This window comes from Gymnogyps californianus, chromosome 4 (genome assembly GCF_018139145.2).
Source record: "Gymnogyps californianus isolate 813 chromosome 4, ASM1813914v2, whole genome shotgun sequence".
Classification (NCBI taxonomy): domain Eukaryota; kingdom Metazoa; phylum Chordata; class Aves; order Accipitriformes; family Cathartidae; genus Gymnogyps; species Gymnogyps californianus.
In genome coordinates, this window is record NC_059474.1 from 49,327,407 (window position 1) to 49,471,585 (window position 144,179).

General features: G+C 40.6%; 2 protein-coding genes across 6 annotated transcripts; both read right to left on the minus strand.

Moving 5' to 3' along the window:
• Window positions 1-3,408: 3,408 nt before the first annotated feature.
• Window positions 3,409-55,012, minus strand: MND1 (meiotic nuclear divisions 1). Of its 2 annotated transcripts, none has more exons than XM_050896509.1 (8): window positions 54,956-55,012; window positions 51,262-51,327; window positions 50,391-50,448; window positions 48,432-48,580; window positions 31,057-31,131; window positions 29,109-29,223; window positions 12,438-12,482; window positions 3,409-3,661 (listed from the first exon to the last, which is right to left on the minus strand). In XM_050896509.1, exons 1-8 carry the CDS (start codon window positions 54,956-54,958, stop codon window positions 3,555-3,557), a joined length of 618 nt encoding a protein of 205 aa, XP_050752466.1. In that variant the 5' UTR covers window positions 54,959-55,012; the 3' UTR covers window positions 3,409-3,554. The 2 variants fall into 2 exon arrangements, with proteins under 2 accessions (XP_050752466.1, XP_050752467.1); XM_050896510.1 differs by lacking the exon at window positions 3,409-3,661 and adding an exon at window positions 11,697-11,754.
• A 5,172-nt stretch (window positions 55,013-60,184) lies between these two features.
• Window positions 60,185-101,129, minus strand: TRIM2 (tripartite motif containing 2). Of its 4 annotated transcripts, none has more exons than XM_050895885.1 (11): window positions 100,954-101,129; window positions 98,584-98,821; window positions 92,095-92,246; window positions 91,290-91,413; window positions 87,305-88,028; window positions 78,216-78,319; window positions 76,740-76,907; window positions 70,236-70,404; window positions 68,500-68,570; window positions 65,697-65,837; window positions 60,185-64,667 (listed from the first exon to the last, which is right to left on the minus strand). In XM_050895885.1, exons 1-11 carry the CDS (start codon window positions 101,085-101,087, stop codon window positions 64,515-64,517), a joined length of 2,178 nt encoding a protein of 725 aa, XP_050751842.1. In that variant the 5' UTR covers window positions 101,088-101,129; the 3' UTR covers window positions 60,185-64,514. The 4 variants fall into 4 exon arrangements, with proteins under 4 accessions (XP_050751842.1, XP_050751839.1, XP_050751841.1 ...); XM_050895882.1 differs by having other exon boundaries at window positions 91,233-91,413; XM_050895884.1 differs by having other exon boundaries at window positions 70,224-70,404; window positions 91,233-91,413.
• Between the last annotated feature and the right edge of the window lie 43,050 nt (window positions 101,130-144,179).

A 144,179-nucleotide genomic window follows, 5' to 3' on the forward strand; every position in this document is an offset into this window, starting at 1 on the left:
AAAAGAAAAGCTGAGGAAGAATAGGTTGTTTCAGGGCAGATACAGTCAGCAAACTTTCTTTAAACCGGTAAGGTTTCTAAGTAGATCAGGTACAAACAAATATTTTCTCCTGTGTCTAGGTTTGCTTCACAGTGGCTAATCAACATCAGTCCTAAAGAGGAGGCTTACCCAGCACCTCAGCCTGGTACTGTAGTGATAAACTCCTCATGAGATTATTTTGAAAAGCTGGACCTGATACTGCTCCTGTCAGAGCTGTAGACTCTGCTAAAAACAATCACCTTTGATTTTCACACTTTGCACTAGTAGCTGCTTTAATTATAAATCTGAATTGTAGTGAGGGCCTGACCTGCTGACTTAGCTGTAACAGTTGAAAATATTTACCTTACATGGGCAAAAAACCTACAGGGCAGAAGAAAAAAAAAAAAGAAAAAAAAAGAAAAAAAAAAGAGGAAGACATATACATAATATAGCTGTGACATAACCACAAGAGTGACAGCAGAAGTGAGCATTTAAACCCCACCATTTTTATGTTATTCAGAAATACCCCAGATTCTGTCTCAGGAAAACTCTGAAAAAACAAATTGGGACACAAGATAGGATTGATTGTTTTCATTTTTGTTATAGGCTAATAGCCAAAAACATCTCAGGAGAAGGAAAATAATTTTAACTGTTAGTGACTTTTAACTCAGCAGAAAACAAAAGTCTCAGCTTCTCTTAAAAATTAAAGTGAACACACATCTCAAACCACATAATCATACATGGTTTTATACTGTGGGATTTAGTAGTCTGCTGCATATCTTTTCAAGAAGAAAAGCTTCCACAAGTGAGCAGATGCAGCAGTCTGAAAGTGTCTTGGAATATTCAAGACATACAAATTGTCTCTTTTTGTCTCAGAAAGGATCTGGATTTGCTTTTCCTGTTGAAACTCACCTACGCTAAAAATGTGGAATCACAAGAAAGGTAGCACAAAATAAATCAATTCCAGTAGAGGAATAAGCATCAGCTTCTGATCATAAACTCTTCTTCCCTGCCTCTCTTTAGCTGAGAAACTTCTGTTCTGGCTGTTCCAAAATTGTGTCCTTACAGGAGGAGACGCATTCTCCTGCCAGACTTGCTAACCAACACCAGAAGTAGAAGACAGGAGTAGAAAACAGAGTATGATTGCATATCTGTGTTCTATTCTGTACCTGTGAAACAAAACCAAAACTCGACAGAAAATTATATTGCTGGAAATTTCTTGCACTTGAACTAAAGTTTTGTGTCCAAAGCATGAGGGGGCTGTGTTCGACATTTTAAAGGTACTGCTCGTGCTGGCTGACTGTAGCATCTCTAAGCAAGTCTGCCTCAAGTACAGTCATTTAGTTGCTATTTATTACATTGAATGGTTTTGTTGCAGTCCACAATGCTTTCACCCTACAGACAGGAAGCCACAATATTGCAGCTAAACTTACATAGCTGGTCATCTTCATTTCCTTCTTGAATACGTTAAGCAGCCCAAGCAGTAGAAATCAGTAAGAAACCCTCATCCCCACAGGTACCAGAGGAAGTCTTGGTGCACTAACTGCTACAGGCCATAAATTACCCGAGACTCCTTGACGAGTAGAAGTTCAGCCATGTGACAGTGATTCTAAGAGGTAAGAACCATCAACAAGTTCACATGCTCAACATTCCTTCATACGAACAAGGCTTTTGAGTCGTCATCATCATCTCTGGCGTGTGGCAGATACGTGCTCTCAAATGCAGACGTGCCAAGGAGCTTCTGACACCTGTCAGGTGGTACAGAACAGCTTCACAGAAGAAACAGATCTGCGGGGGGGGGGGGGGGGGGGGGGGGGGGGGGGGAATGACTTAAGAGAAATACTCTACAAAGAACAGAAAAAGCTCTTTCTTTCATGTTTCACAGCACAAAATCCAAGAGTAAGAACAGCCACGCAAGCTACATGTGCTATACTTTGGTTTGGCACAATCACTTAGCTTTGGTGCATAGCACTCCATTCATGGGGCAAAAGCCAGGCCTGGTAAGGAACACTGCATTCAGCTCAAGACTACCCACTTGCATTAAGCTTTTACCAGTTAGCAGCTGGTAAGCTGTTACTCAGTTCGTAACACATTATATGTTAAATATTGGATATATTAGGAATAAAATCTTTCCAAACACATAAAAGGAAATGTCTCCATTGCAATTGTAAGCACAGTGACATTTTACTATGTGCCAGGCATCACATACATTTTCCTTAGGCAACAGATAGCTTGCTACGCTACCTCTACGAGAGGAAAATCTTCCCAATAACTTTGCTGTCTTCATAGACACGAGATGACAACAGCCAGCGGCATACCTGAAATCCTTGGATTTTGACATGCACTGAACTGCTAGGAAACTTTTTAATTGGAAAGGTCACAGGAGACAGACTTCTGCGCGTATCTCCAGCTAAATGTCACCTTTTCAGCGATGCTCTCATCAGGTTACATAAAAGGCAGACAGCCACTTTCCAGTGATACACGCCTCTACCTTGCAGCAGGCCCGCCTGCCTCCTAAAGGTAAAGCTTATATCCTCCAGAATTGTACAGCAGAAATGCCGTCTTGCAATCCATAGCTGTGGGAGGTACAAGACCAGTCTGTACTCTCCACCTCTCTTTCTGCAGCTACTCACTGATCAGAGCTAGAAACCCGAGGCTGATACAAAGTGAGGTGCTTATGAAATCTCACCAAACAAAAATGAGACATTCTCACATTTGTTATTATTTTGGTTGGCTGCTTTTTTAGCCTGAAATTGAAAAACGTGCATAAACCCAAAGATGCTTGATTTTGAACAGCAAATTGAATGTGGTCTCTCACATCCCAGATTAGCATCCTAAATCTTGGTGCACTGTGGATGGATGGGTGCTCTTTGCTCCCTCTCCTATGCACTAACAATCTTGACCAGAGAAGCTTTCTCAGTGTCAAATCCAGTACATTCGCTGGAACAGATTTAGCTCTGATGAACTAGTATTTTCCAACAACAAACAAAATTTTGTCACTAAACTTACAAGCAGTTCTAGCAACACAATAAAGAACAACTTGAAATCAGACCTTAGCCTTTCTACTCACATCCTTACTGTCTCACTGTTTTCCATTAATGGATTACGCCTCTTTTCTATTTCACTGATGAGATGAGGGAAAAATTCATTCCATTCCATATTGTCCCCTGCTATTTCCACTCCAACATCTTTAACATGTTTAAACACAAATCCCTGGAGCTTCTAGCTCTTAGTACTACTCCCAGTTAAGCAAAAGAAGAGAAAAAACCAGTCTCAGGACTTTGTGATAATTATTCCCTATAACCCCTGTCCATTCTTAGTCTGTCTCACAGAAGTAACCAAGAGATTTACTGTCCAGACAGGACAACGAAAAAAATGAAATGCAACAAGTATTTTTAAAATTTTATTAACTTTAACAAAAACTGCAAATTAAAGGGTGGTCAGTTGTTTGGAGAGGATTCAGATGCACATTTAAATGCCAACTGAGAATATTTAACAAACTATGTACAACTGTGTCAGCCATCAACTGCTGAACACTAATCAATGTAATCCAAATCTTCTGGGATTCCAAAACTTTTGTCAATTCTGCTCTCTTCAAATCCAAATTTACGTTTGGCCCAGGACTTTATTGAAAAGATGTTATCTGTAAACAGAAAAGAACCCATTCAGTTTTGAATATTTAGGAAACCATGAATTAGAGTCTTGGCTACAACAAAATCCTTCCATTAGCATTATCTCTGTGTATACGAAAAAGGTACATAGTGGGGAACATCATTATTAAGTAGATTTGTGTCGTGGTTTAACCCCAGCCGGCAGCTAAACACCACGCAGCCGCTCGCTCACTGCCCCCCCCACCCCTGGGATGGGGGAGAGAATCAGGAAAAAAAACTCGTGAGTTGAGATAAAGACAGTTTAATAGGACAGAAAGGAATGAAAAACAATGATAATGATAATAATAATAATATGACAATAGCAATACTAAAAGAATTAAACTATACAAAGCAAGTGGTGCACAATTCAATTGCTCACCACTCGTTGACCGATGCCCAGTTAGTTCCCGAGCCGCGATCCGCCCCTCCCGGCCAACTCCCCCCTGTTTATATACTGGGCATGACGTTCCATGGTATGGAATACCCCTTTGGCTAGTTCAAGTCAGCTGCCCCGGCTTTGCTGCCTCCCAGCTTCTTGCACACCTGCTTACTGGCAGAGCACGGGAAACTGGAAAGTCCTTGGCTGAAGATAAGTGCTACTTAGCAACAACTAAAACATCGGAGTGTTATCAACATCATTCTCACTCTAAATCCAAAACACAGCACTGTAGCAGCTACTAAGAAGAAAATTAACTCTGTCCCAGCCGAAACCAGGACAATATCCACCCCTTATTCTATACCATTTACGTTATGCCCAGATCCCACACTTTCCAATACATTTCCAATTAATCACCATCACCTTTCCTGTCTTTTAATATATACGTATAGATATCATTCCCGTAGTCTATGGGCCGTCTCTATCAAATGTCTGTTGAGTTCATTCAGTCCATGACTTTGAGCTCCATCTATTGTAACAGTCTGTCTGGGCAGGAGGGATGATGCAAAGTCCGCTCAGTCGGCAGAACAGGATTGGGCTTCGGTGTGATGTGGCAGGCAGGTGACATTGGGCGCAGCAGGAGGATGGTGTGTGGTGTCGGATTGTTGCATGCTGAAGTCAGTCCTGGTTCCATCACTATTGCACTTCACTCAGTTTTATCAAAGTTCATTCTTCATTAATCTAAGTAATTCTTACTGTAATACCATTAATATAGCACATAACAGTTATAATAATGATGACAGACAGTGGCAGGATTATATAGCATACAATTTAATCTATTAGCTGTTCTCACCTAAAATCAAATCCCCTTGAGGCACACATCGGACTTCCCCATCCTTCCGCATCACCCACCAAGTGCACCCAGGCCCTTGAGCAAAAGCAATCCCCTGAACGGGTTTGCCTTTGCCTGAGGCAGGAGTAACCCAAACTGTTTTTCCTAGCATATTTTTTATGTGCACTACAGGGACCTTATCCCCTTCTACAGTACGTAAAAGTTCTGATTGGGCAGGGCCAGCTCGATTGGCAGATCCTCTAGTGTTGACTAACCAGGTGGCCTTTGCTAGATGTGTATCCCAATGTTTGAAAGTCCCACCACCCATTGCTTTCAATGTAGTCTTTAACAATCCATTGTATCGCTCGATTTTCCCAGAGGCTGGTGCATGATAGGGGATGTGATACACCCACTCAATGCCGTGCTCTTTGGCCCAGGTGTCTATAAGATTGTTCCGGAAGTGAGTCCCGTTGTCTGACTCAATTCTTTCTGGGGTACCGTGTCGCCATAAGATGTGCTTTTCAAGGCCCAGGATAGTGTTCCGGGCAGTGGCATGGGGTACGGGATATGTTTCCAGCCAGCCAGTGGTTGCTTCCACCATCGTAAGCACATAACGCTTGCCTTGACGGGTTTGTGGGAGTGTGATATAGTCAATCTGCCAGGCCTCTCCATATTTGTATTTCAGCCATCGTCCTCCATACCAAAGAGGCTTTAACCGCTTGGCTTGCTTAATTGCAGCGCATGTTTCACATTCATGGATGACCTGTGCGATAGTGTCCATGGTCAGGTCCACCCCTCGATCGCGAGCCCATCTATATGTTGCATCTCTTCCCTGATGGCCTGAGGTGTTGTGGGCCCACTGAGCCATGAATAATTCACCCTTATGCTGCCAATCCAGATCTACCTGAGCTACTTCAATTCTAGCAGCCTTGTCTACCTGTTGATTGTTTTGATGTTCTTCAGTGGCCCGGCTCTTAGGTACATGGGCATCTACGTGACGTACTTTCACAACCAGGTTCTCTAGCCGGGCAGCAATATCTTGCCACAATGCAGCAGCCCAAATGGGTTTACCTCTGCGTTGCCAATTACTCCGCTTCCATTGCTGCAACCACCCCCACAGAGCATTTGCCACCATCCATGAATCAGTATAGAGATAAAGTATTGGCCATTTTTCTCGTTCAGCAATATCTAAAGCCAGCTGGATGGCTTTCACCTCTGCAAACTGACTCGATTCACCTTCTCCTTCTGCAGTTTCTGCAACTTGTCGTATAGGACTCCATACAGCCGCCTTCCACCTCCGATGCTTTCCTACAATACGACAGGACCCATCAGTGAACAGGGCATATTGCCTCTCATTTTCTGGCAGTTTATTATACATTGGGGCCTCTTCAGCACGCGTTACCTCCTCCTCTGGTGATATTCCAAAATCTTTGCCTTCTGGCCAGTCTGTGATCACTTCCAGAATTCCTGGGTGACTAAGGTTTCCTATTCGACTTCGTTGTGTGATCAGTGCAACCCACTTACTCCACGTAGCATCAGTTGCATGATGTGTAGAAGGGACCTTCCCTTTGAACATCCAGCCTAGCACTGGCAGTCGGGGTGCCAACAGGAGCTGTGTTTCAGTACCAACCACTTCTGAAGCAGCTCGAACTCCTTCATATGCTGCTAATATCTCCTTTTCAGTTGGAGTATAACGGGCCTCAGATCCTCGATATCCCCGACTCCAAAACCCTAGAGGTCGACCTCGGGTCTCCCCAGGTGCTTTCTGCCAGAGACTCCAGGTAGGGCCATTCTCCCCGGCTGCGGTGTAGAGCACATTTTTAACATCTGGTCCTGCCCGGACCGGCCCAAGGGCTACTGCATGAACTATCTCCCGTTTAATCTGTTCAAAGGCTTGTTGTTGTTCAGGGCCCCATCTAAAATCGTTCTTCTTCCGGGTCACTTGGTAGAGAGGGCTTACAATCATACTATAATTTGGAATATGCATTCTCCAAAACCCTACAACACCTAAGAAAGCTTGTGTTTCCTGTTTACTAGTTGGTGGAGACATAGCTGCTATTTTGTTAATCACATCCAGTGGGATGTGACGACGTCCATCTTGCCATTTTATTCCTAGAAATTGAATCTCCTGTGCAGGTCCCTTCACCTTACTCCGTTTTATGGCAAAACCGGCTTTCAGAAGAATTTGGATTATTTTCTCCCCTTTCTCAAAAACTTCTTCTGCTGTGTTGCCCCATACGATGATGTCATCAATGTACTGCAGGTGTTCTGGAGCTCCACCTTTTTCCAGTGCATTCTGGATTAGTCCATGGCAAATGGTGGGGCTATGTTTCCACCCCTGGGGCAGTCGATTCCAGGTGTACTGGACGCCCCTCCAAGTGAAAGCAAACTGTGGCCGGCACTCTGCTGCCAAAGGGATTGAGAAAAATGCATTGGCAATATCAATTGTGGCGTACCACTTGGCTGCTTTTGACTCCAGTTCATATTGAAGTTCTAGCATGTCTGGCACAGCAGCACTCAGCGGTGGCGTGACTTCATTCAGGCCACGATAGTCCACTGTTAGTCTCCATTCTCCATTAGACTTTCGCACTGGCCAAATGGGGCTGTTAAAGGGTGAGCGAGTCCTGCTGATTACTCCTTGGCTCTCCAGTTGACGAATCAGCGTATGGATGGGAATCAGGGAGTCTCGGTTGGTGCGATATTGCCGCCGGTGCACCGTTGTGGTAGCGATCGGCACCTGTTGTTCTTCAACCCTCAGCAACCCCACAACCGAAGGGTCCTCAGAGAGACCGGGTAAGGTGGACAACTGTTCAATTCCCTCTGTCTCCAAGGCAGCTATACCAAAAGCCCACCGATACCCCTTTGGGTCTTTAAAATACCCTCTCCTGAGATAGTCTATGCCAAGGATGCATGGGGCCTCTGGGCCAGTCACAATGGGGTGTTTCTGCCACTCATTCCCAGTTAGGCTTATTTCAGCCTCCAATACAGTTAGCTGTTGAGATCCCCCTGTCACACCAGAGATACAGATGGGTTCTGCCCCTTTATAACTTGATGGCATTAGAGTACACTGTGCACCGGTATCCACTAGAGCCTTATACTCCTGTGGGTGTGATGTGCCAGGCCATCGAATCCACACAGTCCAATAAACCCGGTTGTCCCTTTCCTCCACCTGGCTGGAGGCAGGGCCCCTCTAATCCTGGTCAGAGTATTTGTTACTCACTTCTTGTAAAAATGACTTAGAGGTCCCTTCAAGAGGGTCAGAAGCCCTTCTACTTTGTCTGGAAACCGGAGCGGCATCTTTCCTGGAAGAATCCCCTTTTCTGGTTGTTTTTCCTTTCAATTCACGTACCCGTGCATCTAGGACCGAGGTGGGTTTTCTATCCCACTTCCTCATGTCCTCTCCATGGTCACGCAGGTAAAACCACAGGGTACCCCGTGGTGTATACCTTCTATATTCTCTCTCTTGATCAGAGGAACGCTCACTCCTAATAGCTGAGATATTGGTCTGTACAGGTGGGGAGTAGGAGGTTTTGATCAGTTCGATCAGTTCTTCGGACTTTTCGGACAGTTTTTCCACAGCCGAGACACAGGCTCGTAGGGATGAAGAGAGATTTTCTTCATATTGCCGGAGTTGGCGAGCCATTTCATCCACTGTCGGTGCCTCTTCGTCTTTCCAAGTTAGTACTGCCAATGGGTTGGCATACGATGATGGTGCGCTCCGTACAAACTTCCGCCACATGGGTCGTGTGCATTGAACTTCATCTGGATCTTTGGGTAATTGTAAACTGTCCGGGTCATAATAAATCATCTCTAGCACGGCTAATTCCCTCAGGTACTGAATACCTCTTTCCATGGAGGTCCACTTGCCTGGTTGACATATAACGTCTTCCTTGAAGGGATACCTTTCCTTCACACTTGACAGGAGTCGCCTCCAGAGGCTGAGGGCTTGTGTCCCTTTTCCAATCGCCTTATCAATGCCACCTTCCCTAGCAAGTGATCCCAGCTGCTTGGCTTCCTTACCCTCTAATTCCAGGCTACTAGCCCCATTGTCCCAGCATCGGAGCAGCCAGGTGATAATGTGCTCACCTGGACGACGGCTGAAGTCTTTTCGCATATCCCGCAGCTCACTCAGGGATAGAGATCGGGTGATTACTTCTGGTTCTGCCTCTTCCTCCTGTTCTCGTGATGGCCCTGGTTCATCTTCATCCTTCGCTACACGAGCTGATTTTTTTGTATATTTCTTCTTCTGTATAGGGGCGACTGATACTGGCACAGATTGGTTCTCTGGTTCAGCCGCAGCGCCTGTCGCAGGGGTCGGAGTAGCTGCAGCGCCTGTCGCAGGGGTCGGAGTAGCCGCAGCACCTGTCGCAGGGGTCGGAGTAGCCGCAGCACCTGTCGCAGGGGTCGGAGTAGCCGCAGCACCTGTCGCAGGGGTCGGAGTAGCCGCAGTGTCTGTTGTGGGGGCTGGAGTAGCCGCCTTGCCTGTTGCCAGGGTTGCAGTAGCTGCTGTGTCTGTTGCAGGGGTTGGAGTAGCCGCAGTATCTGTCGGTCTGTTTTCCCTCCCTTCCCCCTGAGGGTGCTGCATAGTATTGAGCAGTGTTTGGTAGATGCTAGCCAGGGCCCAGCACAGTGCGATAAGTTGTGCCTCTTTGGAATCGCCACAGCATTTTCCTTTCAGATAATCTATCATTTTATCAGGGTCCTGTAGTTGTTCAGGAGTGAAGTTCCAAACCATTGGAGGTGAGAAGTTCTCTAGATACCTGCCCATTTTCTCCCACATGCCATGCCACCCATGGTTATTAAGCCTCGGGGCAGATTTCCGAAAGGTATTCTTAAACAGTTGTTTAACCTTAAACAAGGCCTGGAACACATTCAGGAGACATAACAATAGGAACATGCTGGTTTGAACATCCCAAGGATATTCAAAATTCTCAAGAGCCACTGTAATTTGCCTGGAGGAGAAGGGGAAGGTAAAGAAATGTGTCTCCCCTGTGGCTTGGCTCTCCGATGAGAAAAGGTACAAGGTGTAATTATTAATAGTTTCTGATAGACGGCTCCCGAAGTACGGAGGTGACGGCAATGCTGAGTACAAATACCAGATTAGTTCCACAACCAGCAATTCTATTGTATCATAAGCCAGTGTTACAAAGTACAACAACATGATACCTCTGGCCCAGTTCCCACGGGTGATAAACAGCACAACAGGGAGCATATACTGCAAGTAAGGTATTACATAACGCACCTTTAAGAACAAGTGCACCAACTTTGAGAGCAAATACATCAACATTGTGACCAGCAACTATTGAACTAATACAATGTATGTTTATAACAAATTTGTTCTAACACATTCCAGTCAGATTTGTCGTTATCTCAACCCGTCGAGCCCCACGTTGGGCGCCAAAAAGGACTGTCGTGGTTTAACCCCAGCCGGCAGCTAAACACCACGCAGCCGCTCGCTCACTGCCCCCCCCACCCCTGGGATGGGGGAGAGAATCAGGAAAAAAAACTCGTGAGTTGAGATAAAGACAGTTTAATAGGACAGAAAGGAATGAAAAACAATGATAATGATAATAATAATAATATGACAATAGCAATACTAAAAGAATTAAACTATACAAAGCAAGTGGTGCACAATTCAATTGCTCACCACTCGTTGACCGATGCCCAGTTAGTTCCCGAGCCGCGATCCGCCCCTCCCGGCCAACTCCCCCTGTTTATATACTGGGCATGACGTTCCATGGTATGGAATACCCCTTTGGCTAGTTCAAGTCAGCTGCCCCGGCTTTGCTGCCTCCCAGCTTCTTGCACACCTGCTTACTGGCAGAGCACGGGAAACTGGAAAGTCCTTGGCTGAAGATAAGTGCTACTTAGCAACAACTAAAACATCGGAGTGTTATCAACATCATTCTCACTCTAAATCCAAAACACAGCACTGTAGCAGCTACTAAGAAGAAAATTAACTCTGTCCCAGCCGAAACCAGGACAATTTGGAACAGAAAACAGGAGGCTTTTGTTAATGACATACTTTTACTCAGTACTAAGTAAAATATGTCTTCTTTTTTGGAGGTTACCTTTATCTTTTCTTGCTCCTCTTCTATGAGAAGACTGAAAGCTACAATTACAGTGTAAGCCTGCTATAGAGTGATGAGGTAAGTGTGAATATGCATAATAAGTATTTTATAGGTCCTTTTTCAACTAGACACCTACTGTGTAACTGTCTACAACTGTGAAAATCAGTTAACTATAAGGTCCTTTCTAGTCCTGTGTATGTTTGTTCAGATAATGTACATTTTGTTTGAAAGTTAAAAAAAAAAAAGACATTCAAGTAGCTTTATTTTAGACAGCACTTCTCTTTTAGCATCACATTACTATTATTTTAGCATATACATTCTCTTCAATTTAACATCATTTTTCACTGCAGTATTGATTGAAACTCACTATGTCATTCCTAACACTCAAATTGCAGCATTCCTTAAGACAGGAAGTGTTCTCTGTGTCTGCACACCTTGGAAATATTTTCTTTTCTTTAACCATCAGACATTTGGTTTTAAAACTGTCTCTTCAAAAGAAAAATATGCTACAGCATATAACCTAATTGTCTAATTAAATAGCAAAGTACTTTCTACAGGCTGAGGCATAGTTCCTTTACCTCTCTCAAGACACTGAGAACAACAGCCTGTCATCAACAGTAGAAAGCCCTGACAACAGTACTCCCAGAAGGTATTTTCAAATACATAACTTTATTTCCCCATATGCAGTAAACAACCCAGTGCAAATGAAGATATAAAGTAATAATAGTCAAAAGACTATGACAAGGATATCCTGCTGCTCTTGGCATAACCAATGATAGTGAGTAGTCCATCAGTAGTAGATGAATTCTAAACAAAAAATTACAAATTATATTCTAAATAATTAAAAAAAAAAGTAAGGACATACATATTGCTTACTCTGCAAAATGAAAATATATAGCAATATGGCAAAGCTAAGCAACAACTGAAAATTGAGTTAAACTTCCATACAAATGTTATCACAGTAACCTTTGTCAAAACTGTGCAGCATTTTTCTGCATGTCAAAGTTGATTAATTAGTTTGAGAAATACCTACTTCATATTAACATCCATCATATGGTAGCAGCAATGAGGTTCCACAAAGCATTCTACTCTTTAGAAACAGACGAAAACTCAGAAAAGAAGAATTAAACTTTCTGAATACCTGGACACCACCATTTCCAGTCTCTTTCTATTAATGTTTTCCTGATCTTAAGAGATTTTAACTCAACCAAGAAAATGAGTTGCAGGTTTTAACACGGTGTGCAGGACAACACCAGAAGGACAAATCTGTTATGTGATGTGAAGTATGTTCAGTAACTAAACTGCGAAAATGTATTCTTTTTTTTCAATCATGATAATTTATAAGTAAAATATATTTCTGCATGCTTTTATAAGTGAGGGCTATCCTACATCAAGTCCTAATCAAATTTAAAATTCTTAACAATGAGTAGGTCTTTTACTGAAATTGCTCTAGTCTGAAGCTGTGTTAAGCAATATAAATGCATACACACCAGTCCATCTATTGGCTGCCTCCTTGGCTACTTTGTTTGTTTGGCCTGAAATAGAGAAGAAAACAACAACAACAAAAAAATCATACATCACAGTAAAATCATACCATAGTTTCAAGGCACAGAGATTAGATTTTTATTGATGTCATTTTTAGGGAACCAAGGAAGTTATTCTACTGCTTCCAAACCCTTCTTGTTGTATGCTTTTAAGGTTCCAGCAAGCACAAAGCTAAGTTAAACAGGAGCAAAGGAACATAAAAGATACCATATGAACAACTGTGAGTTTTTGAAGTGTATTTTAAAATAAAATAATCCTAGTTTGGTTTGCCTGGGGGCTTAATTGTCTGCACCAAGATTGGAACTAGATACATAGCCTGAAGATACTAGAGGCAACAGAGATGGAAAATATTTCATAATCCTCTATACCTAAGTAATCCATCTCATAGGTGTGCATGACTCTATATAGATAAGGAAAGTGACAAAGGTAGCAGTCTATCACATTAATCCAAAAGTTTATTATATAGTTCTGGAAGGTCTCCCGGGCTTTGAGAACTCCCTCAATGAAATGAACACAAAATAATGTTGCTGGTTATTAAACTTGGCTTCCCTCCTTTACCACCGCTCCAGATCTAAATACATAATAGTAAATTACCGTTACTACAAATAGCTTTTATATAGTTTCCATGAGGCAAAACAGCATCAAGAAAAATTCCTCTTAGATCACCTTGCTCCCATTAAAATAAGTACTGAATCAAATCAAGCAGGTTGGTTTGTAATGTGGGAATTTATCAGAGTCATTATGGTTCTCACGCCTACACATAACTTAGTTATTCCCAGTTAGTCTTGTTAGTACTTGCATGATAATACTCGTTTGAATGGTCAGCATGAAATTTGTCTCCAGGAGTACTGAGAAGTGAATATATGATCAGGTATCCATTGTTATAAAGATTATCCTTCAGGCAAAATTAAATTATGTTGAAAAATCATCTGCTAGCACACAGGAAGGTAAGCACTCATTATTCTACCCTTAATACATCAGTAACTGATGTGAAAAATGTTTAAATTGGAGTAAAATACCATTTCGAAACCAGTGTAGTTTCTAAAAATGGCCTACAATTAGAAAGTTTGGGCACAGCATGAAGAAAAGCAAAAAAGAAAGATGGGCAAAAAAAGGGAGTGGGTGAGAAGATGGCATTTTTGCTTGCTTGCATGCATCAGAAATTCAAGTTATTCCTAGCTTGAGAGAGATATTCCTTATTTCCTTTGCTGACTGCTTGTTGCCACCCCCACTTGTTCAGTGCCATGACTGGCAGCACTGACAACATACTGGCAGCCAATGGCATTTTGAACAGTACTTTAGCTAATGCTACTTAAAGCAAGTCTGCAGAGTAAGTGCTTTCACTGGTCAAGATATTAAATGTGTTAGCCATGATACTTCCCTCAGCATTTTTCTGAAATGCTAGAGTAAAACTGGAAAGCTGTATTTGACTCCAAGTAACGAAGTTTGAAATGAAGGGGGGAAAGTAGGGTAGTATTAAACTCCATGGATCCAGAGCTACAAGGTGACAGCATCCTGATGGCGGGTGAGCCAGCCTAGTCCACAGCACCTGCTAGGTCTCAGCAGAAAGCTCTGTTTTGCTGGAAGCAGCTAACTAGCTGAGCCCTGCACTTCTGCATCACACAGCAGCTCTAAGTTCCTGCAGCTTTCAGCACACAGCCTTGTGCTTAAAGCCCAGTGACCACATGGTACAGTGCATTAAAAAAAACCAATAGTGGCAGCATGGTGCATTGTCACCCTTCAAACATTGCTTATACATGTTAAAATATACATATGTGATAACGTATTTTTAAAATGTGACTTCTTGCCTCTGTCAAAGAAAAGGCTGAGGTGACCGACAGATACAGGTTGGGCAACAGGGTGGTTAGAATGGCAGTGGCTGCCTATAACTGAGTTGTGGCTAGAAATGAAATCATGGTAGCAAGAGCAGGAAGCTATAATGGGGAAATCCCACAGTGGGCAGCACCTTCCATGACTTAAATAGCAGAGAAATAACAAAAAAAACCCAAACAAAAGAAACGCCTGAGAGTAAAAGTTAGAAATATTTTAACCATGTCATTCTTTCCATGCACCACCTGGGACTGATCGCAGACTGGCAGCAAAGTGTCATGGTAGAAGCGTGGAAGGATCACAAGTAGAGGCAGTACTTCAGGATGGGGAAGGTGACATTCAAACAATCTGGCTGAATATCAAAGAGGCTGCCTCAGTCCTTCAGAGACTGGGAACACACATCCTCCACATTACTCTGCTGCCAGGGGGCTCAGAGTTGGGGAAACAAGAGCCACTTGTAAAGCCTCAGGCACATGACATCTCCAGGAAAGGCATTCACAAGAGGCTGGGGCAACTCTTTGCTGCTTGCGATTTCCCATTTACACTAGCTGGCCTACACGCCCATGTACATAATAGCACCATAGGGATGCAAGTATGGATTTATTCTGCCATGTTGAAAGTTGCTTAGACCATCAGGCATACTGTATCAACAGCAATGCCAGCTAGCTTGGCAAGTTGCAAGACATCCACGTGTTCCTCATGTCCAGCCTGAGCAAGTTCATGCAAACAAGACAGCTTGCACTGTCTCTTGTCATCAAGTGAGACTGTCACTGCCACTGCTGCAGGATGGCACTGCAGTCTGCTTAACCACTAATTCCTTCACTTAAATTTTCCCCTCACATTTCTTTTTTTAATTTTGGGGTGGGAGAAACACACCTCATCCATCTCCAGAAACTACTATGTCATCACCTCAGCTGTTGCCCCATGGCTATGGCCTGAGCACTTAGCTATCTGAAGGCAAGATTTAAGTCTCTTGCGATCAGGCTCAACTCTTGCCTATGATTCCACTGCAGGATCTTGTCTGCCTGCTGTATCCAAGCCTGAAAGAGGAAGGAGAGACAGGTATTGGTAGTTATGGACCTGCATCACCTGAAGACACCAGCTACATCTGCATCATCGCCAGCATCTTCCAGAGGCCCTCGACTCCATCACAAGAACTGACAGAAATGAAGGAATCTGCACCTTGACTACTTTCTGGAAACCTTCTATAGTTGCTTGTTGGGACTTTCATTGGTTGCATCATCTGTATGTGTACGTGCATGGACGGTGAGGGAAAGGAGGAGTAGTAAAACAGACATCCCCCAGGCACACCTACTTTATGTACTGATGTAACTCAAAGTCATGCTACTTCTGATTGCCTGTTCTCTAGCTCCACAGGATCACACAGCCATTGGCCTCCTGGTTTTCAGACTGCACTGAAAAAGAAAGTTTAAGATCTAAAGACGACAGTAGCATGGGAACTTAAAAATGTATAAACCAAAGAAGAATCAGGACACAAACTGTATGAACTGTAAAAAGGAGAAACTCAGAGAGCGTGCTGAGGGCAACTGGCTAATTGCCAAAACCACCACAACCATTGGCTCCCAAGCTCGGCTGGAGTCTTGCTGATCCTCCTGCTGACCAGAGCTCCTCTATCAGAACTTGATTTTTAGCAGCTACTAAATAGTGCTCCAGTACAGAAGCTGTGCAAGACAATGAAAGGACCAAATGTGCAGAAGAGGTGAGCAATACAGGAGGCAACATATGTTCCAGATGCTTCCAGATGTTCTCATTACCACTATTAGGCCCTAGTTACGCTCTATGTTATATCTATACATCTGCATATAGGCTGACAATATATACAATTGCTGTCTGGAAGCAACAGAATAATCCATTTGTTCTGGACATTACATATTTATTTTACCAATTTGTGTGACTGCATCAATAGACTTGCCTGCTCCCATGCCTGCAGGATACAAGTCATTCACTTGGCTGAGGCACACACCTATATCCTCCGCTGACCAATTTCAGGCACACTTGGCATTTTCTAAGCAGGAAAATGGAAGCTTGCATTTTCTCTCCTGAACTGAACAAAAGCAACCACTGTGTGTACAGCAATGCAAGGCTCGGGAGGAGCATGGCTTGCAACACTAGTCTGTTCTGTTAGCAAAACACACCTGGAAATATGCCCTAAACAGTGAAAGGCTAAGCGTCAAAGAGTTAGTTTTGACCAGTCCTTATGGAAGTCTCTTCTTCCCTCAACCCCCGGTACCTCTGGAGAACTGCAGGGAACTCAAAAAGCCCAGATTCTGGGAACTGAACCATTGTCCTAAGCATCTGGGATTGTCGTTATCACAGGAACAATCCCCTGTATCCCCTTAGAGGAAAGCAAAGGTAGCCAAAGGAAGGTCCAGCAGCAGTCAATGTCTATAAAGAAAGTGAGGGAGGGTTGGAAACATGCTTTTTAATGCAGGTGAGTGACATTCTACCAGCGACCCACACGGATTCAGGAGCAGACCAGGAGACAGAGCTGACAAAAGGGTGTGTGGGCAGCTGTAGGAGGTGCAGTAAAAATCCTTCTAAAGCAAACGGACAGCACCTGGTCAGGAGCGAAGGCCAGCAGCACAAAACATTAACACAGCAATGTTTCTGAACAAATCTGAACTGGCAATATATATTGGCTCAAATCTTAGCACAGTAAGGCCACATTGTTTCTGATCTGACTCAGTAAGCCCTACAGTCATTCTCAGCATACTGCAGAACTACAGCCTCCTCTTTCCTCTCTTTTTTCCTCCTTCCCCCAGATTTGCTCACTTTTCTCCTGGAAGGGGGGAGGAATTAAAGGTCCTATTTGCATTCCAAAATGGAATGGCCAAAAATGGTTGAAGCCTCAAATATTTCCACAGGAGGGGAAGATGACTACATGACTCATCAACACAATATATATACTCCAGGAGACTAAGTCTTTCTATCAGACTTCAGACAGTTCCATGGGTGAAAAACAATTGTGATAGCAACAACCACCACCATCTCCTCACAAACATCTTCCAAACCTACTTTCAGGTACTTTCTAAAAGTTTTTTTAAGTCCTGCACGTATTATTAAAGGAATACTAAAGGAAGCAGTCACTGAATAGTATTAAAAATCGGACTGTAAAGGTAATATATTCCAGCTCCAATAGCTTTACTAAAAAAAAAAAAAAAAAAAAAAAAACAAAAACTCAACAGCCAGAACTAGCTCACAACCACCTATAAACTTGGAAATGAAGAAAGAGTGGTAGCTTGCTTTCCTCTCCTAGCTTCTACTCTGGCATTTTCAGGGTAACTTTAAGGATTATTGTAAGTAATGTTTTTATGTGTAAATAAAATTTTCAGGTCCAGGAACCTCTATTTCAACAGAATAACAAAAGCTAGTTATATTTATAAAACCGGCACAGTTTGATGCCAGTTTTGACCTACCACAACTAACGCCACAAGAAAATTGTATGGATTTCCTCACTTAAAAGGTGCATGGCTGCAGAGGGAACTAGCACCTTTTCAAGGAGCCAGTCACCCATCAACCTGTGGGATTGTTAGCAGATATATGCAAAATACAACTGCAGTCTTCAGCATGTGGGCAAGGGAGTAATTTTACATTGTGAATCGCAATTCTTCGGCATGAAATGCAGAGAACAGCTGCAACTGTTCTCAGGGGCTAGTGGGGATTATTAGCCCAAAGATTCCCAATCTCTCTCATGAAACTGGTCACAGTAAATTAATTTCATTAGGTGGATTTGAATTGCAGTAATAATTCTGCACCCACTTAGACTGAATTTAAATACGAAAAATGGCAACTACTGTAAGAACAGTATGTGAACTTGAATTTCCAATGACTCTGATTATCCATTGCCTTCTGCAGAGTTATCCATTCTCCTGCTCACAGGCTGCCCTCACTTTCCAGAAACATTGTTTACCTTGCTATCATCACACTGTGACAGATTTGTGTTTCCCTGCCTCTCCTGGAGAAGCATCATTACAATATCCTGTGATGCACAGTTTCCAAAATCTTTCCCATTAATGAAAACGTCTCATGCAAATAAAGAGCCCCTCTCTAAAGGCCAGGGTAGAAGGTGAACATAGAAATTAAACACGTGTCATCCACAGAGAGTACAAAAGGTAATTGCCTAGTAACTCCTACTGACATGTCCATCCACAAACTGACACCAGAGACTGATCAAGAGACTGTAGCTTGCCATTGGAGACTACTCATGGCAATGATGTGATCAAGTGGCTTTTTTAAAGTCCATATTTGAGTATCCTTGAGACTAAGTAGTCTACAACACTGTCAAAAGGGTAACTCATAACATCGCAAGAACAGCTTTAGAAGATGTTTTGTAACCAAGTATTAGGCAGAGATACCTCCACACTATATGCAATCTTTACCTTCCCCCATGCTTCCCAAAGAGGTGTTTCCTCTTATAAGCAGAATAAAGAGCTCTTGTGTAGAAGAGTGATAGCACATCAGAATTCTGTCAACTCCTTTGAATCCAAAATAACACATCATTCTTCCCCCATACTCCAGTATCCCACATAACACTTATCTCCATGATATTAATCAACAGGTCACAATGCTTCAGAATTCATGACTAAATTCAAGTCAATGCATAAATATGATTTCTCATTTAAATGACATCACAAATTCAATAGAACTACTTATACTGACATATTACTAAATAATAAGGGAGTATCGCTTTTTACATTTAGGCTCTCAAAGTTTCAGAACTACAAGAAAAAGCATTGATGATTATGAATCCTACCTACTGATCTACAACTGTTTTGAAAAGCATAGAACATAAGCCATTTGTGATAGAAAAATACTCAAGAAATTTTGATATATGAATCAATTAAATTAGCATTTCTCCTGCAACAGCTCTGTGTGTGTGTGTGTGTATACATATGCTTGAAAATAAACCTGAGCAAATACATAACAGTGCCAGTCTTGTCTATATGGTGAGACATGGCAGTGCATAGTAAAGCTACTAATAAGCTGATCCACATCTCTGGGAATATGCTTTTAAAGCATCTGCGATCTTTCTTAGTGTGTTTGGAAAAGAGTGTCAAGTCTCATCAGCAAAAGCTCCCTCTGTCCCATACAAAAAGGTCACACTGTCAAATTTCATCAGGAAGTACACAGCGTCTATTTGAAAAACGTCCAACAGAATTTGTCAGAATTGCTACCAAAAGATTCCTCTATGCAAAATACATGCTCTTGCACTTAAGTTTACTATAGTCATGTACCCACAGAGAAAGACCATTTACCTTTCAAGTATTCTACTTGAAAGCCCACGCTGAAATCTTAGTTGCATAACTAAAATACATCTATTCTTATCCAAAGAACAGAGGGAAGCAATGTTTTTACAAAAGGGAAACAAGCATACCAACTTTCTGATTCAGGGCTGCCTAACAACACTTTGTTTTTCTTTCAGTGGATAACTCCTCCCTCCCCACTTCATTTACTAATAAACTCCATACCCACAGCACAGCTAAAGGAACTTGCAAACTTCTGTGCTGCTGAACTGCATTTCGCAAGGAGGCCCATCCCAGAGCACTATGGTTTTTGTCCAGTTCAGGATGTTACTCCGCTGCATGCCTCACATGTCACAGACGTTGCAGAGAAGAGTCTGGAAGGCATTGCAGGAGCTCCTCCGGTCTCTGTACCCATGACTCAATGCATGTCCAACTTTACCTATGCCATTTCTGAAGTATTTGTAGCCTGTTTTTAAGGTTTCCAGTGTTGGAGCTTTTACAACCTTCCCAGGCAATCTAGTTCTGTGTTTGATTATTGCTACCATTAGAACAGTTTTTCATCTAACCTTTTTTTTTCCCCTGCAATTTAAGGCTATTACTTATTGCCAAGTTCTCCATGAACCTGAGCAGCAGGCTATTCCTTTCCTTTTTTGAACGAGATACAGATATGTGAAACCCATGAGGAACAATCTTCTTTTGAGCCCTATTTTTGTAAAATTTTTTCTCCTAGAATGCGGTTGCTCAATGTCCGGTCTTTTTGCTTTACTCTGAATTCTCCCTAGTTAGTTATATACCTCTCAAATAGGATATCCAACACTGTCAGGGTTACAGCTGAAGCCTTACTAATGGCAACTTGAGTAGAAAGATTATTTCATACATCTCATTGCTGGTTATACTTCTGTTTCTGTATCTTAGTATGACTATTTTGCTTTTGACAACAAGAATCTCTTATATTCAACCTGTAAACTACTATAACCCTGACATCTTTTTCAAACCCTCCCCCCTTAACCAACTGCTCCAGATCATTTGCGTAACACAATATCCTTGAATGCGTATATGTCCTTGCACTTGCCACTACTGAATTTTATTTAGTGTTTTTTAGACTAGCTTTGCAATTTGTCATACTCATTTTGAAATCTCACCTTGTCCTTTGTCCATGCAGTCTCTCCTAGTTTTGTCATCTGCAAATGTAACAAAAGTATATCTTCTATTCTATTACCCAGCTCATTAGTATAAATACTGAGCAGATGCACAGACACGATGGACCCTATTATAGAGCGTCAGCGATTCTACCTCCCTTTCTGATACTGAATTACTAATGAATACACCTTGAGTACAATTATAAAGTAGTTAGAGATTCACACTACTGCAGTTTCATCAGGATTGTATTTCCCTGCTTTCCTTACCACAGTATCATGCAAAACTGAGTCAAAACACCAAAGACAAACTTCTCCCAATCTACAAAGGTCTCTTACAGTGGCAAAGACAAAATTTCTGTGTTCTTCTAGGTGTTTCTGAATCAGTTCTCTGTTCCAGATTTTTTTCTGGTACTCTGCTCTCTTCAGTGAAACTAGCTCATAAGATGTTAAAGTGAGGAGGGGAGAAAAACCATTGGAAATACTCTCAAATACACCACCAGTGCCAAGATTAGTCTTGCACTCATACAATCTGCCCTGCAAAATGTCTGCAGTTAAATAGCACAGAACAAGGTATCTATATTAGGAACATACACTGATAATATATGGTCCTACTCTAGATAAACCCATAATGAAAACATAACTTACCATCCCATAACATATGGGAGATTTCCTAACATATGAGATCAGCAACACATTTTTATTTAAACAAGGCCAGGGAAGACTACACTTCACAGTCCTGCAACTTAGCACTGAAGACAATGAATTAAACATCCACAATACCTTTCCTGACCCCCTTTTGCCTATGGAAGTCATGAAAAGATATAAACCAGTATTTTTAAAAAAATTCCTTTGACTATCACCATAACTTTATCAAAACAGTCTAAATGAATGGTACCATACACAACTAACCTAGCAGGTCTAACACTGGGAGAGAGAAGCAAAACAATCACTCCACAAAAGCCTTTTTGTTTCGTATATAAATGATCTATAGATTACTTCCATTTGATGCTCTCTTCAGGGCTTTAAAACATGGCCAAATGGATTGCTACCGATTTATTTCTAAATCAAGGAGTATCATAAATGTAGTCATCAGTAGCCATTTTCCACACCACAAATTTTATCAAGTGTCTACCATTCCTAAGCAGCTCAACAGCTTTTGCCGTAAAGATTTACTGGCTCAGACAATAAAATTATTCCCACATATTTCACCCGTCTGCCTCTCACCCTACATATTTTTTCTGCCATTCCAATATAAACAAATAAGAAACAAAATAAACAGAAAGAACAAAAATAAGCCTTGTGAGCGTTCTCATTTAATTTCAAGAAAAGGTAACTTGCCAGAGTAGCCAGTTTATTTAAGCAGGGTGTTACATACGTTAGCTAAAGATTTGATCTTCCAACTGCCTCTTTTCTGAGTGTCCAAGTAAAACCCCACTGACAAAAGACAAGCTATTTTAAAATTTGTTCCTTTTTTTTTTTTTTTTGCTTAACCAGCTAAAACGTAGCCTCATTTTAAAGCAAGTTGGCCTAAGCTGACACTCTCCAAGAAGAATAGTCTTGCTAGAATGTGTTTGAGGTATAAAAACACAAGTATGCATGTGTCTAAACATTTAGGGCAGTTTTTCATTGCAGAGTAACCTCTTAGCTGGAGTCCAAACTTTAGGCCAAACACAGAGACAGAGAAATTCTCTGAAACGCAGAGAATTAGGGCCTTTTGCTGAAAGCCAAATGACCCTTCTGAACTTCAGCTTCCCAGCTTCAGTCAAAAGCCCCACATTTCACTTTGAGCTTCACACCTTAGGAGTATATGTGCAGATGCATCTTAAACTGCACCAGTCTGTCCTGGTGGTTCTTCACTCATTATTTCTTCATGGCTGTTATATTCGCCTTTCTTTCGAACTGCCAGAAGCTGCTCACCTATTTACCCACCTCTGTTCCTCTCTCATTCAGTTCTTTCCAAATCCATTTTCTACACAGTTCAACTCATTGCAGAGTTCAGGAAGATGCCCTTTGAAAATTTGTCACCTGATGTGCTCCTAGTTGGTCAGAGGATCCCTGGTTGCTCTTCAGGGCAACTACCGCAAGACAGACAGTTCTAGGAGATGCATGACAAATTACCACATGTATGAAAGCCTTCTGAAGAAGGTGGCGAAAGGCTTCATCAGACACACTGTTTGGTGGAAAGAGAGATTTCAAAGACCTCAGGAGAGTCCACCACAAGACAAGGATATACACACCATCAGTTCCTAACTCGAGCTGACAACTTGCTGTTATCACTGGTGAACTGCAGCACAGGAATGAAGGGCCAAGGTGAGAACTCTTTAACCTACTTTTGTCAGGAAAGGTCCTTAAACCACCACATTATGGCCTCCAGTAATCACATCCAGATTCTGGTCTGCAAGTGTTTGCTCCGTCGAAGGACCAGCATTTTCAATAACTGAACTGCAAACAAGCCTCCCTTGATTGTCAAGATAAAAAGAAAATTGGAAGGGATGAAGATAAAGGAGCAGAAATACTGCTTGAACTTGCAATTCCTTCTCACTTGCTATGATTACCGAAGGAGCTTGGAGCATCAGTGATCAAGTATACATTTGTAATTCCACTCATTAGTACCCTGTTCCTTTTTCAACTTTACTTAACAGTTAAAATTTATGTTTACTGTTACTATGTATAACTATGATTACATACACGTATATTTATAATTTTTAGAAAGAATTAGGAATACAGTTACATTTTGTTTTGGTAAAGCACTTTGCTTTGTCTTTTAATATAGCTTTTGAACAGGTAATTTAGTTTACCAACCTTCCAACTGAATGACATGCCATTCAAAAGAACAGTATAGGGAACGGGGGAAGCATTAAAAAAAAAAAAAAAAAAATCTTTGCTTGATGCAGTTAGTCGAGTAAATGTGTTCTTTCATTACTAGTGCACATCTATATACATTCTGGTACTCCACAATGAAGTAGGAAAAAAGGAAAAAAAAGGGGGGGGCTGGGCTTTGTGGTTATGTTTTTATTAGTAGCAGATAGCCCACAAGTTATGTACATGAACATACATTGTCTATTTCCTGTCATATCCTCATCCAGATCTTCAGGAGATGAATACATTAAATATACAATTCTCCGAAAAATGAGACTAAGTAAAAAAAGGAGTGCTTGCTTTCAAATCTATTATTTTTCTATGTACTTTTAGCAAGTGTCGGGTTCACTCCAAAGAAAGCTTAGTTTAATCCTTTAAGGCTAACATAAGTGTGGGTGGACACACTAGCCTAACTTCAACTGAATGACTAATTTCTAATTGCAGATCTTTGTTAATGGTATTGATGCATAAACCATAAAAAGCACAGCTTGTCTCTCAGATGCCAGGTGCGTATTTCATGGTCAGTAGCTAGAAAACATCCTCTTAATTGCAAACTGAACATATTGGATCTAGCGGTGATTAAAACCACCGCTCTCTCTATAGGCTTTATCTGTACCCTATTGATCTTGGCGGCACCTAGACTGGGCTTAAGATTACTTGTAGACATTCACTTTTTCAAGCGAATCTTTACATTTATAAAAATAGCTACTTAATAGTTCATTAACTGAAAGCACTGACAAGGCTCTTTAGTTTAAATAACCTTTCTGATACATTTTCTGAACAATAGTCTTTGCCACAAAATATAAAAGAAAACCCATTAAACCATTTTGTAAATTATCAGCATTTTGACAAATTTTGAGTAAAACTGATGCAACTCATTTTAAAGCCTCTCCATTAGCCATGATAGTCTAATCTTCATTTCTTCACTATGGTTTCCCCTCTGGGAACAGGGACTATTCCCAGTATTAGTAAGAAACCCCCAAAAGAATCTAGCACTTGGTACTAAGTTTTTGTAACATTAAATACATCTGTATGCATAACACATTTTCAAATTGATTTGAACATAACAGAACGTAATAGCTAGGTGATCAACAAAAAAAATCCCAAACAGAAAAAAACCCCAAGACCCAAACTATGCATCCCACAAAATCCAACAGCTAAATCATCATTACCTTTCCAACATTCAGCCTCAAGATATTAAGATGAATGAAGAAACTGGTAAACCAGAACTATTTTCTCATACTGTCTGTATACCCCGATATAATTCTTCATAATAGTTTGTCAAGCTGAAATTTTCAGTGTTTAGACACATCAGAATTAGAAATTTTTGAAGCATCTATAATGAAAAAAGACTTTCAAGTACATACTACATATAGCATGACATTTTCATGGTATTCAGTAAAGTCTGGATATTTTCCCAAAATTTATTTTCACACAGCCATGTAAATATTAGTTTTACAAAATAATCTAACCCTGAACTGGACTGGTAGTGATGCCTCTGAGATCACACTTCTGGAGATTCAAAAGGATAACTATCTGGATATTTGTGGTTTGAAATCCTGTCCATTTGAATCATGCCTCTTGCTACAGGATAAAAATAAACAAAGAGAGTAGAAGTAAAAAGGTTGACGCCAAAATTGCTACATTACATGTTTTGTATCTGGCAGTTTGCTAATTTTTGAGAATACAGTTTGTTTAGACACATTCAGATCACTGTTTTAAAGGTAAAAGCCTAAGACAAAGGCTTATAAATAAGCCCCATAAACATTAGCAATCATACCACATGGAAGTCACTTACTTCAGTCAGTATGTAACTATTTCTGAGATTACTGTCCTATGCAAAAGCACAAAGTAACCAAAGCATGGCTACTGTGAAAAAAGTAGCTAAGGCCCAACAATGTTTTAATATAGTATAAATCAACATTCCTCTAATTACAGTGCAAGAACAAGAAGTTTGAAATTCTAGAAATGTTTACTTTACAGTGAACACTGAAAATGTTTAGCTGTTTCCAGTTACAAGCTGGCCAACAACTCAGAGCAAAATCCGTACCATTTATACACTCAGGCTGCCAGACAAATCCTTCTATAAAATTAATTGTCAGAAAAACTTTATTAGCTCCCTAACATCTCTCTCTGGCAGGCAGAAAGAATTAAACTTCTGCAGCAGATTAATCTTGATGTTACGTGGAGCTTTTTTTGTTGGCCTTATGAAAGTCTGGATAAATTATGACCTATTGAAAGCTTGCATTCTCCATGCCTTTGTCCTCTGTCATAATCTTTAGGGAATCTAGCAGCATCACATGTATCCAACTTTGCATACATATATGTTATGTCATACAAGCCCTTCTCCTGGAGGACCAGAGAATCTCTTCTCTACAATGGCTGCTTCCCATGAGAACATCCTCCAGTCTACAAAAATCTGTCCCAAAGCTGAGAAACAAGGGCTCTGTCCTCTGCCAGCTGAAGCAGGATTACAAGTTTAACAGAGAAGTATAAAATCCCAGTATTTATTATTTGTTACTTCCGATGACTGTTGTCAGTTTTACTGCCTTTAATGTTGAGGAAGAATTTATTACTCAATCCTAACTCATACAAGACAGCTTAAACAACATTTCCAAGTGGCAAAGACAAGCTTCAACCACTGAACTGCAGTGATCGTTAGAAGAAATCCATATATTTTGCAATTCTAGATATGTCTTTACAATACCCTACCTGTAAAATGGAATTATCCAAATATATCCACAAGACCAGACTATTATGTAGCTTCCTCTAGTGGCCAGTCCCTAAATCTTGTTTCTTCTGCTATTTACTGTAGTTAATGGTTACATACAAATACCGAAATTCTGCGTTCAAATGCTGTAAACGTTAGAAGTGTTTACACTAGAGTTTATACTTCAGCTCTCTAATACAAAAGCCAAGGAAATTAAGCCAAAACATATAGCAAAACATTTGTTACTGATATTAAAAGGACAAGCAGTGAAGTCAGCAAAAAACAGAGTTTAGTTGAGTCTTCAGATATTTGCTATGAATCATCCAAACTTTGTTTTGGCCCTGGAATTAGTGTGTGTGTGTTTTAACGAGGCTTATCGCTGTACAATAGGTTTGTTTCTGCAATACTCCTTTGAGGGGAAGAGCAATTAAAAAGGCATAGCAAAGCATTCACCAAATCTGAAGGCCACCGAAATCAGATGACAATTTGATACACCCCTAAAATACCACAACAAAAATCAAGGCAGCTCTATGATATTGGATGGGAAATTAATAGAGTGAAATTTTATACTAAGCATCAGAAAGATTTCCTTACAGGTTGAAGTCATTAAGGAAGAAGAGGGAAAACCCAAATGTAGAAAGTGACAACTGCCCATTACAAAACATATTATATTGAACAATCCAACTCTTAAAGAGTGCAATTATATAACATAACAGCCATCTCTGATTTCTGACTTAAAATTGAAATAAGGTAATTTAGAGTTAGTAATCTGCTCAGGCGATCTAACTGAAAATGATCACAAGGATTATGTTATCTAAATTGTACAGCTAATAGAAAATCATATCACTCACGTGCAGTTTGAAAATGCTTTAAAATCTATGAACCAGTAACTTTGATTATAAGGTTATTCTGTGAAACAGCGGCAGTAACTTTCATGTCTAGCTGAACACCTTCCATTGCTTGAGATTCTTTATTGCCTTCTCATACTAAAACCCATAACTTCCTGCATCTTGTTTTGCCTTTGCACTTCCCCACACTCTGGAACGAGAGAAATGCCCCGCAACCTTTTTTTTTTTTCCCCTTAAAGCCTGTAAAATTCCATTCAGCTTTGACAAAGACATTAAGTCCCCAAAATTGACATCACCATTTATTCATTTATACATTGCCAGCAACAATGCGCACTGCCAGTGCAACAATGACTGACAAAACATATAACGAAGCAGAAACTTTTTAACTGAAGGTCAGGGACAAATTATTTTCGAAACACTAGTGCATATTCCCCTGGGAATCCTACAGGTAGCCCAACAAGGCTAACCTCACCAGCTCCCTTAAATGCTCATCTCTCCATTGCAGAAGCTCACATGGCGCGCGCGCGCGCGCACACACACACACACACACGGGGGGGGGGGGGGGGGGGGGGGGGGCGGGGGGCGGCGGCATGCCTGAAGTAACTAACGATTACATTTTTTTCCCTTTCCCTCTTTTCAGGATATTAGTCTCTGTGTTGCCAGCTAATGCAGTTTGCCCTAGCATTCATGCTGTGATTTGCCCCCTTGTGCCTAGTATTTAGGAACACGCTCACTGCGACTGCTTCAAAAGAGAGGCTCCTCAAATCATTCTGCAACACTTAAAATAAGGGTATCTCAGCAGTTAAAATACCTGGCACTACGAATCCCTCTGCTGTCGGTATCTGCCTAACCTCATTCATTTTTACAGCTGGAATCAGCTGGAATGTGTCTGTTACTTGTCCTCAGGAGAGCACACAGCGAGGGATTTACAGCACAGTAACTAACTTCAGGTCTCAAGATTGCTTATTCCCTGGCATACCACTGCATCCTTGGGGAAAGATAACACAGCTGACAAAAATTGTCACAGCCCCTCAAAATAAATAATATCTGTCCAATTTTGGGGTGTGCTGTCAATTCTGTTTATGTTCCTGGCTTTCTCTCAGCACATTTCTAAAGCTGTGGACTTTGTTAGAAGAATAAGAAAAGAGAAAGATTCAGTCAGATATCTGGTCTGTGCCTGTTCCTCATCACTCTGTAATGGCATTTTGGCATTACAGCAACTGAATACGCAGTGGTGTTTGGGTAGCAACGTAAGAGCCTAATAAATAAAACATGAAAGTTGAAGTAGAGAAAATTCAATAAAATTTCATGCATGCTTTTCATTTTTCATGCTAAGGGTCAGAATATTAAGTACATTTCAGTGCCAAATTCTGTATTAAGTATTAAAGTCACTCATCATTCCTCATATTCCATCAGAATTAGAAACTCCAACCAAAACCCAGCATGTCAGAGACTGTACAAACAGTAAGTACAAACAGTGTAAGTCAACATACCATACTTACGTATAAGTGACAATTAAGTGTCTCTAATGAAATGCTTATGTTCTAAATACACAAGACAAAGTAAGTAGAAAGATACCTCTTCTGCCAGCATGGAACTGAAGGTAAATGGGAGCTAGAGACTACTCTTCCTACACACATTCTAGGGTTCAGCACACTCAGAAGTTACAGAATTAATATGGTTCGAGAAAGAATGGTCCTGATATTAATTCTAGTGCATCAGAGTATTTCAATTTCAGGATTGTTTGTTAACTGCTCAGTTGCCGGCAGAGTAAATATCAATAAAAACCCCCTTATATAATACAACAGAACATGAAAAGAAATGGTCAGTGTACCTGTATTGTACTGCTTACAGCTTTAAGAAGAAAAGCAGCTATTCTTTGGCTTATCTCTGCATACCAGACTTTAAGCTAAAGAAGTGCAGACCTTTTAGTGCAAAAGTTCACTTCAAAAAGTATACAACTTACGCATTTCTTCAACAACGTCTGGATCACATTCTCTGTATTTGTCTATTTCTGCCTTTAGCTGTTCTTTTTTCTGCCGAAGGGCAGCAAGTTCCTCTATTAGACCTGCACGTTCCGCCTGAGGATTCAAAGTATGTTGGGAGATATAAAAAAATACAAAAATAAAAATCAGTAATTATTGCACAGAACATTTTTCAAAAAATGAAAAGATGTAAACTTAAAAGCCATTTTCACTACTGCTTTCTGTCAATGAACCAGTTGAGTATTTTATGCACGCACAAAACTCTCAGTGACACTAAATGATATCGAGTACAAGCTGGAAGGAAAAAAAATTAAGGCCAAAATGGATAAACAAAAGAATAATTTTCTACAACCTTTGAGCTCGACATTGTTTGACAAACTCCAAACAGATCTCTTAATTGTTGGGCTTAAAGGTTAAACAGTATTTAGGAATGCTAATCTTGTAATTAAAGACAGCATTACAGAAAAACCTACCATTCACGCTTCCACAAATCGGGATGCTGTGTACAAACACCCTCTGAATTTATTTTTCTCCTTCTTTTTTCCACACCATTTAAGAGCAGTGGTCTCAAAAATAAATTCAGATATTTATGACATGGTAGTCTTTGCTGGGAGAGCATACAATATCGACCTCAAATATTCTATTGATCAATAAGGATCTGCAGACACTGACTCAACATGAGCTCTCCCATAGCAAACTCAGCAAGTACTTCTAATTCAGTCTGTAGTTACAGCCAAACACTGTAACTGGCTGATATTCAAAGAACTCAGGCTAGGGCACTAGGTAGCCTAAAAAAGCCAGATAGCATGAGTTTGTAAACCATTAGGTTTTTAGCCAATGGCAATCTCCTCGGCAGCCCAGCAGTCTGAGGTGTTTTGTTTTGTTTTTTCCCAAACTTCCATATTCCTAGTGCTTTTGCCAACAGTCTGGATTCAGCACGTTCTGAAAATGCAGACTGGAAATCAAAAGCTTCCAGATGCTGGGGTATGGAGGCCAGCTGCTCAGAGACCTATATCATGATCTAGATTTCTCGGGACTTCTTCCTGATGTAAAATCCAGAACAAAAATGTTGGAAGCATCAGCCAGAACAGGATTTCCAGGACCAATAGCTTCTTGTGACTAGGGCGGGCCACGTGATGGAGAAGCCCAAGTCTCAAACAGTCCATTTGGAAACCTGACAAGCACAACTGCGTGAGAAACCTGCCTGTGATTCCCTGATTACAGTCAAACCCAGAGCGTTTCTATAAAATATTTTGGATTCTAAGATTTGGCACTTTCCTACAAAATTCAGTTCCACCTGAAAGCTTCTGGCCGTTCCTGTTTATGCATTTATTTATTGGACGTTTAAACCACTTTAGACTGAGCATCTGAAAACAAATCAGCAACTTAGAATACCATATGAAGTGTTTCTAACTAATATGCTACTTCATATGTATAGTAAATATGAAGCCTAAATATTATTTTGCAGTGTTAACAGCTTCAGCATGCAAAGAACTCAGCTTCACCAAGCTTACATGGCTGCTCAGAATAGTAATTTAGAAATCTACATTATAAATAAGATTAAAAAAAATAAGACCCCCAACACCTAAGTTTGCAGTTACTAGATTTGGCAGTTCAGGAACCATTGGCAACTTTGGTACACATCTCTGGGTAGTTCAAGTTTTAAGATATCTTTAAATCTGAAAAAGCCTGGAAGATTACCAGACTTCAGGCAGTCACACATTTTCTCAGCCAGTTGTCAATATTTTACTCATTAGTGTGTGATCAACTAAGGAATAATCTAATATCTGATTTTTTTCCTGTCCCTTTCTCATCTCCAGTATTTACAATTCTTAATGGATTTCCAACGACTGCATTAGTATTTACAAACCATGCATACTTGTAGCCCTATTTTCTGGTAGGAATGCCTTCCCCCCCAAAGCAACTTACAGTATCTTCACGTCCAATTTTTGATTTCTCAATGCTTTTTTGTAAAGCCTCTTTTTTCTGACTGCTTTCAGCAAACTGATAAAGGAAACAAAGAACAAAATCAACCTATTTCAGTAACATACATTAAACATACCTATAAAATGTGTATACATAGAAATACATTTAAATAAACAGGTGGATATACACTTTTAAGTATATAAATTTATATATAACTTGTGTAATAAAAATAAACACAAATTAAATACAAAAGCACTCAAATATAAGTCTGAGGCTCTGAACCACAGAAAAGAATTACAGGAAGCAACTTAAAGACTAAGAAATTTTCACTCCCGTGGCACATAATCTTGTTATGTACTGCATGTTCAGCATGGGACCAAAATCCTATTTCATACCATAATCTGGCATCTTTATGCAAAGGACTCCATGACATGGAGGCTTTGGATTAGATGATTTCCTTTGGTCCTTTTCCAGCTCTCCTTACTCAATGGAAGCAGTGACAAAACCTGTAGCAGATCCACCTGCTCAGCCGCTGATACCAGTCTTCCCAAAGTCTGGTATGCCATTGGCATGGCGCCAATCCCTTTTGCATAATGGTGAATAGAAGCCTCTATAGGTCAAAGGCATGTAAAGCCACGGCCCCCTTTTTCTGTGCTGCACTAGCGCTGCTAGACTTCAGAGTTCCCTTCCTTCAGGCCTGAGGCAGAGGAATCTCACAGAAGTCGCATCGCACAGGGCTGGTGTGAATACTCCCTCCATTTTCCTGTTACTCCAGGAGGAATCATTCGTAAAGAGGGATCCCTCTCCATTAACCTGCCACCCATCTTGAACCAGGCCCTTCCAGTTCAGTTGGAAGTTTTTCAGAGACACTTTGGAAACTCTTAAGCTGAGCAGGATGTATGACTCGCCCCTCAGGGACACAATACTCAGCATTAGTCCAAAGCACCTTGAATTATTAAATGAGATGAATGAGAATGCAAAAAAAAATTCTAATAAAATATAGTTTGGAAACTAGTTACTGCATTTGAAACCAACACAAAAGAAAAAAAAAAAAAGAAAGAAGAAACAATAATATGCTTTGTAAGTATTCACTCTTTGGTTTAGTTTTAAGATGTTCTGAGCACCAGTCAGGTAGAAAACTAGTATATCAGACTAATCGTGAAGACGATGAAGGTGGCTGTCAGGGCTCAGGTTTCATTCTGCCTTCCCCCAAAAACCTTCACATGAAGCCTCCACTTCTACATTCCCTTTCTCACTGAGGATCCCACTGAGTGGAAAAGCATCCCTAGATATTTCTTGCAATCCCTAGCCTTGATAATTTAACCACATCATTTATATTCTTGTGCAGCTGAAAAATCAAGACCACATTCATACAATGCAAACAGAACTGTCTTGGAGCTATAATCACTTCTCGATTTCTATTTAAACGCATGTTCAGTCTGTATTTTCAGAAATACATATTAAATGTAAATGCATGATAAATATCAGGCAGAACTTACTGCCAAGTCTTAGAGATCAGCCATAACAGTAAAAAGAAACTCTGTACTGGTGGTCCGTATAGATTAGGACCCAGCCCAACTGCAGCCCACTGGGTTTAGGGGTTCTTTTTATAGCTCAATTTTTAAAAATTAATTACTCTTTCTGGATAAGTACGTGTTCTTGCATGTGTAAGCATACATACAGACAAGAAGGTCTCCTTTCAAAAAGGATGTTTTAGTTTTTCTTCAATTTATATAGAAATTACACTAACAGTAAGGCATATATAATTTGGGGAAAAATACATCCAGCTGTTTACTCATTGCTCTCAGTGCAAGTAACCACAGAGGCAGTGTGGGTTTCAGTATGTGGCTTGAAGTACACCAACATCTTAATTTTGGTGGATAGTTAAACAGTACTCTTTCTGGGCTTTCCACAAAATTCTTAAAAAATTGTGTTAGTCCCCACATTATGCCGTACTAAACAGAAGTATACAGTTCAGAAGAGGACAAATACTTAGGTGCAGTTTGCAGTTCATGAAGCCCAGGGCACACACCGTTCAGTATCTCTGAACAAAGAATTTTTCTGGAACAAAACTCGCAGAGGAAGCAGAGAAGCCAAGGAGCTTATCTAGGCCCATATACTGCAAGTGCAAAGATAAGCCAATGCTTTCTGCAAGAGAGGCCGTAAAGGTGTTGCTTTCTCTGTTTTTTCATATTTATGAAGTTCTTTAGGAATGTTTCTGCATTCTCTAAAATGGAAGCACAGAAGGAGCTCTCAGGGAATTGCAATAAAATCATAAAAGTGCGTTTCCAGCTTGGAAGCATGTTTCCCAGTATGGCATCTTATTATATTCTTGGTCTTCTATATTCCACAGCATTTAAATCATGAAAGAGATAGTAATGACAAACACTGAGAACTACAGAAATTTCTTAGATTCTGACCTACATAACAGGCAAGGTTGCCATGCTACGAGGTTAGAAGATTAGATGATCTTCCTCTGTCTAAAAGCAATGATGATTTTTATACAATTTTATTCAAGATTTTGCTTTCTTCTCTCACAGATTTTAATTTTTTTTTTTATTCTGTCTTCACAAATCAAGAATTTACAAAAGAAACTACAGCTCTTTGTGTATTATTTAGAAGTCACAGTGGGTATTCCCATGACAACAAATAAAAGATGAGGATAAGGAAAGGAAAGGAATAGCAGAAGGAGGCGAGATATTGAAAAAACCCTAACATAGGACAAGGCTGCAAAGGGTGAGAAACAGATGGCCAGGGTCTGTGCAAGGAATCTGTGACGATGGGAGAAGCAGGCTTGGATACAGAGGTGGGAACACAGCTGAAAATAACTGTACATGAAAGAAGGAAAGACAGTCAGCAAGGATAAAGGAGTTGGAGGAAGGATGAATACAGATGATACAATACTTAAATGAGAGGTAAGGGCAAATGGCAGATGACAGGTTATAGGGCGTTCAAAGGAGAAAAAAAAAAAAGCAGAATTTGCAGGTGTTGTGTACGTATGACAGCAGAGGATCACATCTGGCCAAATACAGTGACTGACTTTCCCACTCACCAGCTTTAGAAAAGCCTGATTGCAAAGGAGCACAGTAGCAGATGGAAGATTTCAATCCTTGGAGCAATCTTGGGACATTTTTCAAAGGAATTGGCAAGTAATTTCTCAAGGAACATTAACCACCCTGAGAGAAATTTGACTCCTGCCAATAGCAGTGAGATTGACCTGGAGAAAAAGCTACTTATTGTCTCCCCTCTACGTTTCTTAAGATGTCTGCTCTGACACATGAACAACCTTCTGCCACAAGTTTAACTGACCAAGTGTGGAAAACAAGTACAGAAAGAGATATTCTACTGTACTAGAAAGTTTCGTGTCTCCAGTCTGTCTGACTGCTCTGAATCAGCACATGATTAAGCCAGATGCAAGAAGGCTGGAAAAATGTCATCTAGGGGAAAGCTGTTCAAAGAAGGAGGGGAGACTCAATAATTAAAAGCTAAAAAGTAAAAAAAAATTCTCCACAAGAGCATTTTTCAGTGTTTGCAAAACATGGTGGGAGCCTGAAAGAAGACAGATTAATGAAATAAGTAACTAGCATCTATGAAACAGGAGAGTTGGGAAACAGTTCCTTTAATTTTACAGACCACCGCGGTCAATTAACTGACCACTGGCCTAGCTTCGACACTAATTCAATCCTAAGTCCCCCAAAGGGACGTTCTTTCTTACTTTGCAAAGGTCTCACAATGTTTAGCTATACATTTGTGCAGCAGTTTGCATGTGCTAAGTGCTGCTTGCTGATGATAACCATCAGTTCCCTCACAGGCCTTGGGGTCTGGTTTGTATCAAAGGATACAGATTAGATATACACAGGTAATTTATAATATACTATGCACGCATTATTACTAGGATTTCACTTTGGTAAGTCGGTGATGTACATTTGGAAGAGGAACATTTAACCCTGACTCACAACAGCAGCAGGTTTCAGTTCTCTTCCTTCTCAAAACCTGCCTGATACTGTCCTAGCTCTACACAACTGGATTTTTATTCTCCAGCAGAAGTTTTTGTTGGTCGTATTCCTTCTGGTTCCTCATTTTTAACCACTCTAACCACCAGTATCCCACCAAACATGTAGCTTGTCTCCCTAGCATGTTAAAATATCTACAAACCTGGTGTAAGCCATGCAAACACAGACCCTAGAGTATGTACACTGGACAAGAATCAAACCAAGGTCTCATATGCTAACCACCAAGAGCATTCACAGCTGTTAGCCCACTGTCATTATGGTCTTAAAGAGAAATATCATACGCTCAGTTTTCTTTCAGCCAAAACACTCAACCAAAAATGGTATTAAAAACTACTGCTATTGTGAGCACCACTCACTGTGGCACTACAAAAGAATTCAAGACATCCATTTTTTGTTTATAACTTTGCAAAGTTATTTACTTTGGGTTTGAAGCTCACTATGCTTTGTTTCAGGCCAGAGGCAAGGGCTTGTTTGCTTTTAGCTTAAACAAAAGCAGTTCAAGAGTTTTAGGGTGACATTTGCAGTAGGTGGGTGTATTTCTTTCCTATGTTAAACCTAACCCACCACTGAAAAACTTAAATGAAATTGACAGAAGGCATGGAGAGAAAGTACTTCAAAGCATTCCTCTAGATTTTAAAGAAAGATAAAAAAAATGTGAAGCCAGAAAGCAGACTAATAGAGAGTAAAAATGCAACGATTAACAGCCAAAGAACAATCTGAAAATATTGAAAACAGACCTGTTATGTTAAAAGAAAGGCATAGAACATCTTTACTAAAAGAAACCACTCAGCAATCACTGTTGACTAAAACAATAAAACTTAGGGAAAAAAAAAGGCAGCGCATCAATGTGCAGAATTGCTTTCTAAAGTACTACACAAAGTAAGCACACAACTACCTCTTTTACAGTCACAAATACATACTTGCCAGGGCCTCCAAATACACAGAAGTAAACTTTTAAGTCAGCTAATTACGCTCGCAGCAGAGTAGAGAGTACTACCATGACCTGCAGTATTGTCACTTCTGCTCTGCTCTCAGGATGCCTGCGTACCACTCATGAAATGCCATTTTTGCATATAACCCGTCCAGTGAACTGAACTACAGCAGGAGCAGGTCCCAGGTTCACTGGGACTTTAGTCAGGGATGTGACGTACTCTTAGTGAAGCACAGACAGCAAACATACACTTGTTATGTAAATACAATTAAAAGATTTTTTTTTTCTTTTAATGTTTGTGAAAGGAAGAGAAAAGAAGCATGCAATGTCTTACCCCAAGTCACTGTAAGTCACTTCAGCAATATGATGTAGGGAATCGTGTTTGCTGGGACTTAGAAGGGGCATAAGAGCAGCAACTGGGAGACTGCAATGGTTCAAGAAATACAGGTAAGAACAAGAGTAGAGATTAAAGCAATACAGAATAAGAATTTTTAACTCAGAAATTGAAGAATAGACAACAAGATTTTTTTCAGCAAGAGAACACCATAAAATGGATGGGAAACAGACTGTAGAAAAAGAGAAGAGACAGAGTTAGGGCCCACCATATTTCTGTACTCAGAAGAATTTTTTTTCTTAAATACTGCATTATAGGTATACTGGAAAAATGTTCAATACAAGAACTCTCTTCTCTTTATGCATGCTACAAATTTTACCATAAAAAGATTACCTCATTTTTAATGCAATCTTGGAAAGAGTCAGTTCAAAAACTTGGGAGAAGGTAGGGAATAAATATAATTTTCTGTGGAAAAAGGAGACTCAAAACAAGTTATATTTGCTGTTCAAAATGAAGGGCTGGTGCACTGATTCTTTTAAGTGAATAATACTTGTAAAATATCATGCTATTAATTCTGCCAGTGTGCAAGTTCTGTCTTTTTAAAGAAGTACTGAAGAGGTAACGAGAGGGTATTTTTTAGTTTTGGATTGTAACTTATGTCAGTGATAAAAAAAAGCATCAAACACTCAAGCTAAGTAAGTAAAGTTTTTTTCAGGGAACTAACTGAAGAAATATCTGACTCTCCACACAATTGTCCGACAAAGCACTATAAAGATTCTCAAAAAATAAGAATTCTGAAGTTAGATCTCTACACTCATAAGCAGTATTTATATGTTTTGCTAGAGTATTCATGTGGGTAACACTGATCTACTTGCCCCTTCCACAAACACAATCCATTTTGTGTTTCAAGATTAAATTTAGGCCTATAATCCTGACTTATTTAGCATGCTAACACATGAGAGTGAGACTGAAATATCACATGGTAAATTAGGCATGGCTCTATTCTCAGGTCACGTTGAGTATGAGATGAGTCCTTCTTCCTGCAATTGCTTTTGGATAAAGAAAACAGAACGTGGGGTATCCAGAAGAAACAGATGAGGAATTCTCCCTCCATTAGAACCGTCACCCATCCATGTACAAACCTTATATTGCTAGCTGCAATTATTTTAAAAATTATTACTATATAGTAAACCCCTCTACATTAAAAGTAGCTTTTAATTAAATTATTTTCCCTCTTTTTAGATTTGCCATAATAGTTAACTTAAAGTTTACTTAGAGAAGATGTCTTGCCATGAGCTTTTATTTTTGCTTCATTCATTTGCAACACCATTTGGTAAGTACTAGTTATGCAACAGAAAATTACCACTTCAGGCCAATCTCCTTAATAGACAAAAGGTGAAAGAAACAGTTGTGCAGGCTGAATGAAAGAACTGAATTTCTCTGGCTGCTTTCAGAGTTGGCATAATTGGCATGACCTGAGGGACAGATGGCTGTCTACTCAGATACAAATACCAAGTATGCCCAATCAAACTAAAAAAAAAAAAAAAAAAAGCTGAAACACCTCATTCTTCAACCCTGTTTCACAAATGCAATCAGTCTAATAGGGAAAGCTGAAAGAGCCAAAAGGCATTCGCATGACTGACAGAACTATAGAAAATTCTAATACCTGGACATGAAGGATGCTTGTTACTGTATATTAGTGTATTTACTAAACCTATGAAGTCCAAGGTGATAGTTAACAGGTCTGTTCAAGGCAGAAAGAACATTGAAAAATATTTTCCCTTGGAAAGAAAGGGAGAGAAAGAAGAAAAGTTCTAATTTTTCTGTAAAGGGCTTTTAAAGACTGCTATCCTAACCAGCTGGGCCGTACACTGACAATGCCTTCAGGGATTAAGCACAGACGGTCCCAAGTTAAAACACAATATTCCTCTGATATTCCCTGAGCTCAAGTCCTGCCTAAAGACTACAAAAAACAGATCAAAACTTTATTCCACAGACTTTTAAAAAAGCCCAAATTCTACACTGAGATATTATCAGTAAAATAAAAAGCCTCAGTAAAATACATCTATCAAATTTCAGAGTTTTGACAGCACTCTTACATATTCACTCTTTATGCCAATTTCATTGTTTTTAAGTAATGCTCAGATAGATAACCAAGTCATCTCAAATTCCTGATACAAAGAATAGTCTTTGATGAAACTACCAAGTGTTCAACAATAATGAGCTGTTTGACTGTGACGAGAAAGACCTTTCCTCTAAAGTCTCCCTGCTTCAAACTAACGTCACACATTCTGGTTTTATACTCTGGTTTTTTGGGTTTTTTTTCATTTCATTCCTTTCAGAAGAGGAAAATGCTGAAGTGAGACTTATATAATTGCATGCAAGTATTTTATTTCTGCATGCATGCTAACTTGCCAAAATAAAATATGCTATATTAATTGAATGATAAGATTTTAAGGTAAAAGTCAAAGTTTAAATTAATTTAAAGATTACAACTCACTGTCTCCATCAAATCCAGCTTTGAAAGTAGTATTGCCTTCGCGCTATCCCCAGGCTGGAAGCTCGTGGCCTTACAGCAGAGGCAAACTTACAGGTTTACCAGACAGTGCAGAACATCTAAGCCTTTAAACTTTCGCAGGATGCTGGGTTTCTGCTGATACGCTGAACTGTCACTCACACATGCCGTGCCTGCTGTGGGGCATGAGGAGATGTGCAGGGCATAGTGCTGCATCTGTGCCAGATTTGCCTGGGCTTCTGGAGTGAGCGCCCCATGTTTATTCCCAATTTCTTTGCATTTCAGATTAACAATTTCATTGCAACGTCAGGAATGGAGCCAGCAGCCAGTATGCAAGCCTCTTCGAAAAGGAGAATGTAAACCATGTGATGATATTACCTAAAAAATTCACAGTTTCACAGAAAACAGTTAGAAAAAGCTAGTATCTTTTCCTGTGTTATATCAGAACGAATATATAAGATACACTACTGGGGCACAGTAACAATATATCCTTTTTAATATAGTAGGATTCTTCCTTCAAACCTACTTTATAATCCTTACAGTTACTACAGAGCCAGCATTTTTTTAAAAAATTGCTCTTAGATCATGCCAATTTTAACTTACGCTCATCAAGACGGCAGGAAAGGAAAACCTACACTGCGCAGTTGCCATCAATCTAGTTACATATTAACAGCTAGTAAAAAGGAAAAGCATGAAATTCAACTAACGAACACCAAATTATGAGGTTGCTTAATTCTAACAGAAGCCTCCAGAGCACCGTATTTTTAGAAGTCTGCCATGACAGCAGTAACTAAGCATACCCTCCAGGGCTTTGTAGCATGCCATTAAACATACTTCCAGAAGGCTCTAATAAGTTACAGCATTAGAAGAGTATTCTCTGCTGGACATTTTAGGACTTACTAAATTCAGAATCATTTCAAGACATCAACATTTTTGAAGTGCAAGATGCAAAGAGGTAACAAAAACCCTGGACTGCTTCAAATAAAACTTTATTAGCATCTTCCAGGAGACTGATCCAAGGAATAAGCTTTACAGTATTAACAAACAAACGAGCATAGATAAAATCAACATATTCTCAATGTTTAAATGATGCAAATTCTCAGCCTCTTGCTTTTAGGATACTTCTTACTGCTACAGCTCCCACTGGATGGTATGAAGTTAGCTAGTCATACCATACCAGCTTCACAGTTGGCCATTTCTTTATGTGGATAGTCCTTTATTTCAAAGAAAATGTACAGTTCAGTGAAAGCCTGCAAGCTGAAAATAGGGAGGGGTCACTAATTGCCTCTGTTGGGAGAGTCATTATTACATAAAAAAGAAAAAAAAAAGTGAGCCAGAAGGGAATGGAATCACCCCAGCAGACTGGGGCTGCAGATTATCAAAATGGCCAGGCCAATCCAAGGAAGAATACTTAAATAAATAAAGTAGAAAGCTAAATGAGATGCCCTCAAATATGAGGGGAAAAAGGGAGGCCCAGCATGAATATGGGAAGACTAACTGCCTAGTCAACACATTGGGATCCTGCCTATGTATTATAATGGGCATTAAAAGAGAGAACTCTTCAGCATTTACACTTTTATTTTTCCTGGAAAGGGACAATTTATTATGTTTTCTGCAACCTAATAAAATTAAATTGTAAGCATACATATTAGAGAAAAATGTCTAAATAAATAATTCCTAACACAAGTCACATGCATTAGTTGCTTAAGTACTGATATACTTCTCTGGTTTTAGAGGACAATTCTTTAACTACTCTATCTATTCCCTAACATTCATAAAATTCATACTAAAAAGATAGCTCTAAGCTTTTCTAAAATGTATTTCAGCAAAGCTTAAGATCATGATAAACCTTAAGACACTTTATGCGTGCAAGTCCCTTATGTTCAATAAATGAAAAACGTATTTTTAAAAATCTACTGAATACTGAATTACTACAGCTATTCAGTTGATCATAATGTGAAAATCTTGCACCCAAAAAATAAGCTGTTCTATCAAAAGCATTAGGCCACAGATTCCAAAAAAGCTGCACATGTACCTCTAGGGATAGCCAGCCCATCACTGCCACAAGGAGAAAAACCAGTAAGACGCTGCATTCAAAACCATCGACAGAGGCTGAAAATTGAAATAGAGATCTGAGGTGTGTAAGAAGCTCTTTTAAAGGCTGATACACCATCTACTGAGGACACTTCTACAAAGCAATGCAAAAAGCTTGCTTCACAGCACTAGGTCCCACAGGCACTCCCTGGCTGATTCCAAGCGCCAGCCAAGGTACACATCTTGTCCGGCATCTTCAGCAACATCACCCGACTCCAAGCACGATCAGGCCTGTTACCCCTCACTGAACATCTGTCATCTCCACGGATTTGTACCTCAGTTCAGGATTGACTACTTAAGCCAGCCACCTCTGAGCACGTACACCTACTTGCAGTCCAGAATCAATCTCCAAACTGTGTGGAAATACACTGACAATTGAGTGAGTCAATTGCATCAAGGAGGAAGCTGCTCAGACTGAAACACTGTGGACAGCAGGAGTTTCTTGTGCTTCAGTCAGTGGTCTCAAGCAGTCTCTATTCAGCAACTTTCCATGCAGTAATCCAGTCACAATATTTGAGGAGGAAAAATGTATGTGTCTAAAAGGATAGAAATAAACCAAGCTGCATCTTCAAAGAACTTTCTGATGGTTAAAACTCAAAATTTTCTGTGTGCATTCTAAACAAATAAGGTTCTCTCCTTTTAGTTGTTGTCAAACATCTCCAGGAGGCTTCAAGCCAGATTACTTACCAATATGATTATTTTTTTCCATTAACTATTTTCAAACAATGTGCATTCCTAACAAAAGCATTTCCTTATATAGCATTCCCTGAGACTTTTTTTTTTTTAAATAAAATAAATCCTTTCTCTTTTCATATTTTAATGCTTATAAGTACAAACAATTTGGTACATGTGAAGTCACTCTGTTTCGACAAGTTCATTCCTGGGTTTGGTTTTTTTTTTTTTTAAACTAGCTGCCAAAGGAGAGTTAGGATGTACTGAGATCTAAATTCTTCCCCTGGCTCAATACATGAGTCATGGGAAGTGAAAATCCGTCCTCTTACCAACCCTAGGGCAGGGTTTTAAGGAATGAAACATCAACTAATCCCTTCCATCTTAACTAACACTGGCCCAATGCAATGCTTAGTGGGAGAAAAAAAAAAACTGCCAGAAACTCTCCCCAAGTCTCTGTTGCTCACGTGTATCTTGAAGCGAACACAGGGAACAGCATAAAAAGTCCATCCTGTATCCTGCTCTAAAAAGATTCTGTTTCATCTTTGTTGCAGTACAAGGTGACACCATTCTGCTCTCAGTCTCAGAAGTAACAGCAGCTATAATACTGTTTGCTGTTAAATTTGCCCTTGCAAAGCCTAAGAATACAAAAGAATAACCCACAAGAAAGTAATGTCATGAGAAATAAGGTAAGTGCGACAATTAACAATAAAATGGTGAAATGAACAGTTTTGAACTGAACAGTGAAATGAACTGTCAAAAAACCAGTCTGGGGAAAGGAAATAAACTGTTTGTTTCCCCAAGCCACTGAATTGCAGTGCTCACAGTACTGTCAATAGTTACACTAACAACTGCAAGATCTTTGAAGAACTTGGTATTTCAGGTCCCTATCTGTTAAAAATATTATATTATGCTGTGGCAATCCTCTATGACCTTATGGTTTGAGTGCATATCCCTGTCATACTGAATGCCAGACACTCTTCGATGTCACCTAGGATCACTGAAATTACTTCTGCCTCCCTTAAGCCCTGTAGTGTCAGTACTAAACCTGCCCTGTGCAACTCCAGCCGAGATCGCCCCAGTCACGCTGGCCATGGCAGACAGTGTGCTGGAGAGATGGGACACTCCTTAGAGCTTCTGAGGGTTGCGGTTTGCAGACTCGTCAGCCCTCGGGTGAAAAAGGCCTCGCTGTTACTAGTTACTTTAATTAATACTTAATTAAAGCCACTATAAAGCAAAATGCAAACAAGCATTAATTCACCTTATCTAAAATAGACAGCACAGTTGCAAGTGTTTTACCAAAGATGTAGATGAAAAAATGAAAGAAAATCTAAGCTGAATCTGTTTATACTAAGGTTACATCAGAAAGGTTTCTCTTTTCCTCGCTCACTGATACGCCATTTCCTACCTGATAAAACTGTTGTCAAGGTTTTGGTTGCATATGTGCCTTCTCTTCTTCAGCAGATAACATATCCTTCACATTCATATCCCTTCTGTAGCAACCCGTACATCTGAACAATACAAAAACCAAACATGCAAGGGGGCTAACCGTATGAAACATTAGCAGCTCTTGCCTGAGATTGAACATGACTGTGATTAACATGCTGGAGTTGCTCATCTCCAGTCTCCTGATTTTATGCATGCTATGAAATCAACAAAAGGCAGCAGAATCATCAATAAATTATGATCTTTCTGCTGACACTGCATAGGTCAAATTCTTCGTTAGTTTAATAAAAACCCTAAGCTTCCAGTATTGTTATGCCAAGAATAAACATCGCATTTTGTCAAAATACAATTGATCACAGGTAATTCAAAACTTCAGAACCTGACTGCCAGGAAAATATTGATAAGAGTAAAACTGCATCCTTTCACCTTTTCTTATGGAAGGAAAAAAAAACCACCACCCTCTCAGCAAAGCTTCCACAGTTCTCTCGACAAAGGTGAAGTGCCATTAAAAATTTCTCCACTTATAAACCTTGCTAAAACAATACTTCTCAATCCACACTCTTGCTCTAGTTTCACCATCTCATAGCTATACTGATGCAAACATAAACCCATCTAACCAAAATGCAACTTCCATCATCTTTTACTTTTTCAGTGGTCCAATTCACAGCTGCATAAGCATAACCAAGAGGTGAAGAATAAGCATCTGGCAGAAGGCATAAACCTTTAAGAGCAGCCATGCCACTGCAAAACAAATCAATACAAAATCCATAGGGACCTACTTAGCAATTCTTACTCTGTGGGCTATCAGAGAAAAAAATTGCAGCAGATGCTACACAAACTAAAGATAATTGCTGTCCTTGCTTTTCAGAAAAACAGGAAGAAGTCCAAACAGTAACCCTTGGTTAGAGAGCAGCACCAAGATCCTACTCCTAATCAGATCAGCACAAGATTTGCCATATATGTCAGTTCAGGGGTTAGTGCCCCCTCTCCAAACACCTGGCCCCACAAAAGCAAGTTGAAAGATGGGGGCAGGGCGGGAAGCTATGTCAAAAGAAACTTTATTTCAAGCATTGTTTTTAATTGCCGTATCTCTGCACACGGGGATCACACTGATGACATAATAAATCCTTCCTGAAAAAAATCTAGGGTATACACAACCACTGTCAGGTGTAACTTTAAATATCAAGACAAAACTGGCTTGCTCTTCGTTACAAATACTGAGTCAGACTTCTTTGCTATTGAGTCTCTAAGTTGGGGTGTGGCTCAATAATCACTAAAAAATCTGAAACAAAAAATTTGTTTCAAGAACAGTTCCTAAACCAGCCTCCCCATGATCACAAGCTCTGTAAGATGCAGAGAGCTACGAGCAACTTGGCTAGAATAATATGAAGTACTAATGTATGCAGGCAAAAGGTCCTGTAGCAGGCCCAACTTGTCAAACGTAAGCCTCAGCGCTATGAATTAATAGGAGAATTTGCATCATGGAGAAGCTTGTTCTGTTCCTCCACGTTATTTTCAAATGTCTCATTTCAGCATTTGGGATCACCCCTTTCCCTTCACTACTTCCGCATGCCCTCAGCAAACACAGATATTGCCTCCTGGTAAAAAGCCGTAATTGCAGTATGAACTGAACTGCTAGATTTTTAAACTTGTGCTTTAAGTAAGGTGGCTTGATTCCGGCTTTTAACTGCTGAAGAAAGAGACCAACTCATGTAGTTAACAAGCGACCTGGACAAGCCACAGAAAGAAAACATGTCTCTCAGCATGCCACAAGCTGTATACGGGAATGATCAAAGACAGGCAACGTGCAACAGAAATGGCACAATAGCTTAGTTTTTTCCTCTGCTTTGCATGTTGTGACAAGAAGTTTTGTGATACTTGGTGACTGGATTTAGAAACCCTTAAGAAAATCTGTATGTGTTCACATCAAGAAGAATACAAACACTAAAATAGCTAATTTGAACTCACAGACAGAATCTGTTATCATCTTGTAAAAATGTTCAGAGAACTATTCATTCAAAATGCCACCTTTCCACTGTGTCAACAGAGAAGTTATTTTCAGCTAGTGAAAATGTTTTTCTCTGAAATGCTGAAACATTTCCATTCTCATCAGAAAAGCAAGGTAATGAATATAAGTATTTTTAAGGACTCATAACATGGTCTAAAGAGAGCTCATATCAATAAGCCCATGTGTTAGGAGCAGGACTTGGTTTGCCAATAAGGGTCTGGTAACAAAACTATTTCTTTAAACTGTAAGAGTTTTATATTGCAAAACTGTTTATATCAGCATATTTTATTTCCTACACAGAAATAACCATAAAATAACATTACAATACAATAACTACATGCCTATTATAATTCCATAATAATAGATGGGTTTTATGTTTAATAATGTAACAGTACATTTAAAGCAGCACAGCATATGTTTGTAGATAACCCCTGGATACTCATGGTGGAGCACATTAGGCAGATTCTGCAAGACATTCCAAGGAAGATATTCATCAGGATATGCCAGAGACCTGCTTGATCAATTATCTTTAAAATTCATGATGGGACTGGGCCCAAGAGCAAAAACAACAAATATCAACTCCTTCATTCAACTACTTGGCTATAATATGGAGCGTGAGCAAAAACAAAAAGTATCCAAGAGCAAATCATTTGCATTCAACAAGACAGTGGCGCCAGGGTGTTTGGTGAACAAAGCAGGAGTTTTGGCATGTATTTGTTCATTTGCTCAGTTGGCATTTATGTTCTGGCAGAGTAAGTAGCCTGGTCTAAAACTTGCGTGAATAGACTAATAAGTTTGAGTAACTTTACTGGGAAACTCAGTTCCGAGTCAGGGCAGAGTTAAAGTGATCTCCTGTTGCAGACAAATGAAACTTCACTGGAGTAGGAACCAGTGCATTGTTACTACCAGTCAATAAAAATGAATTTAAGCCCAGTCATGCCAGACTAAGTCCATGCCCGAAAATAGTACAAGTGTATCCAGCTAAACAGAGGAAGTTTTTAATGTCTGGACTCATTTGAGTTCTGAAAACAAAGGCAGTAAAGGAGCAGACAAAATCGGCAGTGGGACAACTTAATACTAACCAAGTCTCAGTACAGACAAGGTACGGTTTCTATTTGTGATCCTAATAGGTCATCTGAGAAGCTGAGAAAGTTACTGAAAACTTAGAGCAAGTCAGTGGCAGAACCTGAAATTAAAGAGATGATAATTTTGATGACCCATACAGTACCACAAGAGCTATCTCGAGCAGCACTTTCCAACTCATCCAAAGCACCTGCCTGTAAGGTTGTCAATACACAGTTCCCGTTAATGATGGGAAGGACTGCAGTACTTCCTCCTTACTGCCACAGACCCTGGAATCTATCACTGGCTCATAAAAATGACATGAATTAGTGAATAAGGAGAAAGGAAGTGAAAGTTCTAGCAAGTCTTACTCTTGATCTTGAAAACTGCAGCAAACGCATCAGACATGCGACAGAGTACCAGTACTCTCCTCCCTCTGCCAGATCCACACAAGCAGACACACCAAATGCCTTCGGATAGCTGTCCAGAGCACCCAGGCCACTAATGAAAATGTTCAGGGCAAAGGGAAATGATCTTATGTTGGTTAAAACAGAACAGTGGACTGGACTCTTTCAGTTTAGTAATGACTGAGATTTACAAGCAATGACAGCATAGCAAAGGATAACTGACAAGGTTACCTCTCAGCTGGTCACACTACACTCTATACATAAACAAGCAATTTCAACTGCATTGATCAGGCTATTTAATCTGCTTTGGTGAACAGTCTTCAGATTCACAAACTGCTTTTTCAGTTCAAGCTAGGGAAAAAAGCATGTTTTTATACAATTAATTTGGAGCTTTAAAGAAGTAGCTGAAGTTGACAATGCTGTACATAAGATGGCAATGATGATATCAGAGCTATGCCTGAAGAAAATAATGTCTGTAAAAATGTTCAGATGTGTCGTGGTTTAACCCCAGCCAGCAGCCAAGCACCACGCAGCCGCTCCCTCACTCCCCCCCCACTCCCAGTGGGATGGGGAAGAGAATTGGGAAAGAAGGTAGAACTCATGGGTTGAGATAAGAACGGTTTAATAACTAAAGTAAAATATCATACTAACAATAGCAATAATGAAATATAATAATAATAACAGTAATGAAAAGGAATATAACAAAAAAAAAAAAAAAGAAGGGGGGGAGGAAAAAAAAACAGTGATGCACAATGCAATTGCTCACCACCCACGGACCAATGCCAGAGCCGCGATCCACCCCTCCTCGCCAACTCCCCCCTGTTTATATACTGGGCATGACGTTCCATGGTATGGAATATCCCTTTGGCTAGTTCGGGTCAGCTGTCCTGGCCATGCTCCCTCCCAGCTTCTTGCACACCTCCTTGCTGGAAGGGCATGGGAAACTGAAAAATCCTTGACTTCGGATAAGCGCCACTTAGCAACAACTAAAACATCAGCGTGTTATCAACATTATTCTCACACTAAATCCAAAACACAGCACTGTACCAGCTACTAAGAAGAGAGTTAACCCTGTCCCAGCCGAAACCAGGACAATATGCTATCAATAATTTTGCATTAATTCAAATTATTTTTGATGAATGGACATAATGCTAAATAAGCACGGGAAAAGTTGGCAGTGTTGTCGTGCAATCAGACCATAAAGCTAGTTTACTGATCTCGCTGTCATGTACTCCAGTTGCAAACAAACTGATGAACAGATGCTTTCCCACTCCAATTAAAAGAGGCAAGAAAGACAGTTCCTAAAAAGTAGGAAAGAACCAGAGCAACAGAACAGCAATGTTGCAACAAAAGATACCTTGCTCTTCTGCAGAAGATCATGACCAGTTTGCTCTTCTCGCCTAATAAAAGTGCAATATGGGATTACACAAGTGCTCACAAATTGAGCTACTGATAAAAGCAGAGGAAAGCACAATGGCTGCAAGTAGAAACCATTGCCACATTTACTTGGGTTATGCATTTCAGTCCTCTCATGGCTTTAGATCATTACCACATGATGGCCTACATTCTATAAAAGACACATAAAAGCATATGCTGCCTAAATATTTAGAGAAAGTCCTTAAATGATGTTTTGCATCATGAATAACATGCTTTCAGCAGCAAGTAGACAAAAAGTCTTCTCAAGCTCCAACAAGAACAACCTCCAAAACTTTTCTGATGTGATAGCAAGACAATGAGAATGTCGTACCACGCGTGCCAGATGATTCCTGCAGTAAAATCTGTGTGTGTGTGCACACGTACACACCTGAGAGAGCGTGATATGAACAAGAATGACAAGGGGGTATAAGAAAAAAGGAAACCTATTCAGGTAAACAAGTACTTTCCATAAAATAGATTTACCTGAGACTCCAATTCTTCCAATTTACGCTTCCTGGCATGAAGAGCTTTACTTGGAAAAGCCCAGAAATAATTGGAAGTTCCAATTCTATCAGTGTCCACCATGCCATCATCAACTAAGCTTTGTAGAATCTCCTTCACTGACATCGAGGCTAATAAAAGCAAAAATATCAAATTAGAACTGCATAGCATCTAAACTATGGAGAATTATGAATACCATAAGCCATCATCTACAATCATCTGTATGAATATTTTACTATAACATCAGCCAGCTGGAAGATTTCAAGAGGACACCATGCCTGATGCTTCACTTGAAGGGATGAATGTCTTTGAAATCAGCAGTTTATACATAAAGGCTGCTATTCTGTACAGTTTGCTACCAGATGTTTGTAAAACACCACCCATGAGTATCACAAAACATACATGCATATTACAGTACAATGCCATAACAAACTCATGAGAGGGTACTTGAGAAGTTGTCTTGCAATCTTAATTCTAACATGGATTAACTTACAATTTCTTGATTAGGAGTGTAATTACATTTCACTTCGTAATGCTTATCAAAGCATTTAACAGCAGCAGAGGCACTAAAGCCATCTGTCTACAGACTCAGGAGGGGCAGATTTTACTTTTGATTATATTCAGTTCCAAGACAGAAAGTCATCTGCAGTCAGAATGATCCAAAACATTTCTGAACATAATTGTTCATTTTCTAGCAAATGTGTGGTATAATTCACCATTTTTAAAATGATACCTGTTCAACAAAGCAAAGTAGTTATTATTATCCTCAAGTGTTGCAGATATAAAGGCTTTTGAGCTAATTTATGGTTTTCAGTGTCTGACTTTCAAGTCTAAAGAAGATCCCAAATCAGGAACATCCAATCTTTTGGAAGCTATGGGCTGGATGCCAGTATGGGGGCGTTTCCACAGGCTAGACGTTTTTCTTTTCCGAGTAACTAGGGCTTGGGTTGTGTGGCTAAATGCCTTCATACGCAGAGGCAGGATGAATTTGGACTATTCAAAGGTGTTAATGGTTTTAGAAACTCTACACTCCAGATTTTTAAATATGAAATTCCATTGCTTGTATTTACTGTTTTGCATCCTCTTCCTGCCAATTACAATTAAACATACGCATTGACAAACCAATCAAGACAACACCACATCTCTTCAGAAGCCTATGAGTGCCTGTGTTAGCTGCTGACAGAACTGAAAAACACCGCTTTGCGATATTCACATATGTCTGCAGTTCTTTCAACAAGTTTATTTACTCTTGCAGTGCCACAAAGATATGCTAGTCAAGGACAGTGGCAACTATACAAACATTATGCTTCGCCCCCCTTTTGTCAATGAACATAGAAGGAAGCAGAACGAGGAACATAAAACAACTCAACAGCATAAGATAAATCCTCTTGGACCTAATCCTAAACCAATGGATCTCATCAGGAAGGCTTTCATTGAAAAGCTTTTCCCCCTCCATTTACAGCTGTCCAGCCATTTTTTGGGGGGCAAAGTTCAACAGAACATTGACCATGTACATCTGGACTAGCATTTTAAGATATTTGTGACATTACAGACAGACATTTAAATCCTCTGTTCACTACCTGAGTACACATAACGATTTCATAGACTGAAAGTCAATGCAAGTCAGGCATCTCAGAGCCTAGGAAAAACCCCATGCCATGTTTTAGTGGTTAACTTGGAGTTAGCTGTGACATTTTAATAATCTCCCATTTTGGCCCTAACGTCTAACATAAAAGACAAACATTAGCAAACCAAGGCAGGAGTATGCTGTTGATGTCACTTTTAATGCTACAGCCCTGCCATTGACCAGTCTCCCTTTCTAGCTATTTTTTCCATTATTACAATCACAAGCCTAAAATTGTAGCCAGGAAAATTTACACTGTATGACCTGTCCCAAAAATGATTAATGGCTCAAGAGAAATAACTTTTGTAAACACTTACTAATCCCTTTTTCTTTTGGAGCAATCTTCTCTATATCCTTCAACTGGAACACATCTTTCTGTGCAAAACATAAAAGACACTTTAGCTCCGAATGACAGCATCATCTAAGCCTGAGTGGTTTTTTTACACTAAATCAATGCCAACAAAAGCAAGTAGGAAATACATTGCATGTTTATGTTTTGCTAGGGAAACAGGCTGCATATCCCCCAATAGAATTAGAACATTCTGAGAAGTAAATAATAAAAAAAGACTATTATTGTAACAAGCCCTGTTCTTTCTTTGGTGCCCTAAAGTCACCATATTTTGTCTCAAGTTAGACTGTAAACCCCTTAGGGCAGACAGAGCCCAGGTTAGATTGTCAGCACCAGACACACCACATTGCTCAAGTACTCAAATGTCACTAATTTTTTTTAATAGGTGAAACATTGTGAATTACATATGTCACCAATATAATTGTAGCTCTGCTTTTGGATCTCCAGGTTTCTTCTCCCCAGGGACCTCTTCCAAGTCTGGTCTCATCTTTTCTAACGCTCAGATTTCTTCCTCCTCCCATAAACTGCAGTGAGATACTTCCTAATCTCTTCCTATCCCTCTTACAGTAACAGACTCAAATGAGAAGATTTGAACAGGGAGCACAGGAAGCATTTACCACCACCTGTGCATCTTCATGTCTTGGCTCCACCTGGGGACAAGCCACCTGATCAGAAGCCACATGAATCAAGCTCTGTCCCTGTAATTTATACATTGATGACACAGGGCATCAGCGAAATGCATAGCGGGATATACAGAGTTCATCTACATCTACAGTTAAACTCGTTTTAGGACTTGTTTTCCCACCGATGTAAATGCAGGACAATTACAAGTTACTTACTGTTTCAAAAAAGATCTCCATCATGCGAACTCTCTTCTCCTCAAAGCTCAGACCTTTTTTCTTGGACTAGAACAGGGAAAAAAAAACCAAACCAACACATTCAGCCATTTGAATAATTAACATCTGCTCAGAATTCAAATCTATTTACCTCTAAGTTATATTTGCCATCCTTTAAAATACCTTACCACTAACCCCAGACTTTCAGATAAACTACTTCTTCCCAAAGAATCATTACACCAAGCTAATCCACCTGCAATCTGTTAAACTGAGGGACCTATATTCTAAGTTTGGAGCTGACATTTCACACAACCCAATCCAGCTCAAGCCTCGATGTTTCTTGGCATAGCCAAACAGTTCCCTGTTTTACCTTACTAGATTAAAAATGTGTATTTATACCAATTCTCAGCAACTCACCCAAATGTTTAATAGTCCTTAAAAAGATAAGAAGGAACATCTTTTGGGTTTTTTGTTTAGAATTGTTTTTTATCTTGTGATACAGAGACACTAGTGTGAGATGTAGGCCATTTAGGTTTTTTCAAGGAGATAAAGCGCATTTTGAGGTATTACGTCTTTCTTCAAATTTCCTACCCAACTTGATAATTTGAAGGTCACATTTTAAAAACTGTGTTTCTTTTATTTCCTTTCTCTGCAGTTATGTGACCAAGCAGTAAATAACACGGATGGAAATAGAAACAAAAGGCAAAAATGACTACTTACAAACTGCTACCAATAATACAGAACTGAGAAATATCCTCCTCTGATCACTTGCAGAGACGCTATTTTGACATGACCCTTTTAAAATTAGGACATAAAATATTTCACAGAGAATTGGAGTTTTATTAATAGCATTTAGAATAGTCCTCAACAATCCAAAAGCAGTAGCCATAACGTGAATCAGGAATGTTTCCCCTTGCCCCACTCCCTGCTTCACAGGCTGCGAGACCCTGCACTGCTGCGTGCGGCTACAGGAAACTGAAAGGGGGATAGAAAGAGCAAAATAGGATGTTGGCAGAAAAAGGTGTCCCTTTAAAAAAAAAAAAAAAAGACATAAATATTGTTGCCATTGAATCAATGGAAGTGGGGATTCTAATAACATGGTGCTTTGAGAAGGACAACACAGGTTTGTTTCCAAGCTCTAACAGAAGGCAGTCGATACCATTTTTGACTTCTTGACCACTGCTTCCTTCTTAAATAAATCACACGGTAGGGCAGCACAACATTTAAAACGTGCATCAAGAGCAAAATGGCCAGATTGATTTAGATTTTAAAAAGTAAATTGAAAAACTAGCTTATGCAGCTACAATAACACACAGACACGAACAGAAGCAATTCAGTTTTATATTTAACAAAAGCACTATTAATAATTTTTAAAGTCTCCTCCCTTCTGCTTTAGCCAGTGATGCCCTACGTCAGCAGTGACGTCACAGCTGTCTCCTATGATGTCAGTATGTTGCGGGATTAGAACCTGCAGCCACCATGTACATGCAAGTAGGAGCATGAACAGAAAACAGACCCATCAACTTCTTTCTCCCTGCCTTCCCAAACAGCCCTAACACCGTCAACAGGAACGAAACCCATATGCGCACAATGTGAAATTTAAGTAGTGTTTCTGAAAGCACGTGCTTATTAGCTATGTCCCTCAGGCACCAAGTTTTACACCAGCACTCCAACAAACAAAGAAAAGTAACAAATCAATGTGTTGTCTAGATAAATTTTATTACTTTTCACGTTGATTTCTCTCTCCTACCTCTTTACCACGCGTTCCACACCACAAATATAAAATACACCAGTGTAGTGGGTTGACCCTGGCCGGATGCCAGGTGCCCACCAAAGCCGCTCTATCACTCCCCCTCCACAACTGGACAGGGGGAGAAAATAAAATGAAAGGCTCGTGGGTCGAGATAAGGACAGGGAGATCACTCACCAATTACCGTCACGGGCAAAACAGACTTGACTTGGGGAAAAATTAGTTTAATTTATTGCTAGTCAAATCAGAGCAGGATAATGAGAAATAAAACCAAATCTTAAAACACCTTCCCCCCACTCCTCCCCTCTTCCCAGGCTTAACTTTACTCCTTATTTTCTCTACCTCCTCCCCCCCTGAGCGGCGCAGGGGGACGGGGAAGGGGGGTTTGGGTCAGTTCATCACACGTTGTTTCTGCCGCTCCTTCCTCCTCAGGGGGAAGGACTCACACTCTTCCCCTGCTCCAGCGTGGGGTCCCTTCCACGGGAGACAGTCCTTCACGAACTTCTCCAACGTGAGTCCTTCCCACGGGCTACAGTTCTTCACGAACTGCTCCAGCGTGGGTCCCTTCCACGGGGTGCAGTCCTTCAGGAACAGACTGCTCCAGCATGGGTCCCCCGCGGGGTCACAAGTCCTGCCAGCAAACCTGCTTCAGCGTGGGCTCCTCTCTCCACGGGGCCACGGGTCCGTAGGTCCTGCCAGGAGCCTGCTCCAGCGCGGGCTTCCCACGGGGTCACAGCGTCCTTCAGGCATCCACTTGCTCTGGCGTGGGGTCCTCCACGGGCTGCAGATGGATATCTGCTCCACCATGGACCTCCATGGGCTGCAGGGGGACAGCCTGCCTCACCATGGTCTTCACCACGGGCTGCAGGGGAATCTCTCTCTCTGCTCCGGCGCCTGGAGCACCTCCTCCCCCTCCTTCTTCACTGACCTTGGTGTCTGCGGAGTTGTTTCTCTCACATCTTCTCACTCCACTCTCTCTTGCTGCAACTGCAACTCCCCTGTAACTTTTTTTGCTTTTCTTAAATATGTTATCACAGAGGCGCTACCACAGTTACTGATTGGCTCGGCCTTGGCAAGCGGCGGGTCCGTCTTGGAACCCGCTAGCATTAACTTTATCAGACATAGGGGAAGCTTCTAGCAGCTTCTCACAGAAGCCACCCCTATAGGACCCCCCCGCTACCAAAACCTTGCCACGAAAACCCAATACAACCAGGCACATCAATTTCACCGTCACTCAGGCTACTGAAGGCAGCCACAGGGACGCAATGCTGTTGAGCGCACTCGGGCACACTAGCAACTCCTTCTGCTCGCACCCACCTCCGCACAACCGCAGCCAGACCGCGGCCCAGCCTGTTCACACCGGGGTACCCGGGCGGCCGTGGCCGCCCATTCCCCCAGCCTGCCTGCGGGTCTCAGCGGGACTGAGCGGGCACCGTGCCCACCTCGAGCGACCGTTACAGGGCCTGCTCTTCCAGGGGCCAGTTAGATTTACACTGCTCTTCAAGAAACCAAACAAAGAAATGGCCCACGCCACGCTAACGCTACACCCCCAGACCCGGCATCGCGGGTGTTTATCGGGAGCCGTGCTGCCTCCCCAGACCGGGAGGAGCGGGGCAGGGGGACCGGGAGTCCTGCTGCTGCCTTGCGGCCGCTGGGACCACGAACCCGGCGGCAGGCGGGCAGCTCCCGCCGCTCTCCCTCAGCGGCCGCAGGGGCGGAGGGAAGGCGAGGCGCGGGCGACCGTTACCCGCAGCAACGGTCGGCTTGCTCCGCCCCCTGCCGCAGCCCTGACTGGCGCCCGCCATGCCCGCCCCGCACCGCGGCTTCCTCGGCAGCCCCGCGGCGTCATTAACCGCCCGGCCCGGGCACGGCACCGCGCCCCGGCTCACGTCGCCAACGCAAGCGGGAGGAGGGCGGCCGGCCGGCCCCGCCGCGGCCGCTGCTTACCATGTCGCCTCCGGCGCAGGCGAGCGGCAGGGTTTGATTTCGGCGCCACCGGGAGGGGAAAGGCCGCCGGGAGGCCGCCTGCGCAGCTCGCAGCGCCGCCTGCCGCCGGCCCCGCCCGCCCCCGCAGCGCGGCAAGCCCCGGCGGGCGGCGCGGAGCTGCCGGGCGCGTTTCCGCGGCTGAGGCGGCGAGCGAGGCCGGGCCGAGGGGCGGCGGGGAGGAGCGGCGCTGCGCCCTGCGCGGCCGCCGGGCTGCTCTGTCCCGGGCGGCGCGGAAGCAGACCCAGCCGAATTGCGCCGTAGAATAAAATCAAGGAGGAAAAAAGATGCATAAAGTTATGTTCTGGTTTTTGTACCTTGTGCAGTCAACCAAGGAATAGATCTTTGCATTTTTATAAAGCAGCCTTGCCGTACCAGAAAGCAGGTTATCACTGCTCTTTCATTTTAGGTATTATAATACCGTGTTTGGTTTTGGGGTTTTTTTGGTTTGGTTTTTTTTTTAACACGTATCATGGGCACTCATAGACAAGTGAAGCTAGGAAGCAAAATTCGGCTTTTGTCACCAACTGCTTATGAGTTACATGTGGTGCAAGTTACAGAGAATGTGTTAAGATGTAGGGGCCACACTTGAGTTTTGCATTTGGCATTGCCCAGGCTTTAGAGCAAAATTTTCTCAAGTTCTCATTTTGTCTTCATGTGTTTCTCAATACCTACCCATTTTATGTTTTGTGTAGAAAGTGCAATTTTCTTGACTGATGTCATTGCCATATCTTCAATATATATTTGCTGTATTATTGAAATTAATAAAAATTAACAAAAAGTTTTTAAAATATTTAAAATCCCACCACCATTGGCTCTAATCATCAGGGGAAAAACGCTTGTTTCTGAATCTCTGTCTACAGCTGTGGGTTTGAAAATGTGTGGGATACGTGCTTTATGCCTCCCGGTAGCTGCCCTGGGCCTCTGTGCCAGCGCTGCCCAGTGCGTGCACTGTGTATTCTTTTTTCTCCAAGGCCCAGCAGTAAAGGTAAAATATGAACACATTAACGGTGGTCTAAAGTGATGTGTATTGTACGACTAGCCCATTACAGGAGCAATAGGTCATGGAGAAATAACACCCTGTCTGCCCATGGCAGCAAAGGACCTGGGCACATCTGGTGTTGCTTGAAACGGTGGTTCGTTGCAATGACCGTTCTAGCGACTTTGATTACTTACAGTTCATTTTAATTATTATTTGTGCTGTAAATTACTTTCCTTCAGCTACAGCAGTTCTGGGACATTGCTTTGCAGTTTAGCAACAGTGGGTTTGTATCTGCCATACTAATTCTAGAGTTTAAATTCAAGCAAATGAAAATGCGCAAGCTGAAGTGTTCAGGCAGTCCCCATGAATGTTTTCCATCGTCTTTGTGAGGTGCCCCTTTTCCTGAAACCTGAGGTTCTCTTCCACGCAGACCCAGCCGTGATCCTGTTCCTCATTGTGCACACCAGTGTATTACTAAAAATGAAATGCAAGTTAGAAAGGACATTATTAATACGAAGCTTAACATTCATACAAAACACAAAGCTTCTTGTTCTTTCATACTTCCTTGTGCATCACACGTTCAACTCGCTAACTTGCGATGAAATCTGTTGGCACGCCTCCTCATCTGTTGTGAGGGCTCATATTCTGACCCCCCACTTTTCCCTTCCTTTGGCCAGCCCTCAAAGTGAGTATGTATGTCCCCACGCTCCCTGCGACAGTTGTTTTCCTCCTTCCACCGTGACCTCCTCTCCCCCAGGACGTGGGCCCCTTCCTGCTCCTTCACAGCCTGAAATAAAACCGAGCTCTGCTCCTTTTTTTACCACTGCCAAGCAAACGGTTGCTACAACATTTGCAAAGCACCTGTTGTGGCGTGGGTTTTCTCCAAGCGACACGTGTGAGCGGCAGAGTGGGTGTCGGAGCTGAACATGCCGCTGGGAGACGAGGAAGAGGAGAGTGAGGAAGGGGTTTCAGAGGGGCGCTCACTCCGAAGCGGGCTTGGGGCACGTACCTCGTGTCATCTGTTCAACATGCCTGAGGCAGCAATGCTCCCATCTCCCCGTCACACCTCAAAGTAGTCTGGCAGCAAACACCCAGGTCTCACCCCCCGATGGAGCCAACACGTGGCCGGAGCACACGCCTGGAGCCACAGCTGGAAGGCGTTCCTGGTTTCAGCAGTTGAACGCGATCACAGCAACCAGGCCGGCCCGGCACATCCACCTCTGAAACGTTAGGTCATGCTCTGAGGCAATGGTGGGGCAGGAGGCTCAGCAGGTTTTCTCTGCCCGTGTCCCCTGGAGATAGCCAGGCTCAGCTGCCCCGTGTGCGCTGGCAGCCCTGAAGCCCTTTCATGGCCAAATCACTAGGCCCGATTTACTCTGTAGTAAGAGGTTCCTTAACACCTCCCAAATTTTGCAGTGCCAGATCAAAACTAACTAGTTTGAAAGACCACCGGGTGGAAGAGGTCCCCAACAGAGGGAGGATGCACAGGAGAATCTCATGCGTTGTCATGTGAGGGTAGTTTTCCATTACTGGATAAAGTGGAATGAATGACTCCTAAAATACTTAAAGGTCTGACATTTTTAAGGGGCTTCAGAATGTCTAAATGTGATATTTCACAAAACTGCTATTCATATACTATTAATATAAAAACAAGACAATGGATGGAAATATTTTGGAAGGGGGACTCACACCTGTGCCTTTCTGTTAGAAGATTGTTCTCATTTCCCTGTGATTTTCTTAAGCTTTAGCAGTTTGGGCTGACATTTTCTATGCTAGGTGTCTGACCGAGATTTTTAAGTACCAGCCAAAACGGTTTCTCGCCATTCTTGAGGTCGAGAAAATACATTGCTTTGTCAGTGTTAAATTATGCTTAGACAAGATTAAATTTGTACCCGCCTTCATTTTGCTCGTACAAATCTGTAATTGAATTACATTCATAAACTCTGTTTTGAAAGGACATTAAAGTGGCAACGGTAGGCAGGAAGGTTAGGAAGTAGGAGGATGAAAAGGGTCTGTCTTGCTTTATTTTGTTCTTTTCATATATACGCACCATAGTGCAGTCTTTAATTACGTGAGCTATTTTTTCACCAAAAGGGCAGAATCCAAGTTGAATAGCAGATCAGTTTTTTTCCAGAAAAGTAATAGCAAACTTTCTGAGTCCTGCGGCTACCTCCCACAACATCTGTATGACTGACAGCAAAAAGATGCTTCAGTAGAGCTTGAGGGTGGAGGACAAGGAGAGCTCCAGGAGATGCTCACCCATGGGAGGCGATACCAACTCCTCGGAGGTCCCAGCCGTCTGTGGTGGGATGTGGCCGGCTATCAGGAAGCAATGTGATCCATGAGTAACCCACACAGGTCAGTCTCTGCAGCATTTGCTGCCTCATTTCATCCTCGGATGAGTGTTTGGACTGTAAGCAGACATGCTCCCTACAAACATCTAACCCAGTGAGAAATGCTAGCTGGTCCTCCTCCAAAACTTACTGCTTCCACAGCTTTGCTAGCAGAGCTGCTGAAGTAAGCACTTACCAACTCATTGAGGTGAGTAGCTTAAATACTAGTTTTTTGGTAACTAGGCATTTCACTAAAAGAACAAGCTCAGCCAACAGATCTGAGGGTCAGCAGCCTTCAACTGGAGGTAGCAATGAGCAGCAAGTGGTGGGTATCTCTTCCACCAGCACAGCTGGGGCCTGGGAAGAACATCTGTCCACAGAAATTACATGGACTGTTCTAGTTCACCGAGATAGTTTTGTCTGGTGCAAATTAGGGAGCATTCACATGAACCGTCAGCAGAACTATGGGGGTGGTTAACTGCAGAGCAGCACAGCGGGATGTGAGAGAGAACTTCAGCCTACGGAAAAATGAAATGCTTTTGAACATTGAATGATATGCGAGTGGTTAGCACTCTAAAGAGAGACATCCTGGTTATCTCAAGATGGGCACCCAAAATACATGCACTCTTCGCCATTTTGGCCTTACTCTCCCTGACATTGTTTCTCATTGGTGAGACTGGGCTCTGTATTCCAGTTTACAGAACTTCTAAAAGATCCTGCTGCAGCATTAAAGTCAGTATTCAAGTACCACGGGAAGGCCAAAGAGGAAGCTGGCCATTTACTGCAGAATTTTCCTGGTAAAGGGCAGCGTTCCCCAGTCTCAATGTCCTGCCTGCCTGTCTGATTTTGCTCAGCAGTGGAGAGCCTCTGCTGTAGTAATCCAGGGGACAGAAAAAATTTCTAGCCCATCAGTGAGAAAAGACTGAGAATGCAACAAGAGTCTTGCCTACTCAGCCTGTCTTTTTGCGGCTTCCAGGATATCCTGTGCCATTTCCTCTGTTCTTCATCGTCTTTTTTGCACGGGAGGGAACGGGTGCTCCGCAACTCTGAATGTCAAATCAACACTGCTCTGCTTCAAGCCGTGGGGTTTTTTTAGCTGGCAGACAAATAAAGCCTTTTGATTCCTTTAGAGGGTTTGGGGGAAAGATCCATCAAAAAGGGTGGCTGCTTTGTATTTCAGCTCATTTCTGAGTGTCCTGCCACCAAGCAAACACACATCACCAGTCTGACCTCTCTAGTCCCCTCCAGTGAGATTGTTTCCAAGCCAAATGATGCGTCTGAAGATTCTCTTTTACTTCATGAGCGAGTTCCTAATCACACTGAGTTCTTAAAGGATTCAGGTTTGGAGAGTTCACCAGTGACCAAGAAGACATATTTACTATCTAAAAAAAAGTTAACATGAGCTGAAAAATTGTTCTTACAGGAAAGGAGTCAGATTGAACTCCTAAGGCAAATTTTCTGTTCTTCTACAAGAATTTAAATTTGTTTTTTGCAGCAGACCCTTGAAAGGTTGTAGCACAGCATAGCTGAAAGGTACTGTGTACTTCTGTGATACAAATGGAAGAGCTTACTACTGATAATCTTACTGCCACGAATGAAAATGTTAATTCTGATGACTGAACTGAAGAAGGAAGGGAGAAGACAAGGAAGCTCCAGTTCCCCACCTTCTTCCCAAGAAGGACCCAAGTCCCTCTTTCCTCTGTGTCTACATAAAAGCTAAACACCCTTGAAACAACCACAGTTCTTGGCTTGTGACCTGTGGTGTCAGGGTTTCCTTTTGGAAAAAATTACCCATCTTCCTGCATTATGGGGCTATTTTTAGGGACAGTGAGTATGAGACAGGAAAAATAAATCCTCAACCATGAAAATAACAGAGGAAACAAGCTTTATTTTTATTATTTGAAATTTTTGTGCGTGGTAAAGGTACACATTTGACTCTGGTTTTCCTACATTTCCAAGACAGAGTAATTCTTTTTAATCGTCGGCTAAAGCATCAAGAATACCGTGGCACACAGGAAGCTAAAACTACACACACACACACAAACATTTTGATGCGCATCTTTCATCCTTGACCTTAGGGAGACAAAGTTTGTATTTAGCCTCACAGGGATTTAAAAAAAACCAAAAACAACAACAAAAAAAAAAACCCAAGTGAGAAGGATATTTCATTATGAGTGTCAAGAGAGTGCAAGGCTTACATGTACACAAAACATACAAGATCGACTTACAAGATGGAATGTACAAAAAACTTTTTAAAAAATCAAGAAAAAAGACAGACTCACTCCTAGAACTGGAAAGCTGCAGCGTATCAACTGGTAGAGATTTCTAACAGGGGCTACTGCCATACACTGTGCAGCTTAGGGAACATTCCCATGTCATAAAGCCAAAGCAAAAGTGTCAGGGTTAAGGCTGTGTTGCTCACAAACATCAACTGAAGTGCTGTACATTCATCAGAAGTAACACAACCCGTTAGGAATCTTCCTACTCCATAGCACAAATACCTTTCGCGCGCTCTCCACAAACAGGCCAAAACAATCACCGCTCACAATTCTCGAAGAAAATTTTCAATGTAATGTACATCATGATTTCATAACTAGCTGTCACCCACAACCGAAAGTCATTTCTTTATAGCAAAAACAACATATTGGGCACTTGTAGTTCTCATTATGGCAACACTAGATCCTTAGTTATAAAAAATATTGACATAAAATTGAAAGCCCTCTAGCTTTTACAGAACAAAAGAGCATTTACTAATAAATAACTCTCCATCTACATTAGGCAACTGCTTGCCTAAACCATTTTCCTTTTCTTTTTCAGCTACATTGCTGCTGGTTTAGCCTATGTAAAAATCCCCTACTGTTTATATTGGATTTATCTGAACAGATCCTTTTATTCTATTCACAAAACAATGAAAATACAGTTGGCTAGTTTGTCCTAAAATGCTCCAAATTACACAAGATCTGATAACCTTTTGAGATTACTTTTGAGTTGAAGGTTAGTTAAATGAAGCACATACTTTCACCATTCATGCTGTGCTGCTAGTCAATTAGCATTCCAGGGAAGTCAAGGGAACATTTGGTTATTACCTGAAGTCTGGCAGCAGAATGCCTATAAAGCCTTTAATAAATGCTAACAACGCAGCAAATCAAGTAGTGCAATTTTGACGTTAACTTAATTGGATGAGAAAAGACTCTGACAGCTTTTTAGAACAGAATTTCTGCTTTGGTTGCTCTTTGTAAGGTTTGTAAGTCAAGCATTTTAGCTAAGTCGGCTTCAGAAGCACAGCGTAAAAGCAATGTGTTTCTCAGTTTCCCAGTGCCAGGCAGACAAGGTCAGACCTTGGAAGGGAATGCCCTATGCCACTGAATTTGAAGCTGTAGCTGGCAGCATTTGCTGTCAGAAGGAACTCCAAATTAGTGACATTTTTCAGGTGCAGTAAGTGCTGCTCTGGTGATAATGTCTGAAACCTCAATAATGTCTGAAAACCCAAAAGACTATTCAATCTTAAGAAAAAATCCACATCACCCCTCATGGCTGTTAGCTGGGTTGTAAGGGGGTTGTGTGCAGAATTCCATATTTCATCAGGATGCACTGGGTTGACATAGGTTATATAAAATCCTGGTGAACAATACTGAGCCAAAGGGACTGAAAATCTTTTGAAGAAAAGGGTATACATGGAATAGTACAGTCTTAAGTATATGTTCTGATATATAGGTTAGGGTCTGATTTCTGTGGTTCTCAGCGATCCCGGCAACAGAGGATTTGGCAATGTTTCCTGAGTGGAAACCATGCAAGTTTAGTGAAATGTTATTATAAAAATCCAAATTTGGAACTAGATTTGATTAATAGTATCCATAACTGACAGCAAAAGCACATTTCTCATTTTCTTTTTAAGTTTTTATCTCAAAGAACCCGTGCAACCTCTTTTCTTTGTTAATAAATACAGTTAAAATGCTATGTAGCTTTTCTTCATTGATAAATTAGCCATTTAAGGGCATTCCAATGTCAGAAATTGTTTGTTTGCCAGAAGGTTGCTTATAAGGACACTTAGAAGGAAATTACTTGATCATCAGAAAATTTTGTCTACAACTTTGTTAAATTTTGATAGGACAGTTTATTGTGTAACGACTGAGACATCATCTTCAGAATTTTAGGACAAACTCAGTTTAAGCAGAGGATATTTTGTTCTCTTGGTAATAACAGACTTGATTTTTATCATCTCAAAAACATTACCACCAGTTTCTTAGCTGCATTATATAGTCCAAACCTTAAGCCTTATACACAAAATATTTATGCCAATGAAATAAGGAAACTTATCTTTGCATGAGAATTTGTAAATTGGCTCTATGTGCAAAAAATAAACAAGGGAAAGAAGAAGAAACATTTAAGAAACAGTAATTAAAAAAAAGACAAACTCCACATTTAAGAATTTTGGGGTCTGCATTTTTACAAGTCAAATACATTTTTACAAAAAAACCATTAGTTTTTCTCAAATTCATTGAAACAACAACCTTTCAGAAATAAGACAAATACTTATAACAAGTAATTTAACAAAGATTTCTTTCAATTTTGCAAGCATGCTTAAAATACTCCCCTGTTCCTGACCCAATGCCTTTTTGTTTCAAGGCCCTAAAAATGAGAAAAGACAGACAGTACCTCCCAGGCTATTGTAGGCATTGGCAGCAAGCTCACCAGCTCCTCAAACGAGGTTTAAGAGTGAGCACAACTCTATCTGTATTAGGCTAGGGTAGCAATTCATCCTTTGACCATTGGATTTAGAAATAAGAATAAAGCCAATGCCACTTTAAGAAGGACAAGTTCACACTTAAAAAAACTCCAAACATTAAAAACAGAACCAAGTCTCATGATTGTAAGCATTTCCAATTAAATTAATACTTCAACAAAGAACACAGTAGAGAGATCCGTCAGGAAGGAGGAGGGACATTTTTCAGACTACTGCCATTGTCAAATAGCATACATACGTTCCAGTTTGCTGAAATAACCTACATTTACTTTTTTTTTTTTGTGTCAATCAGTCATACATACATACATACAAACAAATTGGAACAAATCTCACAGTCCTTATTTTGTCCTCTAACAAAATTCCCTTTGATGAAGGACTTCAGGAATTGGTTCAAATTCATTCTTATTTGTAATGTTTCTTTTCTCAGGTAAAAACAAATAGCTTTGGTAACCCTTGGCTTTCCTATACAACCTCTGTTTACCGCAGTTCCTTTGGTTGTATAATGTAGGTCCTCCATAGGGGTACCTCTCTGGCTTTCTGTCCTGTGTGATGCTGCATTTTATTTTATTGGTTAATACAATGAGTTGCCTGAAGGAAACATGGCAATGAACACATACGAAAGAGTGGCACACATGAGGTTAATTGAGTCAACATTGTAATAACCCTGATCCTAATGAACTAGTTTGGTGTCAAAAGGTCTGTCGTTATACAGAAATTCAGCTCTCACTAATGTATCACTACAATTAAGTTTTTCCAGAGCTTTAGAAATGTCAGGTCTCTGCAAAGTCCTTCCAGCACACTGAGCAAGAGGAAGAGTGAAAAAGAAGCACATGAAACAATCCTTCATTAATCCCACGAGTAGGGAATTTGCATTGATTCTCATAGTGCTAAACGTTGAGCTGTGTTAGGTCTGAAGTTAGAGCTAGATGGATTTTGTGAGACTTAACCTTATACTAAAAGGACCTACTTGTTATAGATAGTAAGACTGAAGAATGTTAAAAGTGTAATACCTACCATGATAATGAGATCTAGAAGATTCCCAGGATCACCTCTGGGTTAAATAATGCATAACAATGATACTTCTTCAAGTTTGGAAGCTCTGAGCAGGAGCTACCCTTCGCAGTCTTCAAAAAGCTTTGGGGACTTTCCCCAAATTTTTCTCATTTTTGCCTAATTAGTTAATTCCAGTTCCATAAGTTGCAGTTTGCGTTTAATATCACATTGTCTTTATGAAATCAGTTAAAGAGGATTTCGTGTATTAACCCTTACAACAAAAAGTTCAGTGAGAAACTTAAGAGGTGCAAGTCCTATGAAAACAAGGTAAGTTTGGAAATTAACATAAGAAGTCCATAAGAGACTCCTTCATTATTAAAAACGAACACAAAGTAGGAGATATCCTGCATTCGATCTCTAGGACCAGTCTTTTCTTAAGGGTGGATGATTATCCAGCTCCAGAGCTCCTTGCTACTGTAAGTATCGGTAGACCTTGAAGCAGTGATTTCCAGAGTCTGCAACTACAACATGGCCATCTGAAGTAAGGGCCAGACCTTGGGGACCATAAAGTGGGTCAGCAGAGGTGTTAATGTAGGATAAAAATGATCCACTTCCATCAAAAACCTTTGAGGGTGAGAAAGCACAGAATAAATATTATGAATAAAAAAGAAAAATAGCGGACACAAGTCTGCTCTTAATTATACCATTACACTTCTCATTTCTGAAACGGTTGACATACACTAGAATAAACAAGGGCAGAATCTGATCTGTTATTCTCATAATATACAAATCTATATACAAATGTATTTTCTTATTAAAAAGAACTAATTAAAGCTGCTAGGATCTTTGGCAAGAATTAAACATGCAATGAAATAATAATAAAAAGAGCACCTCAGCTGTTGGTTGTTCTAAAACCAGCCAACTACAATAAATCAAACTCAATCAGGAACTCAACCAGCACCTTGTTTTCCTAACAAATATTACTGTTGTGGCTAGCATGACTCTTAGGTTCCCACACAGAGAAAACCAGGAATTTGTTTACACAATTGACAGTGCTTCCTGAGAACAACTCATAAGCAGCTCCCTCATTTTTATATTCAGTGAAAATAATACATGTACTTAGTTATTTATTAGATATTCTTTGGCAAATAAGATGACTTTGTGATTAGCACTTGAAAGATACAAAGAGTGCAACTCTCATAACTTAAAAGCAGAATATTTTCTCAACATTTAAAAAAGATGATAAAAATCTGCTGCATTTGCCTCAGGGCATATACAGATCATTTGCTTTTTCATATTTTCCACCATGTCTCCAATCTTCTGTTATGGTGATTATAAATTACTATCATCTCAGCAATGCTTGCAAGTCTCCTAAGTCATCAAATAGCTTTTGGGGAACTACTTGGAGACAAAAGCCCTGGTCAGAGTAACCATCAGAGTTGCTAGCAGTCACACTGGAAAGTCCACAATCTGACACCACCAGTTCTAAAAGTGGACAGACCAGCAATGAGGCCTATAAAAGGCTGCGTTAGAAACCACATCACTTCCAATGCTGCTATCCTGTTTCTTGGGAAGTCTGAAGACTTCAGTGGCCAGAGTTACCAATCCATTAGTTTTCCTAATCAAGCACCTTTGAAATACAGAAATTTCTACCTGTATTCGGCTGTTTCCCCAATCTGCTACAATAATATTTCCATTAGAATCTACAGCTACTCCAGTTGGTGCATTAAATTGTCCATTTCCTTCTCCATTTGATCCAAACTTCAGTATGAATTCTCCCTCCTGGTTAAATACCTGCATGGGTTAAAACAAAAACTGAATATGGCATCGTATCAAACAGTAGTAATCTACTACTACTACCAGTTCACCTGTCAACAAAACTACAAATTGAAGAGTTCAGAGGAACACCCCCCCACACACACACACACACACAGAAGATGGGAGAAAAGGTGCCCATCTCTCCCTCCAGCTCCATTACACCATACGGTATTTCCCTTCTCACTTCAGATCTGATTCAGCTCAGACACAGAGGTGGAGGGCCCCAGGAACCCTTCTGCAGCTTGTGCATCTTGAATTAAGAAGAGCTGAGTGCAGATACGGTACTGGGAGCCAGTCCTACAGAAACAGAACTGAGCAGATGCACTCTCCTCTGACTTTCATAATGTAACACATATTGAAAATCATGGCATGCTGCTCTCTGTATAGACAGTTCAGCAACTGAATTCTCTGTCATGGTAACAGGTTTAGACAGCAGAAAGATAGAACCGATCAATGACTATTCTGTCAGTGACCTGGATGCAGCAATGGGACCAAGTGAGATACAGGATGTGTCATTTACATAGTACCATAGCTATCTCTATCTGTTTTGGTCCATCTTGGACCCAGGCCCAGCTGTGCCACAAGGTCCAACAGCGTTCTTAGAGACCGGCTGCGGCTTGCACAAGAAAATGCAAAGACCTGACAAGTGCCAAGTGCATAATGAAGTGCTAAGAAGGTGGAAGATGTGAGGAAAACGTCCTATTCTTGAACACCCACAGTGAACAGAGAAAAAGCATTTGGGGGAGGAAATTAATGAAGTACCAGGTTGGTGCCTCAGATGATTAAAGGAAGTAGAAAAAAGTCAACTAATAAAAAGCCAGGCAAAGATGTATTGCTCTCTCCCTGGGTTAAAATGGGGATGGTGAGTGACCGAATGAGAGAGAAGCCTACATTGAGTAGGATTTTCCATAGAAGATGCCTGAAGAAAGGAACGCACTTTAAGGTTAATGGGGGAGGGAGGATAGTGTTGCTGAGTGAAGATGTTTAATTCAAGACACTGGTGGCAGGAAGAGGCTTTGGGACTTATAAGAGTGAAATGTATTTATTTATTTATAAATTTATTTATTATTTAAAACAAAATGTACTCTCTGCTCTTTTCCCCACCATCTAACAAAAGATAACAGCATCACCCAGATTATAAATTACTCTCTGGCATGTCAACAATTATCTGTACCAATTTAGAGAATACTACAAAAATAAGAATCTTTTCCAGTTAGTACCAAATTGTAACAAATAACATTTTTATCCCACTGAGTCACACCATAGACAGATGGGAACACTCTGTTCTCATTAGGAATGCAATAATTATAAATTCTCTAAGATGCCACACTTCTTGCATCTCTTCACTTGCTTTTTTTCATTTTAGTTTGCCATTATTGTTAACTCTCTCCAGGCTTTCTTGTTACTACGGTAAGCCCTGCTGGTGGAGGGGTAGTTTATGGAGTCATAGGCCTCCTGCTGCTAAACCACGTAAACAATCTGCTTTAGGGCTCCTGCAGCAGTCTTGGTTTCTTTGTTGTAATCCAAACCACATGAGTTGCTACTTCCTCTCTAATTCCAAAAGGATACAAGAGCAAGGTCACTATTCAAAAGCTAGATGATTCAGCACCGCTCAGGAGATGAGGGTGCCTATGCTCAGACAGTGATTTCCTATTTCAGGTGAATATATGAGTCATCACTTCAGTTATGAACACTGAAGAACTGGACTGAGAGTTCATCTTTGTGTTCAATCAGAACAGGCAGCCATTAGGCAAAATCCCAGGGATTTCACTGGTGCGTGGGACCAGCAGACATGGCCTGAGAACCCGGGTAGGACAGCATTCTGCTGCCCGTGTCCTGCTGCTGCTGCTGCTGCTGCTGCAGGTTGAGGGAGGGAAAAAGAGCATGGAAAGTGACTGAAAGGGAATGTCACGGCCTGAAAACAAACACACACAGGTGAGTAATTTCTAAAATGGCCTGTAGCTCCTTCATATACATTTTCCACCACATGACATCTCAACATGTATCCTTGTTTTGGTTTATTATTGGGACAAACAAATATACCACCCCATCTTACCATAACTGTTTAACAGGCCATGAGTCAGGACTTCCCGTGGGTGTTAGGAGTAGTGGCCGGTTCTGCCCAGTGCAGGAAGTACTGGATGAAAACTGATGGTCTGTGTTACACAGTTGTTACAAGTATCGGGTTGTAAATGGGTCCAGTAATCTTAAAGCTTATAGGTATGGAAGTAAAGATTGTCAGCTATCTTTACTTCATTATAATTTTATTCAACGAGAAATGTGGGAAGCTTTTACTGGGAAATACAAAAGCAGTTACCAGACTTACTTAAAATAGGAAAGAACATAGGGTAAATAACAGGCTTGGCAGAGAGCTAATAAATATAACTAAGTTGATATTATTTATCTCAGGTACAACTTATGTTTAAGCAATTGAGAACATTATAGTGGCACCAAAGGCGATGGATTATATCTCCATTAAGCAATGCACTGCATGCAAAGGTCTCTGAATGTGCAGTCCTTATATCAGACCTCATACATATAGACTGTGATCTCTTTGTTTTTAAAAATACTTTATTTTCCCCAAGAAAGTACCATGATAAAATAAAAAGCTTTCCAAGTTGCCATTAATTGACAGTACCTTGACAGAATGGTTATGAAAATCTGTAACAATAATTTCATTGTTGCTGTTTACAGCTGCAAAATGAGGACCTGCAATGCAGAGGAAGAAAAAAAAATAATAAAAATAATAATACCACTAAATCAAAAAGTTTGCTTAAATCAAAAAAATTATTCAGCCTGCCAGAATATTATATTTGGCTTCTGAGCAATAATAGTCAAACTGGGAATATCAATTTTAAATTAAGAGTAATTTCATTTCATGTTTTAAACAGCTCAGCATGCCCTTTTGTAAACACAATTTCTTTTTCAACCGGTTGTCAGCTAGTGTTATCAATAAGCATTGTTCATTCCTTCCTCTCTCATATACAGATGACTATGTAGATATTTATGTGCTTATTAACAAGAAAAAACATGTAGTGCTTAGGCATAAAGTTGTGTATACACTGAAAATAGCTCTCAGAAATGTTCATATAAAGTCTTAATTGAAATCTTCTATGCTTTGCGTGCTCACTTCTTACAAGCATTTGCGCAAACAAGTTTTAGGATAAATACAAAAGTTACTTAGAAAAACACTGTCAGGGAAAAAAGTGCATTTTTTGGTTTACTTTGTGTGTTGAACTATGTGTGCAAACTTGAATAAAAAACAAATGGTAGCTTGAAAACAGGCAAGTACCTGAATCAAAATACTTGGCGCTATTTTGAGTTATTAAACAGATCAGAACTCAGTTTCAATTCTCACAGTACATCAGTGTAAACTATAAAAAGGGTGAAAACCTTTACACTGAAAACATTCAAGTAATGACAGTTCACCTGTTTATGTAGCCTGCCACCAAGGAGAGGCGATACATTTCTCAAATTGCACTGTTACAGAGTATTTGCACATTTATTTTCAGGAGGTATTCTTACAAATTTTACAATGAAAGAAATTGGACATACCCAGAAAATTTTGGTGACACTTAGCTGTGTTAGAGCCAAAGCTCTCATAAATTATATATATGGCATTTGTGCCATAAGAGTGCAAGAGATCTCAAGTCAGATAAAAGCAGTTATACCACTGATGCCTTTTCTCTCTTATGCTGTGAACCAATCAGAACATCAGACCAATCTATAACTACTTATTCAGAGTGACCCAACACCTGCAAAATGACCTGCATATGTAACTTGGCATTCTCAGTTCAAATTTTGAAAGAACAGCTATTCACTCAAAATGTATCAGGTTTTTTTTTAAACTTAATTGCATGTTCTAATTGAAAGACACCATGTGCAAGCAGTCAGTTGAATATAAGTGGCAATTTCCCCAAACTGGCATTTTCTCTTTGCATAACTGTGTCTTCCTGATCTCAATCTTAATACTATCCCATTACACTAATTTTCTAATGGGAAGATACCACTTAGGGCATTGGTTAATGTATACCTGATCATGTTGATTATCATGAACAGCTGAATGTGGGCATTACAAAGCATTTATAAAATGCTAGTTAAGATCTGTCTTTCTTGGGTCACTGATCTGAAATGCTTCCAGGCACAGAGAAGTAGATAAAACAGTCTGGTTACAGCTACATTTGCAGAACAGATGTTGCAGTCTTCCTGACCAATTAAACAAATGGTAAAGTGAACAGGAGCTGTATGTTTAGTAGAACCGTTCCCCCACAGGAAAAACGAGTAGGATATAGCGTCTTCAACATGCTCAAACATCATGCAAATGTGAGCAGAAGAGGCAAGAAAAGGGGATTTACATATTACCATCAAGTGTACCTGCAAACTGCTTGTCACCATTTCCTCGACTACCGAACCTGGTGACGATTTTCCCGTTCGGCTGGAAGATGAAGACACAGCATGCTTTATTGTCCACTACAATGATGTGTCCATTACGATCCACAGAAACACCTTTAGGGCCCATGAGCTTTCCAGACCCAATTTTGGCCTAAAAAGGAAAACACAAAACAGGAAAATATGTTGGCATGATAGAAATAAGTTAGTACGGTTCAAAGATTGTATTACAGGCACACAGCGGGACGGAGAGACATTTTTGTCATCAAAAGTTTCCCAGAGGAAAGTGATTGTTTTTATCAGCTCTTATTGTGTACTTCATATTTTTTTCTTCAGCTGAAAATAAAGACTGCTTTCTGTATGTCCCTTCTAGAGCGGAAAATCTGCCACCTCAGCAACTGAGTCCAAATATACAACTCATGAAAAATACAATCATCAGATTTGTGTGTCTTGATAAACAACAGCATCTGTCAAAAACCATCACAAATGGCTGTATAGCCAGCACTAGTGTACCAGCAGGATAGGCAGACAGGCATAAAGGACTTCTGCCTCCTATTGCATGCTATTCCTGAGTCCAACGACCACCTGGTTATGGACGGGGAAACAGGCCTTTACCACTGCCTGCTACATCAAAGCAGTCAGAGCTCACTCTTGGAGCATCAGAGCTGGGTGGGATGTAGGCTATGATGTCCTCTTGCCTTTCTTGGGTCAATGAGACACCATGCAGCTTCTGAGTGCTCTTGGAAAGAATCTGAGCAGAGCTAAAGCTCAGGCTAACCTCTATATCTTCCACCAGATCCACGTGAGATTGCTTCACTTGCTGCTTAGACACATGAAGTGTCAGCTGAAACCTGCAAAGGAGATAGGATCGTGCTGCCAAACAGCAAATAAAGTAATCTTTGAAACACTAAACAAATCAAAGCTTGCTCCTGTCTTAGGTAAATAAAATTATTTCCATCATTTTAAATAGGCCTTGTGACTACCAAAAACATCTGCCAGCATAATCAGCAACAGGAGGGGAATTGTATACAATATTCCATATTGTATCAATGGAAAAACCTTCAGTGGAGATGAGGTGGATCTCACACACAGTGAATTATTTGGAAAGGCTAGAGAGCTGTCAAAATAAATCAGAAAATGTTAGAAGCATTCTTTAGGAGGATCAAAAAGAAGGAGATCTAAGAAGGGGATCTAAGCAACAGCATCCCATCCAGCCCAGAGCAAGCAGAAATTGAGGCAAAGCCTTCAAAGAACCCAAGAGCTACCCGGGCATATACCCAAGAAGATTCTGGGATCACTTTGCAACCCATTTCACATTTTTCACCATTCTGCTCTTTTTTCAGGCAGAGATTCTAGAAACTGGTTTAATCTGCATAAAATCAGTTGAGTTTTGACCTTTCATTTAAAAAAAAGTTACACAAATACCACCTAATTGTTTGGGGGTTTTGTTGGTGGAATGCAGCAAATTGCTTTCTGGTTTTGGTTGGGTTTTTTTAAATGATGGACAGATTTGGAAGCAGTTATCCAGGTTGGTTCCAAAAGTCTGGTCTCCTGCCAGCCTCTTTACTGTGCTGGACAGGCAATCCACCGAACAGGCTGTGTTGAAATTATGGATCCCAGAACTTTCAGATCCTGTAGTAATTTGTGAGAGACACATCCTACAAACTGAGGTCCGTCTCTTTGGTGGAGAACATAATTTTGTGTTTCCATTGGAATTTGAATGAAATAGATACTAAGATATTAGTCTTCTTTATGAAACAAGACCATTTTTAACCTCACTGCCTTTGCAGGGTGGGACTGATCACCACCTAGAACAAGCAATGCTTCTGACTTCTCTGCCCCTCTCCCCTCCCTCCTGCAAGTGGTGAGGAGTAGCTGAAGCTCTGTTAGTCTGTGATTAACTATCAAGGTGGGACAGATTGCAGGGTATGGAGAAGATCCATTACCTAACTCATTTCGCTCAATTCCCTAATGTTTTCAAGCAAACAACCATGTTAGTATCTGAAGGAGCTCAACTACCCTTAGTAAGCCCCATGCTCCTATTCCATGGTACATTCTCATGGGTGGGGTTGCAGGTAAAAATAGGAGCCATCCTCAAATACAGCCATCTAGGTTCCCTGAGGCTGCCTGGTACAAAGTCACCAGCATTACTACACAACCTCTTTCAGTCTCAAATAAAGACAACTCCAGGGAGTAAATCTTGCAGCTTCAAGGCTATGCTTAGCCAACATGCAATGATCATGTGTCTGTTTTATGTTCAGGTACATACACTGTTATAAATTGCTAAATATTTAGGCAAAAAGTACCTAATTAAATCATGCTAAAATATCCCCAGGGAAAACTATTAAAAATGACTTTGTATTCACCAGGGGAAAGATATGAGCAGACCTACAAAATGTATTCAGGGTTGCATAACAACAAAGCAGCAAAAACATAAACCAAATGCAAATCAGTAGATGTATTTCCTTTGGGGTGATTAAATCATATTCCCTTCTTTCCGCTGGGATGCCCATGTGTTTGTCTGCTTGTGCATTGCACCACCTCCTTACCATCTTTCCAGGATTCCTATGGAAAAATGAGTCAGACTCATGAGTACAGTGTCTTCCTGCCCATATAAATACATATGGAAAAAAATCATGAATAAATCACGTACTACATTAATGGGCACTCAGTGCTGAGAAGAGTAATAAAAACCACTATTCTTAGGCCAGGATTTAAAATATAATTTGCAGGCAGCAATAAATTATGCCCAGCTAGAGTTTGCAGCGCTTTTTACTAAAAATCTCTGTTTCCAGTTTAGATCAAAATATGCTGATGACACATTACTGGGTCTGGCTGAACAGATGCTTTGTATATTTTTATTTCAGAAGGTTTCTTAGAATTATAGGTTTGATTATTTAGAACAGAACATTATGAAACCCAGTCACTCCTGCTAAGTGTATGAATAGAAGTATTTTCAGACTTTTCTGCCATTAGAAATGAATAAAGTATAATGAATCATCTGAACCCTTAATACAAATAATGTGTTTAATTGAATTCAGTCAAGGACATTATGTCCCTTATTTTATAGGCTCTTATGAATTTAGACTGGTTTTCAAATATGTGTTTATAAAGTCACCCTACCCAGGTGGAAAATATTCTACTGTGGGATATTCCTAGAGGTAAAAAAATCAGCTAGCCTATATAAAAATTCATAAAGACTTTTCCACTGTAGAAGTAGGTGTGTTAGGGATTTAAGTTTAACTCCACCAATCTTGTTGCTGTCTGAAAGGTTCATGATTGTCAGGAATTAATTTACAGACTTTCAACATACCATCTTTTCCTGTTTGAGAACTTCCCTAATACAGAGATAGAGACAGCTTTGTCACACGTTGCAATGTCGCACAATAAATGGCTTTATCATTCATGTGACTGTCTTAATTCAACTGTGACCACTTAAGCCCACTCCACAGAACTCTTCCTATCTGCACATGCAACCAGCTTCAAGCAGCTCCCTTCTTAATTCTTCTAACGAGACAAGAAAAAAGTCTGACAGATAAAATGTTTCCTTTCATCTTTTCCCACTCATCTAAACTTGATCTTAACTTGACTTGCAGCCCTGTTTGGCTGATAACAAGCTATCTTAGATAGAACCCGTCAAGACTAGGAAGAAAGTACGTCTCTCCTCAGAGGACCAAGAATCGTTCTCTTGGCTCTGTTCTCCAGTTCTTCACTACGTTTGAACACCACCACTGGCACAAAAGCTGATACTGCTGCTTCACCATGCGTTCTCTCCTTAGGCTAGCAGTATGTCTTCTGCAACAGTTTTCTTAAGCAATTTCAGAGTAATTTACAGAGGAGGCCAGCACTGTTATCTGCCTTTTATAGATGAGGAAAATAAAGCACTGGGAAGTGAAATGGAAGATCACTAGTCACCTGTGAGACCTGTGGCATAGCCAGAAACGGAAGCCCAATTCCTAAGACCCTATCTGAGGCTGTATCATTCACAGGATAATGCAGCCTTTCATTTAAGAGACTTGTGTTTTGGTGTAACCTTAGATTAGGGTTTGTCCACCTCTGCATTATGCAAGTTTTACAGCCTTGAGAAAATGGAGCTCTGTCTCTGTTGCTACTAGCAACTGAGGAAGGTGACACTTTTCTGCCTCGCAGTGGAGGTTGCTCGGGTGAGTCAGCTCAGTGCTGTAATGAGTGAGATGCCTGGGCCTGGCTCCAGGGGAAATTTGCCTTCTGGCTCACATGACTATTAAAATGCCGCTAAGGGAGAGTAAGTGTAAGTAAATACAGAAAGAAGGGGACAACAACAAAAATAGTTAGATTAACTTCAAAACAGCCCCTTGATAATGCTGAGTTAACAACTAGCAGACCACCTGCATCAGAGATCATATACAATGACTTGCCAGCACAGTCCTTTGAAGGGAAACACCATTATCCCTTTATCTATCTCTCTATGTATCTTAGCAAGCGTTGCCCAATTTAATCTGACAAAGCCTCTGTAAGAATTACCATTGCCAACACAGAAGAAATTACAAGGCTTTGCCCAGATTCCCACAGGCTAGATCTGTTATATCCATGTCCTGTGCTTCAACTATATGGTTATGCCTGCCCTCCATATATACAATGCTTCTACAAACATTTGTATATTTTTCTCTCATAAATATAGCCTGTTGCATTCAATCTAAAAATAGTATTTTATATCATTGATGTTTCATCTCTCATCTAATCAGTCTAGTCCCAAGAACTATAAAGTCCGATTCATTAACTTGTATTAACCACACAAACATTGCCAACTTTACATAGCTCTTGCAATCCAACAAAAACATTGACTAAAACCAAAGCTAGGCTCCACGTCAGAGGAACTACCTTAATAATTCATTTTTTTCAATACCTGTCTTCCTGCTGGTAGTGTATAGCACGTAGGGTCCAGGCTCCTCCAGAGCCATGGCTTTTTCCTCCAGAGCTGGCACCACCCAAAATACTGGATTTACAGCATGTCTTGAGAAGGAAGGAAAACAAGCCCTCCATGCTCTGTGTCCAGATCAAGCCAGATCACATTAAAGATGTTAATAATTATTTAAAACACACTTAGGTTACTCAGAGTATTTGGATTCTTAACTAAATTACATCTTTCTTTGGTTTTGTTTTGGTGTCTTCATTTCATTCAAGGTTTTCCTGCGTAGCTGTACATTTTCAAAACTACTTGACAAGGAAAATCACATACTCTCTGCAAATGCAAGTAATTTGTATTTTTTTAACACTTGCATTGCATATTAGCATTGTTTTATTTTAGCTTCAAGTCTACACAGGATCTGGATACTTTTAAAAGCATACGCGTCTGTTTCCCAGATGGAGGTCACTGAGGACTATGCAAGCACAATTGCCTATTTGCTGTAGCATTCATCACTTTGCAAGACTACTCAAAGGAAGGCCATTTCTTGGTACACACGTGAGCAGCTCAGGCCCTGAGCTTTTTGGTCATTAGGCTGCCAGAAAATTAGCCAAACACGCAATTTCACTCCAATGCAGGACTCTAGAACTAAGTAACTGTGATAGAAATTTCCCTGCAGGTCCTTTATCTCACTGAAAAGTGTGTACTGCTAACCTCTGCTATAGGTGGCTATTTCTAGCATGCATCACCAAACTCGGTAGCATGCATTCAGAGAACAGGACCAAATGGAGGCAACCTTTAATTCTCTCTGGAATTGCACCTGAACCCAAGCGAAACAAGTATTGCAGGTTGGCAAGCATCAGTGTAGTGTAGTAGCTGCCTTCTTATTTTACTCCTATTAAAGAGATCAGAGTTGCTATGAAAAGAAGACATGCGCTTTTCTCAGAACTTCTGATTTCTGAAACCTAAGACATTATTACTGCCTTCCAGTTTTTCCAGTGCACATCACCCCACCTAAAACACTCCTGTCTATGCTGTAGCACTGGAACAACATCCTGGGTTGCGCTTCCTTGCATTTATTACCAACAGGATCATACATGAATTACACACTTGATTTGCTGATACGTATGGAGTAAACAGAGGAAGTCGTCATCAGTCTGCTACCTTATTTTTCTCCTCCATAAGTCACTGAAGAGCCTCATGTCCTCTTCATAAGTTTTTATGTCTGTCTGTGTGTATATACATATATGCACACACCTTTCTGTATAATCAGAATACTAATGATATGAAGGTTGTTGAACTAGTCCAACTAGACTTGATTACATTAGCTATCCTCGACTATAAGTTATGGAAAGGCATCCAAGCACCTAGTAGAACTGTAAAATGGAACATATAGTCTCTATTTGGTATAACATTAGCATCACAGCTGTGACCTCCTCCTATTAATTATACAACGTGGCTGTGTCACGGGTTTCCACATCACAACAATGGAATTTGGACTAAGTTACAACCAAACTATGTAGTTTCTTGACAAAAAAATCCGTTACTTTGCATTCCTTTGTAAGATGGAGAAAGCTCAGGAGAGTTCACATGGTAACTTGTACCTTAAATTTTCCATCTGATGAGAATATGCTAACCCATTTGTTATCATAATCTGCAATAATGATGTCACCACTGGGATGCACAGCCACTCCTGTTGGCCGCTGCAACTGGCCGGGAGACCTTCCTCGTATGCCAAAACGGCTTTTGAACTGACCATCATTGGAAAATATCTGTAACAGAAAACATTCATTTTAAAATTAAGTCTGCATAATAACATCATCTATTTCTTGGAGTTTAGATTTTAGCAAGTCACTAATGAACACTATAGTCAGGAAGAGAGTTAGGAACATGAAGCACTTCTACATGGTCCATATTTGAAAGTGATATGCCTAATTTAAGAAGAGGCTTCCACCTGGACCCTAATTTCAAAATAAAGAACTTCGCTGCACCTGCATTGCACTGTTTCTTCAGTGATCTCAAAGTACTTCACAAACATTAGTGAATTAAGCTTCACAACGTCCCTCTCAGCTGGAAGGAAGTGGTATTATTCCCATATTAGAAATGAGGAAACTGAGGCACTGAGTGACTCGGCCACAGTCAAACACTAAGTCTGTAGAAAAGATAGGAATAGAAGCTAAAAGAGAATTTCAAAATTTAATTATTTGACTTAGGGATAAGTAATAGGCCATTTCCTGAGAGATGCTTTAGCCATGCAAAATTCAGTCCACTGGTTGTGTCCTCAAGCCAGGTAATTAGACACTGAAGTTTGTCTGAAGTGGCTGCAAATTACAAAGTGTGAGGGTGCTGATGAATATTTGACTCTGTCTCTTTGAAAAGGCCTGGAAATGAGTTCTTACTGCATGTGGCTTACTGGTTCTCGCATACTGAAGAACAAGCCACACACTGCTGCCTTGTTCATTGCTACCACATGGGCAGCCTGAAGAGTGATGACAAATTGCTAATGGTAAAAAAGATACATGGCAAGCAAAAGAAAAAACACAGCTTGATTTTCACACAGGTTACAGAAGCCAAGAAATCATGGGTGTCAGGGGTGCTACCACAGAAAAGATTTGATCACGATATCTGACAGAAAAGTCAATTAAGTAGATTAAAAGCCATTTGAAAATTACATCTACATGTTTATTTTTGTATTTGTATTTGCTTAAGAAATGATCTTTGTGGCACCTTGCCCTAGATTTATATTTGGAAACACAGTGATAAATTTACAATGTAAAATTATATTTACAAAAAGGCATTTTTCCACATTATTGCACCGCTTGTCTTCTTCATTCATTGCCAAACATCATAAGGAAGGGAAATAAACTCTGATATACATACTAGATATAGCGTAGATCTGAAAAACATAGCTCCAGGTCAAGAAGATGGAATGATAATGGATGATAAACAAGTTGAGCTTCCTCTGTATTTTCTGTATCTGCTTGAATTGTACAAAATGTGTCTTTCCTGGACTACAAAGAAGGCAGAGGTGTGGGGGTGGGGAGAAAAAGAAAAATACTGGAAGTGGCATATCCTCATACCTGCACACACTGGTTGTTACTGTCTGCTATTAATATTTTTCCATTTGTAGATGCAGCTACACCTTGAAGATTTGTAAATTCCCCTTTGTTTCTTCCTTTGGTGCCTAAAATTGAACACAAAGCACATAAGAAATCAGGTTAGACAGGACCAATCAGTTAGGACCTAAATGCCAACACATGCATTATTACATCCTTGATCTATAGATTTCTGTTTTGAAGAGTTCTTATCACTGCTACAACTTCAAAGAACCATCTCAGTAACAGATCCACAATTCTAAGTACAAGAAGGGATTGTTCTTACTCTTTGGCATGTATGCCATCTAAGCCCCCATCAACGTAATTACCTCTTTGGCCTTCGCGAATCAAAGTGTTCACAATTTGCCTCTTGCATGAGGGAACTAGTTAAATGTTTTTTCATAAGTGATGGACTTTTTTTAAACTGCAGATTTTTATTCAAGTGAGAAGGCAATGAAAGGGGCAGTACTGTGGGAACATACAGACAGAGGCTAAGAACCTGGACAGATGACAAGATTTTAGTACAATTAACTAAATCTCCTCAGTGAAGTCACAAAGTTGAGATAAACATATCCGTGATTACTTTGGATGGGGCCATTTCAAGACAGGGAAGTTTCCTATTCACTCATACATAGTTTTCAGTCATGGGCTTTAAAAATTCACTTAGAAGGGAAACTCAGATGAAGAACTGGTTTTGAATGATTGGGACATGTGGGCCAATGAAGACCAACACTTGGAGACTGAATGCTTCTGCAAAGACCTTAGATTGTTCTAATAAAGTAGTGTACACACACAGAGGTCCCATTTTTACCCAGGACAAATACAATAGTGATTTACATAGAACTGTAAGTCTTTTCCCCAGTGGCTTAAGGGGATAAGGAGCTGTAAAATGTCAAATTTTCACAAAAGTTCATTAAGTTTAGGTGCCTCATTACTTAGATGTTTGTTCTGAGACGTTCCAAGGAGGGTCACACAGCAAACTGATGTCTTTAAAAGGTCAGCCCTAAAGTGGCTGGTCCAAATTACACCTGGAGAACTAAAACAGTATCCAAATTCCTGCTTTGTTTGTAAAGGAGTCTCAGGGGTCTTTAGACAAGACTGCAATTATGATCTTGGACCCCAAGGTTATTCATAATGAATGAATGAATTTTGAAACAAAAAGACTCTATAAGCTGTTCTTTCCAAGACTTGGATGCAGTGCTGTTTTTCCTGGCGAAGTATTTTTACAAGCATTCACTGGCTGCGTATCAGACATTAATTGGTTTCAATATATGGTTTTAACTGAAAAACTTGTATTTTATTTCAGTCAGTCCAAAATATCCTGGACCTCAGTGATTAAAACTGTTCTGACTGTGATGCTCAATATAAGACATACATATTAGCTCTAATTTGTATTTAGCTTTCATTAGGGATGTGTATGCTCTTAACAGCCCTTCTTCCTGCTGTGGTGATGGCTGTGGGATGCATATTTCCTGTCACTGGCTAACAAGTAACATTTAATTCCTCTGCACTTGGTGCTGCGAGCATGTCCCTTTGTTTCAAGGCTTGTTTTCTTGAACTCCATATGCTCCATCCTCTAAACAAGGCAAATACTTCTCCATTTTTGTACTGCAAGGGGAAAGTACATATTCAGGGAATAGTGAGTTACACACCAATTACATTACCCTCACTTGAGCCATTTCTGTGTATTCTTTTACTAAGCAATGCCTGAGAGATGCATGCAGTAATTTTTTTCCACCATATGCTAATGATAAGTTTCCTTTTTGCCTTTTAGCCAAAGAGAATGGATGAAAAGGGAGAAACATTCCCTTTACTACTGAGAGTAAAGGGAAAACATTTGTTAGAAAAGAGAAGGCGTAAGCTAGAGCATCTGGATCCAACTAGCACAAACTTTATGGAATGTATGCTCTTTACCCTTAGAAAAATGTTCTTGAAAGTCAAGGAATTTCATTTTTAAAAATGAGAGACCTATATAAAGATTTACTCAGAGTGTTCTTCAGTGGGACCTTGTAAACATACATCAAAGGAAAAATAGAAGAAATTACCCAGGAATGCCATAGTCACATTTCACAGTAAGTTTAAGAAACAGTGATTTATTAGCACAGCGCGCAGATGAAATTCAGCTCCATGCAACGTCCTTGTACATAGCGCTTTGCAGCTATTAAACCCATCACATAGGTCCTAATTTGCACACAGGCCTTTATACAGTCCCCTCTGCAGTGGCACAAATTTCTCTGAAGAAGAAAGCTGAGGTTAGTGAAACACAGCTTATTTCCTAACTTATGTTCAAGAGGAAAACAGATAACTTTGAACTTTCTGATTTGAATAATTCACTATGCCAGCAAAGATCTGAATCCAAGCACAGGCAGTGGCAGCAGTTCAGATGATGAGAGGAAAGCTTGTAGTAAAGTATGTCAGCCTCTGGAAATGCAGGCTCCTGCAACTGACTCTGTAGTAACAAAGCTCCTTCCTGTAAGTAAAGATTCCCGCCTTATAAACATACCTGCCTGAGAAAGTCTTCAGCAAATCTTTTAGTGCAAGATACCACCTCTCTGTATCAAGGCACCCCATGCTTTGTCTTCTCTCAGTCATGGGCAGTCACCCATCACTCAGCCTAGCGAGGCGCCAACATTTCAAATGCACAGGGCTGGAACCAGAGGACGGTTGTGGGATCCTCATTCCAGTGTTTCCCAAGCAGCCTGGTTTAGAAATGAAAGCCTGCATCTTTCGTGCCTGTCTTTGCCCAGCCTTACCTCCCTCCTGTTCTGAGCTACTGCAGGGCACAAAGGAGGAAAAGACAGACATTTTACTGCAACTTCTGTGGCAAGCTGCTGGGGATTGGGAGAGGACAGCAGAGTTTTCAAAAGGGGAAGGCTGAACAGAGTTATTAGGAAGCAAATCTGTGGCCTGTGGAATAGCTCCTTTTATACCATCTTTGTATACAGCTAATAAACAATCAGATTTGCCTTAGCCCTATCTAATTCCTTCTGGTATTACTGAGTGTAGCCTGCACAAACCAATTAATTTAACTTTGAAGATATGCTTTCAACAAAAAAGTATCCATTTTCAGCTCAAGACAATCTAGCACACATAAAATGCTTCATAATTTCAATCTTTTATTCTTGCACAATAGAGGCCAGATTGAATCTCACCAAAAAGAAGGGGGGGGGGGAATCTAAAAGCCCATTAACATCACAGGAGATGTTAAAAATTACATCATGTAACTGCAATAAAAATCTGATCTGTAAGTGCTGGGCATCTGGACAAACCTGTTGTACAATGTACATTTTTGATGCTCATAGTAAGAGAAGGAGTGTTTTTTGCTTTCTAAGTTTTACAAATATGAATAATAACCTCCCTGCTTGCTAACCTAGATTTACCAGCTTCCTAAAACACAAATTAAAACCATGTCACTGCCCTCAGCAGGAAGGGAATGGATTCAGAGAGAAAAAAACCTTGCAGAAAGATTACAGATTAACGGGGAGACTTTAGAGGTTGCAAGTAGCCATAACCTGGTGTGTGAGTACCATTTCTTTCCTGCCTACAACACTTCAAATACTTCTTCTTGGACTGTTCTCTATGTTGTACTGAAAAAAAGGATAAAACTAAACAGCATGGAAAGGTCTACATACATAGTGCATAGACAGGTATCAAGGAGTTGTTTTCTTGTTCCTTAGCTTCGTTTCGTTTTTCCTCAGAGAGCCAAAAGATACTTAGTCAAATCTTACATGTTATGAGGATATGATGCCCTCTCTCATAATAGATACAGCTGAAACACAAAAGGCTCTGTAGTAAAACTGCACCGAATCAGATTGTTAACAAGCTATGTGATTATTGTAAAATAAATTTCAGTGTTTCTAATCCAAGTTCCCATGCAAATCTAAGTTTTAAAATCAATCAGTCTGTTGGATGAAGGCACACAGTGTTTGTAACCTTTAAAGAGGAATGAATAATTCAGCAGGAACTCTGGCAGATACTCGCACACACTGTTGGTAGTGAAGTTTGGGCCGATTTATATTAATTTGCTTTACACAGCATCTGTCCCTAAAAGTTTGGCCAACACTGCCTCCAAGTCTTGCTTGTGTAGCAGAGCCCCTGCCGCCACAGCTAGGTATGCACAAATCCTAGGGGTAGGTGCACCTCAGAAGCAGTTCTTTGCTGGTACAGCAGCAAAACCCCGAATGACATGAGTTGAACCAAGACCAGGTCTCTGTCGTCAGGACATCAGACCCACGCTGGGGATTTTGCCAGCAATGTGATGTCAGAATTCTTCACCCCCTGTCCAATACAGGTATGACTGCAAAACTATGCAATGTAGGCCTGGCCAAATTTCACACTGGCCATCACAAACCCATAAAGAGTTCATGACAAGCCTCAGAGGGATTTGAGCTAATAAACTGAAAAATTAAATTCTATTTCCCCATTAGTAGGCATTCCTATTTCTACAGAAATATAAATTCTGTATAGAAAACATCTTGCTATTTCATACTACTTATTAATGGGTTTGTTCCAGAGTTCTGAAATAGAAAATGAAGAACAAGTGATTAAAGTGTGTCAGAGGGGCCTCGGCATTTCATGTATCATACTTCTGCACTACAGGGAACACATACACATCCCTTCCTTCTCCAATGCCCTTAGCCAGGCTGTAATTTGGCCAGGGCAGGACCTTGCTGGAAAGGTAGAGAAGGGATGGGTGAATGGGAGGAAGCAGATGCTGCTTGCTACAGGGAGAAGGTTTCTCTGGACCATCCATACAAGGGGGCTAACTGCAGTTGGAAAAATACATGTTTTTTCAAGGCGATGTGTACCCATATAACCCACTTGTATTTTTGTAAAAGCTCAAAAAAATACCTATCTGTAGGCAGCGCTGTTCCTTTCCAACAGGAAAATCCAATACAGCGTTTCAGGCAGAGGCCTTCAGAGAAAATTAAGGAAGAAACACCTGATGAAGAATCCCTTTGCTCCCCCTAAGCCTGCTTTTAAACTGCACTAAAGCTATTACTACATAAGCCTTTTTCATGAGTTTTTATGTGGAGTAAATTTACAATAAGGCTCCTATTTGCTTTCAGCATTGATAACAGACCAGAAGATGACATCCACACCTAGTAAGGAGGCTGACAGAAGGTACTGTTAAAGGCACTTTTTTTTTTTTTAAATCAGAGTGAATTACACACATTAAATGTACCAGCTAAACTTAGATGCTCAGTTACATGACTGAACAGACAACTAAACACAGTCTGAGGAAAAGGAAAATTGAACTTTCTAGCAGAGCGCCAACTCTTCATCTGGCTGTATCTGATGCCAATCTCAAGTATAAATAAATGAAGAGAAAAAGCAGTTAAAGTGGGAAATAGCACCACTACTGCTAAACAGTGTCAAAGAACCCAGTCATGAAAAGTGCTGGAAGACAAAAAATACCAAGGCATACGGCACAGCATGGCAGAGCTAGAGCACAAGATGGGGTCCTGGACAGAGTAGCTAACTGATACCACCCATGGCTCTTAACCCTCCTTTGGAGGACATGGGAGAGATTTACCAGGGAAGGTGGAAATGGCTGACACTGTGAACATCCCTCACCTCCATTTACCTTTGCTCAGCATGGGTCTAAGGCACAAAAGCAGGGTAACAGAAAAGAGCCTTCCCTCTCACTTTAGTGCTCCCTACCTCCACTTGTAGAGATAGCAAAAACCATTGCGCAACAATTATTTTCTGGGTATCATAAGCATATTCTTGTTTTCATTTGTATAAACTAAGTACACGCTACACAGATACTGCATGGACACACTCTTAGAGATCACGCCTGTTTAAAAAAAATTTTAAAAAGGTTGAGGATATAAATTATTGAGAGAGAAGAGGAGGAAGCAAGAAATACTCTGTTCTTGTAAATAATGAATTACACGAATGTATGAATGTGCAGTCAATAGCTTGACCTTAAAATGTCTGAATAGAACCACATGCCATTTTAAAAGCCATGAATAACACAGAATTGCCAAAAGATACAATGCACAATTCCCCATGAACAAAAGCACTTAACTGTACTAATGTTGTATTAATGCTATCTCTGTTAATACTTGCACAAGAACAATCTCCTGCTAGGAGCTGATCAATTTACTTGTGCATAAAAGCCCATACATCAGCACATATACAAGAGCATACTCCGTATACTTGGATGCCCATAGGAATATTACAGTATGGTTCTCCAACACAGCTGTATGAGCTTCTGGCAGCCCAAATATAAGATTTATCTTGCCCAGTTTAAAATACAAATCCAGATTTGGCCAGGGCTATCAGAGGAATTCAACAATGGGTTCAAAATAGAGATACACAGTTGTGTTGGAAAACAGTGATAAACTTTCTTTTACATTACCTCATCAACAAATGAACCAAACCTTAACTTTTCTAAGTGAGCTGAAACTGGAACTAAATGAACTCTTAAATCTGTGAAGGCAATCCCTGTGAAAATGTCAGAACTTTTACCTGTCTTTATTCATTTCGCATATTTTGGAAGAGTGTAAAAAGCTAGAGCATTACAGCTGCAATGGCTTAAGAGACCTTTCAGACAATGCACTCATAAGCCCACAGAAGCCCAGAGGGACATCTCTATGTAGGGTCATTCTGTGAAATGAGTGGCTGAGAACTGAACATGTAATAGGATGAAGTATTACTCTTAGCTCAGTTTTTCAAGAAAATAGCGATCCATATATCCCAAATGTGGACACTCCTGACAGGTTTCATCAAGCAAAAGCTCGGAGACGTGCGTAGCTCTTGTTCTAATTATTCTCTCTTCTTTTTTGGGGGGGTAGAGTGGTGAAGAAGGGGAGGAGGCAGAACTCCAAAATAAAGCACATGGTCATGATTGCATCACAACAGAAAGAAAGGGCACTGCACTTTTTGGAAAACATTTAAGACTTCTAAGAGTGTATGGTGTGTTGGAGAGAATAGTTAAAAAAAATCCGACAAACACCACCACCACCAAAACCCAAACCAGAGCCATACCACTGTTTGGTAGTCAGGCTAGAAACTGCTCACTAGAAGCAAGGGATACAGAAGCAGAAATTAGAAGCTGCAATCACTTGAATCCATACCAAAAGATTTGTAATAAGAATATTAACAGTTTTTAAATAATTTCAGGACTTTTTTGGGTTTTGGGTTTTTTTAAGTATTTAGCTCTACAATTTCCACACCAGGACAAATTAATGCTTGGCATATGTGAACAAGAGGGCTTAGCATTCAGTGAAGGTGTCAGCCACAATGGGTAACAGAGCTCCCCTGTTACTCACAGGCACAGTGTACCTGTGCAGGCTTTCCTATCCTGCTCCTACCTGCTACAGACCCACAGACTCTTTCTGCCTGAATCTGTCCATCCAGCCCCTTCTCTGTCTAGCATACAACATGTCACAACTGTTCCAGAAGAGATGAGAGAGATGGTTTTTTTCTAGACAGGGTTCAGACATTATTCTTAACTGTTTTGTTTAACTGTGTCTCAAAACAGGGCCCAAAAAAGATCTAGGCTAGTGAAACTGCATTTGGGAAGAGCCACAGGTCCCTTTCCATTCCAGCAGGAGCCTGAGGCTGATCACTCTGCCCTGTGCAAGGGCTTCTCTCTCCATGGGGTTGCTAACAGGGGCTCTGCCAGTGGTGACTAAAGCAATAGCTTTTGCAACAAGAACACTCTCCTGCTAGAGGAAGGGCTATGTCTGGGTACTAATTTAACGAAAGTCGCCTACCAGCTTTGGATGATAAAGGATGGTTACTGCCGAGTAGGGCTGGCTCGACTTCAGTATGAATTGTTCTACATCATATTTCTAACTTTTTACTCAGCAGTCACCATAAAATTTAGCTTTAGCGACAGTAAAGCTGGATACCATTGCCTCTGTAAAAAAATGCTTTGAGTTGTTATATTTACTGAGTCATTTATCTTACTAGGAAATGCACTGGCCATCTGAGAAAGGCTGGTCATTTTATGAGTGGCTTCATCCAATGCTTACATTGTACTGTCCTATTCAGCAAGCAAAGCACGCTTGCTGAATACATTTTCTGATATAAAACCATTATGTTATTGCATGTACTCTCTATCAAAGCAAGGAATCTATTAGAAATACTAACAGATGAGAAGTCAGACGGACAGGGTTAACCAACTGACAAATGATGTCCAGATGAATTTTCAGTAGAATTACTAAAAAACCCTCCAGGATTAACCACCATCCATTCTCTGCTACAAAGGGGAAAGCCACCTTGCCAGTTGTCAAACTTGGTAACATATACTGCTGAAATCCTGACTTGTACATATTAAGAATTAACTTGCTTTGTTCTTTAGTTGTGCAAAGTGAAAAGTATTTTCTAACTATATAAGCAGACATTATATAAATACAATACCCCATGGTACAGACTTTTAAAATGATGAATTATTATTATATAGCATAAAAACAGAGTACATCAAAAGACCTGAAAGAAAATCACAGTAAATGACACCAAGATGTTATATTTTTACCAAGCATTAGAAGTCCACAGCTTTAGCGATAACATTACACTATATAAAGAACCAAACATATTTAGATATTGGGGGAAAAAAGCAAATAAAAGAAATCGTAATTTTGTCTTATGCTGACATAATGAAATAACTATATATGACCACAGGATTTAGCATGTATAGTTCCAGGTTAATTAATTAGATTAATCTTTAGTAATAGTTTTAGGGAAGGAGTCCTCCTACTTCCCTTCTTGCCATGCAACTTTTTAAATAAGTAATTTAATCTAATCTGAAGCATCGATTTTATTATATTGTCATTTTATGATGCCCAATAGAGTACAGAAGAGGTGGTAAAATATTTTATGCCAAATCAAATGTATGCATTTCTCAACCCAAATTCCAATCAAATATTCGCTGCAAACAGAATTTCTGAAGTATATGCTTTTAAAATTTACATATGAACAAAAGTCTGGAGGCCTAAAGGTATTACCAGGTTGCTCTACTTACAGTTTTAACCTTAAAATAATTTAACTTCTAGATTTTTTCATCCAGTTTCCCTGAACTATTTTTAAGTATGTCAATAGGTAGCAGACAAGTCACCTACCTACTCTGAAGATCAAATCATCTTCAATGGGATTCTCTTTTCTTTTGCCAGTGCTGTACATGCTCGCAGGTCTTTTCACAGCTTTCTGCTTCACATGACCACTGCCAGGAGATTTAACACGCCTCTTAACCCCTTCAGTGGTAGGGGACACATCTGCTGATCTGACCACTTTAAGTTTGAATGGGCTGCCCTTGATATGTTGATCATAAAGTCTCAGTGACAAAGTGAAGTCCCCTTCTTTCTGAACAGTATACAAAAATTCGTAAGTGCCATTTTTATTGTCAAGTATTTCTCCATCCGCTACACTCCCATCAGGCGTGCTCAGTTCAGCAGTGAGGTAAGCGTTCCCAGATTTACAGAGCTCCCCATCTTTGTCCTTAGTTGTGATGGTAACGGACATGGGCTGTCCGATCACTGTCTGCCTCAGTCCCTCACCTGTGGCAACTGTTTCAGAGGCAACAGCATTGGTGGTTAAAATAGTACCCAGATTGTGAATGGACTTCTTCAGGCCTTCTGTTTCCACTATGAAGTCCAACTGATCATTTTCACGGGGCTGCAACGGGAAGTCCCGCTCGGCCAGTTCATTCAGCTTGTCGCTCATTTGCTTCTTCACCAGCAGAACTTCGGTTTCAGTGCCGTGGTTGAGGGCTTGGGCCGTAAAGTTGCTGCAACTTTTAATGCTTTCTTGTCCTTCAAGTAAGGTATCCAGCTGTGTCTGGAGGACCTGTGTGCATTACCAAACACCAGATTAGCATCACGTTATAAGAACTATCCTAGCAAGACGTAGCATGCTTTATATCTGAAGGCCTTTGTAGAAACCCAATTTATAGTGCTTTAGAGTTTATTTTAAAGTTTCATTTTAGAAAAAGTACCACACTGATCCCCTACATGTTCTTGGAATATCATGCTGCAATACAAAAAATGTACCCTGTTTTGGGTCTTCAAGGCTTCACAGATCCACTGTCACACTAGATTGAATTATTGCCCCACCTGTCTGTCTTGTCTTTTTTCTTTAAAAAAAAAAAAACAAAAACCCAACAAATGTAGATGCTTGAACCTTGCTCCATCTAACTCTCAGCAGTCACAGTTAACGAGATAGTTACTGGGAACTGAGCTGTGTGCACAGAGATAGAGATATTTTGGAGTCATCAGGCCCATTAATACGGGAGGCTGCAAGAAACTTCTTGAAACTATTGCTTCAGAGCAAAGGGAAACCTTGGGTTACTCTTCTATGGAGACGGACAAGAAGGCACTCTCAAAATCTGTACATCCATCCTGAGGAAAAGTGTGACTCCTCATCTAAATAAGTGAAGAAAGGAAAAGCCTCCCCAGCAGAAGTGGGTAAGTCGATTCCACAGTTTCAGCAGGCAGGAAAGCAAAACGTAAAGGATGGGTTGTGGATATTGGGAAGAGTTGAGTTGAGTAGCCTGAAATTTTGGTGGGCAGCAAGTAGCTACTCTATATTTAAGACTGAGAAAGAGCTTTTATTATAGGCTCAGTTCTGGCCCTCAGTCTAAAATCCTTAAAACAGTATTGACCTCAAAATTGTTAGGTGTGGGCTGGGAACAAGGCTAACTTTTTTTTTTTTTTTTTAAAACCAGTTTTGCAATGAATTGGAAAAAGGATCCCTGAATTATAACAACCTAGCAGAGAAATTCATGACAGTCAGGAAAGCCCAAACATTCCATCTACCCCCCACACTCTCCACTGATGAAATCCCCAAACCAAAGTACCCAGTCACACATGTGGTATGTTTTTCCTACAGAGAAGAACTAGGGCACAGACATTACTGTGGATCAGAGAAGTTATTTTGTTGACTATCACTGTAAATTAAATATTTTCGAAACATTTCAATTGATTTTAAAGTAAACTCAGAGACTGGGTGTATTTATTGCTATGAGATACTCTTCTCTTGCTGAGACACACCATGTAATGACACTGCATTCTAAGGGCATTTTTCTTCTGAATTTTACAAAGCTATCTGCTTTTCACCCACTGGAGAAAATCCAGGCTGATGAGTTACTGACATGGGAAAGTGATAACATAAAATCTTTTGCAAGTAGAACAGAATGAACAAATTTCAAGACGACACTGAAATTTCAAGTTACTTGTTTTTCTAGGCATCTATAAACCTCTCAGGAATCAATACAAGGCATTTCTAATCTGCCTTGTCTTTATTCAAGGACATAAGTAGTTAAACAGATAGCATAGCTAATAAAGTCCCAGGATGACAAAACCCCATATGCTTGGGATAACAAACCACAAACTGAGGAGGAAGACAATTTGCAGCTACATTTTAAAACCATTATTTTCTCAATATAGTTTTCTTTCATTACAAAGATGGAAAATATTAAATCCTACCATAACTAATATTTAAAATGTGTTTAGAGTATTTTACATGAGGCCTCTTTCAGTCCATTGGACAACTGAAAGAGAATCGCCAACTTTCTTTTAGTCAAGTGTAGCCCTTTGATTTTTTCATTTTTGCAAAGTACATGATCAGAATGATGGAATATTTGGGTCTGAATTCTTTTGCAGGACTACTATTCATTCAAAAGTAAAATCCAATTCCAATTGCTCTTTTTTATACAAACAGGGGAGTTGCCTCTTTTACTGCTTATGCGTAGCTTTGTAAAAATGTGGTTCTCTAATGCCCAAAATAGTGTTTAAACTATTTTAAATCCCTTTAAACAACAATAAGATAATTTTACATCATATTCCATCTTGTGTAAACTTTGTGCACACCCTGCGTATATTTGCTTGCTAAGAAAATAAGTTTTTGTGACATCTTGGATATGTTTACATGAACTTGAGATCTAAGTCCAAATTTTTGATGCTAAAAGCTCCTCAGCTGCTGCTTAGCTCTGGAGATGACTAAATCCTGTGCCCCAAGGGTTTTGGGCTCCCTGTGTTCCTGAAAGTACACATCTTGTGCACATGTTAGAATTCTTCCATTTTCACAGGTCCAGCAGTTCAATACCTTCCTAATGATCAAGCCTGTTCCAGATCCAGGAATGCAGCATTCCTCTACTTGAGACATCTGGAGATGCTCAAGCTGCTCAGTAATTGCAGAGAATGCCCAAAGATGACAATATTATCAGGCAGTCTTGAAACTCCAGTTGTTGATGCTACTTTCTTCTAAAGGCTACTTTGAGGAAGAGATCTTTCTTTTATATAAAACAGACAACTGATGCCCAGGAAGACAAGGACTAAATTCTTTCATTTGCCTGATTCAGACTTACTAATCTTCAACAAAAACCCTACCCACCAGGGCACAGGCTTCTCTTTGTAAAAGCACAGATTTCTGTTTTCTACCTTGAAGCTTAGTCTACAATACAGGGGGAAAAATGCAGGATTCAATCATCCAGATAGGAAGTAAAAGAGTGAATACAGCTCTGGAATCTATTGCTCTCTGCATTCCCCTCTCAGTAAGTGAGATGTCCCTGCAATCTTTACGTGTTCCGACCAGTGACATCTAACATGAAATATGTTACCAGGCATTTGAAAGGAAAACAGTGCTTTAAAGCAAAACAGTAAGCCTTGCTCAGTTCTTCAGGAGAAATTGTTTGGCCTGTATCTTCATGGGGGGTTCATAGGATTGCAGCCCAAGGATTTCAGACTTTCCTTTGGTGTTCCCTCATTGTCATCTGTACATCAGCATATTGGCTTTAAGCAGATGCCTGCTTAGTGTGTTGGCCATTTTAGATCCTCACACATCATGCACAAAGGGCTACCTGCCCATACAGGGTCTGGATTCCATTTATAAGGCTGGGCACCCACAAGCGAGGCTCTGCAGCACTTGATTTCGGGAAAACAAAGTTCTCCTCTGGGTCTCAGACACAATTTGTCAAACTGGCGTCCTGCATCATTTGTAAAAACTGGCTGATTAAATTAATAGCTTTTCACTGAAACAAAACATGCATCTTACTTTGTGTTTAAGGCCATAATTCACTTCCAGTTCCATAAGCAGCACGCTCTTTCGCACATTTAAAGTCTTCTGGAGTTCATCAAAAGTGGAATGAATGTCATCTACAATGCTAGCCTTTTGGTTGGTTAACTGGTGTATGATTTCAGATATAAAATGAAGTGCTGAGTCGATCTCTGGAAGCCTGAGGGAGGGATTAAATTACAAAGATTGCTGTTTCAAAAGTCATTAAACATTGGCTCTTGCCCTGATCTCTGTTGATTAAACAATCTCATCAGCAGGCTGTCTTTAAACTTGGTCATTTCCCAGAAGTAAGTTCATTCCTTTTATAACCACATAGTGGTTTGGGTCTGATAAAAAAAGGCTAAGCCAGGGCCCTCCCTTGTGGAAATCCATTGACTTTAGGCATTTCCAACAACGAGGCCTTGGATCCTCTGTCCTTTATGCAAATGTATCTACTCGGGAAGATATAACTAGATCTACCCCACTTTTTCTTTTTTTTTTTTTTAGCTTTTCTGCCACCATAGTGTTTGTACTAGTCTTTTAAGCATCCAGTATTATTTATTTATCATTAAATTAATGACTGGCTAGTACTTTTCTCCTTAACATTTTATGCCCCTTCTTTGGAGGACACTTGCATTTCTAATGGCCTCTGTTTGGTGAAAGACGGATAGGAATCTTTTGCTCTTTTCTCTAATCCCTCAGTGCATCACACTCAATGGATTTTTTTCCTTATGCTAGCCTCACTATCCCTGTTTTCTAGGTGAAGGTCCATGGCACCAGCACATTAAAACATCTACTCAAGGTAACACAGGAAGCCAGTGCTAGAATTGAAAATGGAAAATGATCAGTGGAGTCTCCATACCTTTTGTTGACAGCATCCAGCTGGACTTGGAGGGAAGCCTTGTGTTGCTCCACCACATCCTTGAGTGGTACTGTGGGATGCTCTGCGTGTTCTCCCTCTGTACACTCCCGGCACATGGCTGTCTCGCAGGACTGGCAGTAAAACTCCATCACCTGGAAAAGTGCACAACTCTAAATTCAAACATGGCAGCAGTAACATCACTCAAAGCACATCTTACTGGGTCTTGAACTCATGTTATTATCCAAGCTCTGAGACAAAGTTTCTCCCTTCTTAGACACCAACAATTTACTGCCTAAAAGATGGCTGTTTTAAATGCATTTTATTCTATCAGAAAGTGTCAGAACAGCAGCCTGGGAAACAGAGTGCTGGACTTCAAGGCTGGCCCTAACATCATCTTTGTACTGTGTAATAGTAAGTTTTGGTGTCTCTCTCAATTACTCCACGAAACAACTCAAAAAAACAGGGCATTCAAGTCCCCTCACTAACTCGATCCTTAGTCTCCCCAGAGGGTCTGCCAAAGAAAGTGTAAACCTAGGCTGTTTTTCATAACAGGGCCACCCGCGGAACATGAAATCGACAGAGCTCACCAAACAGCATGTTTATTTGCTAGAGAAAAGCAACCTAAATGAACCAACGTGCTGCAGGGAAAAATCTCCATATCCCATTACTAATCCCTTAAAACCATCAAAACCTCATATCTGAGATTATAATAAGAGTACTGATCTACACTTGAAAGAGGAGGAGATTGTTTCAACCTGTTATGTACCCAGTAAGATGCTGTCCGGAGATAAAAAAAGATCTTTACATGTAATAAATACCCCAAATTCTGAATATATTCATGAAGGGAAAGAAACAGAGAAGTGCTATGCCAAAAATCATATGTTAGTCAAAATAATGCACATATATGCAAATTCAGCATGAGACTTTCTTTTACAGCTAGGAAGTCCTTGAGCACAAAGCAATTTAGGCTTATTAAAAGTATATAAGGAAGCTTGTAGTATATGCTTCAAAGCAAGACACTGGCAGCTCTCTTGCATTCAGAACATAGCATCACAATCTTGAATAACTCGGCTGATGCTTCTGGCACTCAGACCTCTCACACAAAGACAGTTTTGCTGGAGATGTTGGTTGACAACAAGATGGCTGTGTAGAACCGGCTGTTTTCAGGTGAGCAGAGGGACCTGTAACAGCACAGTGCAAAGTAGCTGGTTGCTCCAAGACATCTTGAGAATTAGAAGGGGGAAGTAAGAACCATGATTTGCATGTGGCTATTAGCATTAATAGGGATTTTCCTCTGATGATAGGCTCCTTTCTGTCTTATTCCCATTATTCCCTCTTATCTCAGTTCACAAGATATGGGATTCACACGCAATGAGGGATTAGTCATTTGTTGGCCATTCGTGTAAGCCACTTTAGAGAAAATTTAAAAGCTGCTCCAAATAAACTGTGTAAGATCAAACATATCAGCAAGGGAAAAAAAAAAAGTAGACCTTCTAAACAATGACAACCCCCATCAACACTACTCCAGTCACTGTGAATTTAGCAGTCTCATAGCAGTAGAACCTCTGAGGCCTGACAGTTACTTTGGTAGGCACTAAGATGTGATGCAGTCTTACAGTGCATAGAGGAAATGAGTTAAACAGAGTTTAGGATTTAAATTCTTTTCAAAGGCTTCAAAAGTTTGCAACCAGAAACAACCAAAAGGAGCAATATTAAGAAACTCTTAAGTCTTTACATGGTCCAAAAATTTCATTTCTTTTGAATGAGTGTTGAAAGTTCATCTTTCTGCCTCTTCATAATTTAATGCTTAGGTTCATGATATTTTAACAAGCCCTTTACTTATTCAATATTTTTATCTTTGGATACAATGATCAGAAGAATTTAATATTTCTGTTTCCTATTGAACACCTCATAATAAACATCATTATATTTGCAGCAACATATATAGGAAAGAAAATATCTCATTGGCATATTAAAGTTTAGCCAAATCAACTTTCTTCCTCTTTATTCAAGCACCAGAGAGTCACATAAGCTAGAACAGTAATAGCAAGCAGACCACAAAGACCTAATGTGTATGTCTGCATAGAAATAGTTGTCTTTGCTTCAGTCAAATGCAAAATGTTTTGAGTGAAGCAGCTTTCATTTCCCATTAAGATCTTTCGATTGTGTGATAGCTGAAGGAGAAAGAAAACCTAATATTAATACAATTCAGGCTTCGAGTGCCTAGATAAGCTGATTTCCTAAGATTTTGTCTAGCATTTCTTAATCAGGTAAGATTCATTTCTGACTACAGACAGACATGTATTACAGGCTTTTCCTCTCTCTTCTCCATGCCCAACATGGGCATCACATTTTGTCACATTCCTAGAAAGCTTTTCATGATAACAGGTTTGCTTTACAAAGCATCTCAGAAAAAAACGTTTGCCTGAACCCCTCCTTTCCAAATTGAAGAGAGCTCTTGGGCAGGATATACTATTGCATCCAACACTGGCTTCAGCTGTATTTCCACTGAAGTCAACGAGAACATTCCCATCAGCTGTAATAAAACGTGAATTAATACCCACTGGTTCTGAAATCCCATCCACTAACTCCCACCTTAAACCAGACCAGCATATTTCAGCACAATGATCTAATTAGAGACCCATGCATATTTTCACTACTGTAATTTAACTGAATTTACAGAAACTTTTTAATTTGCGTAATCAAGGATGCAGGTACTTCTGCATTAGATTTCACAAAGCCAAAGCACGCTAATTCCAGCCCTTCGAAGTTCAGGTCTCAAGAAAAAGGCTCTCACTAATCACAAGCCCCTCTTCTCTAAAATCACATTTGAATAATCACATTGTTCATCCTCTGCGTTCTATTTGTTTGAATTAAAACAGCAGTCCAGAGAAAAAGGATGAGTCTGCTCTTTGCCAGCCTTCTTCCTCATCTCACACACATCCTTAATTCCTCTGTCCCAGGGCTAGCATGTACCTTAGCTTTGTATGTTTTGGCTTTTAGAAGAACATAAGTTTGGATTACCTGAGGGCACTTCCCAGATATCTGGTAAAATTTAGAATGTGGGATTTTGTTCTCCCTAGTCATAGCTTTTGCCTTACCCATGCACTAAACCTGAAAGCTTTAAGCAAATTTTTAAAAAAGTTTTGTAAGACTGTCATGACTTAACATGCTTACATACAAGTGAACCACCCAAATCCCTTGTATGACTTTCCAGTTCAGTCAGATACGATTGTATCAGTCACACTATTGCTTCCTAACTGTATTAAATGTTCCTTGTGAGGCAGAACAAAATTTCGCCAGCAGTGAGCTCAGTTTATTAGTTCTAATGCTCATTAAGAGTCTAACTCTGACATTCTGAATTTTTTATTTAGCCTCCATGACACACTGAATATTGCAGAGTACAGAAAAAATTAGATTACGCTTTAATGGGATACAGGAGTAAGTGACATGGTGGGAAGCAGAGAGGTGAGGAGAAAAAACAAGGTTTAAAAGATATGTTATGCAGTCACTTCATCAGAATATCAAGGATAGGTGCTTTTTTATTTTTCTAAGAGAAGCATACAGGCAGTAAGCAACACCTGCACAAGTTCAGGAAATGTTTTTCTAGACAACATCTTATACCTGCCAAGTTGCCAAGCTATTCTGTGATCTTTTGAGAAAAAGCTAGTCAAAGATAAGGCATGCTCTCTTGTTACAAGCATTTAATTTAATATTGGGTATCCTCTTTTGTTACACTCCATAGTCAGAAAATACACTGCACCTGTAAAAGCATGGATCCTAGACTCTGGGCTGGCTTTCACTTTGAATTCAAATAAAACCCAAGCATGGATTTTTCAGGATGGGTGGCTGCAAAGAGGCTACACCACTCATTACATATTATGAAGTAATGGACCTAGAATTTCACAGCCTTCCCTGTCCTGGCTGTTGTACCTGCCTCTAAATGATTGTAGATCAATGTTTCCAAACCAGGATGCTTATATCCAATGAGAGCTGCAGTTGTTCAGCAGCTGAGAATAAAGCCCATCTTATTTTAATGTGTAGGTAGAACATAAGAATCTTCTGTTTGGTTCAAAAGTTCCATAACATATGTGCCCTATTACCCTGATTTAACAACAACATATATTTGTGCTCTGTGTTGGGTGAATATGAGGAAGCATTTGTTTATAGTTCAAACACAGGAAACCATCTCTCATGTTAAGATACTACAAGCTAAGTTTCATTTTTCATAAGAACACACACAACAAAGATGCCACAAGAGAGGATGAGAGGACATGCACAGAAGGAATAGGATACACACACACACGTATGGAAAATATGAGTGGTGGGAATAAGAGACCAACTGGAAGGGAAAGTATCTAATCTACATGGCCTGAGAAAGGCTAAGTTACAAGCAGACAGGCAAGCCAATGAGAAAGTATCTGCCCATCAGTTTCAATCTGATTTTAATTGAAGAGGTTTAAATTCAGCATGGCTGGAAAGATTGAAAAAATTTGTTTAAATAGAAACTTATTTCCAAGCTAATACAAAGAAAATCTGGTAATATTTAAATGAAATATACTTGATGCAAATTTTTCCTTTGATAGTAAAAATACAATGGGTCTGACCCTACCCCAAGCAATATGTAAAAATTAATGGAGAGAGGATTCAATGCAGAATGACTGCTGGTTCTGTGAAGGCATTCTCCTCCAGCTACCACCTCAATCCTCTCTTACTCCCTGAAGCCCCCAGCAAAGCTGCTAGCAGTCAGGCACTTGCCACACAGTGCCCTCATGCTGTGTACCCATGAAGCCAGCAAAAGCCCATTTCCTCAGTCAGGCCTAAGGTGCCCAGCACCTTGCCCTGCACACCCTGCCCTTCAGCCAGACCCATCTGGCCAGCCTCAAGCAGCATTCCCCAAAGCTCATCTTAGCTCCTCCCATCACAAGGACTAATGTGTGCACTTTAGCTTTTAATTTCCTAGCTCCACAAAGCTTTAAATTGGAGTCATCCTCAGTCTGTCCCCAACCCTCCCAGATACTTACTGAAGCAAAAAGATATTCCTGTCACACACTACTCAGCTTCCTAAAAGGCATGCTATGTTTCAAGGCAAGCCAGCTAAGTTTGGTTTAGAGGACTTACAAACCCACCTTTCCCTAGGAAGGAGTTTTCAGAGAGGTATAAGGTGACATATTTTTAATTGTAGGCAAACCAGTTTTTTCTAAGCACACCCAAAGAATCATCAGCTGATAATGTAAAATGCAAAACAAGTAACATCTTCATTTTGACTTTTTTCTGCATTTCACGATCAAATGGCTCCTATCACGATTGCTGTGTCAGAAAAGAACTATGATTCATTTTAAGGAGAGCCAATAAAATGCAAATAAAAGCTAGGAATGTATTAATCAGTAACCACTACACACACATAGGTATAGTACAAGTTAAAAAAGTTACACCAGTTATTCATTAACCAGAGTGTCCACCTAATTCCAGCAGGTCAGTAATGGAGATAGAACTGAGCTGTTCCTCTGTTAGAGTAATCACTACCTATCAGCTAAATTATTCCTATACAAGTGGTATTACCTAAACTAAGTAAAGCAGTCCCCAGAAAGTTGTCTTAAAATACTGGCACATATTTCTTGGCTTGCATAGAAGCACAGCATTCAGTTTACAACACAGCATTGCTCAGCTTTGCAACGTGGTCTACTTACATGTTTGCATAAGCCTGGCTATGACACAGGAGCTCATATGCCTACCATGAAGCCACACAGGTTCACTGAAAATTGTGAAGTAAGCAGAGTTAGAGCTGTTCTTGTAATAATCTGGGAATACTTACTCAGTTGGGGGTACTTGCCAATGAATACACTGATATGATTTGAGGGTGTATGTGGGGGGATGCTGGGCAAAAAAAGTAGGTGGAGGAAAAAACCAAAGCAGCCTCCAAGGACTGATACATGAGATGCACAAAACACCGCAGATAAATAGAAGCTCTCTGTTTCTAGCCTGTGCTGACCCAAAGCATCCTGAGCTAGGACACCCTTTTATTTGGCTCCATGTTAATATGCTCACATAGCTTTTGGTACTGCCTCAGTGTGCAGGTCAGTTAAGCTTATAAGGCCCCTGCCACATACTGCCTAAACAAGCACACAGGTTCCCATGGCAATAGTTGATTCTACAAGCAAGAGAGCTACGGAAACCCATCCCAAAGAGGCAAAGGCATAAGGTTTCAGCGCTTGCAGGACAAAAATTTTGACCAAATGTGCTAAGAGACAGTATCATCCAAGATGACTGGTAAGATGAAATAATATCCTGACTACGTTAAGATGCTCCACTAAGAGCATTTGAGTTAATTTTAAGAATCACTTGTCTTTTGTTGACATATTATAAAATCAAAGAACTAGTGTGATTCCAATTCCCCCACTATCTTTTTAGAACAAAATATCCATGACAAACCAGACCAGTCAGTACATATCAGTACCTGTACATATCACAGGAGTTCATCTCACTTACATTTCCATCATGATTGGGGCAGGAGAGCGGTTTGCCCGCAGCAACAGCAGTGACAGTCTCCAAGATGGAGGACTCTTCAATGCTGTTGTCCGGTGTTCGTTGCAGGACATCCATCAGGTTGGTGATAAAGAAGTTGTTCTGGAGTGCAGAAACCCCTTTCTCTGGCAGAATGGAGGTCTGGCGGCACACGGGGCAAGAAAGGGTTAAGCTATGGGCTGGAATGTAATTCTGTAAGCACCTATGGGGAAGGGAGGTGGAAGGGGAGAGAGAGGCAAAATATCATCAAAGAGGAAAAAAACTCCCTTCAGTTTAAGAACTCATTTGAAATAGTGCTACCCCTACTTATAAAAGGAAAGGTACATCACCAGGCTTTGGAAGTAAAAGTGGTTATGGGGACTTTTTTTTCCTTTAAAACTTTTTTCCTCTGCCACATGAAAAAAAGGTTCAACAAGCTGACATCATTATAAGAGTTCTGTGCCTTTCTTTGAGATATTTGTGCAGAGGGGACCCATGCTTCCAGACATCTACTACATCCTGCTCACAGGATACTAAAAATGATAAACTATCAGATGAAGTTTGACAGACATGAAGTTATTGTGTCAAGTATTTGAGCCTGTGTTTTTAACTGAATAACTGGTGGTTGACCCTTGTCTTTCCAAAACAATCTCCTTGATTAACTTGTATTTGTGGGTTTTGTGTTTCAGAGCTAAAACCTGGTCCCAATGAAACCAATGGAAATTTCTCCATGTATTTCAATTAGGAAAGTTATTTGGCAGTTAGCCAGAATCAAGAGCTCTCTTTACTACATAAAGAAGCACGTCCTAGGTTATCACAGTTTATGTTAAGGGGAGTTTTGGAGGAGATTTTTGTTTGTTTGCATTTGATTTGCGTATGTGCGTGGGGGTGGTTGTTGGGTTTTTTTTAGAAAAAACAAATTTCACAGAATATAAATCTGACACAAGAGTTCTGTGACCAAAAAGATGCAGCAGACTGGCCTAGGTGACAGTGCCACTTTTGGCCTTGAAAATCAAGTTAACAGCTGCTCGGCATGCAACATCCAACTGCTATCAGCAATTCAGTATAGTCCCATAAACACGGGAAGCTTTGCAGAATGCAGTTCTTAAGGGGAGTAGTGCTACATCAAATTCCTCATGAGACGTCAACCAAGAAAGTGGGACCTCACACAGCTATTTTCCACTTCCAAGGGCTTTGCTTGCACCACTCTTCATCCTCACTTGGCAGCTCTCCTCCTGACCCCTCAGTAAGGGCTCTGTGAAAGCAGAGCTTAGGCTTTGCACATCAGCAGTACGCTGGAAGAGTTCTTCCAGCCTCTCTCCATAACCAGATCAGCATAAGAGGATTACAGTGAAAACCAGAAGCTGACCTTAGGATTTACACATGAACTGAAGTCAAGAAACTTAAGACATGGTGGTGAAAATCTTGACTTCACTGACTTCAGTGAGAGTTTCACTGCTGACTTCACTAAAGTCAGGGTTTCCTGTTCTTCTACAAAAGACCAGTTCATCTGACACACTCAGAGATCCACAATTTTTCTTGCACCCTGTGCAAAATTAGATATGCACACCACAGTTCTAACTAAGAGGTGGAAATCTCCTGAACTAAATGTTCACACAAAATACCATTTATTAAAATTCTCGTGCCATTCAATATATAATCCAAAGAGTTGCATCCCATCATCACATAAAGAACTCTAACCAAAAATTCTTCAGCTAACTTTTCAGCAGATGCTATATTTTCTCCACCATTTGATGGATAATATAACATTAAAGTATCACTGTGTATTCAGTTTATTCAGCTGAATACAGTAGAAGGCAGGTTGCTGTTTTATCACATTTCTTTTCAGAGAGTTTTTCAGTCAACCAAGCTGCATTAATCACAGACATTTAATCACAGGTTATTAATAATGTATATATCATGTCTAACCCTTGGACATTAAAGGATGGGATAATTATTTCTCTGCTTAGTAAATCAACAAAGAAAGGTTTTTATTGCTCTAATTATAGGCTAATCAGTATAAATTTGAGGCCATTAATTTGAGGTCCAAATTCTGACTGCCATCACCTGTCACCTTGTTGTAACTTCATTCATTAGTTTCATTGGATTTACTTTTTATTTACTGTTGCATAAAGGGAATGTATTCCAAATATTCCACTGCTGTCTCTTCTTCCTGCCTGCCACAAATAACAGTGTTTTTCTACATGCCTGCTTCTCCAGCCTTCCCAGACTTTATCATGCCTTAACATGACCTTTACAAGTAAAGAGAAAAGTCCCTGTCCACTAAAGGATGCATTGTTCTGTGCTTGTTGCATGACACAAATACCTAGTTACCAGCATGAGGAAAGGACTTACCTCTCACAGAAAGTGTGCAGGCAGGGAAGCACTTTGGGGTTCTTGTAACGGTCCAGGCATATGCTGCAAATCAGAAACTGCTTGTCAATCTGACGGACCACAGGACTTGGGATGTTGGAGCCTTCACTGGCCATCCTAGACCACTGACATATGGGTCCTGTTCCCTTCTACCCTGCACACTGCTGGAGTGGGTGGGGAAAAGAAGAAAAGAAGAAAAATGGCTTATAAACTCCATGAAATAAGAGAATCAACAACTAATTCACTCATGTTTCATCCTTATGCAGGAATTCGTATTTCCATATAAAACCAAAACAGTGAAGAATTAAACTTCTAAAATGGTTTGCCACTGATGAGAGCCTGGGAAACAGTCAGCCAAGTCTACAACACCACACGTAACACCTCTGTCTGAGCAGGCATTCTGGAAAGGCATGTTGCCTCTGGACTGAAAGAGTTACAGGGCTGTCTGGTTTTAAAGAAATCCCACGATAAAAACGTTCTTGCACCAGTAGGTTCAGCCAGTGCTAACAAACATAGGATTTTTTACATCTACAATACCACTGGCAAAATGCTTAAACTGGAACTGCACCAGCCAGTCAAATGGCTGCGTCACAGACAGAGTTTGCAAATGGTTCACCTAACGATTTTTTCCCTTATCAGTGCTGGCATTGCCAAAGATATGGTAGATTTGGACTCCAGGAAGCCCCCAAGAAGGAACCTCCAGAACCAGCCAGCCCCTGGGAAGGGAGTGCTCAAATTCTGCATCAGCCACAGGGGTGAGGTAGGTGAAGTCAAAATCCTCACGATAAAAGAAACTGAGCAAAGAGGAGGCAACTGATAGCTGCTGAGAATCAGCAAAGGCAGAGTGAAGGATACATGAAGCACATCCAAATAATAAATGCAAGAAAAATGGCATTCTAGGCAGAAAGAGTAGTGAGAATCATGTTTCTAGGACTGAAGACTCTTCATAACCCTGGCATATAAAGCATGAAATAAAAGGGTAAGAAAAAAGCCTACTGACTGACAGAATTAAAATCGCAGGTTAAAGGAATGCCAGCAGGCTTGGAACACCTCCTGTCCTGGAACAAGGCACAGGGAGAGAAAAACTTAGTTTCTTTTCAGCAGGAGGTACAGATTATAGCCAACAGAATTAATATGTGGAAAGAGAAGACAGTGGGGGGAAAAGGAAGGAAGCAACCTCAGAGAAAAGTAAACTGCCTGCTAAAATAGTTTAGGAAAACCTGACAAGCAGAGGCCCTGGCAGGGTGGCCCAGCAAGAACTCCTCTCCATCAGCGTTTCTAGCGGGCTGGAGCACTGGGAGGCGCAGGCTCACTCCCCAGGCAGCTGACCGCAGCGTCTCTGTCGCAGCATCGAGTTCTGCCAGTCCTCCTGCACCCACAGTGAAACAGGGGCTCCTCTTCTGTGTGAGCCCAGCTGGGCTCCTCCACTGCAGGTACCCTCCTGAGGTAGTAACTTCTTCCCCAATTTTCTACCCAGTTTTTAGTCATCCATTTCGGACAATTTGATATTTGGCTTGAGGGCAGTTCAGGCTTTCCAAGACAGAAATAACAAGCCCTCTGCCTCGGTGCTGATCATGCTCTTTCAAAGGTCACTCAGTTCCACAATGATTTGCATGACCTGTAGCATTTTATCAGCAGCGTTACATCAGATTTTCTTCCTGTGCTGAATGCACGGCACACTAATCTGGCAGAGTTGAACTCATGCTGTTCTTCCTGAGCTGTGTATTTAGCCATACAGGTATGGTTTACTTACTACATTGAGCAAGTGGCTATTTCTAGGATAATGACAGTGATTACGGATCATGCTGTACTGACTTCCCTGATAACAGGTTCACGGGGAATCACCTCTGTGCTAGCAAATACAGCAGCATAAAGTTATTCACAATTAAAAGACCCAACAGCAGTAACTGACATTTAATTCGATGGAAAACACTTACGGCAGACCCTTTTGTTTCCTTTTTTCCCCAAGAAAGGGGAATCTGCAAGGTTAAAAATTGCTATAATACTCGTAAAATATCATGTTTGTTCATGACCCCAAAATGCATGATTTCAGGATTGATCATTTGTTTCACTTTTTTCATTTCTTTCCCCATAGTAAGATGAAATGTGAATATTACATAAACACAAATTAATGTTACCTCTTTAAATGCCCTAAATCACACACAATAAACCTTAGGAGATCAATTAGGAACCCGTGTTACTTTTTAAAAGCTTCAGTTAAAAATGGCTTTACAAGAAGTGGAAGCAAAATATCTAGCTTTCACAAAACGGAGTAGAAAGAACAGACTATCAAACATGCATTAACATATTGATGCATTTGGCAGCATAACATGTGGAACTTCAGCGATGTGTTTCAAAAGAAAATTCATTTCACCACTGATGCAGCTGTGTTTGCCTCCCACTCTCCCTCCCCAAAAGTTAGGGGCGGGGACCCAAACAAAACAGGGAAGATAATCAGAAACAGGAAGACTTCTTATCAAAAGCACAGTTTCCAAACTGGACACTGATACATTATGAACAGTATAATTTTTTTGGTATAGACTAAGCACAGACTATTGAAAAAAAACTGTACTTAAGATATGAAAGAATAGGTCTCCAGTGAATGCTGCCTGTCATTTAACAGAAGAAAGTTCTCTAGCAATCAGATATTTTCTGCAGTTTCATCTTTCCGCCGTCAAGTATGGCTACGCCAGCAAATAGTGTTTACACAAGGAAAACTCCTGCTGCCTGAAAAATTTCATATTGATTTCACCTTATCTTCATCTTAGTCTTTTACATTCCCCCAATCTCATTGCAAAATCAGGTGATTCTTAGCGTTTCACATACAAAGCTCATGCCAGCCACTTTAATTTTCAAATGTTCACGCTTTGAGCTTTGTCAGTGAAAGAAACCATTAACAATTCAGAAATAAGTGCTTTTAATATTTGATGTTTTGTCTGGAACACAGCAGGCCATGATTGTCATTTATCCCCTGTGCTCACATAAATCAGGTTTAAAACATGCACCTGAAAATAGAATTTCATCAGTACATTTCAAGCTTTGGCCACTACCTGGTACAACATCTTCTTACACAAGTGGTTCATTTAAAAAAGTTTTTTGAGTATGGAATTTACAGGATTCTGCAGCCTCCCTGAGCCAACTCCACCTTTGATGCAATTTTGATGAATGTGATGTAGCTACGGGAAGGATGATTTTGCCCATTGTCTCAATGAAAGCAACTGTACAATCAAAGACTATTTGAAGAAAAGCTGGAGATTTTAGACAATGCTTTTGAATTTCAGCAAAGACTATTTATTCTGATTTACTGCAGTGCTTGCAGCTGTTCCTCAAAATGGCAACATAAGTTTCAGATGTATTAGCAGTGGGAGATTTTGCAAAGTGACACTATTTTTACAAGAAAAACATTCTTTTTTGTAGTAGCATCTTCTGAGCTCAGAAACTGCCAGAGCTCTTTTCAGAGGTCCATTCTGTCTCACAATCTAATAAAGAGCAGCTGAAGGACGAGCTTTGAAAACAAGTCTGAGAATCACTTCTCCATATAGTTACACTTCATAATTTAAACATACAAAGCCAAAGGTTTATGAAACATTGCACCAAATGACATAAAACCCCACCCATTTATCTATAAGAAGCACACACTGGAAACCCAGTTCAGGTTTGCTAAATCAAGTGCAGAAAAGGGTTCTGAAACGTATACCCTTTGTCACCGCTTTGAGGCTCAAGGATTGTTATCTTTCCAGCCACCCCAAAAATAACATTGTTCTTTTTCCTTCTGCTTGGAGATATGACTATCAATTTTCATTCAAAATATACTATGCAGCAAAGAAAGGAGAAAATAATGGCTTTCTAAGCTAGTGGAAAGCCTTGCCCTGCTATGCATGCATGCCTTCAGGAACGAAAGTCAGGGTGTGGCCCCATCCATATGAAAAGAACTTCCTATAGCATTAGAAAAGGGGAAAAAAAAAATGTTAGGGTATAGCAAATAACAGTTCCAGAAGAGTTGTTTCAGATAAATATAGCAATGTAATAGGAAAGTGCACCCTTTCTACAGGTATCTTCAAATGAGCTCTGGAATTCCTCAACAGTTATTGAATTCTCTATTAGTTTCCGTGGCCCGGCCGAGAAAAAGACATTGGGAAAACTTCTGTCTGTTCAGTTCCCAGGATTTATTCCTAAACGAGCAGAATTCTCTGTTGCCGATACACTGCTATCACCAAACTCCACCCAGCCAGAGCTGCAACTAGCCTGAAAGTACAGCCTGAGGAGAACAAATTGCTTGCAGCTTGTTCATCCTCTTCTTATCAATGGTATTCACAACCCAGAGGGTCTATTCATGTATTATGAATGAATAGGTTTCCAATGGCAACGTTTCCAAAGGAACGGTTAGGCCTCGAGAGCCGTAAGAAAGGGTGGGGAGCCTCAATAATGTTGCTTCAAGGCTTGGGGGAGCTGGGGTTTAAAAGTGCTTAAAACAGATACATCCCCTGTCCACAGTCTTTAGGAATAAAGAACAGATTCAAGCCATTTCTAGCAGCAGCCCCAAAATTAGCCGATACAGAACACACCAAGCAAATTAATAATAATAACCACCACACAGTCCACTTGTGTAAAAGGCTTGATAAGCTAAATTTGCATTCCTTTCTCTCCCACTCTTGCAATCAGCTTGGTGCCTTGTTTAAAACACAGCAACCCTCTTCATTCTTACAGCATGCAGAAGCATAATGAACGATCAGGGCCAAAACAGAAGGAGCAACCCAGCAGCAGCCACCAGGAATAACACTGAGCAAACCTGAGCATTTTAGACCTACCCATCTTTGTAGAAAAATAGCTTAATCAGTGCAGTGCTGAGGATAAAATCCTTGCAGGGACGGAGCTGCAGTTCCGCAGTAATCCAAACGAACAAACCATCATCTGTTAATATTTCAAGCCTCACGCGTAAAACTGTTTAAGAATCCCTATCACAGCATAGTCATTATTAGATGCACAACAGATTTTGTGCTCTGAGGAATGACGCTCCATCCCACGAAGAGGACAGGTGGAAAGAAAAATGGAAGAATAAGAGGAGGCCCAGTGAAGTCGTCATGAATTTTTTTTTCCCCCGGGTCATTTACAAGTGGGAGACCCCTTCAGGATTCAAACCAATCAATCTTTATTTAGCACATCTTTTTCTCACTCAGCCTGTGTAGAAAGACTGCAGCAAATGGTGCAAGGGATTGTGGGATAGGGATGCAGCAGAGAGCTGCAACGAGATTCGCTGGGTTATTTTTTTTCTTCCCTACTCAGCAATCAGCTGTTTCGAGGCTCCGCGCAGGGCCATTGAATTTGGTCACCAGAATGTTATTACAGGATTAGCAGGCGGAGACAGCTACCACTGTGCATCTGGCATGTCAATGCAGCTAAGAAATACATATGCAAATATCGCTTGCAAATCGGAAAAAGTATTTAACTCTGAAGGGGAGAGTAAATATTACGTAACATCCATTACCAGGACAGTTGCCACAGATGAAACGAAAGCACTTTCGTTTATAAAGGACATAAAGCTTAACACTTAATGATTCCACCCTGATTTTTCCAGGATTCAGAGTATTTCTTGGAGCATAATTCTTCCCTGCTCCAACTTTCAGCAACAACAAAAGACCCCACAAACGCTCTTTGTCTCTCCAGATGTTTAAAGCAGAAGCAAAGAACCTCTTCAGAAAGCTGTGCTACTGACACACAAACCAGCAGCAGTTTCTTCTACTACAGAGTTGCATATTTGACCTGACTCAGACTCAAGTTAAATATTTAAGGCAGCAATTAGTAAACTCATATTCAAGGAACGCAAGAATCAAAGCTAACAGTCTGTTCAACTTTTGTACAAACATTAGTGCAAAGGTGTAGGTGTATTCTCTTAGTTAATCTATTTACATGTTTAAGAAAATTTAAAAATCACAGGTCAATTCAGATTTTACCAGGCTATTACCCAAGGAAATAAAAAGAAATTTGATGTCTGGTATTTTTCAGCTATGCATACAAGGTTGTTAAAAAGATGCTTGTGAATACACAGACACTACTGAAGTAAAGCAACATGGAATTAGCTTTGTCTTCCAGTATAACAGCTGGCAGTTTTTGCAGACAAGGTAGTATTTGCATCTCTAAATACAGTGTATCTTTTCTTTTGAAAAAACAAATCATATGCAAGTATTTCAGCTAACTGAGGCTAACAAAGCTTCCCACAAATAAAAGGACACAAAGGTCCATTTGCATCAAGAAGAAAAAATGTGGGGTTTAAATACTGTCTGTGCTTCTCTGACTTAATTAGGACAGATAGGGTTATTTTAGAAGTTTAAAATGTTGTCCTAAGCTCTTTAAGCACAGTTTCCAGAATATAATATTTATTCCATTCTTGGACTGATGAGGTAAATAGTATTAATAATCATTTAGCATGACTGAAGTGTAATCTAAATTCCTGTTAAAAATATAGATTCTGTGTACATCATTTACTTTCCACTTGGCAATCATTTAGCCAGATTGGTTTTATGCATCAGGCAGATCCAGCCTGGTTTCCCTGGGTAATGCCCACAGGGCAAAAGCATGTTGTAATCCAGTTTATAACCTGAAATGAAACATCAGGCAGCGTGTGTGCATGTGTTAGGATTTGGGTGCTTGTGCCAAAATACTGCTCCTCTGATTCCCTCAACATATGCTGAACTTTGTCAAAGAGTGAGAACAAGGTAAGTTTCGTTTTAGCTCCAACATTCAGCAGGTCAGAAGAAGCAAGCATCTGCACAGCAGGATTCACAGTTTAAAAAAAGGCCAGAGATTTCTGGCACATTTTTGGAGGAGTGCTTTTTTATGTTTGGTTGGGGGTTTTTTTGTTTTCTTTTTAAAGTGTCTAGAGAACCCCCACTGCAAAGAGCAAACAACATATTTCACTCCCACAACAAGGAGATCCAAGGCCTTTTGTTTCTGCCACTGGAACAAAGACACGCTTAAAACAAAAATCAAGAGAGAAAATTCATGAGTGGCACCCCCACAGCCGAGGTGGAAGACTCTCGGACAGAAGCATGCAGACATCACTTAGCTGCTTGCTTTTCCTTGCTCATTTCAAGCATCATATTTACGTACACTAAAACAGAATGACAAGTATTGCTCAAATTACTATTTCCATTTACAGTCAGTAGTAAGGACTACGTACACTTCGAATCAGAACCGATCCCGTAACGTACCTCATGGCCAAAGGAGACTGCAGGAGTCACAGCTGCAGCCACTCTCACAGGGATCTACACCTCCAAATGAGAGATTGCTTCAAAGTGCAGTTCTCTTATAATTAACTCTGAGAAGCTGCCTGCTGACAATGAGCTGATATTCTGCAAATAATCCTGCTTCTTCAACAAAACAAAAATGTGGTACTGTGGCAAGGAAAATGAGACAAAAATCATAGCATTTCCCTTGAGATTTTTGTTCTTACATGTTGAATGTTGATATGTGGGTTTCTTCTCCCTAGTGAAGAGGAAATGGATTTATAGCTCAGTGAACAGTCTTGCACTTTACCCCCATAGCAGTTACTACCAGCCTATTTCAAATAGGTTTATTGTATGTGTATGTCTTTTGAGTTGGGAGATGGGAGTGGGGGTTGTTGTTATGTGCTTGGTTTTGGTTGGGGGTTGTTTTTTTTTTATTTTAAAAAGAACAAGCTACTTTCCCTCAGAACTTTGCTGCACTCATCGTTGCTGCTGACTTATCTGTGTCACTGCTGACTAGTGAAGTAAGTTCTGGAGAAGAAAATACATAGCACGTGCCATCTTCATAGTGCCATGGAAGAGTGATCTAGCCTCTGTTATCATTCCTGGTAAATGTCATGTTTTTTGAATAATTTATTCTTTTCCCTGTTCCAAACACAACCTGAATTCATATGCTTAGGGAGCCCATAAATAGTAAGTTACCAAAAAACCCCACAACTAATTTACAGACCATAGGTAGATACTGGTATATCCTTCCCTAATATTAAATAAGTCATCCAAACACTCCAGGTTAAGGTTAATGGTCTGCACTGAAGCCTGTACTATAAATTGACTGAAGGGAGAGTAGTCTAACTCAGCCTGCTGTACAAAAGAGATTTTAAGGTCAGCAGAAAAAAAAATTATTGCGTTAGCCCAAACTAAATGGCCAGCTAATACAGTCCTGGCAATTAAGACTGACTGGAAAATAAGAGGTGGGAGAGACCAGAAATCAAATACCCAAAGCTGACATGCTGGGGATGAGGGCTAGTTTGGGAACACAAATATAGGAGAGGATGGGCTGTTACAGCCATCACCTAGCTCCACGTCCTTAATTTGACCCTGGCACCAGGAAAGCAAGTGGGGTGAAACAACCAAGCTCTGTCATTGTGGGACCATGCCCACACCAGGAATCAAGGGGCCTTAGTCACCCTCAAGAGATAGTGGCAGTGGAGGCACCTTTACCTTTCCCCACTGCGGCTGTGTACCCATGCAGACCCAGCAGCTCCCGCAGACCAAGTGCAACTTCCAGCCCTGACTCCGCATTCTCCAATAGCCCAGGCTGTACCTCACATGGGCTGGGAAGAGCCACAGCGTCCTCCCACTGTGGGCTTGTAGCTAGAGGGCACGTCTGCCCCGAAAGGAGCTCTGCTAGGTCCTGGTTCCTCCCCACCAGCCACAGCTTGAAGCCACAATCACTCCCCCATCTTGTGATCCAGTGGAGCAGATGCTTTTCCCCGAAGCTTGTGACCCAACACATGGTTTGTCATAGCCTGGGAGGCAAAGAACTTGAAAGGTTTGCCTGGGATGTAATGCTGGGCTGCTGGAGACCTTCCCAGCCCGCCCAGCACCCGTCCTCCTATGCCTTTGCCACCTTATTCTGTTTCCTTCTGCATTCTGCTTACGCCTAGTTTAGCTTGCCAAGGTTGCAGTTTTTGTAGCACAACTGCAGTCAGACTGGGACAGCCTGGCCTCCCTGCTCAGCCAGCCCAAGCTTGGCTGATGTGACTGTACTCCCTGCCTGTCTCCAGCACTGATGTTGCAAGTCAGGCAGCACCAAACACAAACTGCTTTTCTCCCCTCTGTGTTATTCTTTCTCTTTCCCCTTTCAGGTATTTGCCATTGAGGTGGCAGGGCCAGGCACTACAGTCACCAGAAACAAGCTCCGTATTCTGGCATTTCTTCTGCATGGCAATGGGCTTACCTTCAGTACCACTGTCAGATGTCGATGTCATGAATTAGGTTACTTTTAAAAGCTTTCAACTGCTAAAGGCACAGGAATAATAGGAATAGAAGCCACTGCTATAAATTAAACCCTTGCTTAATAGTTTTACATGTTTAATGCTTTGTTGCTTTTTCCTCCTTCCTTTCCTCAGTCTGTAATCAAAGATTATAACAGGGTGAACACCTGAAATACATGGGTGGGCCTCTTAAGACATCAACGTACTAATGCTTTATACTCCGATTTGTAGAGGAGGGAAGGGTTATGGCTGGCATCTAATACCCCCTTTTCTTCTCTCTCCCCGTCCCCACAACTTCTGCCTGCCTCTGCAGTACCCCTTCTCCACCACCCTTTGGTGGTGCAATAGTCCTGCTTCCATCCCCACAGACCCCATCTCCCAGCTGTCCTGTTCTTGGATGGAGAGAGGACCTGCTGGTGGCTGCCCTGCACACACCAAGGGACAAGACTGGCAGGTCAGAGCTCGTGTGATCACACAGTCATCACTCAACTGAGATATGATACCTACTTTAAGGCTATTTGTCTGTCTGAGGTTTTCAGGACCTCATTTTGGGTCAGGGCCTTGCACAATACATTCCAACACACTTGGAGCACACTGGATTTACTGCACATGCAAGGACAATTTGAGTGCTTGCAGTGGAAGTTCACGAATCCCCAACCAAATGGCCAATGTTCTCACAAATGAGATTTCAGAGAGAAGGGGTAGGAAATGAGGGGAAAAGGGCATGCCAAGGGAAATGATAGGATTAAACTGTCACGTATCAGGTTAAATGACATTCTCAGAGCTGTCATTTAGGGCCCTTTCCATGTTTAATAAAGTGTCATATTCTCAGGTAAGCTATTAAAAAAAAAAAATATCCGCAGTGAGGTAGGTCCAAGTAATTATTTCAGGGGCTAGATGTTGTGCAGGCCTAAATAAAAGGATTTTAAATTGTACACTTGCCATCCAAAGCAACGAGTCAGAGCATCTATACTGAAAACCCCCCTACTCTGATTAACTGCCTAGTGCTGTTAACATCACCCTTACAATTGTACATTTTTGACTCTCTAGGCCTACCTATTTTGTTAATGCTGACAGATCTCTGTTCAGCCTTCACAGGTACACAGGCTCAAATAAAACCAGGCTGAACTGACAAATAATTAAAACTGCACATCAAATCACTGCTGCTTCCATAAACATCTGCTCTGAAATGCTACTTGAAATAAAAGTGCTCCATGGAGACTTCATAGTAATCACTGTTAACCCTTCCAGGCACAGGATAACAGGCAGTACAGACAAAAAGCAGGAGGTAGAGACGGAATCTATTTGGAAAGAGGTCCCTGGCCTTTTCTACGTACTGTTAGATATAAGGTACATTGAAAAATGCTCTAGGCATTTTCTTCAGAGTTGCCGAGCAATGGCAAGAAAAGTAAAAGCAAGTAGCAAATGCTCAGTGCTTTTCGTACTGAGCTGTGTGGTGAAGGTTGAACTGCTCAGAGACCATCCTCTCCGCTCCCTCCTGAGACACTCCTCTGGATCTGCCCCGTGCTGCATCTCCACTTGATCTTAACAGTTCTGCAACTCTCCCTTTAGAAGAGGTGACACACATCAGGTACTGGAGCTTAGTCATATATTCTCTGTTGACCGCTGCAAAGTAAAGTTCCTCTGCTTCTGTTTCCATTTACTTCAGTAGGATTTTGTTCAACTAGCACAAAGTTCAAATCAGCAAGGGAGAAGGCAGCACCCAGCAATCACCACATGCCATGTAACTTCTTCACAAAATTAACTTAGAGACTTCCAGCCCTTTAGAATTTTTTTCTTGCAACCTTCAAAATCTTACTTCCCAGCAGATACAGCATATGGAAAATAAACCGGGAGAAAAAAAAAGGTGTTTCACAGCAAGAAACAGCAGATGGAATCTAAGCATTAAAAAAGCAAACAATGAAGGCAGAAAGCGAAGGAATTCATGTTGTCTTAGCGCACAGCACACAGCAGATAGGGTGCCTGAGCCGGTAAGGTTTCTGCCAAAAACACATCTTGGGAGAGGGACTAAGAAGGAGGGGGAAGGAAGAGCCCTCTCCAGCCTGTGAGCAGGCTCAATTCGGGCTCACATCCTCTGCAGCACTTACATTGTTTGAAAGATGAAATATTGGTTGCTGCACCTCCATATTTACCTTAGCTTTTGTACAGTACTCACCTCATTTTCTTGCCCAGATCCCTGCAGCGATGTTACCTTCTATGTCTGCTAAGTCTTCTTCTGAACTGAAATGTCTTTCAAAAACACAGCGATATGTCTAAATATTTATGTCGTTCTTGGGTTCAGAGAAAACCTTGCTCAAGCATGAAGTGGCATGCAGAGGTTTACCCAGGCAGGCTCTTTATGTTGGCAAAAACGCAACACTGAACTTTAACAGCAAGTAGGTAAACATGTAGCTGCATACAGCAGGTAGTCTGGCAGCACCAGCAATAGTGAGAAACAATGTCAGAACAACCTTGGCAAAAGGAGCTCTGTGGGTTTTAACAATGGTTGTAGGCACAGGAGCTGAACCGACCAAACAACAGTAACAAAAAGCCATCTACAGCTCCCGTGGGGAGCTCCAAGCACACAGAGCCTGAGCGTGCCAGCTGCGATGCTGTGTCCTCCTCTGCACTCACAGGGTCACTCCGTTTGACTTAGCAGTAGTCAGCTCCAGCAGTTCAAAACTTGGAAACACCCAATGGCTGAACTTCACCCAGTAAACACGTCTTTCCAGTCCTCAGCAAGGACACTCGTTTGCTGATTGCATGCCAGCGCTCCTATTTAAAGAACTGTTGTTATGGGAAAAAGCTGAAACCTTTCTACCGCAGAGACGAAGTGCTCCCTGTATCTTGTGCCTTATCTACAGAAATGCATCAATTCCCAGTATGTGTTTCCACAGCGGAGTTTCACTACAGCCACAGTAAGACGCGGTTGTCTGACTGCAAAGCCCACCATACCCCTGAGCAGGCTGGATCTCCAGACAGTCCTAGTGGCCCTTTCTCAGGGCCTACCAAGCAGCTACTCTGGCTCAGCCCAGGTTTTCCTCAAGCCTTTTCCTTGAGGCACAAGGTTTTATACCTGACACAAGCTGCAAGAAGCAGCAGTAGCAAAAGGTGTCCACCTTTATCCTTCATCTCCAAATATAACTCTCCTAAGCTTTCTCTTAGACACCTCTTCCAGGTTCTAATCATGCAGGGCATGTTCAGGCTAGATGCCCAAGGCTCCTACAGAGGCACTGCCAGGCTGCTTGTAAGCAAATGCCCAGCACTGACGTAGGTCAGACTTCTGCAAAAACTACATTCTCAGAAGACCCTCATACATATCTTCCTACATGAATATCAGTCTTTTTAACTGACATCACAACTTATGAAGCAACAGCTAATGAAAGAGGAGGAAAGTACAACCACTCATATGACACAATTTTAAGACTCTCCCAAGCTGAACTGGGATACACAGTACATTCATTTCTATGTGAAAACATATCCATTTTACTTTACAGGAAAACCAGTACATTTTTAAGTATATGAAAAGCAAATTAGGAGACAGTCTAGAAAACAATAACCATGTGAATGCAGCTGTATTTTCAAATAAAAAAAGCACTTGGAAAAAACACTGGCATCAGGACAGCTAAGAACAATATTGTCTTAAATCAGCCACATTATCATTTGGGTTGCGATAGCACCTGGAAATCTCTTCCAAGTACCAGAATCCCACTGTGACAGGCACCAGCTACACAGAACACAGATCCTGTGCAAGCATAGGTAGCCCATGTCTTAACGCCTCGCACAATTCAACTATTGCCATTTAACCGTATTTGTGACACTAAGTACCTTTCTACACTACGAAATAAGTTTTCACAGCAAGCCATTAATTTGGATAAGCGCTATTTTTGTAAAGAAAGAGGTGCAAGATAGTAGCTTATATAGCCTGAATCTTTTGCAGTCAGAGAATGGGAGCAGATCTTAGCATCCTCTTCCCTTTGCAAACTCTACAAGCAGATATAAGAACCGCCTGACACTTCAGAAGTAGTCTTTGCGATGACTGTGACAAGATGTACCATGCTGTTATTGATACAGGTTATACTGTTATTGATACAGGTTATACGTAGTAAATGACAAAACCTGTTAGAGTTGTATATAAAGTAACCAGATCTAGGCACTGCTGTTAAAAGTAACTGAGAAATCCTAGTGGAAACCCAGTTACTAATAGGCCATACAGACTATGCACTATCTCAGGTACTGAACAACTACTCTCACTCAAATACCACAGTGAGGGGCTGTTAGGATGTATTTCAAATAACTTAAATGCTTTTAGAAGCCTGATTAAACAGCAATCACTAGGGTTTTGATAGGTGGAGCATGCTGTACTCTGAGTTAAATTTTATTCACAATTTATTTTTTATTCACAATGTATATCTATTACTTTTTACTCTTCCTTTTTATTGGCCACAGATCAGAAACCTCTTTTAAGGCTACCAGTAATGTGCTGGATACTCCTTCATCCTGTGAGCTGTGAAACCCATTGCCCCAGGATGCTACAGTTAATATTTTACAGGCATTCCAGGAGAGAAGGACAAATTCATGGTGAATAAATTGATTAAAGATTTTAAAATCCAAAGACACCACCTCTACCAGAAGCAGAACTGGAAGCACAAATCATTGAAGATGCAAGAGCGTTCTGGAGAGTACCATATGTCTGATCTATTCTTACGCCCTTCTGTAGGCATCCACTGTCAGCCACCATCCAAATTATAAGGCTAGGCTAGATTTACTTTTGATTTGACCCAGACAAACCTTCAAAATACTCAGTGTAGACATCACAGGAGCTGTCTAAGTAGCCACTCCCTTTTGGCATAGTTAATGGACAATAATGGCTCCACAGGGCTGTTTTTATCACTTTGTAGAGCCCTGCCATTTAGGGATGTCAGGTGAAATGAATCCATCAGACAGCTGCCTTAATACACTATTGGTGCACGAAGAATGCCACTCAGGGCCACAGAGTACTTCTAGCATGTACACCCATTTCTAAGTCATACAAACAAGACACACAACAATGGAGACTGACTAGTCATCACCCCAAGCAGAGAACCCTTTCATGGTGAATACAATACTAACCTAGCATTTCTCCCCGCTTCCTCCTACCTTTTCAAATTTACTTTATCCTTAAGAAAAAAAAAAAAAAGAGACTTCTACTGATATTTCCTTAAGAGTGACGTTTATTTTGTTTCTCTACAGAGGTACTCTGTACTATGCTAAATGCAATACCACAGAGCTTGGGGAAATCATGCCTTGATTGCTATCCTGGTTCTCCTCGTTTAAAAGTAGTCCACCTTCCTCAACAGAGGTCCCTGCAGAGGGTGCACACCTTCAGAGCATGCTTTCTGCAAGAGGACATCCCAGAGGTGAAACAATGATGGTTGTTCAGAGGGTAAAGGCCACCATTCAGGAACGCAGATGAAAATCCATCCCAAAAGTTAAATATGGGAACAAGCCTTCCTGCTCTTCTACTTACTTGTATTCAAGACTGTGCAGTGTGTCAGCTTCTGATTAGACAAACAAAAATTTTGCACTTTGCAAGCACAGGAAATTATTCATGGAACTGCTCTACTTATTTTTTGCAAATTCACCTTATTATATACAAACATTTTTGCATGCACTAGTCTAGCCTGGTTTTGGGGGTTTTTTTGTAGGAGGGAATAGTAAAAAAAAAAAAAAATTAGAATGAGGAAGCTAAGGGATGAGGGGGTTCTCTGCCTACACAGAACATGTAGTGCATTTCTTATAAAACAGTCCTCTGTTACATACTGTCTTCTGTTTCCTGTGTAATAAAGGATTGCATTTATCTCCACTGGGAGATTTTAAGTAAAGGATTACATTTGTGAATGAATGGAAACTTATTCATCTTTAATTAGTAATGATCTTAGAACATATTTGTATTTCACAATCAAAATTTATTTCCAGTTATTTTAGATGCCTAACTGCAAGGCAAAAATTTACCACTGCATATTTGATAAATAGGATGAAATCTTCATGGTGCAACACTTAATTTTATCTCTTTATTATAAAATGTTTTCTGAGCTGAGATGCAGAAAGATCAGTTGTTCCCAAGACTATGCAGAGCAGACTAAGAATTAGGTAATAAGTAAAGAGAAGACCCTGTTCTTTGCGGAGGGTCCAGCAAGCCTTTCAAGCACATTAGGAAGACCACACACTAACCCATATCATAGTATTGTCTCAGAGTAACACTCAGGACAAAAAAAATCAGATGGTATGAAATTAGCCTGTGGATCTATCTGATTTTTGGGCCCTAGTTTCCTAACCCCAGTACAGTGCAGCTACTTGAGCTCTAAATATCAAATTAAATCTGCTTTCAAGACAACAACAAAAGAACTAGCTGCAGAAGCTTATCTTGTGGGAGTTAATCCCTGAAGGTTTACATTAACACTTCCACCAATATAGGGATTACAGGAGAGAAAGTTGTAGAGGGGTATCTCATGAAGAGTGTTTCCTCACTGAAAAGGAAAAAAAAATACTGTGCAAATGTAGACAAACCGTGGCAGTTTTTCTTCTTGAACAGTTTATGTATGCTGTAAAAGGCTTGTTCCTCAGTCCTGAGTTTTCATTCCTGGAGGTCATTTTAGTTCCTGAGGAACTTGTAAGCAGTATTTACAGTATTTACAACATATAGCTCTTCTCAGAAGAACCAGGGTGGCCTTGAAGATACTTGACATCACTGAACCTGGTGGCATCTGCTCTTTTGGAAGTCACGTTTGTCACAGAGCATGCAAGTTCTCTCATAATACAGATCATGGGCCAAATATGGCTGGGGCTAGATACGGTACATATACTAAGTCTCTCCAAGGACCACTATAGAGATAAATGCATTCAGAGGCACAAAACATGTGTGCTGTTCTTGTTGTTCAAGAGCATTTCCAAGTTCAGCAAAATCTTTTAAGTGCAATCTTTTTTTTTTTGTTGTCCTGTAAGTAATTGTGTGGAGTGCGTTTGCTCAAGATTCCATTGCTGCTTTGGAGGGTTTTTTGTTCTGCACCAAGTGCAGGAGCAACTTTGCACATTTGTATTTTCATACTAGTCAAAGTTAAGTAGCTCAGAATAATCCAGCCACTGCTCTTTCCTTGCTAAATCAACTTCTGAGCGCTTCACAAAACACACTGGTGTATCCCACACACCTTCAAGCTCACAAATAACCAAGTTCTACTAAACTTTGATGTAGAAAGAGGCAGGCACAGTATAAATCTTTGCAGAGATTTGCACTTTTTCTTTAAGCCATCACTCTACACATGACAATTTTTCAGATGACAAGTTCAATTAAGGGACATCCTCAAATGAAGCATTCAACACCCATTAAAAACAGAAAAAGAGGGGATTGTCACTCTATGTTTCCAGAATTGTCACTCTACGTTTCCAGAATTGAAAGAAAAAAATCAAGAACAGCAGCTCATGGTAGCACAGAACAAATAGCTTTACATGACAAAAGCACAGAAAGTCACCCAGAAATAAACTGATCATACACATGTTTAGGCAGACTAATAACATGAAGACAAATAAATCCATACTGGATTAGGAGCAAGGAGGTTGCTGAACATTCATCTCATGCATTTAAAACCTCATCAAAAGTAATTGCATCTACTCCAATCTTTATGTCTCTTTCACAGAGGGTGTCCACCCTGGCATAAGGACTGAAGATCACCATCCACCTAATTAATTGCTCTTAAAATGCATCCAAGACTGAAAATATTCAGGTCTTAAAGTGAGAGAGAATGAATAATACTTTTACACATGAGCAAAAATGCTGACCATAAAAAGCAGAGTTGTCCAGAGTTCTTCCAGGGGAATGTTCAGGGTATACATGATTACAGTGCATTTTTAAGTCATTTGTCTTCTCCTAGTGGCAGGGCATATTCTTAAAGTTATTGCAACCTAGATGTAACATCTAACCGTAAAGCATCATAGCCATTCCAGCAGCAGTTTGTAAACTATTGTAGCAGTCCAGCTATACAGGATATATTTTGATGCTTGTGTTAACAGGATCACCATGTAATGTAAGAAGTGCCAGAATACATGCTGCTAACATTTTTCACATGTCTATGATTAGTCTCCTTCTTAATTTAGCTGTGCCTCTTTTAACCCTACTGCAACTAACTAGTAGCAAGATGGATGGAGCCAGCCAACATCTACCTGCCACACTATCTGTTCAGCACCTCAAGAACTATATTCCAATTGCTATTTCAATTCTTCCTTTTGAATGGGATTTGCTTTTGAGTTATTGCCCTAAAGTCGAGCTGGCAAGTGGGAAGGCTGCCTGGTTGCCAGCAGACTTCTCAGCTGACTAGATCCTTGGCTGTCCCCACACAGTACATTAGAGTGACACATTACGTCATTTATTTCTCTTTATGCTATTCCAGTTACAAACTGCTATTCCTGTGATCAAACTATATTACTGACTTGCAGCTAAATTCACCTTTTAAAATAAGCAATGCCCAATCCAAATACAGCCAACCACCCCAATTATTAAAAGGAATGACATGCAGTGCCAAGATATGTCTATAGATTCTGTGACAGAAAATGTCCAGAGGGTCTATGGTAGAAAACAAAGACAAATGTCTTTAATGTTACAATTTATACAATAAATGTTTAGTTATTTAAACCACAGAAATAAAACCTGGTCTTTATAGACATAAAACAATTCAGAAAGTTTGACATGAAATGCCATTTTCATCTCTCCAAAGGCCAACCTGAGTTTTGTTCAGTGGGAGGTAGACTTTACTCCAGTTGATATTTTAAAGAGGAAAAGAAAGAAATCTTGCACTATTTGTCACAAAACAGGAATTCTTCCAAATTACATTTGCTAAGTGTTTGCAACCAAGCAGCTCTTTCCATTACGGGCACATGTCAACATAAACCTTACAGCACACCAAGGGACTGCCTCCAGTCTGTTCATGTCACATAACAAATACAAGAGCAGGCCCAATTCTAACAGAAGCAGCAAGTGTGTCTTAAAAAGTAAACTATCAAAAATGGAGGTATAGAGAGGTGAAGTCTATTTATGTGAATGCTAAGCCCTGTTCTTCTCCCTTCAGTATTTTAGAAACCTCCAAACAATGATTATTTCCTTTCCAACATTTACTCCTTTCAATAAATATTGATTTTGTTTCAGTCTTTTTTTTTTAACAACACGTCACGCATTTCACATGGTTAGCTCCCTCTCCCCCCCCCCCTTTTTTTTAACCCACAAACATCAGCAACAACATAACCGCAACCTGCAGTCTCTGGAAATAGCATATCTAATTTTGGTTGAAGGTGTCAGCCAAGTGTAGGATCTGCAATAGTGGATTTCAATCTTACAGTCACTGGACTTCTTCAACGCGGTCCCTGAAAGCTGACTAAAAAAAGCAAGTTCATATATGTTACCCTGAAAAATATGGATGGGCAAAATTCCAGAAGAAAATTTTTAGGGCTCAGAAAACAAAAAAAAGGTGGAAAAACACTGTGTTGGAGTTTTCAGCGCATTTGTGGATTCTTTGGAATTAATGGCTCTTTATAATACAGAACATTGCACTGTCCTTAAAACAACTATTTAAATCTGAAGAGCTATTCCCTTCTATAATGCAATGGTATTAAGGATCATTCTTTAGAAACTGTATTTATTATTTGGAGTAACATATATGTTTGTTGCTGTGTATAAACAAATAGTTAAAACTGGCTACACTTGTATCCTCAGGCACATTTAATTTTGACGAAACAACATGCTTGCCAACTGATAGAATCCAATTCTTTTACAGTTGGCTCAAGGATTTATCCTAACCTACCATACATTGTGCCTTTGTTTTTGTATAAATAGTTCATGTGTCTAGACACAATATTACATGTTTCTGCAAAACTGTGTATGTTTAATACTTTATGCAGATTATTAAATTTCAGCTTCACTATAGTAATGCACAACACTTTGTTCTCTGCATTAGGACACTCAAAACCTTTTCAGTTCATTTAATTCCTCAGTTTTCCTCAAAGGAATCAGGGGCATCACTGCATTTGTATAAGCTGTCCAAATCCTAGTTTTGTTATGAATTAATGAAATTCCATTATCAGGCAAAGACAGGCCCAGCATGTTTTCATGATGGCTTCAAGCACCAATTATCTGGGATTTTCCAGTAAACAACCTGACCTTCAAGCTAAAACTGGGATTGCCAGAGAAAGAATAGTATCACGGGCTGGGGAAATCCCCCAGCAGTATTGTCATCTTTGTCCAGGTAAGGTCTAATTTTCCAAACACTGTGCATGCTGCTGAACATAGCAGAATTCAGCCAGCACTTGCGTGTGCTGTCAGGCCACGGACACCGCTTGTCTCAAACCTAGCCTCAAAACCAAGATTTCACTGAACTCATATACTCTAGTTAGTACATGGAAAATAACTTCTGTGAAAAAGATGAACGTTTAAGACCCCCAAAAAAGTCACTAAACACATACATACTTCTAATTTTTATTCTGTATCTGGCATGATATATTTGCTGTCTCCCTTTATGAATTGCCCAAAGAAACCAAAAGATTTTTCCCAGTTGGCTGAAATAAATGTTTCCATGATTTGAATTTTTCCCTCTTCCCAGAAACCCTATAATCAAATCTAGAATTGGTTCTGTCATAAAACCGACTTCATGTTTCCTTCTAGCCCTCAAGCAGCATGTTTTAGTGATGGTCCTTGAAGCAACAAAAAAGTTCTGTTTAGCCTTCTCCCTGAGGAAAGCCATGGTGTATTAAAGGTGCATCAAAGCTATTTTTCATGAAAAAGGATGAATCTCAAGGACTGAAATGAGCCCTCAATGAAGAAAACCCCAAGCTGTTCTTTATAGCCAAACTGTGGGCACTGCAGGTCCAGATCAGACCAGGGAGTTTCTTCACAACTCAAGTTTGTCAAATGCTTTGCTGAGAAGTTTGAGGAAACCTTTGGTTTATGGTAAGCAGTTTTGGATGAGGGCCAACAGAATGATTCCCCCCAAAAACCCCTCTGGAAACAGGGACTAACCTCCTCTTTCTGCTGGCTTTGTTTTCTAGCAGGACGGTGCAGTCCCAAGACCAGGTACAGTGGCTTCCTGGTACCTTCTCTCTATAACCGCTCCACACTTTAGATATCATGAGTCCATCTTCCAGAAAATTATGGGACTAGCTTTAAAATGAACAAGTTTATACAGATTTTAACAAACCAAACCTTTTAATATGCTTTGCAAGCCCTACAGTTTATATTCCCAAGTTTATTCCAAATATTCACATTGTCTAGAAGCTCTCATTAGTATCGCTAGTCAATTTAATTTCAGTTCTCACACAAGCAGCAATATGGAATTTTAAGAAAAAAACTTCTGATGATTAAATCACACTAGCTGGCCACAGAACTGTTATCCAGGTAATAAATCCATTGCCCTCAAAGACAAAAAATCCAAGGCTGGAACAGAAAGCAACTTTTCTTATGCCACATCCTTATCTAAAAAATATTTATTTAGTCATTGTACTTTCACCACAATTTTCTTATTTGTCCCCATATAAATGAACATTTATGTAATTGTTTTGGCCTAATGAATGTTTGACTTCAGGGCGATTTTTGTCTTATTCTTGGTATATTACCTGGTACATTATCATTATAATCCCTTGTTTTCACTTAAACCTATCAATCTGCCTGACAGTCTGCCTGGACTGCATTTTGAAAATAGTAAAATAAACTAAAATGGGGGAAATCAACCAACGTAAGTAACCTACGGAGAGCTATGCACCAGGTAACGGCTCAAGTTACTCTTCAAAGCACAACAACAGAATACGGCAACATTAATGCCAACTGCCAACTTCAAAAAACTGAACACCTGTGAAAAGTAAAGCTCTTCTAATTAGACCGTGGCATTATCCTCTCAGATTTACAGAGTCGTTATTTTGCTTTGAATAAACATCACTATTTCTTTCCTAGGCAAACTCCTTGGCTCTGTTTCAATTATTTCTTTTAAATATTAAAGAGCAGGAAACATTTGTTTTCCCTTGTCACATCCTGTCCTATTTACACAGCATCACACAATACCCTTTGAAACGCTTGCTCTTACGGCAAGCTTGACACACAGTTCAATCAAAACATTTGCTATTGTCTTTTGCCAACTACAAACAAGTTTTTGCACAAATGCTGAAAAGGTTTAAAGGTTTTGACAGCCATCTAAAGTCGAGCTAGCACGACTGTCAAAGAAAGGTGGTGTCAAACTGCCCGGCTTCCCCGCTACCACCCTGACTTAAAGAAGAGAAAGAAAGACAAAGCGATTCACTCATTCACACAGCAGAGCTCCTGGCAAGAGCTCACTTGCTGTAAAACCACTGCTCTCACAAAATACTTGAAAGCAGAAAAAGCACACGGACAGTTAGAGACGAGTGGGAAAGGGTAACTTACATTATTTAGAAAGACAGTGGGAAAGGACTGCTGCAGTTTCTTCGTTATTATACACTGCTGTTGGCAGAGCAGACAATGAAAAAAGTTCACCTAAAGAAATCTCTCCTTTTAATTCTCTCTCTCCCAGTTCATTTACTCTGGAGTCTCTCAGCCTGAAGAGATCCGACAGTCAAAAGTTTATCCCCTTGTATTTCCGAATGATATGGCCGACTTTCCTTGGACACATACCAATGATGCAGTAAAAATAGACAAAAGCGGGGGGAGGGAAGAAGCAATCTAGCTTGAGCCTGAATCTTCTTAACTCAGTGTTTTCTGTAAAAGCTGCTCTTATGTCAGAAGCTCCCATCCCTGTACTAACTTGGAGAGCACGGAGTCATCCATCTGGTTTTCATAAGCTGCAAATTACAGGCAAACCAGGGAATACATGCAGTACAGTTTTAGCAGAACTCCCCAAGCATCTGCCTTAGAAGTAACCTGAGGTACAAAGGCTTTGAAAATAAACAGCCAGCCCCATGCCGGGATTGTCTCCCGCCTACAGATGACTGACTGCTCCCCCAGGCAGCCCCCAGCAGCACAGAGCACCACACACCACTCAGGAAGGTGGCAGCCGGGTCCCCCCCACCCTGTGGAAACAAACCAACCTTGCAGCCCTCCCTCCCAGCACAAACAGCTTCTCTGGAAGGGGAGGGGGGGGAAATCCAGTGCATTACTTGAAATAGTTCAACAGTTTAGCAAGTCATTTAGAACAACCTGGTTTTTATAAACAGGGAAGTGAATGCTGATCCACTTACATCCTTTAAATGCTTCCAGGTGGAAAGCAAATCTATTGTGTTGGGAGGTTTTGTCTTGGTTTGGTGGTTGTTTTTTTCTCTAATAAGGCAACTCTCAGAGTCAGCAGGCAGTTGCTTGATGAAGACCCTCTGGGGTGATCTGATCCATTAATTACAAGAATGAACATTTTACCAAAAGTATCACAGGCAAAATTTTGAAAAGCACCCTGTGAAAGTCCATAACTCGAAGCTCCCAAGTCACATTCAGTCCCTATTTTCAGCTATTTAAAGGTCTACTGCCCTGATTAAATTCAGGTACCAGAGGCTTGAGGGGTCACCTACATTTTTGGATACCTCAAGGCTTTTCAGTCAGTACTGAAGAACATTGTTTTCCCAATAAAAAATTGGGAAACCAATTTTATGGCGGATAAAAAAAGTTTTGCCATTGCTTAAAACTGAAGTTGTTGTTATCTGCATGTTCTTTTACTTTAAAATACCAAGTTTTATTTAGTCTTCAGTTTTGCCAGAGGACTTTTGCAAGCTTTACTACTGGGAATAATCTCACTCTATTTGAACAGTGTGCCTCTAAACGAGGCTGCTTTCACTAAAGCATGGGTGAATCAGTACAGTGAGTCATTAACAAAATAAAAACACCATTGTAAACACTCTGCCTAAAAGTCCTGAGCCTTGTCACTTGCTCAGTTTTTCATCTTTGCATAATTAGGATTGCGCTGATTGTCTACTCGTCTTGCACCTGGATCCCTGGATCCAGGATTGACATGACTGGACTGTTAATGACAAAAGCAGTTGAATTATTAAAAAAAAAAAAAAAAAAATCAAGACTCTCTAATCAGTAGAAGCAAAGGAGAAAATTATGAACGAATTTTCTTTGCGTGTATTTTTGCCTGTGCTGTCACAATTCCTTCCAGTAGTTGTATAACCCATTGAATAATTTCAGTCACATCAGGTAGAATGCTAGTGATCTCAAAGGTATTATACCCCTACAGAGTTTGTGAAAACAGGCAGCCCTCCAGATGAGTGAAATACAATCCAGTGATCCAATGTAAAAGGCTACACATGAGCTCGGTTTTATTATTAGACACCAGAGCACCCCACACAAACAAGAGGTACATGATAGCAGATTTCATGTGCCCTACTGCTCAGCTGCTACCACAGTTGTGCATCTTTGGCCTGCATTCTAGCATTTTTCCTCTCTTCTGTTCTGTTCTCCCATCAAGGTAGTAAGCAGCAAAACACTTGAAATGCACAGACGTCAGCTGAAGCAAATAATATAATTTTTTGAAACAGCCGTAAACAAGGTTTGTTAACAGTTGAGTTATTCTTCTCCCACTTAGTAAACAAGTGGGGTAAACTGACTACATCTTGTTTTCACGGACTGATATTTTCCATGAAATCAAAGGACTTGATCCTGGTAGAGCAGAATTCCAGGTTTGGGGCCAGAAATTATTTCATGGGGTACAGCAGAGTAGCCCTTGTGTGGTTTTCTGGACATGTAGGCTCTCTTCCCCACTGTACTATCACAGTACAGAACAAGTTGAATGACTGTTGTCTTTGGAATAAGAACTCTTTTTTTGGTGACACATGGTGTTAAAGGGGAGAGTAGCTGGAAATAGCCACTTTCAGTTTGTGATGCTCATGCTGACTGAATGGTTTTTTCCCCTTGAGGAGGAAATGCATTAATTCACACTGATCCCTCCGGTACTCTTCAATATATCTGTTCTCTCAAAAAAACCAGTCCATTTACATCAAAGGCTGCTTTCGCAAATAACAACTCTGTAAGAAAACTTCAAGAAAATTCAAGATTCAAAAATAGAAGACTGATTTTAAATGACCTTTCATTTTCCAGGCTCCGGGGATCATTCTTATTCACCATCTTTTTCTCCATTCTTTTCCATTCTCCATTTACTCTTTCATATAATCCATGTGGGGTACCAGCATCCTACTGTCCACAGATAGCTCCTGCCTCCAGGCAGGCTAGCTGTGTGTCCCCTCACTGTTGCCTGGATATTACTAAGGCACCATTTGATGCCCACTTTCTCACACTCTGTCTCCGTGAACTTTGAGGCAGTCGAGCACCATGATCCTATCTAGCACAGGGATGTTAGTTTTCTGGAGAAATGGAGATGCAAGATATTCATCAGTTTGATGGTGAGAGAAAATTTACTGTAGAAAGCTTCATATAGGAAAGACTGCAACAAAGAACAGATCAGATAGGGAAAACAACCTGCTAGGAGCAATTTGCCTTCTCAGAAAAATGGCAGCTTCCATTTAGGATGTTTTCAAATGCCAGCTACAAAACAACCCTGTTATTTTCCATGTAAGTAGAAAACAACCCTGATTTTTCACTAAGATCAACTATGTTAGCGATGTTAGTAGGACAAGAGTGGAGTAGGATGCAGCTTGGATACTGATTATACTGATTATATGCAGCTTTCTGTGTAGATTCTTGAAAGGTTTTTTTAAACCTCATTGCGTGTTCATTAAAGCAAGGAAAATGTGCCCCTCCTCAGTCATAAATGGCAGAATATGTATCTCTCTTGGCCTGGATTCTGCTCCCCTCCCATCTAGTCTAGTGTGGTTGTATTGGGATTGCAGAATTGCAAAGGTATAGATGAAAGCAATCTGTTTTCCATCCTGTTCTTTTGCAGTTTAAATACTGAGAAAGTGACAGGTGAAAGGTCTGGGTTTGGTGGAGGATGCACCTTGCCATTTAATTTGAATCTGTGAAATTGCCTGAATGACAGAAGCTCAGGATAGCAGATTAACAAGCCAGGGATGCACCACAGCTATGTGTTCACCTTTCATTTTAGCAGTAGACTACTTGGTGTAGGATTTTAAATATGTTTATGCACATTTCTAGTCCGTCATAGTTTAAGTCCTGGATGAATCTTCTGACGCAAACAAGCTGGCAGGCTTTGTACACACTGAAAAACCACAAGTCCGATAAACTGAGACAAATCTACCCTTGGAGGAGTTCAAGGCGAAGCTTCAGTTCACTTACTGTTGATGAAATAAAATAATGTAGATTTTGGCACTGACAATAACCCATTTTTTAAAGATGAATTAGCTGTGATATTATAAGTCATTTTACCACCAGCATTTTAAAGCCAGCACATGGAATATCTTGGCTCTGGGTTCAGATGCTAAGCTTGTATTCAGTTGGTCTGGCCTCACTTACTACGTATTTTATTTTAGTACTTCAGCTTGGTGCCCGGTGACTTGAGTTTGGCAAAAGCCTGTCCCCCTCCAGAAAGGCACACAATTGTCAGCTGATCTTCCAAAGAAATAATATAGTGTGATAATTCTTTGCAGCCTGCTCCTACTGTTAGATGAGGATTGGACTGTTTTAGCGCTTCTGGTATTTTGCTTTATAATGTCTGTATTTTGCTTTATAATGTATCACTTCTTTTCCCCAGAAAGGAAATACGCAGCTCAGACAAAAACATAATGCATTATAACCTTGATGTCATCGTTGGAGAAGCCCCATGGCTGCTGCTGTTTTCACTATGGCCTGTAGTAGCCCCTGGCTGTCCCCAGAAAAAGGGAGAATAAGCATAGCACTAAGCCACTTTTTCCCATCAACTCTTACTAACACCTGTGACTGCAGGGATCTGGGCTTGCCTGGGGCACACGATCTCATTCCGAGCGCTTTGGTGACAGAGACACATGCAGCCTTTTCCCTTCTAAGTGAGCTGGAATGGTGGTCCCTTTTTCCCACCCCAAAGCCCACTGTACAGGAGTTAATGGCTGGATACTTTGTATTCTTTAAGTAACAAGCCAGCAAACAGCATGCAATGCGTATGTCCGAGTGGTTTTCATCAGGGAAGGTCAAATATTGGAAGGATGTAATTTCAAAAGACAAACATTAGAGTGTTGTCAAAGGTTCCCTTTCCCCCTCTGGCTGTACACTCCCACTTCTTACCTTGCACTGAGGCGCTTGCTGGACTCACAGTGAACAGATACAGTTCATTACCTGACAGAAAATTGACCCATGACAAAATGCATCAATTTTCTGCAAGGTAAGTGAGGTGAATTAGTTCACAGGGGTCCTCTGAGTGCTGCAGCTGACACAGACATGGGACATTATGGACCGGAGCAGGGGAGGAAAGAAGACTGTGAACCAAATGCTCAAGCTGCTTATGAAAATATACCTTGAAACAGCAGGTAAGCCCCACACTCTTCCTGACCGTAATCTTACCTCAAGCTCTAAGTTGCACTTCTGTGGCAACCATGACCCTTGAACACTGGCATACACTCAGTTTGTGCCAGGCTCACGCTTCTGCACTGTACTGCCCTGAATCACAGTTTGCTACTCTCAGAAATTAACGACCAGCCTTGTCTCCTATAAAATCGTAATGTCTCAGTATTATTGTTTTTCACAAACTTTCATTCACATAAGTAAGCTTTCTTTCAAAAGCAAGTATCCAGGAAACACTGATGTAATACATATTCATATAGCTACATTCATGAAAAGTTCTGAACCAAAAGTAATGTGTCGAAATCCCTCTTTTTGTTTGAAAACATCGTTCATCCAAGAATCAGAAATGTTACCATGTGACCAGTAACACAAAGAAATGAGCACATGAAGAATCACAGCAAACAGTTCAAAAGCAGCTCTGGGCCTGAAGTTGGTTCACAATATATGTGTTGAATACTGGACACTTTGTTTGCCAAGAGAAATACAAAGGGCTACATTTTCTAAAAAGTATAGCATGCTTATATATTTCTTGGCTTAGTCTTTCTCTGACCTTGCCTGGAGCTATCCATTCTTACAGCATACAAAGGGCTAGTATGTGCCTGGTTTACCCTGGACCTGTCCTACTTTCCTGCCTTCAAGTACAATGAGAAAGAGGAAAAAGAAGGTATGTTGAGACCTTTGCACTGAAGAACCTGAGACTCTAGGGGAGAAGAAACAGCCCCCTGTTTCTCAGACTGCAAACACTGGGCTGTAGTGAGGAAGACTGAGAGGAGGAGGAGAATACGGCAAAGAGCGAAGGGCTCTGGGGAAGCTTTTAAGGACTGCGAGGCAGGGAGAACAAGCATCTTAAATGGTATGGAGCACAGAGGTTCAGGAGGATGGGATCTGGGAGGCCTGGGAAAAAAGGTAGCTCTAGGATGGGAGGAGAGGAGTTGTGGCAAAAAGATGAAGAGGCTGTGAACTATGTGATTGAGGCAGGGGGGCATGGACCACAGGGAGGAGCTAGATGCTCTGCACTGGCATGAGCTGAAGACCCGGTCTAAGGATGAGGGGCTTCAGGCTAGGAGACACTAAAAGCCAGAGTGAAAGGCTGAGAGGCTTGAGGCTGTGCAGGCCTTCGGGGCAGTGGGAATACAAGATACCTCTACTGGGAATACCCTAATTTACGTACCTGCACACATATATAAGAATGCTGCCCCAGCTCTTTCTACCCACATCATCATCTCTTCCCATTCCTGTATCCTCTTTTTTGCAGTGAGAGCCACAGTAGCCCTGGCTTACATTTGTGACAGCATAACATTTTCCATAGCCACTGCGAACCAAGGAAATGTTTTGATGTAACTCTGGGTCCCAAAGTGTATATCAATATCAAGCATAGATCTCAAAGTGATAGAGGAGAGTGGATATCAGGAGAAAATGATGGGGAAAATGGAGAGGAGGCGGCAGATTTCTTTAGATAGATGGTCTCATGAAGGCAATGTCTGAAAACTGTAATATGCTGAAAGTTCAGCCACTTGAGTTAATATTAACCTCATCAAATACCTATCAACTTGCTCTTACACATTCAAAAACTAATTGAGAAGAAGGCCAGAGGTACCGCTCTAAAGTTAAGCATCCCAATGAGAAGCAGAAATTAAACCACACATACGAGAAAAGATTGTAATTCTCACAGTCCCATTTCAGCCCTTAAGTAACCAGTCCTCCTGTTGCCATTAGTGGGAGTTTTGCCAGAGTAAGATCTGCAGAATTCCATGCCAGGATATTACTAGAACAAACATCAACATCTGACAGTTAGGGTACATTAGGGGGTTATACGATACCTTAGGGAGCATTAGGTAAAGTGTCAACTGAAGATGCTGTGTAAGGAGAAAGATGTCAGGAAGAAAGCGAGCCCCAATATGATTTGATTTCATGAGGGAAACTGCAGTGCAATCCTTGAATCTTAACAGGTACTACACTTCTCAGTTTCACACGCTGTGAACCAGCAGTGATAAGAGGGAAAGGCTGATGACAGCCGTGATAATTTTTTTAGACAGCAGCAACCAGGACAGAACGCAGCAAGCTACCCATTCAGTTAGGGACATTTTATGCTACGAGCTTAAATTGCCGCTTTCTTAGACCTTTGGCCCAGCTACACAGGCAAAAAGGAAGGAAACTGAAATATTTAAAAGCTCCTTTGTGGATGAAGGAGCAGTGGCATCTATAATATTTCCTGCCTACTTGAGCACATACTGGGATACAATTTGCTTTCTGGGCCTGAGAGAGGTGAGCTAGAGAGAGGAATCTGGGTGGGCCATCTGGAGGCTGCAGTTAATTTTATATCAGTCCTGTATGTACCCTAAAAGAAGGTAGTTTGCGAGACTCTCCCTTTTACACACTATCAAAGCAAAGCAGCAATGCAGAGAGCCTGTTCTGTAAGCCAGTGATTCAATAAGAAGAAAGCTTGGGGCTTGCCTATGGAGTCCAAGGGAACATCTTCCCAGCATAGGAACAGAGCACAGCCAGTACAAGTATCTGTATGGCACTGATGCTTGTTTCTTTCAGCATTGCTGGCCAGCTGGGAGGCCGGGCATATCAGACAGGAGGGAGAGAAGTCAAAGAAACCAGTGGACTCTGGTAGATACAGATTTAAGGCAGCACAGACCTGAAGACTGCTTAGCCAATGCAATTCACTCTCTGCCACAGGCAAGGAAGGTAGGAAGTGATCCCTTTTCTTTCTGTCTTGACCTGTGTTTTCTATTTTATTTCAGGCAGGCCACCCTACAGAACTGGCCCTGCGGCAAATTCCTGGTTAAGAAACTTCCTCTATTCTCCTGGGGTGAATTTTGCACATATAACTTGCCTTGCAATCCTTTTCTTTCCTAAGTGCAGTGCTTTCTCTGAGTAACACCACCAAAATAAAATGCATACATTAGGAGACCCTCTGCTTTTGATGTATGAGTGAGATCTGAGTACTACAACCCTTCTGCTTTTTCTTTTTTAATAGAAAAGGCTGCATGCTTAGCATCTTTCATTTTTTAGAACGAACCAGTATGTTCCGCTGTAGTGGCAACAACATCCCTTACCTAGAAAAGGATCTAATATCTAGGAAAATGGACCTGAAAAAAAACCCCACAACGAAAGATTTTAAAAGCTTTCATAGGTATGGGTGAAAGTGGAGGATATTAGCATGGAGGATATTAGTCAGAGGGTTCAGATTTAAGAGAGAGGACAACTTATCCAAGGAGGCTGAGGAGAGGCTGTTTGCAAATCTCAGCTTCTATCCCTACGGAGACCTGAGTACTGATGGTGAGTGATTTTACAAGGAAGTCTATCCAAACCTGACAGAAGGCTGCCATTGCTTGTTTCAGGCCCTCAGACTTTTTCCTGTTACCTGGCAGTTCAGTTTTCTGGTCAGACTCAGACAGCTGATAGGAGGGGGGCACATGTGGTATTTCACTCACAGGCTTTCTCTTACCATAACCTTAATTGATGTGTGTCAAGCATATAGGACACATCAGCAGAGCACCTGCTAATAAGCCGAAACCCTGAGATGAAAAGCACCCTTAAAGCCTCCTGCTTTCACTAAGAATTCAAATGCTCAGAGTGTCATGAATTACAGCTCCAATAACTCAAAACCCTTATTAATCTAGAGAGCTGTTCTTTACCGAGAGATCGATCAGTTCTGGGAGCTGGTCTGATATTCTCAAGGGCAAAGAAGAGGAAATCTAGTAGATCAGATTCGACGTTACAGACTGCATAATCTGGTAACTATAAGTATATAGGGGAAGTACTGGTAAGAGGTCATGGTAAGAGGTTAGGGTTTCAGTCAACCCCAAATTAATACCTTCCATTAACTGCTGAATAACTGAACAATAGTTATATTGCAAATGTGCCTGCAGACTAAAGACTCAGCCACAGGAAAATGTTGACAAGGGATCCCACAGTCAACGTACAGTGCACCTACAGAGCCAGGGGAAGAAAGTGAATTGCAGTAAAAACACAGCCCTGGGAAGCAGATCTTAGTTCTATTTCCAGCTTTCTTCCCGATTCCATTTCGCTCTTTTGTAGATTGAGGACGATATGCTTATCTGTTTCCCCAGCTATCTGAAAGCTCAGTTAATGAGTATTAGTAAATCATTTTGTTTTCACAAACTGCCTACCATCTCAGAATCAGAAAGTACAATTATAGCATATGCAGTTCACAGTAGTCAGGTTCTTTTATAAAGGATGTTGATTCAGCACCCTGTTTTAGCAAGCCCTGTGAATATATCTTGAAAATTATCTCTCTGGGACGAAGACAAATCAATTTTAATCTTCTGCCTGTTTACCCTGATGTAAATCAAACATGCACAGTCTGCCCCTACAGAGCAAGTCATGTTGTGCTGAGCTCGTGATGCACAAGGGAGTTCTTTCTTTAGTCAAGAAAGAGACAATGTGGTAAGCATATTGATTATTCGTAACTATGTACTGAGAGAGTACAGCAAAAACTCCTAGGTGTGTATTTATGCCTGATGTGTATCTCATGGCTTTCATTGTTACTTAAGCACTGAGGTCCTGCTTTCTTAATCTATAGACAAAAAACAAATTTCATTTTCATCTTTACTAATCAAGGCTTAGTATCTATCTGCTACTTAGAGAGAGTGACTGAAAACCTCTAGCTTGTGTTCACAGCCTGGCACAGAAGCAGCTTATTGCTGTAATTAGCTTTAGTTCATACACTTCCACTCATGCACTGTGTTGCTGTAGAGGAGGCTCAGTCTCAGAGCTGAACAAGTGTGAGAACCAAGACCCATCTAGTTAAAATGAACTAAGTACAATAGCTGCCCATAATTTGACCAGTTTTATTTGAAAGTTTCTGTCTAACCGTCTCTTAGCCACTGCTTCCCACAGATAATATTGCTTGACTGGCCCTCTGCAATACAAGACTCATTGAATGATGCAGTCCTTAAAAGCATTATAGATGAGTAGGCTCAAGCCAAAGGTCTCCAGACTGCATCAGGGCTGTCTGCAGATGCGCACAGCCCCAAAACACAAGCAGCATGGCAGAGATGAGGGCACAACCCCCATGGCATCCCCCTATTGGGTACATCCATAGAGGGCAAGGTAGACAAGCTGAAAAGAACATGGCATCAGGCCTTGCTTCAGATTTGCTTTTTTTTTTTTTTGGCATGACTCAAGGCTACCAAAGACCTGATTGAAACTTAGAAGTAAGGTTATTCCTGTGATTTTAGAAAAAGGCATAATGAACATGCTTATTTACAGTGACAGCTTCTTTTTTTCCCCCAGGTATCTTGAACTCAAAGCCTGAGCTGAATTTTCTGGAGATCCTGGCACTTCTGGTTCAGGAGAGAGCTGAAGAAGAAGTACCCTGGAGAAAGGACCATCCTGGCAATATCAAAGTGCTGTCATAGTGCCATATGGGACATTTCCAGCCATGCCAAAAGAAGGAAGAACTAAAAATATTGCTACAGCCTACTCTGCTTCAGGCTTCCCACACAGTTTTGAGCTCAGAGCAGTTTGGATAAGCAGCCAAATCATGAGGTATTTCTCTTAGCCAGTCTGAACCCTGTGAGGTGCACACAGTCATCCCTAGAAATTGCTATTCGCACTGTCTGATAGGATTTTGTAAAATAAATGAAAAGAAAAAAAAGAAATAATATAGTACAGTGACCTCAGTAATAGACTATTGAGTGCTGACACTTACTTTGCTCTGTGGTCATGGCAAAGTCACTTAATCTGTCATACCTTTATTTTCTTCATTTATAAAACGAGATCTATAGATGAGCTCCTCAGCTACCACATGAAATCTAGACAGACTTGCCAAAACTTCAGGGGCAGACTAGTTCTGAGATTCTGCATTGTGTCCAGCTCTGACAGGGACATTAAGATTTTCTTCGCTGGTGTAAAGGGTAAAAGAGAAAGTCTGAAAAGTCCATCAATATTTGCAATGCAGGATTAAGTTGAAGAATACTGTCCAAACATGGAATATTTTATTTAAAATTCTGAACATTAGAAAGGACATATTAAAGACAAAAAGTCAAGCTCGTTCCATCTCTGCAGTCTTTTGCTCTGTGGAGCTGTGAACATTTCCTAATAGCAAGCAGCCAGCAAAGAGGACTGAAATCTCTGAACATGACTTTGCTTTTTCTAGTGCTAGGTGTATATCTTAGAATATGACAGCACCTATCGGCATTTTTGAGAGCATTCATTTTATAGTATCCCATTGCTAGCCCTTTTGCACTTTTCTGAACAACGCTACTTATGACCTTGCAGAAACTGCTGCTGTTTGAAACACTACTGGATGATCAAATACTGGAAATGCAGCTAAAAATGAGAACTAGATGCAGATTAAAGTCATATAAAAAAAATAACCTGGCAAGTTTAAATGGGTTGTGTCCCTATTAACTTCTTCCCTCTTGCCTCCCAGGAAGGTCTCATTTGAGATCGAAATAGTGTAGTCCTTGTAGTCATGACACTGCATACAAAGTAGCTGCTCTTTTACTTCAGACAGAGGAAAATACTCTAATAGCTGCCTCTCTGAATGAAAGCGCCTACCTGCCTTGCTAAAACATGCCCTTAGTCTTACAAGAAAAGCCACGAGACAGAAGGCTACTTACTAGTGTTCCATAGAGTCCACGCAGTAGTATCAGAGACTGAAATTCACTGTGCTTCCGATCAGAAGATTTAGCTCCCTGCAGCATTCAGACAGTTGGTCCCATTATGGCCATCAGGCGGCTGAGTTAAAGGGTGGCCTTGCACAAACATAAACAGCTTGTCAGCACAAACCAAAGAGGCGGGCCTGCCCTGCCAGCCACAATGCGAGCCAATGATTAGCTTCTTCGCATTCTGGGTGTTCAAGATATTGTGTTTCATTCTTAAGTAGGGGAACAAGAGGGACTGACTAGGAAGGGCTAGTGCTTGATGGTTTACTGCTAGGCAGTAAAATGCTTAAGGCGGAAGGAAAAAAAATCAGTAAGTCACTTCAGGAAAAGCACATATTTGCAGCGTATTCATACAAACACTTTTAGAAAGCCCACAGGCATCCCCAATGCATTGTTCCTTTTAGGTCAATCAGATAAACAAACTAACAAAAAACCTGTGAATTAAGTTTAGCCATGTTCACTGTAAAGAAGTTTCACTTGCAAAGTCTCTGATTTTTCTTCTCTCCACCCTTTTTCTTATTCTCATCCTTCCTAACACACTTTGTTTGCTGACACTGGCGTTTCTCACTTCTCTGTCACAAATGTCTTACCCTGACCTTCCTGACCTGACCCCCCAACCTTCATTGATCTTCCTATGATTGCTTCTCTTCACCTCCATCTTAACTGCTTGTTCTTTCGGTCCTGATCTCCCCAAAAGAGCATGGTCACAACATAGGCACCTTAGGGTAAGGTTCTGTGAGACAACCAAGCTGATCTAGCAACTTACTGCTGTCAAAAGTGGAGGTGTTGAGTCTCCCCTCTCTTCAGCACCACACCGTGCCCCCCTGTCTGCCCGCCCCATCATTTCAAGGAAAGGTAACGTAGCACAGAAGCAAATACTTCTCTGTCAGTTTAGTGATGTTAACAAAGAGACAGAAGAGGTATTGCACGGAGTGAATACTCCCTGAAATTTAAGCTCCTTCTGATCTTGCCTCAGCCATCTATGATCCCACCTGTCTCCCCAAGTTCCTCTCTCCTTTGTTGTTTGAATTGAATTGTTCCTAGTTAATTGAATACCCTGCTTACAGCTGCTGATCCCATTTCATCCCAGCTCTGTCCTACTTTCTTATGCTTCTAGTTTGGCTGTGAGGCCTGTCTGCCACCAAAATCAGTCTCATCAACTTTCTTATAATAACTCCCTGCATAAATATCATGCTTTGTACTTCAGCCTCAGCCTCTTTGAGCTCTTTTTGGCTTTGGAAATAATTAAAATCCTCCTTAAAAACCATGCCATCTTTTTGGCTTTCACTGTCTTTTCTCTGACCTTTCTGATTAATTCTTCTCTCAGCATCTACCTCTTCCTCTCTCACACTCCCAAGCCACCCTACTTCTTGTTATATTCTACCCAGCTTTTACTATTTGCTTGTGCAGGTTCCTGTACCACTTTTATGTCAATGACTTATAAGCATGCATTTCTATTTTTTCAGCTTTCTGCTTTTCTCCAGTCCCATATTTCACCCTGTGTTTTAGGCATACTGTATTAAATGCCTTGACAGCTCCTAATTTTAACATCCCTTTCTGTGGGCAAATTAAAGCAGTCCAATCACACTACATTCATTACTCTATAGTCTTGGCACAAGTAATTTCCTTCCCCCTCTGCTTTGGTAAAGGAGCTGAGCCCCCTGCAGAAGCAGATGCTGAAGTTAGCACCTCGTTCAGATGGGCAGGCATATCGCAGCTCTCAGGCTTCTGCTGACAGGCTGCACGCGAGTTCTGGCACATATCGCTGCATCACAATGTGCTGGGGTCACGTTTGCAAGTTTTTCTTCACAGTAAGACATGCTAGGCATGTTCTTCAATGATATCTGAGATTCTGGTGCAATTGCACAGCTCCATCAGCTGCCACCCAGGTATATAACCTACACTGCCTATACTATACCAGATTCCCTGCTTAGTTAGCCCTGTGCTATCCACATTAACAACATTTACCAGAGCTCTCTTCTTCTAGTTCTCTTCTCTTTTTAACATGTAAATGTCTGCCCAGATCCACCGTGTGATCACAGCATTTGATTACTTTAATTATTTTGATTACTGAGCATGGATCTTATTCCCAATGCACCTACATTGTTATACACAGAAAATGCAGCAACTGGGATCATCTTTTGTTCCACACCCCAGCCACATCGCCTACATCCCCATGAAAGCCATGCTTTCTTGTCCTGAGCTTCAAGGCCTTTTCAGAGTTTCTCCTTTCTTATTGATCCGCTCCCACAGCTCTCCATCACAAGGCCTGTCTTTTCAGCCTTCTCTCTTCCTTCTTTTTTTACCTTGTCCTCTATGCAGAGAATGCCCTGCTTCATCAAATCATCTATTCTTCTTTCTTTTCTACAATCCACGTGTCACAAAATATAGAAATAATGTATCAGAATGAGAGTGAGGAGCAATAAATAGGTGACAAGTCACTCCAGAAGACGAGATGTTTCATCTGCATATATAAATTATATGCGCTAGAAATTTTCTATCAATCAACCATATACCATATGTTATGCACCTTACACTGTCAGATTTTTTATGGAACAGGATAGGCATCAAAAGCCCTTCGTGGATATGGATCAAGTGCCCAACACTGTACATGACATTGTGAAAAGACTGCTATGAAAAGACTTTGTAGATGCACAAGAGAAAGCAAGCTAGCTATTGCATCTCTGATTCCCATGGCAATTTATTTAAGATGCTAATTCAGTGCAGCCACAAATAAAGAAACAAAAGAGAGAGCAAGAATGAGCTGATTTAGTGGACTATGTTAAAAAGGCACACTTTAGACAAAGTCACCCTGGGTACAACTCCTGCGACTCCACTCGTAGAATTATGCCAAGGATGAAGCGGCCTCTTTGTCCTTAAGCCTTGTATGATGCAGGAAAATTGTTACCAGCACTGCCAATGGTACCAACCCAGGCACCAACTAAGTGAGATGGCCAAGCTGACTTAACAGCTTACTTTTACCAAAAGGGTCATCCTGCCCCCTCTCTTCATTGCCATTCTCAGCTGCACAGGCTGCCCCCTCCCTTACACACATTCCAGGAACGGTGTGAAAGCTCACAGACCAAATTTGTCTTGCTGGATATGTTTTTCAGACAGGTGAATGATCTAACTCATCTCCCTGCCATGTTAAACAGCACAAGAGCCAGTGGAGGGAAGCGCTAAACACATGTGGCTGGAAGCAGGAGAGGGAAAGAGGTGGAGACCAGAATCACCACCTTCTTTTTCATAAACAGAAAGCTGGCTGTCATTCCCAGAAGCTACCATCCATTCTGGGGTGAGACCTAAACCTACGAGCTCCAAAACCATGCCACTCAAACACAAGGTCCCAAAAGCTCCTGTAACCCCTTGTTTGATTTCCAGCAAGCACTAAAATGTTTTATTGAAATGTATTTTCCAAAAGAAGGTGAGGCTTTATTTTAATTAAATGCAAGTTTCTGGAAACATAGTAATGATTTGATTTCCTACGAGAAAAATTGGATAGGAGAAAGATTCTGACAGGCAAAAAAAGGAAACATTTAAGTTTTCTGCATCTGAAAACAGAAAGTATTTGGGTTCTGAATCACCAGAACTTAACTTTGCCCACTCCCTATGTTGCAGGCTCCATGGGGTAACGTTTTGACTCTGTCCCCTTCCATATTACCATCCATGCATCTGGCTTCTACCATTTATGGTTTGCTTGGTAAAACTGTTTCTTTCCTTTCCCTTTTTGTGGCCTCAGCCTAGCCTCACTCTGCCCTTTCTTCTCAAAACACAATCCCAGCTGGATGCCTGTCCTCTGCTTCTCCTTTGGGGACCAATAAGTAACCTCAGGCCCCCTGAGGCTCAGCCTGACCAGTTCATATCTGTGCCTCTGCTGGGAGGAGACCTCTCCTGGTTCTCCAGCCATAGCCGCAGATGCTGCAGAATGGAGTGGAGTGCAAAGATTTTTGTCATGTTTTACTGGCCTGGTTTCAATTATAAAGTGGGTCACAAGTTATTCCCAGAAAGCACACAAACTCAAGCAATGAAAGACTTTGGATAGTGACAAAAGAAGTGAAACTCTGTAGAAGAATTGTTTCATTTTTCTTTAAAAAAGGAAAATGAATGGCAGAAATGGCAAGGGGAAGAGATCCTGTGCAGATGTAGCATGCTAACATATGAGGCTGCAATCAATGGGAACTTGGGCTTAGTCCCAGCTCAGACCATGTGCATTTTGAACTTTGAGCTCTTGGACCATTTCCTAATTAGAGAGCGAGCGACACACTGTGGAACTATTTAACCCTTTGGTGGTGCCTCATAAGGTCTAGCAAATGCCAGAAAAGACTCTGGGGATGTGTCTAACCCCTGGAGGCCACATTTGACTACAGGAAATATCCCTGTGCTCCAGATGGCTTAGTGAAACAACTGCCGTCAGCACCTCAGTCTTCATGGCTCTCTACACAGAAAGGTCAGGCTTACAACTACTCCTTCCTGCACTGCTGAACGATTGCTGGGATCTCCCCCTAATCTGCCAGCTCCCCATCCAGAATCTGCCTCTCTTCAAAGCTTGTCATGTCTCTTCCAAGCTCATCACTAATGCCACACCAAGGATCAGATCAAACAGAGATACCCGCCTGGAACTTAATAGTGTAAATAATGCCACAATGCACAGAGAGACTTGCTTCTCTACAGGAGTGGAAAAGCAGCAGACTATTACAAAATTGTAACTGTAACCAAAAATACAAACATTATAGCATTAGAAGCTGTGTGGAAAGAAACAAGAGTTATAGAGCTGAGGTACATCAACAGCTGTCATATTATTTCTATCCTATCTATCACTGGTATTCTAGTTAGATCTGGACTAGTGATTTCATCTTTTATACCCCTCTGTAATGTGGTAATATTATGTCTTACCTATTTCACAGAAGTACTGTGTGGATACATTTACAGTGCTTTGAAGCTCTCACTGAAGATATTTTGTACATACAAACTGTTACTACTTTCATTATTGATTTGAGAAATACATCCTTTGAAAGCCACTAAACAGGATAACTACTTCGGCAGGATAAGTTTTGTTTAAAATTTCCTGCCACCTCTAAGGTCACTCATTCCAAACATAACACAAATAATACACTAATAAAAGGAGAGGCGCCTCCAAAAATACATGCACTGTGGGTAAAGCTTAACTTTGGTGTTGTAGAGCACAGTAAACCTACAAGCTTAAATTCCATCTCTGCAAGTTTTCTCCCTATTTTCCTTGAGTCCTCTGTCCTGGTAAGAGGTGGTTCACAGGCCCCAATTGCCACAGAGCTCGGAGGAGGCCTTTCAAGTACAAACTACCCTTTGCACATGCCTTTCATTTGCCTTTTAGGTGTGCTCTACCTTACTTGCAGACTAAGGGCCTCAATTTCCCATCTCACCTGGCAGTTTGGTAGTCTGAGAGTTTTTGAGCCTCAAGGTTTGTCTAGACTGCACTGTGACAGCAGGGTAGCAAGAAATATCAAAGCTACCTCTAAAATAGCTGTCTAGTATATGTGCTGCTACAGTACTAGAGAACTCAGTCAAGAAGCGAAGCAAATCAGCCTATCATCTTGGACACCATGTTGCCATAACTGGGCTTCTATACCCAAGCTGGCTATAAGGTACTTTGAGCCGTGCTATACTACACTACAGGCATTTCTCTATTAAATTCTGTGAATGAATCTAGACACATTTAAATTCCACTGTTGTTCAGGGGTGATTCATGCACTTCCAGTGGGCTTTTTCAAACAGTGCTGAAACATTCCTTAGCTATGATTAGCTTTAGAGTTCACAAAAATATTTCAGAAGGACAAATGTTTTGGCTTTGGAGCATACCTACATTCAGAGTGTCAGGTACTTCCAAAAAGAGCCGCTGACACCAGCAGCACACACTTTCACCGTAATTTCAAATTACAAGATGACTCATCTCCAAGGAATGCTTTTCTAGATAACAGTATAAACATTTCCAGCAGTACCTTTGGAGCAGACAAATTGGTATGAAAAAACACACCATCTCCCTTATTAGGTATGGCCAATGTGGGCTTGTTCACAAGGAAAAGAAATAGCTTCCCCAGTTCCTCACACTTCTCTGTGGGCTGAGATGCCCCTGCTCACACAGAAGAACTCAAGGGAGATATTCAAAAGAACTCTTTTGTGAAGACCTTGCTGTCATACAACAAATAGATATGATTAATTAGAAGACTGCCTTCAAGATAGCAGTGGCTCCTGCTCCCATTATAAACCCTATTCATCTTGAACTCAGCAGTAAATATCCCACTTGCTTCTTTGGCACAGAACCAAACCTCTGCATCAACAAGAGCAAAGGACGCTCAGAGACCAGGAGGTATTTGCCCATCACAGGAAAAATGCTCAGATTAGTAATGCAGTGACCTTGGTTCAAAGAAAGCACTTTAATACGTGCCTTTCTTTTAAGCATATGAGAACTCCCGCTGATTTCACTGTCACATCAATGAGGTCAGCCATGGATTTATCCAGGAACTAAAAGGAATTAACTCCCTTCACACACACACGCTTACCCTGAATAATGGCCAGAGTGGTCTGCACCTCACAGTGCAGATGTGACTTGTCCCTCCTCACTCCCAATGTAGATCAGCAGTTTACCTCTCCTTGAATGAGACTACCCATGTGTTTTATTTCATCTGCCTACTTGCTGAATCGGAGTGAGGGGGATACCAAGAAAAATGCTATACCCGGCTTACTTCTACACCCCCTTTCTACCTAGCAAGCCTAGAGAAAGTGTGCTAATTACCTAGCATGCGGAAACACTTAAATAATTTAAACACTTGAAACAGAACTACAGAGGCATAACAAAGGTCAGAATCACTCACTTGAATGAACAAATGCTTTTAAAAGATGGTGATGTGTACTTATAGAAGCCCGCAAGCAAACACGACAGTCCAAGTTTTCAGTATCCTCATATAACAGGCTAGTAAGAGGGAATTTTGATGAATTCCAGGTGTTCTCAAGTCAGGTTCCTGGTGATTATCCATTCCCCTATAAAAATAGGACCACGCTAGTTCTCAAGCAAAGCTCTGTTATAGAAGTATTCTGAACAGTAGGAGAGGGAAAGAAGACCTTAATATCAAAAGACATAACAAAATTCAGCCATGCAGGAGAACCCAATTAAAATATAAAAGTCCCCTGATCCAAGTAGCATATGGCTAAAGCTGTCATGTAATCAGAATCAAACCACTCCCATGTCTGGATTTAATTATGTCATGCCATTTTATAGCAGCCTAAGAGAACTGAACTGGGGGTCAAAATAATCCCAGAGTAATTCTTCAGTCAATCACACATATAAGAACCTGGGTAAAAATGGATAACAGACAATATCAGCAGACTGAGCATACAAAGGTTCTTATTAAAGACAAGAACAACAAACAAGTTTATAGACAAATGGCTCACTGCAGAGTGAAAGCACCAATGCTATCACAAATTTCTGTATGTTCTATAAAATTCAAGCAAACCTACTAAACTAATGCATACTGAAAGAATGGAGTTCTGTTCAATATGCTCTCACTGATTTGAAAAGAAATGGAATTCATGGAATGCTAAAATGCTTCAGAAATATATATTTTGTTATGAGTTCTGCACATATTTAAAACAAATTCTCCACAAGAAAATATTTATATGAGATTGTATGTTTATAGAGCAACTCTAAGTTATGGGGAAAAATTACATAAGAACATACTTGTAATTAATACGGAAGTACAAAGGACATGACTGAGAATTAAACATGACATTTAATTTTTTATTCAATGTCAGTCTAAAATCAACTAAATTATATCTTTTTATTTGCAAACAAAAATGTCTAGATAGATTTCTTGCAAATGTTAACTGGGGGGAAGGAACTTAAAGTCTTTACCTAGCCAGCAAAGAAGTTTGGGGATATTGTGTGTTCTATCTCAAGCAAATAAGTAAAGAAAAATGTATATGCAAAAGCAATACCAATGCTATCTAAATTAGTAAAGGTTTTCTGAAGATATGCAGAATGAAATAAAATTCAAATCTCTATAACCTAGATCCAGCATCACTATGATATTTTTATAGTAATATGAAATCAGTTCCATCACAGTCTGCTTTTTGTTCTATTTTTTTTAATTCCCATTTAAAAAAAACCCACGTCTTTCAGCATTCAGTCTTCTTATTGCTCTAAAAGTAATGAACATGCTGCCTCATTCCTTGAGCAAGGACTCCCTGATTTCTGTTAAAACAGTCACAGCTGCCTGACTGCAGCCCAGTGCTCTGGGCCAGGGCCTTTGTGTTGACCCTGTCTACGACATGGATTAAATTATAGCTTGCACACTGCGATTCTATTTGCATGCAAGGAACAAAATCTGTTGTGAGGCAATATTGCATAGTACCCAGTGTCTAGATGAATAGCAGGCCTTGAAAATTTCTGTGCATTCGCTTGTGCTTTTCTGCCTGCTTGTCAAGATCAGCAATGTGGCACATGTAAAGGAGGCTTCTTGCTTTGAAAGGATTGTTGTTTGCTCTTGGTTGCTTTCTGACTCAAGCTCAAGCTGAAAGAGAGCTCACAGGAGGCAGGCAATGATAATTGCAATATAATTGCTAAAATTAAGCAATTGCTTGGATTAATGCTGTTATTTTAAAGCTGTATTTCTTAGTCATTTTAAGGACAGGTTAAAGACAGCAAAAAGTGCAAGTCAGCCAGGAATGAAGCTTATGTTGCAGTCAGTCCCACTGGCATCCCTAGATATGATGATGCCTAAAACAAAACACATGTGAACCCCTTGATATTCCAGAGGATTCAAGAGCAGTAACGTGCACAATTCAGAATAACAGGATACAGGCACTCTGTAACAGAAATACTCTGCAGATTCAAAACTCTGTTTAACTTTTGAATGAGGGAAAAGTTAAATTTTCCCAGTAGCATTTCAAAAAATGAAACTGAAGATGTATGGACCAATCTTTTTGCCTTTCACTTCCTTCCTCATCCACAGTAGTCTCAGCCTCTACAGTGAGTTCCAATATAACTTTTTAAACGGGGAAGAACCCACAGAGATATTTAATACCATCCTCAACAGAATGAATTACCATTCAGATTTTTTCTAAGAAATCTTGTTACAGCTATACTTAGAAACCTTCTTGCTACATGGAGGTACTGAATGCCATGATGTCCACCCAAAGCAGCATTTTGTTGTCAATTGTGCATTTTTAGTGCATTTTGATAGTATCATCTGCAAGCATGGTAATTTCATATTTCTCCATTATTAACTCATTTCAGCAGTTAATAGATTGACAGTCTTTAGTGGCTGGGGTGAAATTTTTCATACTAGATGTTTGCCTCATGAAAAAAAAGTTTAGCCAAAATCATTGACTTATTTCTGAGAACAAGACTAAGCAAAATCAGATTGCTTTGCATGATAAAAATTCTGGTGCCTTTATTTGAGAACCATTAAAATCCTCTGCTTTGCAGTAGGAGCCTGAACACAAACAATAGGGAGAGGCTTTATTCCAGAGAATGTCTTTTTTAAAATCATATTAATATATACACTAACTTCACTATGTCCTGATGCATACTCATGTGGGAGATGAATTTTTGATGTGATATAGGCGGCTTGCTTTCTGTCCTTTCCTAGTGTTTGTGTAGCATACTGCTGATACTCTAATTTATTTTTTTTTTATGTTGAGGATGTATTGATATGAGTATGTTTGTAGCTATTTATGTTTAGTCTTATTATTTGACACTCATTAACAGAATTACAGAATCACAGAACCACAGAACAGCTCAGGGGGGAGGGATCCTCTGGAGGTCATCTGGTCCAACCCCTCTCCTCAAGCAGGGCCACCTAGAGCCAGTTGCCCAGGACCATGTCCAGTCAGGTTTTGAATATTTCCCAGGATGGAGACTCTACAACCTCTCTGGGCAAACTCTGCCAGT

Excerpts from the sequence above, each read along its gene's own strand:
- MND1 (XM_050896509.1), bottom strand. Across the intron at positions 50,449-51,261 it reads TGGAGATCTTTTTTGAAACA|AAAGATGTGTTCCAGTTGAA; the intron begins GTAAGTAACTTG and ends TGTTTTGCACAG. Across the intron at positions 3,662-12,437 it reads GGCAGCCAATAGATGGACTG|ATAACATCTTTTCAATAAAG; the intron begins GTGTGTATGCAT and ends TTCTGTTTACAG.
- TRIM2 (XM_050895884.1), bottom strand. The coding sequence starts at position 101,087 with ATGGCCAGTGAAGGCTCCAACATCCCAAGTCCTGTGGTCCGTCAGATT. Across the intron at positions 76,908-78,215 it reads GTAACAACCAGTGTGTGCAG|ATATTTTCCAATGATGGTCA; the intron begins GTATGAGGATAT and ends TTTCTGTTACAG. Across the intron at positions 64,668-65,696 it reads GGGGAAACAGCCGAATACAG|GTTTTTGATGGAAGTGGATC; the intron begins GTAGAAATTTCT and ends TCACCCTCAAAG.